Source organism: Lissotriton vulgaris, chromosome 7, assembly GCF_964263255.1.
Source record: "Lissotriton vulgaris chromosome 7, aLisVul1.2, whole genome shotgun sequence".
Lineage (NCBI taxonomy): Eukaryota > Metazoa > Chordata > Amphibia > Caudata > Salamandridae > Lissotriton > Lissotriton vulgaris.
The window spans coordinates 1,667,267,199-1,667,411,377 of NC_141695.1; the positions used below are offsets into that span (position 1 = coordinate 1,667,267,199).

General features: G+C 45.9%; 1 protein-coding gene across 1 annotated transcript; it reads right to left on the minus strand.

Annotated features, from left to right (window-relative positions):
* Positions 1 to 22,695: 22,695 nt before the first annotated feature.
* On the minus strand, positions 22,696 to 109,260 carry XKR7 (XK related 7). The gene is made up of 3 exons (XM_086932680.1): positions 108,793 to 109,260; positions 35,066 to 35,265; positions 22,696 to 25,853 (listed from the first exon to the last, which is right to left on the minus strand). Exons 1-3 carry the CDS (start codon positions 109,254 to 109,256, stop codon positions 24,895 to 24,897), a joined length of 1,623 nt encoding a protein of 540 aa, XP_086788806.1. The 5' UTR covers positions 109,257 to 109,260; the 3' UTR covers positions 22,696 to 24,894.
* Positions 109,261 to 144,179: the final 34,919 nt, after the last annotated feature.

A 144,179-nucleotide genomic window follows, 5' to 3' on the forward strand; every position in this document is an offset into this window, starting at 1 on the left:
AAGCATGGAGGTGGAGACTGGACAGGTTCGGGTGGAGGACCGTCCCCTGCTGCTGCGACAGAAGGTCCTCCTGAAGAGGCAGACAAACCGGGGGATCGACTGACATACTGAGTAGCTCGGGATACCAGTACCTTCGTGCCCAGTCCGGAGCCACAAGGATGACTTGTGCCCGGTCGCGCTTGATCTTCTTCAGCACTCTGGGCAGAAGTGGTATAGGCGGAAAGGCGTACAACAGACCGCAAATCCACTCAACGAAAAGCGTCTCCGAGCAAGTGCCACCTTGGAAATTCCAACGCGCAGAACTGATGACATTGCGCGTTCTCTTCAGTGGTGAATAGATCTAACCAAGGCTCTCCCCACTGCTGAAAGAGGCCTTGCGCCACGTCTGAGTTCAGACGCCATTCGTGATCCATCATGCACCGGCGGCTGAGTTCGTCCGCCCTGGCGTTCAGAGAACCTGCCAGGTGTTGAACCACCAGGGTCACACCCTGATGTTCCAGCCACTGCCAAAGGCACAGAGCCTCCTGGCAGAGGGTCCACGACCCCACCCCGCCCTGTTTGTTGCAGTACCACATGGCGGTGGTGTTGTCCGTGAACACCTGCACTACACTCCCTCGGACAGAGGGGAGGAATGCCTTCAGTGCTAGACGAATCGCCTGCAGCTCCAAAAGGTTGATATGGAGCCGGGACTCCGCCGGAGACCAGAGGCCTCTGATCTCCACCTCTCCCATGTGGCCTCCCCAGCCCTGGAGGGGCGCGTCCGTCACAACTACGTGCTCCAGTTGGGGAAGGGAGAGGGATCTGCCGCTGACCCAATCGCGGTCCGTGAGCCACCAATGTAGCTGTCTCGCAGTGCCCTCCGAGATCAGGACATGGTCGGACAGGTTGCCCTGATGCTGGGCCCACTGAAACTTCAGGTCCCACTGCAGAGCCCGCATCCGCCAACGGGCGTGATGCACCAGAAGGATGCAGGAAGCCATCAGCCCCAGAAGCCGCAGCGTCAACCTGACCGAAACTCGGGATAAAGGCTGAAAGATTGGAATCAGAGCCTGTATATCCCGAACCCGCTGTTCGGGTGGGTAAACCCAAAACTGCGCCAAGTCGAGAACCGCTCCGATGAAAAGGAGCTTCTGAGGGGGGCACAGGTGTGACTTCGGCACATTGATGGAGAACCCCAGCTGGTGCAAGAGGTCTGCGGTCGTCTGGAGGTGGCTGACGACTGTCTGGGGCGAGACCGCCTTCAACAACCAGTCGTCAAGGTAGGGGAAGACTGAAACCCCTAACCTGCGCAGATGAGCTGCGACCACCGCCATCACCTTCGTGAACACCTGTGGGGCGCTTGTAAGGCCGAAGGGGAGCACGGTAAACTGAAAGTGCTCGTGGCCTACCGTGAACCGCAGGTAACGCCGGTGGGCGGGCAGGACGGGGATATGGAAATAAGCGTCCTGCAAGTCCAACGCTACCATCCAGTCTCCTGGGTCCAGGGCAGCTAAGACCTGAGCCAGAGTCAGCATCTTGAACTTCTCCTTCCGGAGGAAACCGTTGACGTTCCGTAGGTCCAAGATAGGGCGTAGGCCCCCTTTGCCCTTCTTGGGTACCAGAAAGTAGTGGGAGTAGCAACCACGTCCTACTTGTGGCCCAGGAACGCGCTCGATGGCCCCCTTGGCCAAGAGGGACGAAACTTCCTCCTGCAGAAGACGCAAATGATCTCCCGACACGCGGTGGTGTTGCGGTGGCATGGCTTGAGGGGTCGTCTCGAAGGGGCGGGAGTAGCCCCTTCGGACGATCTGCAGCACCCACCTGTCCGAAGTGACAGTGCGCCAGTGAGAGTGGTGATGGCGAACCCTGCCCCCCACTGGCTTCACGTGGGCAGAAAAGCACGGACTAGGAGGGTTTAGAGGCGGATGCTGCGGGGGACGGTGTGGACTAGCCTCGCCGTTGTCCCCGACCGCCTCCACGGCGATTTCCACGGCCACGACATGTTAGTCTGTGGCGTGTGGTTGGCAGCACGTGTGGGGGCGCCCCTTCCTTGGCCACGAAAGGAGCGAAAGACACCCGTTTGCTGGAGCAGGGCCGAGAGGCCCAAGGACTTGGCCGTAGCCCTGGAGTCCTTAAAGCGCTCAAGCGCGTGGTCTGCTTTGTCGCCAAAAAGGCGACGGCCATCAAACGGCATGTCCATCAGTGTGTTTTGGACATCGGCCAAAAAGTTGGCGGACCTCAACCAGGCGTGGCGTCTAATCGCCACCATCGTTCCCATCGCTCTACCTAGTGAGTCGGTGGTATCCAGCCCACACCGGATAGAATATTTGGCTGCATCCCAGCCCTCCACAAGGGCTTGGCCGAGTTTGGCCCGTACCTCCAACGGACACTCTGGCAGCACTTCCGCAACCGTATTCCACAGAGAGTGGGTGTATCGGCCCAAGAGGCATGCAGTGTTGGAAGACCGCAGTCCCAGACTAAGGGAGAAGATCTTTTTACCTTACTGCTCGTACCACTTGGATTCTCTGTCCGGCGGAGCCGACGGGAATGCGGTCTGGGAATTGGATGCCTGGATGACCAGGCTCTCGGGGGTGGGGTGGGTGGACAGGAAACATGGGTCACCCGGGGCTGGGCGGTGGCGTCTGGCCACGTTCCTATCTACGGGCGAACCTGTAGCGGGCCTGGACCAAGTGCCCAAAAGAACGTCGGACAAGGCCTCATTAAACGGCAGCAGAGGCTTTGCCGAGCATGACTGCGGTTTAAGGACCTCAGTGAGGAGGTTAGTCCTCACGGCCGCGACAGGGAGCTCAAGGCCCAAGGCCTTGGCTGCCCTCATCAACACCACACTGTAGGTTGCCCCCTCCTCCGAAGCCACGGTAGGAGGTGAGACAAAACCAGTGTCTGGTGAGGTGTCCAGACCACTGGCATTCCCAAGTCCACCTGTTTAGTCCTCTTGAGACTGACACTCTCGGGTCAGAGGGTCCTCAGACCCCTCCCAATACTCCTCGTCACCCATCCCCTGATAGTCAGGGTTGTCAAACGATGAGGCCAGTTCATAGAAGCTAAACTCCCCAAGCGGCGTCGAAAGCGGCGCCCAGCGGCGCCGTTCCGACGCCGGAAACAAAGCGAGGGAGGCATCGGGGACTGCGCCGGAGGTGACACCTGATGAACCGACGCCGGGGGGGGTCGTAAGGTTCACCGGCGACGACCCGGATCCCGAAACGGATCCAGTGGGGTCCTGCGGCACCAGGCCCGAAGGCGCCGGCGGCGTCGGGACCGTGGGGCCCTGCGGCGCCGGGCCCGAAGGCGCCGGCCTCGTCGGGGCGAAGCACTCGACGGCGTCGGGGCCGAAGCCCCCGACCCGCTAGGGGCCCCAGACGGGTCCGCTGGGCCCGAAGGCGCCGCGGAGCCCGTCGGAGGAGAGAGGGACCTCATGGCCACGAGGAAGCGCTCGATCTCCTCCGGTGTTGCGTCTCGCCCAGGGACCGGAGGGTGTGGAGCTGGATGTGGCGCCCGTGACTCCGACGGAGCCGCGTGGGCGGTGCGCGAGCGTCGGGGGGAGTCAGAAGAGCGATGACGCCTCTTCGACTTCTTGTGTTTCTTACCTGATGACGACTTCGACCCGGAGGAGTGGTGCCGACTCTCGGAGCTGTGGTGGCTCCGACCCCGCGACCTGTCCCTCGACCTCCCGTGAGACCGGGACTTCTTGCGGCGCGGGGCCGACTGCCGGAGTTCGAGTCGCCTGCGGGACCGCTCCCGCCTGGCTTTCGAAGACAGGGCCCGGCAATCGGGGCAGGTCTTGTCGTCGTGGTCGACGCCGAGACAGAGTAGACACCGACGGTGAGGATCCGTGACCGACATCGTGCGGTCGCAATCCTGGCAGTGCTTAAATCCAGGCATCCCTATGGCACCGATTGGAGTCGTTCGACTTCGAAAAGATGATCAAAATGATCCAAAAAGTTAGTCAAAAAGTGACTAGAAGTACTGCTTTTTCCAGATCTGCGCTTGCTGGCGCAGAAAAAAGAAGAACTGACGACAGCACACGGAGGCGGCGTCTAAGTACTCAGACGACGTCCTCACGGCGCCCACGACACCGACGACGGACGCGGAGCCGCAGACGACGCCTACCGACGCGCAAGGGTACTGTTACGCAAAAATTTCCGGATCCAGTCTGACGCCTGAGGCTATTCTAAGGTAAGTGATCTATCACTAACGTGTCTCTTTCAGATGCCGTGATCACGAGGCTGACGGCTCAGGTGCACAGGCAAAGAGCAGAGGTAGTGGTGATCACTCCAATTTGGAGATCGCAAGCCTGGTTTCCAGCAATGATGGAGCTTTCCTGGGATTTTCTAATCCCTCTACCCCTGTTTCCCGATCTCCTCAGGGATCCCCAGAACAATCCTCACCCGCTGGGCCTAGCAGGATCTCTCCTCCTCATGGCCTGGAGGGTTACGAGTGACGTTGGAAAGACAATACGAATAAACAATATGGATGTGCCTGATCAAGATGGTTGGGTTAGTGTCTCCAACTCCAGATTGATCCCCTGGGCGTGGAGATTGTTCAGGTTGTGAACTTTCTGGCGAGCCTGGCTTCTTAAGGTTTTGCGTACCGATCTGTTATACCTAGTGATCTGTGATATCTGCGGGACACCTTCCGGTGGATGGGCACCAGGTTGGTGATCTCCCGCTAGTCAGGAAGCTTATGTGGGGTATCAGACTCTCAGTTCCTCCTGTACCCGATACATGTCTCTATGGGATGTTAACAAGGTTCTCCTTTTGTTTCAGTCTTGGCCTTCTAACAAATACTTTTCCAGGAAACAATTGTCGGCGAAGTTAGCAATGCTACTTTGCTTGTTATTGTGTCGCCGGGTCTCGGATGTTCGGGCCCTGAACCTAACAGGTAGAGTATTCACCCCTGAAGGGGTAACTTTTTAGATTTAGTCCAGAACGAAAGGTAGCTCTAGATGGTATTTTATCCGTCCCTACAACAATTCCCTAAATTGTGTGTAATGCGCACCCTTAAAGCATATGAAGCTATGACCGTCCACATGGGGAGAGACAATTGTTAATTGTCCTCACAAAGCGGTTTCGGCCCTTACTATTGCCAGATAGGTCAGGTGGGTCATACAGGAAGCTGGAATTGATACCTCCAGATTTGGAGCCCACTCAGTGAGAGGTGCTAGGCTTCTAAAGCCTTCTGTCTGAGAGCTCACATCCAGGATATCCTCACTGCAGCAGGCTGGTCAAATGATTCCACCTTGACAACCTTTAATTTTAAACCCATTCCCTCTCTGGCAAGCGTGGTGGTGGATAAGCTTTGAACTAGCCTAATCCTCGCCTCTGGTCCTGCCATTGAATGAAAAATTTCCTACCTAACGTAAAGGAAAGTTTCAATTCTATTGAGGACACGGGATGAGGATTAGGCCCCCCCATAAAAAATGTTGTCTAAATTCCCTCTTACCAGAACAGAAGGTGTGCTATTTAATGATGTTAATAGTTATCAAATTATGAGCATTCAAATCAAGTCTGTTATATTAGACATTGCTATGTGAATTTGGGTTGTTTATGCTGTAAATATGGATGTTATAATAATGTCATCCTGTATTGTGTAATGTGATGTATAGGTCTGGTTCAGTGGCAAATAATATCCAAATTTCTTGTCCCTAGGAGCGGATTCTAATAAACAAGAGTAACCAGAGCTGAAGATTACAGCCTTCCCAGGTAGAAAGAGGAGGCTAGAAGGGCTTCCTGGGACGTTATATGGCGGACTGGGTCCTGAATGGCTGGACTTGCTTGTGTTGATTTTTCCCTACTGTTCATGGGAAATGTAGTTTTTGTCAGTGTACACATTCACTCGCTTTCCTTTCGCCAACACGCACGCTCTCGTAAGTGCAATCAACTCTGCAGCTTGCGCTGAATTATGCGGGATACGTGCAGTTTCAACAATCGTATGCAAAGTCGTAACAGCATATGCCGCAGTCGTATCACCATTCGGCAACTTGAAACACGAACCCTCAACCCACAAAGTACCATCACACTCCGGAAGAGGAGTATCCCTCAAGTCTATTCTCCCTTTCGTTTCTTCTTCGGTTCTAAGAAAACAATCATGCTTTTCTTCGGCATTCTCTACCTCAGCTGACATCGGCAATAGCGTAGCTGGATTTAACGTATTGCATCTCTTTATGTGCACATGACTCGCTAACAGTGTCAGCTCATAACCTGACAAACGAGCACTAGTTAAGTGCTGTGTCTTGGTTCTGTTTAACAAAGTGTCTACTGCATGCGGAACCATCACGATTAGCGTATTATTCATCACCAAACCAGCAGACTGTCGAATAGAAACAGCTGCTGCCGCAGTGGCTCTCAAGCAACTCGGCAACGCCTTAGCTACCGGATCTAAAGTCGATGAAAAATACGCGCATGGACGTTGCTTGTCCCCAAAAGACTGTGTCAGAACTGTCAATGCACAGCCTTCTTTCTCATGGACATACAATGTAAAGGGTTTACTGTAGTCGGGGGTACCCAACACAGGAGCCAAACATAATGCATCACGCAATTCGGAAAAACTTTTCTGACACTCTTCAGACCTGATTCAAGATAGTTACTCTTGCAGTCAAATATTTACATATCCACTTGTTTGCCCCATTCCAGTACAAACCATTCCATATTATTCAATAATAAAAACAGTTTGACACTGAACTGGCATGGTTTCACAAAGGTGACACTGTGTGGTTCAAAAATTGATTGGTTGTTTATGTTGGTGCAAAACTACGCACTTCAGCTAGCACGGTGTTAAGGAAAACATGGTTGGACTTGTTGGATTGCATGGCTTCCCTCTTTTCTTCCAAATAGCACAATTTATGTGATTCTTTCAATGGTTCTATACCATAGGACCATTGATAAATATACAATAAACTTACACGGTGAATGTTTAAGATGGTCATTACGTCAAATATGTTACATGATTAAGATATAAAGATGGTGTATTAAGTGCTTAGGTGCTTAAGTTAATACATAGATCTTAGTATATGTACCTTTCTTTTCTTGTTACATGTATGATTGACAGCCTTGAAAAAGCCCAAAGGGGGCGAAACGCGCATCGGCTGTGGACCATAAAGTTTGAAAAATAAAGGCTTGAATTCTCTACAACGTCTGGTGTTATGAAATTGACGTTTGACCAAGGATATGGATTACAGATGAAACGCTAAATAAGCTAAGGGATCAAGGAGACTGTTTCGGAGGTGCACTGGTGTTTTCTCTCATATTGCAAGGACCTCCATTCCGAATGAACTTTGGGAAGGGGGTCGTGGTTTGATGCCCGAGGTGGATGTGCATCCAACGCCAAGTAGCACTCCATATTGTTCAGTGTGTACAGTGTGTTTTGCATTGATATACGACTATTGAGAACTAAGGTTGATGTGCAAATCAAAATAGCAAATCCACCATTCTTTTTGTCCTAACAGGAGAGGAATATCTCAAGCAGCGATGTGGTTAAGATATTAAGGATACTAAGAAGTATTTCTCAACCTTGGAAGCTTTTGGAGAATGATACCCCTCTCCCCATAAAAAGGTATTAAATTAGGCTTCTCTAATCATGTCTCTGCAAAAGGTGTGTACTTATTTATCCCAAAAACTTAAATTACTTTAATGCTGCAGTCTCTGGGTAATTCCGAAGTAGCACTCCATATTGTTCAGTGTGTACAGTGTGTTTTGCATTGATATACGACTATTGAGAACTAAGGTTGATGTGCAAATCAAAATAGCAAATCCACCATTCTTTTTGTCCTAACAGGAGAGGAATATCTCAAGCAGCGATGTGGTTAAGATATTAAGGATACTAAGAAGTATTTCTCAACCTTGGAAGCTTTTGGAGAATGATACCCCTCTCCCCATAAAAAGGTATTAAATTAGGCTTCTCTAATCATGTCTCTGCAAAAGGAGTGTACTTATTTATCCCAAAAACTTAAATTACTTTAATGCTGCAGTCTCTGGGTAATTCTGATATGTTTCCGGATTTTCTTTTTACCAGATCCAACTCTTCAATCTGAAATTTGAACATTTAGATCAGGATGTAATCCCGTTTTGAGGGTACTGAGTATATTGACGATATTTAAAGAAATACAGGAAACTTGTATGTGTGAGCAGACAATGAAATATACAAGTACCTGTATTAATGGCTTGTCCTGTATTTTTAATATTACATCATACATTTTAAAGCCTTTGTTTTTAAAATATGCTATTTATAGGAGACATGATGCTCATGACCTGCTAGCCAAAATGTGCTTTTGTTGACGTTGCTGTGGGGCCGGGACATTTTTTTTAAATCAGTGAAAAATTTGAATAATCTTGATTCATCTGGATGTGAAAGCTGTTCAATTTTCATTTCATGTATTTGTTTTCATGAACAAGTGTCCTAATAAACATATTATTCATTGATTCAGGGAGGAAATGCAGAATTCTGCCTTCTACTGACCAGATATGAATATGAGAGGGCAAACTAAAGTGGCTTGGCAGCCTCTGTGGCAAGGGAGGAGAAATTTGAGAATTGTTGCCCTTGCTGATTCAAATGGTGTCCATTGGTGCTTACGATGTGGCCACAAAAGTAATGGGTTTGCTGTTGCAGTACAGGCAGGGAGAGCTGGCATTGTCTGTAGGCCAGTATCCAGGTACAGCTTCTTCATTTTCCGTATTTGTGGCAAAATTGTTTAGTTGTTATTAATAGACGCAGAGAGTGTGCTGTGTCCTTGAATCTTTCTAGAGTTGAATAAGAACTTTCTCCAAAGAGCCTATAGCCATTGAAGGGAATTGTCGTTTACAACGCGGTCGTTACATCGCGATGCCATTACATCGCGTTTTTTACAACGCAAGTCGTTACAACGACTTGCGCTGGATGGCGCTCTAGGACAAGGAATAGTATAATTTACTATCCAACACCTTCCCTACTGTATGTAGACTGGAGTTGGAATAGTAAATTATACTACTCCTAAGTCCAGCGCCGTCCAACGCAAGTCGTTGTAACGACTTGCGTTGTAAAAACCGCAATGTAATGGCATGCTATGTAATGGCATGCGATGTATTAGCATGCGATGTAATGTCATACAACCGCCATTGAAGGGTGTGTCCATCACTGACACATGCACATCACCAGGGAACCTGGTTAATCTCTTCCACGTTTGCCTTCTGCACATGAAACTGGTGCCAATAGCACTGCTGATGCAGCCTGTACGTGTCCCATCCAGCCTGGAGCAGATACTTGGCTGCGACCCGACCATCATGTATCGGTTGGGCCAAAGAAGCCCTGAAGTCCTCCAGGACAGCTGGCAAGATGTAGCTAGCCAGGGCCTATGATGCATGAGTGTACCTAACCAAGAGACAAAGATAATTAATAGACAAAGGGGTAGGCTAGACTAGCCAAAGAAAACATTCTCTTTCAGAAAACATCAAGTATTCTCTATTTCCTATCTAGAGAATTTGTTGCAAAAAAATTTGGATTTACCTTTTTGTGTTGAAGCTTGAACAATCAGGCTCTCCAGCACGGAGTACGTGGTCAAGAACCCAGATCACTGGGAGCTGGTCTATGTTGTAACAGCGACAGATCGACTGACTGGTAGGCATGAGCATGGCTTGGCCCATATAGCCATAACTATTTAGCCAGAAGGGCATCAGTAAGAACTTAATCAAACAGCAATGCTTGCTTAAATGAAGATGGCCCTCGTTGAAAGTTCCCAGTTAACTCATTCGGCTTAGTATAAATAGTGAGCAACTGCAATTTCCCGTGTTACAGCTGTTGTCTGAACCACCATAGCAAATGAAGCACTTCCCTTCGTTGGTAGCCCAAGTGCAGAGTCAAGTTTTGTTTCAGGAGATTTTCAAGCCAATTGGGATTTTGCAAGTCTAGATACAATGCATTATTGGTGTAATGAGGAGGCATAAACTTCCTCTTCCTCATCATCATTAGTGTCTTGAGGGACATTGACTTCCTGCATGGAGTACAGAAAAGGGCAGGAATTCTCTGCCAATACCGATGTTGAGGCGGAGATTTGGGTTTGGAATCTGGTTGCGTAACCACTGGTTGCACTTTCATGATTTCATTACGTGATAAGGCCTTGAGTGGGACGATGTCTATTCTGAGCCGAGAGTCAGCCTTGGTCCAGAAGGAACTGGTATGGACCTTGGTGATCGAGTATGAGTCAGTACCAAGAGGGCAGAGGGCTTTGGCGGAGGGGCTCACTGGCAGGATTCGGGCTGGAGACTCCTGCAGCTCTGTGGGTGCCAAAGGTGATGATGCTAGAATCACACCAAAAATTGGCAGCATGTCCTCTTTGAAGGCCGCTATTTACTCCGGGGTTGTTGACCCGGAAAATCCCATTGTAGGATCAAGCCATATTCCAGATAGTGTGATCTTTATTATTGCTCCATCGCATCTTCTTGCTAGACTTCGAGTGATGGGACTGAGTCTTTCTTGGCTTTCTTCTGCTTAGACTCTGAATATAACTCCCCGAAAAACAATTTTTCTCTGGAGCAGACTCATTACCAAGCTTGTGATTTTCAACAGGAATGGGATTTATACTTTGACTGTGGCCAGTTACAGCAAGCTCTCAACAAACATATAGGGTCTGTGTTTTTAAAGTTGACAGCGTTTTGATCTCAATCACAATGGTGGGATCATCATGATCCCGCCATTCTGATTGGTATCAAAACGCTGTTGATTTTAAAAACATGGACCCGATATGATTGTTGCAAACTTGATGTACCAGGCCACAGTCGACATGATGATCCGCCATTCTGACTGGGATCGAAACACCGTCGATTTGAAGAACTCAGACCCTATATGATTATTGAGGACTTGCCGTAATAGGTGTTCACTGGTGCCGCAATTCAACACCTCATTCATATTTGTGGCGGAATTCTGAATTCACCAGCAGTCGCATCCTGTGCATGTAATGCCCAATACAATTTTTCCTAATGCCAGTTCAATGGAGTTGGTGCTGCTCTTCGTTAAATGGTAGGATGCATGGATTACACATTAGCTCTTTTGTCACAAAATTTAAGAATGATTAGTATGATTAAAGAACCAATGAGAGAGATTGATCAAATGTAGATGAGCTCAGGACCATGTTCAAATGTATCTTTTTGGAAGAAATCAAGATTTATATTTTGCACGGACCATAAACCTTGACTATCTTCCTACTAAAAAGTCCTGGAAAAGACAAGTTCACAGCTTTTGCTAGCACAATTCTAAGAGTTACATTTTGATACAATGGCCACGTGACAGATTATTTGTCACACTTACCGGTCATAAGATGGGTGGTCCAAAGTTGAGTACGTAACTGGTCTAATTGTCATTGTGCGTGAGAGTAAGAATGCAATTATACTGAAAAAGTGGAAAGAGAGATGATCTTTGGAGAATATTTTGAGACAAGTTAAATGATTTAGAACCAAATATTGACCTTGACATACAAAGTAATCCAATGTGGGTGGCCCAGTTTAGCCGAAGGTCTATGCATATTTGTGAGTTGTAGCTCTTTATAGCGTTCAGGCCAACAGAATGGTTGAAAGAGTTAATAGAATGCTCAGAGAAAGTAGCTATTGGACGTTGGAGCGGGGTCGATGTGTGTGTAACACTTTAATCAAGTAGTCTTAATTGTGGGTTGGATTTTGAGGCTTTTGCATCTTCTTAAGCCTCCAATAATACCAGGGTGTTGGGCAATCACCAGTTTTGGGGGAGTGTTCTTTTGAGATTTCGCAAAAGTGTATGGGAGCAAAAGTTGAGGTGCAGGAGGCTTTGAACAGTCAAATCACGTGGCTGAAGGTGGGAAGTGTGGTGACGGTTGCATGGAAGGAATCATGGATAACCATACCCTCCTAGAAAAAGAAACTAGAGACCCATCTTCCTTTTCATACAGCTGCAAAAATATGGTTCTTCAATTTAAGTCCCTGAGTGATAAAAAATCAAACTCTTAAGAAACATACATGAGCCACGAGACCAACCAATCAAAATACAAATCTTGAGAATACAACCCCAGACAAAAATTCAGAAGTACTAGGGACATCCAAAGTGCAATTTCTCAATCATGAGCAGGCATACAAGTAGTGCCACGTTTGTTGCAACATGACCAGACCACCTCACCCAATATTTCCCACTTAGGTCATACTACAACCACATCAAGCAATCAAACATGCAGGTCCGCCAACAATCCTACACTGAAACACTAGTCGCCCTCACATTCCACGAAGCTCAATTTATCTCTCGCATACACTTTAAACAACGGCATTTGGGCCAACAGTGCCACTTTGCTGCAACATGAGCAGACCACGAGTCAGGATCTCATGCACTACAACAAAGCACTTCTGCAACCACACATGCAGGTGTCAGTGGTGGCTGGCATGTAAGGAGGGTGGTGGCGCAAAATAAAGTAAAAAGCGAAAGAAAGAATGAAAAAATAATCTCACTTACCTTCTATGCGCGACATCGACTTCCTTGCTTTGGTAGATCTTCTCCAGGCAGGCATGATCCAGGAAACTGTAGTAACCAATTCAGGCACTGCTTTCATGCAGCATGAAAGAAGCGCCAGGATTGGAGGGAGCAGCCTCCTTCAACGCTCCCAGGGGCACTGGAGCCCTACGCGGTCTCTAACCTGGCTGCCTTAGACAGCTGGGTTAGAGAGGTTTAAACTGAGCATGCCTAGCTGGCTATCGCAAGATGCCCGACCAAAAAGACGTGCACTTTAAACCTAAGTACCCTGCTTATCACTGCTTTCTTCTGCAGCCAGACTGACAGCAGAAGAAAGCCCTGCCACCCATCCTGACGCTCTGCCTGGGACAGGGTTTTGAAAAATAAAATGGTAATTTATCACCATTTTATTTTTCTATCCCTGGGGGCATTTTTTAGTGGGGCAACGCTCCTCTGACTTAACAGAGAAGCTACCCCTGACAGGTGTGTGATCATATTACAACCACACAAGCTGGCGCGCCTGTATTCGTCCTGGAAAGTTAAAGTGTCGCAATTCCACACTAGTGGCAGTTCAGCACTATGCAACTACCAAATAACGTAAATTAATGTAACATAACATAGCATAACCATAACATACCTCAAGTGACTTGTCTAAACGGGCTACTCCTGCTTCCAAATATATGGACGACTATGTAATATTGTATGGAGCTAGGTTTTTAATCAATTTGTATTATTGTCTTTAACTTTTATTTACTGGGTTATTGTATATTATTCCAGTGATGAATTGTATTGTGCTGTTTTATGATTTTTACAGACAAATCAAATAAAGATATTGATTTAATTAATTAATGACTATATAATATATCAAATAGTTTTGTCAATTTTGTTTTACAAAGTAATCTGTTGGAATGATTGAGGACCATATTCAGAGTTGAGCGAAAGCAGGACATCTGCCAAAAAGTGGTATTAGGAGGGCATTGATTTCAATAGCATTCTGTATACAGCTGACAGCATAGCAGGCACTTTTTGATGGATGTCCCGCGCCACAAAACTCTAAAGAAGGCCCTCAGTTGTTAGGTTTTTATTTTTGGTTGTTTTGTTCATTGCCATTTTAACACACTGTATCCACTGTCTCCATAAGTTTAGATCTGTATCTGGTTTTAAAGGGGGAAATGTATTCTCTCTGTATTAATATGATTTAACATTATTTTGTATTGATAAGTTTTAGTGCTGCTTCCAGCACTGACATCCCCAACCAACCTTAACACACAATAACACAATCATCCCATTAGATTCCTGCCTCTGTTCTCTAGCTCTAGAATAATAGAAACTGTAAAAAGACATAACATAGGACCTGCAGAGTAAATAATAACCACCAATTATAACTATATTTTTTTCCCTCCTCCTCCCATCACACTTTGATGCACTGCACCGGTCAATCACACACACATACAACACCAAAAGTCTTCCCACACAGGATGACTACAAACACCCCTCTCTACCAAACATGCACTCCTTCATGGTCTAGGGTACAGGGGCGGCTCCTCCGTAATGGCAGAGGAGCGTCACCCCACTGGTCAGAGCCAGCAGATCATAAATAAAATGATAAAAACACAATGCTAAGATCATTTCATTTATTGCTGTCTGAGCCACACAATAGGTATAGGGCGGGGCCGGGCATAACAGGGAGGCGGAGTAATGTGCACTTATAAGAGCGCATGTCTGTTTGGCTGGCCGTCCTAGGCCGACCAAACAGACATGCACATTTGTTTCTCCAATCCAGTTGTGTTGCACAGCTGGGTTGTAGAAAAGCCACCGGCTTCAAGACACTGTCTGAGTGGCAAACGGGGCTGCTAAGACCAATCCTGGCGCTGCTCTCATGCTATTAGAGCTGTGTCTGGATTGGGTGTGGAGCCTGTGCCCTGGCCATCCACATCCAGGCCGTACGAGAGAAGCAACAAGGCGGCCTGGGGCATCAGCGGGAGCGGAGTGGCAGGTAAGGCTTCTTTTATTTTATATTATTACCCAACCCTCCTCCCCCCGCCCGCCCTACCACCCTAGGTAGGCGGCGGCCTCCACTGATAGGATGATACCGGTCTGAAAAAGCACTTTGCCACTCCACAACAGGGTACAAAGCACTATATAAATGCTATAGTTCAGTACAATTTCCAAGCAGTCAGTAAGTGAACCGTCTTTGAAGGAGCTGCCTGCTCTACGTATGGGTTCGATTAAATAAGGAAGTATCTTTTATTTCACGACTTCTGCAGGTTTAACAGCGCTTCGCATGGTCTAACAGAAGTGGGTTGTACTCCTGAATATCAACAATAACAATATTGTGAAACAAAGCTATCGAAAACAAGATATTGAGGGACTAAATATCAAAAAGTAGGTGCATTTAGAGAAGTATATCTTTACTGTTTCTAACTCCGCATCTACGTACCTTGAAGGTATATGTACCGTGGAGGTACATATAGATGGCGATGGGTATAGAAAATCTAGACTTAGTCACCAGTCGATATTTTATCTTCAATAGTCTGTCCTTGATGTTGTGTCCCATCCATATTGTGGTTTCGATATTCAAGATGGCGCACGCAGAAGTGCATACCAGAGTGAAGTTATAGCGCAGCCCTGGCTTGAACACAACACACAACTCGAATAAATGCTCATGTGCAGGTGCAAGATGCTTGTGGCTAAGCAGAGTAAGTGACTTTTTTTTATATTTTGAGCGCTCTTCATTCCGGGGGTGGCAGCAGGTTCTCTCAAAATGGCGGAACAGCAGTTGTGTGGGATTTCGGGTGGGCGATGAAAGAAAAAATGCAGTGAGGAGACAGACGAGAAAAACGAGGCCTGACAGATAAACACACACACTGGAAGCAGCCTGCAGCCGGGCTCTACTGAAATGAATTTTAATATTTTCATGTAGCAACAAAATTAAAAATATACAAAAAGTTTGTGGTATACAAAAAATGTCTTTTACAGAATGCCATTGGCTTGCCCTCCCCGATGCAGCCCTTTCCCTTGGATCAGCTCAGTTCAAAGGTCACATCCCCGGAAGCGGGTCCAGCGGCAACCGCATACAAAGATGGCGCTGGAAGCAGAGTCAGAGACGGGAGGCCTAGAAAGATGAGACAGAGAGTAACGGGTGACGTTCTGAGTGACAGCCAGGAAGCACTGGTAGCTGCGAGGGAAGAGACCTTCGCTATGGAGCAAGGTAGAAAGCGACTCAGAAAGAATGGACAGCCTGGAGCCATCTGCAAGGACAGGGAGAGGCCGTCAGTAGGCAGAGAAGTTGAGACAGGGTGAGAGATAATGATCCTCTAGGACACGGGTGTCCAACACAGGTGCATGAGGGCCACAACCACCCAACTTGTTCACGCCCCTGAGATGCATGCCCCCATTGTGAGGTCAGTGTATTTGATGACTCGACAACAAACAGGGTTTCCAGCCAAATCGGAAGGGAATACATCAATGGTGCCTCAGCCTTCACTCCCAAGGGTGCCTCAGCCTTCGCTCCCCCGCCCCTACCCCTATCCCCCACCACCACATTTCACTAATCTCAGCAGCTATAAAATGGTGAATAATGTGGATGAAAATGGGTCAAAAATGGAGAGATACCTGGATTTGGACACGGCATTACAGATTCCAGTGGTAATTCCCCATTTCCCAGGGGACCCTCAAGGAGCAAACCTTGCAGTCAGTAGTGTAATGTGTGACTGCTTGCACTACGGTCTTTCAGGGGCACCATCCTGTATAGCATGTCCACATCCAGCCACAGACCAGTATGTCACTTTGCCCTGTGCACCCCTCTCACTCCTTCCTTCACCCCCACCTGACACTGTTCTTCCAGGCTCGCTCGGCTTGTGCTTCGGCTCTAAGAGCCAAACTGGAACCTTGGCTCGGCTCTGGCTCGACTCTTCCCATAAATTATTTGGCTTGTCCACTTCTAAGTGAGACAGCCAGACACAGAGTAGCAGCAGTCAGAAGGGAGCGATTTAATTGACGAAAAGTGCGAGGCAGTCTGGGGATTACCTCAGTCAGCGAAGGCAGAAAAGCTGTCAGGTGAGAAGTGCAAATAGACAGTCAATCGTATGAGAATGAAGCGTTCAGACCAGAGAACGGAACAGTGAAGTGACTGAGTCAGGCAAAGGAATAAAGGCAGAGAGATAGTCAGGAGACAGGGGCCACCAGAGAAGGCAGGAAAGCAGTCAGAGTAGGAGAAGAAATAGACAGTTACGCCACGGAGGTGAAATAGTAAGAGAAGGAAGAGTTCAGACAAGAGAAAGTGAAGGGAATGAGTCACACAAGGGAGCGCAGCAGTCGGGCAGGCAGACAGTCAGTCAGTGAAGTGAGACAGTCAGACACAGGACCGATGAAGCAGTCAGAGAAAGAGACAGCAAAGCCAATGATGCAGAGGACCGCAGCTGTCAGGGAAGGAAGAAAGACTGTCGGGGAGCTGAGTGCGGCATTGAGACGTAGGACTGACGAATCAGAGCAGAGAAAGACAGCAAAGAGAGTGAGACAGACAGCAAAGAGAGTGAGACAGACAGCAAAGAGAGTGAGACAGGCAAAAGTATCAGAGAAGGGAGAGGGACACTTGGTGGAGTGAAGTAGCTAAAAAAGGAACGGAGACAGTGAGAGATGGCAGAAAAGCAGTGAGAGGAGGAAAAATAAACATACGTCACAGAAGTGAAACAGGCAGGAAAAGAAGTGTGGAAGTTAGGAAGTAATAAAGCTCATATGCATTGATAGATGAATACTGAGCTGGTTGTTGCCACTTAGTAAATAAGTGAGGCTGCCCACAGCAAAAAGGGCGTTCAGTTTAACTTTCGAGCCTTGCCACTCTGAGATTACACCCCAGTGCATCGAGTGAGGACCCACATAAATATGCCACACAATTGCCACGATCTTTGAGGCTGATGAACTGGCTGGCGTGGGACACTATACCGGTGACATCGCCCATGTGGTAATAGCTCTATAAATACATAAATAAACAGAATCTATCAAATAAATATACCCTCCCTAGAGAGGTGCAACCACTCCTTCACCCAGAAGAGGTGTGTGCCACAAGGCTCCGCTTCCTACAGAAAGTAAGAAAAGGGGAAGATATTCTGTCTGCACCTCCTCCCCTCTCATTTCGCACCCCTCCATTAGTGAGTAGACCTCACTTTTTTTCCATTTCAAACCTCTCATCAGTGAACAGCACTGCTTTTCACAAGGTATGTTGTAACTTTCGGAAGTGCCTCTATTTGCTTTCGTCTTCGCGGTGCTGTCCCAGCAGTGACTACCGCTTCTCTGTTGCACCTCACCCAGCCTCACAGGACTGTCCTACCAAGTCATCATTAACATCAGTACCCAATCTCTTCTGGCTCCGGCCACTGTCTTCTCAGAAGACCAGCGCCATCCTACCTTCCCCTACAGTGGTACTTGGTTGACATTCCTGAAGTGATGTCCTACATCCTTCTAGTCTCTTCTCATCAGTAGAGGCAGGTCGTCCACTCTCATCAGGACCATCCACCCTTCTTGGCAGTGCTGTGATAGCCTACATATTCAGGAGTGCCTCCACCCAATCTAACTCTCAGATGTGGTCTATGCCTCTATAGTATGAGCAGTGCCTTTACACAATCGGTTCACAGCAGTGACGCCCTACCATCTCAGCAATGCCTCAGCCTAATCTGGTCCCAGCAGCACTTCAGTATAATCATAGCAGCGCCTCCATTCACCATATTCTAGCAGCGTTGGGCTTGTTTATCAATTCAGCAGTGCCTACAACCCTTCTTTTCTCAGAAGGTCTGGGCTTCCCTAACATCCCACCACGGCCTCCAATTATTCTCCATTCAGCATCAGTATCAATCCCTCTCTGCACTTCTGTGGTGCTGTAAAATTTAAGTGTTCCTTCTAAACTTCATCAATTCACTAGTGTCCCATCATAATATAACATGTTTTTATAAAATGTACATTAACCCCAAGAAGTATCTTGCTTCCAATAATAGATATTTATCGTCACACAGCCTAAAGGACTTGAAGTTATTGACCAGTAAAGAACCACCAGGCATCAAACCTATGACCATAGCATCAAACACATATCCCCGCAGTGGACGTGCTGGTCTTTTGAGCCACCAGACAGATGCTCTTCCAAAAAGTGCTGTTCTGCTTTTCTGTACCCCTCAATCCCTAGCACCATAGACCTCCATCATAAAGTCAGACCCAGAAACTGTTTTCCTCTTGTGGCACTGACAGTTTTCAAAATATATCTGATGTTCTCCCTTTGCTCAAGGACTGGGACACTAGTGTATGGTTCCACATCTTGAAATGAATGAATGGCTGCAAGAGTTTAGCACCGGATGCCAACATTTGGTGGCATTTGAGCACCCCCAGTTTATGGATGTGAAACTAAGGCACTGGAGCATTGTTTGATTTACCTAATTCATCTTGTAGAGGCAGAAACCCAAGACTCACACTCGGTTCTTCAATCCACCCTTAGTTCCCGTCACTCTTCACTTCAATTCCTGCAATGAAAAGTTCTGAAAGTTGTATAGGTGGAATTGTTTGGCCTAGCTAATTCTTAGGGGACACAAGAAGGTCTCAGTGATGGCCTAGAACCACCAGTTAGATTTACTGATGTGATGGAAGCTCTGGCTGCCCTTCGTAATCTCTGAATGTACACATTAAACATGCTCATACCTGAAGTGGTCAGTTGACCTTTCTGCTTGCCTGAAGGCACCCATTAAGCCTGCTGGGGGTACCTATGGACCCCATAGGATCCCTGGAGACTCAGTCAGCCTTACACATCCTATGGAGGTCCTAGAGTATCTTGTGTCCTTCTGGGGGCACTGGTTAACCCACCCACTTCATGAAGGCACCAGTGGACCTTATTAACTCACTGGAACTAGCAGCTGCCTCGCTCACTCCTGAATGGCCCAGTTAACCCCTTGACTAGTCCAGAAGCACACATCAGCTTTGCTTATACTGGGAGGAGCTGGCAGAATATATTGATCTTTTCTTTCTAGCTCCCTGTATGCCCAGTTTGACCAAACTGACTTCTTGAGGACTACATCTTCCTTTTTTTACTCATTGAAGGTACTAGTTGACAATGCCTACACTTCAGAAATCCATGTTATTCTTGTAAGCACATTGAGGAACCATCACATAGCTCACCCCACAGAATCACTACTTTACTTTATTGACACCCTAGAGCCAAGTCAATCTTGCTCACCTTCAGGTGGCCCTATCGTATGTACTTCTGGAAACACTTGGTAACCTCATCAACTTAGTGAACACATCAGTGGCCCTTACTTACTCACTGGAACTACCATCTGGCATTGCTTATTCCCTAGAGGGCCCAGATGATGCCATTTACTCCTAGAACAAAACACACAAGATGATGGACGGAATGTTGCACAATGGCAAAACATTCACCCCCAGTCACAGATCTGGTTTTAATCCATCGTTATTTTGCTCACCAAGCCACCCCAGTTCAGACATGGCCATATGCAAATCAGTCTTGACCCTGTGCCTCATGGGAACAGTCCAACCCGAACTGCCAAGCCATGTCTTTCCTGGACCGGAATCAAGCATCCTCGGACCGGTTTCTGGCTATCAGCCGTCTTCAGCCAGGATAGCTTGACTCCAGTGGCTTAGAGAGCAAGGGACCCACGTCTGGGCATCCCCTTCCCACATAGGGTTAACAGCAAAACACACACGAGTACTCCTAGAGGCAAAATGTAACCTTCCTTCCTTACTAACATGACAGGCGCCCTTTGAACTTGTTGATTTTATGGAGTTAGTGGTTCTTCTTACAAGCTCTATGTATGGCACTGGTTGACTGCAATCGCTCACTAGAGACACTATATGGCCACATCGACTTCCTGGAGACTCGAGTGACCTTGTGTATTCACTAGAGCCACCCCTTTACTTTGACGACTCTCTACAGACACTGCTTAACTTTGACGGGTCCATGGAAGCAGTCGTTGACTATATCCAATGCTCTGGAAGCACAATTTGGTCATTGCTCTCTCCCCAGATGCACCGTCTAACCTTGATGATCCTCTAGAGGCACTAGCTGACTATTCTTACTTCCTGGAGGCACCAGTCCACCCTCCTCACTCTGTAGACGTACTAGGTTACCTCCCTTATTCTTCGAATGTGAAAGTTTACTGGCTTCTCAGAGGCTCGGCTTGACCTTGGTGATTGATTGGTTGTAGCAATAGACTCCACTGTCCCCCTGGAGGCATAAGTTGGCACTGCTGATTTCTTACAGAGACCAATTGGTCTAGTAACTTCATGGAGGCACCCATTCATCTTGCTTATTCTGTGGAGCTACTGTTTAGTCTTTCAGATTCTCTGCAGGCACCTCACTGACCAGCCAAGCTGGAAGCAACTGTTGACTTCAACTTTTGGCATGGAAACCACAGCTGACTTGGTTGACTCTTTGCAGGTGCCAACTTTTATCAATGATTTACCTGAAGAGCCAACTGGTCTTAAAGGTATATAGATGATGCCATCCAGTTTCAGAGACTACAAAGAAACACCACACATTATCCACCTTGAGATTCTTAACCAAAGTAGGGCTATGTCAAGCACAAGAATGGCTTAAATGAGAAAGAGCTGAAAAACTTCAACTAAATACATAAACAAAGAATATCCCACTACCTTCAGAACATGAAGGACACAACTCTAGCACCCCAATAAACAACGAATGGCATAAGCCCAGCCCTTCATCAAGAGCTGGTGCTTTTAAGACTTGCACCTGCCAGTGTCCTAACGGGAGACAGGTATATATTACCAATGCACGAGCCAGGCCAGCACGATCACTCACCAAACTCGGAAAGTAGATTTGTGTTAGTGGCTTTGACTGGAAATAGCGATATATGACACAATTGCATTTAGTCTACATTTTAAAAAGTGTAGTTTGTAATAAAACTTGGCACCACACAGGTCTCACGTTCTTTTTAATTGAGTACGGTAATACGGGGTAGACTTGTTTCTTTACCTGGCTCTTGCCTGGGACACCAGAAGTTAGACTGTCGGACCTCAGTTTCAGTTCCTTAGTTAAAAAAGGATACTAACTACTGAATCTGTGTCTACTACTGTTGAGCAATGAGATTTCTGGTGCACTGGTGGCACTAAGACTGGGATCTTTCATTGCCCCATTAGGTGAAAGATCCCGGCATATGGTCTCCTGGTACCTGGCACAGTTGTATACTTGTTGGATAGGTCTTTCAGCTTTGTGTCGACATTGGTTGTAGTCCTAGCCTTTAGCTAGAAACAGGTGAATTCCAGCTTTCCGATTTGAGCCATATTGGACTTGTCAGCATTAGAATGTAGGACATTGGCATGCAAGCCATCACAGTATCATGAAAGGAGTTTCCAAAGTAATATTTGGAAACATTACATGATCTGGAATATAAGCGAAACATATGCTCTACAACTCCTCAGACAGAAATCAAGTGAATTGAGAGCAACTTTAAAAGACACAGCAAGAAACATTCGAGAATCCCTATATCAGAGATCCAGTGACATCTCCAGAGTTCCAACCCCAACGACGGGGAAATTCTGACATAACTCAATTGGAAATCCAGACACACCATGGCACACCCAATCTCAGATATGACATTCGTGAACATCTAAATCAACAAAGTGGCAATATATTCTCTTTGATCATGGTTTCAGGAAGACCAGGGTTTCTTGTTTAGGTGCGCCAGTTACATTACAGGGTTCAGGCCATGTTTTAGATGATAAATCATTTGTATCAAAGAGTTTTAGTGGTAAAGTTATAGAGTCAATGACAAGACCGGAGGCTATCGGATTATGCATTGGTAAAGTTATAGAGTCATTGCCGTTAAATTGCACTGTCCAAGCGAGGAACTGTAAAGCTTTGTCTTCAACTCTACCAATGGCAATAGCACATATTGCTGCAGCATGGAGTTTGTTTTCTGGTGTGTCAGCCACCTCTGCCATAGGTTTGCTGCCCCTGCCGAGCTGCTCAGATTCCATGCATGCTGAATAGTCCGTCTCTGTGCTGGAGGGCCAGTCACCTGTGACAAGGCACACAAGATTGCTCTTAGTAAGGATTTCGGAGAGGTGAAGCGCAATGGCCAGAGCAACTGACTCTGGAGCACAGGGCTCATGGTCCGATCCCTGGCAGCGGAGACAGCTCAGCATCATGTAACTCTGGGCAATAGCTCACTTCACCTCCCCAACTGCACCCAGCACCTGAAACCCTTATGGGGGTGATATGTTTGTGCTTTACAAATAGGAATTATTATTAGTCAGGGACTCATATTGACCCATTCTGATTCTGCTCTCATTTCCCTATCTGGGTGATACACAAAGAGAGGCAATTAGTCCCCTCAAAAGTGGCCTGCACCAAGAACCACACATGGGTATGAGTATGGAAGTCTTCTACATCGGCGTGACGGTAGTATTGCTGCGTGTAGGAGATCCTTCAGAACATCTTACTGGAAGCCGCAGTGTGGAATAGCGACCAGAAATGCCCATCTGGACAGTTCTAGTTATGGCCACTGGTATCATTTCTGTGTGAGAGTCTGGTATCATTTCTGTGTTTATGCCCCTGAATAGTGCTCTTGGAACCCAGACATTTTTCAGCAACGTCCAAGTCTCAGTTTATTTAGGTGTCTATGGTAGCCCACCATGACCTCAACCGGGCAGACTTTTCACCTCAAATCATCAAGAATAACGCTGAAAATGCTCCCTTCTCTTCCTCTCGGATTGGAAACCATTTCCTAACCATTTGCATCATTATAGCTATTTAGGATAAACCAGCTATCAAGGCAATGGGCACATGACTGGCAAGGCTGTCATCCACTCATGAGCTGAGGTGCCCTTTAAGCTAAATGGAAAAGACATATCCATTTGTTGGTGTGTAAAATCCTCCTGAGACCATAACTCTGGTTGTCTGAGGTGCAGCATCGACTGTCCCACCTTCTTGATGAAAGCCTTAACCACTTGGTGTTATGGTCACAACTTTCTCCTGAAACCCAGGGTGCTAGGCATAATACATGTCCCTTTGTCGGCTCAAAGTAGACTGTTCTCCTGTTTGAATCATGTGGGCATAGCTAAACTGGACAGATAATTGCTTTTTGCATTGCCACAAAACTAGTGTTGTTGCTCAAAAAATATGTTATTTTCCCTTTGGCATTCCAAGCCTATCCGTAGTGTGTATGGAAACGATGTTGGGATTGACTAGCGAGGTAGAGTTCCGGAACAGGTTTGGTGCCACTGTTGCACCCCCTGCTCGCTGCGATTGGCACTGCTCTGCCCTAGCAATGGGAGAAAGATAGCTTTCCTCTGGAGGGTGGTCATGTCAACATGTTAGGTTAAAGGCAAAATGTAGCATTCTTTCCTTGACGGGACTGGCAACTATGTATACTGCGTGTTGGTGGTGGAAGTTCTGCATGGTAAAGGAGGGAGTAACACCCTTACTTTTTGAGGAGGCAAAGATTGTCACCTCTGCGACAGAGAACATTATAGATTTCCCTTGAAAGGCAGAGCATGGTACCCTTGAAGGGGGAGACTGAGTGGTGCTTCTCTAAGGTAGAGGCTCAGAGTGCCATCTCTTGCTGATGGATGCTGATCAGTACCATTTTCTGGTTCAGTTTCAGATTCATACCTCTTTCTGGACACTGGGAGTTGCACATTTTTCAGGTAGGTCATGAGTATCTCAGCCTTATGCAGATGGTTGTCAAGGTACATCTACATGCTTGATGTTAGAAGTAGCACCATTACAATGGGTAGATTACCTGGCCAGGCTGAAGGCCCGCATCCTATCACTGTGGACCTAATGCCGCTCTGGGCGGATGCTGGGAAAGCACCATAGTGTGTTGGCAGATTATTCTTTCTGAAGCCTGTGATTCTGGTGCCAGGCATTTAGGCAACACTGCTTGCATATCTTAACAATACATCATCATGCCCTTGTTGGTGGAACCTTGTAAAAAAATAACTGGCCTCTCCTACATGGGTGCTGTATGTCCTGCGAGCTCTGCTTATGCTAACCATCCCCACACAGGGTCAATGCTGTCCTGATATTAGCATAGAAGAGATCTCTGTTCTCCTTCTGGGCCCTGTTGACACAGAGTTGGTTCAAAGCATGAAAGCCTACAATGCAAGCCCTCTGAATGAGCACACCATGAGCACCACATGCTCTCCAGGTCTCCCTTTTCTCCAATTAAATTACTTGTACCTAAATTCAGAACTCTTCACATATCTCCTCACCTCTAACCCCATCTTCCCTGGTTCACTTATTACAAACAAAGGACAAAACGTGGTGAAATGCAAAGGAGATAACGTGACAGTCCCTCTGAGCAAGGGCGCAGTGGTCAAGAGGAGGTTGCCCCACAACCCTGGCAAGCAACGACCACCTGCACTTGGACAAGGAGTCAGGATTAGTGGCCCCTCAGGCTTCTCTGAAGCAGAGAATTGTGTCAGCAGTAGCACTCTTGTGGCCTACACGGTGGTCTCGTACTCCATCACCTCCTGAGCCTCACCCACACTGCGATATTGCAGACGTGGCGTGGCTGGAGAGGAGTATTCCAGTGCTAAAATGGTTTTACGGAGGCGTCGGTCTATAAAATGTGCGTCCCATGCAGGGTACTTCTTCCGTGGCAAGTCTATCCGGATGACAGGCCCTTCTGTCCGTAGAGTGCGGGCCACAGGTGTGGGTGGGAGGCTAGGCCGCACTTGGAAGACAGGTATGCAGCTGTCCCTGTCTCCTGCTATGCCTTCCCGCTCAGCGCCTGTAGTCCGAGGCAGAGACCTTGGTGGGCTGGTAACCACCTCCCCAGGAGTCCCTGGACAGACCTCTTGCACCTCCTGGAAGACTGAGCTTTGAGTCTGGTTTCCAAACATAGGCCCATTGGGGTGCAGTAGGCAGTAGTAGATGCACATGAAGAAGACTCCCAGGGCAAAGCTGCAGGTCACTACACAGACTATAAGGAGTGCACTGTAGTCTGAGATACTGTTGTGGTGAATCTCACGGTATTGGAACCAGAGTAGGGTGAGTGCCGCGTTCTCAGAAAGCACAATGAGGTAATAGGTGGTCATGCGGCAGCGCGTGGGACCCTCCTTGACGTTGAACCAGCAGAAGATGTAAATGATGCCCACCACCATGTTGTAGATGATCTCCTCCCACTTGGACATGCAGAAGTCTGTCTCGTCACGGATGATCCAGAAGGTCATGAAGAACCAGTGGGCGACAATGAAGATGCCAAAGTAGAGCTGGAACACAGAGGCGAAGAGGGAGAAGGCGATGGCACGTGCAGCGATGGTGAAGAGGTGCCAGAGAATCTGCACAAGCACCCCTGTGTAGGACATCGGCATCTTGTCATCTCGTGAGTCGCGTAGCACTTTCTGGTAGGAGCCAATCATCCAGGCCAGCGAGACCAGTGAAGCTGAGGCTGAAAGACCTGCAATGAGAGAAAATGATAGAAAGTCTCAACTGAGATCCACAAGGACAAAGAATAAAGGGTATTGTGAGGTAGGAATCAGGATAATAAAGCAAAAATCATACTTCCGGCAATACTAGTACCCCAGTAACCTGGCCCATAAAAAAATAATCAGTCATTATAGAATTTTGTATTCTCTCCCACGAGCTCCATATAAACACCCAGTAGCGGCTTGTGGTGGGAGTGCTGCCGGGTGCTGACGTGGGGCGGGGGAGGGGCAGGGTGGGGGTGGTAAACTCCGGAATATGACCGCACAGAGGTAAGTACACAAACAAATACATTAAATGAATTTCGTTGTTCGCGCTGCATCTCCAAATGCGATGCAGCGCGAGTAACGAAATTCTTTTTATTGATTTGTTTGTGTGCTTACCGCTGTGCGGCTGTATTCCAGAGTTTAATACCCCCGCCCTGCCCCTGCATGGATGGGTCAGAGAGACCACTATTTCTACGAAACACAAAGGGCCTCATTTACAACAAAATGATGCAGCGCGGTGCCGCAAGCCATTTTGCTGCGCCGTGGCTGCATCATTTTAAAAGGACAGGGATGTGTCGTATTTACCACAATACGAATCATCCCTGTGCTTTCCCCTGTGCTGGCGCACAATTGGCTGCCATGCGCCTATGCAGGCCCCCTTTCACCACGGTGAAAGGGTGCTTACGTTGCGGGGATGATTGTTGTTGTGCAGGAAGGGACACCTTCCGGCACAAAAACAATCATTGATAGCGTTTTCCTCTTTCTATGGGCATAGAAAGAGGAAAAATGAAGCGAAATAAAAGTATTTCCCCTCTTTGCGCCTCCTTATGCCTCCCCTGGGAGGCCTAGGATTCTGATGCATTCCCAGGTTTACAGAACAATGTAAATCTAGGAATGCAGCAGAATCCATGGGTTTTGCGTTGGAACACCCAAAGCAACACGCCCTTTCATGCAAAGTGATGTGTGAAAAGGGGCTGTATTTACAAGGCCATGAAAAGCCGTGCATGGTAGCTTTGTGGGGCCTTGTAAATATGGTGCAGCACTCTGCATAAACAAATATTATATTGAAATTCAGAGTAATTAAATTGTATTTGTTAGTTATCATGACTTAACTACACATACCCAAGTTTTATATATAACTTCCCAAAATATATGCATTTTCTCCCATGCTTGTGGGACTGGAGTTAATCTAATTTCCTCTTCCCCCAAACAGACGTACTTTCCCAATGTTTGTGGAAGTGGAGTTAAAGTAGTAAATAGGTCCCCACTGCCCCAGATATATATATAATTTCTCCAATGTTTGTGAAACTGCAGATAAAATAGTAAATCACCCTGCACCCCCAATTATATGCACCCTCCCCAGTGTTAATAGGGCTTGAGTCTTTTTAATATGGCCTCTGTAACCCAAATATAAGCACTTTCCCCAATTTTTGAGAGATGGAGTTGAATAGTAAATCTTTTCTCTTCAAAATATATGCAGTTTCTCCAATGTTTCTTGGAGTTGATATAGAATATTTAATCTTACTTCCTACATATATTAACAGTCCCAATGTTTGTTTGAGTGGATTTACAATATTAACTAAGACCCTTACTCCCCCAAACGTATGCACTTTCCCAACTATTTGTGGGAATAGAGTTAGAACAGCAAAGCTATTTCCAATTCAGACAACCCTCAGCAATATGCACTCCCCCAATGTTTGATAAGATTAGAGTAATAATATTTAATCACCCCAAAAATATATGTACTTTCCTCAATGTGTGTGGGACTGGAGTTAAAACAGTAACCATGAAATCCCAATGATGTGCTCTTTCGCCGGTGTCTTTGGGACTGCAGTTAGAATATTTATTTATACCACGTCAAATATAAGCGCTTTCATCAATGTTTATGGGACCGGAGTTAGATTAATAAGTACAGCCCCTAAATATTTGCACTTTCCCAAATGCTCATGGCCCTGGAGTTAGAATAATAAATATGACCTCCTCAAACATATGCACTTTCCTCAGTGTTAATTTATTTGGAGTTAGAATGCCAAATGCCATCTCACTTCAAATTATATATGTTATTTGCGTTGGTAGGATTGTAATTACCATATCAGATTTTTTATGTTTTAACTTTTTTTGTACTTTTAATTTTCTATTATATAGTGTTAATGTTATTTTTTTTAAATGTAAAAAAGTTTTGACATACAGCATATTATTATTTTAATTTAATAATTTACAATAGTGGAATAAATATTCCAGTATAGGTTTTGAGATTTGTGTTCACATTTAAATTATCTCTATTGACAACTAAGTATTTCCATATTTTTGAGAATAAATAAAATGATTAAATATTTTTTGTACATTTTAAAATAGTGTACATTATTTTATAAAAAGATTTCTTATTATTTATGCTGTTATACCAAACATACTTGTTACAAAATTAATCAGATTTCTTTATAAAGTATATTTTTTCAACTATAATTTGAAATATAAAACGTTTATTGCACTTTTAATTATTTATACAAATTACACAAATGTAGTTATTTTTCGGTAGAATATTTTAGATATATTTTAAAATAATTACAATATTTTAATCAGTTTAAATACTATTACTTAAAAATAAATATATGTTTCATAATTATAGCGATACTTTGGAACACTATTTTTTAGTAGATTTTTGTTATGTATAACGTTCATTTTAAATTAGCATATAGTTATAAATGATATATTGGTGGTAAATATTTTCAAATGTACTACATTTTTTACTGTCAAAATTTTTACAGCAGACTTTTTTGTCAACTAAATTATAGGTATGGAATGTCAATAACTTGGATGCAGTTATTTTAGTCTTGCTACATTTGTTTGGTTACGTAATTTTGTGGTCGATATTTGGGACTATACCATGTTTAGTAGGTGGAGACCAGAAGCTAACTCTAGATTTGCTGAGATTAATTGGCAGTAAAAGTGGAAGTCTGTTTAAGGTACGTTTATCCTTGGCACACTTCAGACTTGGAAAGCGCATCAATAAAATCAAGTATTGACCCAGATAGTGTTGTGATGGATCCCTGTAAGCTTGCCAGAAGTTCTACAACCTACAGACTCTAAATGGCTAATGACAGAGGAGTCTGTTTGCCCCTACCAGAGATCCTATTGTACTGGTTCCTATCAACCAGAGTTCTAACAGTCAATTAACTGATTTGTCTCTGAAACACTAGTGCTGTCTTGCCTGCTGCTTTCCCTGATTACCCGCCTCCCTAATGTAAGATATTTGAGTACCTGGAGTGAAGTGCTAGCAATACTCATACAAAGATGCAACCTTGTCATCCTGCTCCACCTTCAACTCACTGCAGGAGCTTTTCCAACTCTTGCAAAAGTCTAAACACTTTGAGCTCCAGCCAGATACATTAGACATCATAGAGCACTGCTTGGACTGAATCATTTGTCTCAACCCACTCAACAGAGAGAAAACAAGGTCTAGAAAGGCAACAACTAAAACACCGACTGAGAGAAATCTTTGTGTGCATCCATACATCTTGTTTTGAGTCAGCTGTCGTGGGACATGTTCAACTACTTGGCTCTTTTTTTTTTTTAAACCTTTATTGACATTTAAACCAAATACAAGTATGGGCCTACAATCCCGGGGGCCGGCCGCTAAGCAGTTAGATTAAGAGAGAGCAATTTTAATCACATGCAGCACCTCGGGGAGCAGAATCTCCATGCTAGCGTACTCTTGGCCACTGAACAGCACAATTAGAAAAACAGGATATAAAAGGTTTTCATTTTATAATATAAGATGGAAGGATCAGGTGCCGAACAATTTCCCAGCAGCGAAAATGGCAGGCAGAATAATAAACGTATCGACAATAAACAGTAATCAATCAAATCAATGGCGCTGAAACAAGAGGTCAGGATGTGAAGAAATATTACGGTCAATTCGCGCCTGCAGTTACCTGCCCTAAGACCCAAAAAACACCACGAGAATTGAGGCACAGATGAAAAAGCAGGGATTGATACCAAAGGAAACCCACTGCACTGACCCAGAAAAGAAAAAGAAAGAAAGATAAGAGGACAGAAAAAAGGCCATAGAAACAAAAATAAAAATGAAAGATCCCCTCCCCCAACCCCCCACCCTGCACCCCTGCAGATGACTACGGCCCCCCCCCCCCCAGCAGTGTGCCTGTCGCCCGAGAACCAAACCCGAAATATAGAAGAAGAGAAAAAAGAGAAAAAAGAGAAAGAAAGGAAACCCCACCTAACGGGGAAGCGGAGGAGGGCTATAGTCTATGCGCTCCCGGTCTCTCCCCCCCGCCCTATCAAAGGGGCCCCCCTAAGCCAACACAAGTAAAGTTGTCCACCATACAAAAATACCCCGGGGGGAACCACAAACCCCCCGCCCCGGAATCCGTCTGTTGATGAAGCAGTCCCGTTACCAATAAATCCATCGTAAACGATTCAACCCACAATCTTAGCCTTGGCCCCGTCTAACAAAGTTGCTGTGTCCCTCGGATAAGAAAAGCCACATCCCCGGAAAGTCAAAGTTCACAGCAGCCGGAGCTTGAGGCAGCAATTAGGAGAGGAATAGCAGGTCCCAACGCACACAGCTTGCACCAACGATGTCCCTCCCCGTCCCCGAAGACAAGCATCGTTCCATCCGCCATATTGGGAGACCGATTGGGGAGGGGGTGCGACTCGTTCCGACACAGATCAAAGTGTGGGCCAACAGTATCCAGGATAGGGGAAGCAGTGAGATGCTCCGATAACTGTAGGACCGATGTTTCCGAGAACTTAAGAGAGTCACCAATCTCAGCACACACGGTGAATTCCGTTTCTTCGGGGGCAGGCACAGCTTCCAGCACCGGGTCCAGACACACCAGTAGGGCTTCCAACAGGGGGCAGGTCGGCTGCTGGGTCTCAAAGAGCAAGTCAGGGCTCGTTCCCAGTCCTATGATTCCATCTGTTGCCGACAGCCAATGGTTGACCTGGGCCCTCACCATCGCGTGAGGCGCCGCAACTTCCACCATTACCATCCGCAAGGAAGGGCCACATTGAGTCCGTTCCGCCGGGTTCCATTTGGCAACAGGCATAATGATCCCCACGGAGAGGCTCCCTCTCCGGGGCAGGATACGCCGGAGCAGAAACAGGCCGTGAGGGACGGGCCAGCAACATGCAGCAACGCGCGGCGGGACCCCAGCGGTGCTAGTGCCGGGCCTCCGGGCCGGGGCCCCCCGCGACGCAGCACCGCGCACCACCCGTCGCCTCACCTCAGGTACAGCGCCAGGCAGCAGAAGGTTGCAAAGTAGTTCAGAGAAATTTTCGAAAGTTCCAGGGACCGGACCCAACCACCCTCGGCAGTCCGTTGTTGTTCACTTTGGACCCGGGTAGACCAGAAATCGAGACCCCGGCTTCCAGTCTGGGTTAGGCCTCAAAACATTTTCGATGTTTCTTCACACCAGAACATCAGAAAAATTCCGCGATCACACCATCGGGATGCAGACTAGTTCACCCACACGAATACGGGGCAGGAGATCAGGATATTCGACAGGATAAGCGAGCTGAGGACGGGGGTCAGCGGAGCCGGGAGACTATGCGGCCATCTTGGTTGGTGTCGTAGCTCCTCCCCACCCCTACTTGGCTCTTTTGACTTTTTTTTTTCCTTTACTACAAAAACCTCAGATGCAGGCCTGATCTTGTGAAACATCCATCGGAAGAAGGCGGCTCTGTATATTGTAATCTGTTTGATATTATTGGGATATTTTACATCTGCATTGTAAGATTTATCATGTTTTGTGAAGTTTTGTTTTGTTTGTGATCCTGTGCTCAGTTGCCAAGCATGATTTTAATGTGGCGGCCACAGCAATCTAGCACAGAATGAAGAAATGTAGTAAACTAAGCCTTGGGACCTCTCCCGCTGGTGGAGATTTTGCTTCTTATAACTAAATACAAACTAGTTTTTCCCTGTTTGACTGGGTTTCAGGGTATAAGTCTGTATGTGTACATGCATGCATGCGGTCCTAAATGGAGGGCTTTGAGGACAGAGATTTTTAGACTTTTTTAGTAGCTGTCACCATTGGTAACTGCTGCAGCCCATTTCCCCAACCCCCGGCAACCAATGCACATGTCCGTGCATCTCAAATTTGGTTGCTCTGGGTTAGCCACAAATGCTACAGTGAAGAAGGCAGGAGAAGTTATCCTAGAGTGGCTCCACCTGAGTTTGTTAACCTGGTCCCCACCAAAATGGATGAACCTAGCCGCCTAGGCCACAGCACGCCCAAGCCAATCAGAAGATGATCATGTCTCAACTGAGAAACGCTTGGAAAACCGCTCTGTACTACACATAAGAGGCACACCGCCATGCCAGACTAAATAGAAAGAACACAAGGTGGTACACCTCGCTCCAGAATTAATGCATTCATATCTGTCAAAATAATCAGATTCCCAAGCTTATGGGAACAATGTAAATAATGAGCTACTGCAACTTACTAGGCTTGGTAATCTTATTTAAACAAAAGAGTTGCTTGTTCTTCAAAAGAAATAGCAGCGACTGGACATTCAGGTTATGGTGCATTGTTCCAGTATCAACTGTATCTGAGTTTATAAATCTCACCCTTCAAGAGTAGACTTTGACAGACTGACCTCGCCAGGCTGTGAGAGTCAGTGCCCCAAAGGAAGGCTCTCTTCAGTTCTTTGAGATAAGCAGCAGTACCAGTCCCTGGGGTCCAGGGATGACTGGCAACCCTTATCACAAGGATAGGTCAGAACCTCTTACCTCCCCAAACCTGGACAAATGGCCTGATTACATTCCTTCTGTTTCCTAAAGAGAAATTGCCAGACTTCTGGCAGAGGATAAATCCCCAAAAAGTACTTAACCCCATTGAAACAAATCCTTTACAGTTCCTGATGTAAATGAGTCATGCATAAAAAAGACTGCTTATATGATCCAGGCACTCCCTACAATACTGGTAAACATCAGTCTCAGAGAAATGTGAGGGACAGGAACTGAACTCCTGCTGCACAGGCAGGAGGTGAAGGGCTGAGGAAAGCTGCCAGAGAAAAATATGAATCTGGAAGAACTCACGAGACACATGAATATTGTTTAAAAGGGGTTGTGGCATCTCAGCCAGGTGCGTAAGGGTCAATAGTGTACCTATGATAGTGCAGCAAGGGCAGTGGCACCGGGGACCAGGGGGGGGGCATTTGCATCTCAATAGGGGTGCTTCTCAACTACTCACAAGGACAAACAGGTTTGGGGTTGGAATGCATTTGCACCTGGGCTTCACATCCTCATTAGAAGATGCGAATTATATTCACAGACCAACCAACTAGTGAAAGTGAAAGTAGTGAAACAGAGGAGCAAGACAAAATAAAATCAAAAGTGGAAGCGAGAAGACGCGGTGAGAGAGCCCGTTAAACTTTTTTTTAAAATAGGGAGAATTTGTCAAATTATGTAAGAGAGAAAGAACAAAACATACACAAAGTAAAAAAGATACTAGGATGTGCTTCAGTTTATGTGTGGTTTCTTTTGCAGATTTATATAGCCTGAACTTGACCCGAAGGTATTGGAGCGCTTTACATGAGCACCGGTTACGTTACACAAGGACACATTCATTTAAGATCAGGGCCTCCCATTTATGCAATATCAGCACTTCGTGACATATACCATGAATGTACACAGCGTGAATGATGGAGGGCACTCCTGTGAGGATAATGATATATGTAGGCTGGCCATGCTTCCGGATTTGTTGGGACAGTCTTGGGGTTTTTCATCATCTGGCCTGCAGAATTCACTAAATATAGCACATATCCAGGGGTAGCTCCTCTGTTGGAGCGGAGGAACCTCGCCCCACTTAAAACCCTCCATAACCCCATGAAAAATAAAATAGTAATTTGTTACCATTTTATTTTTCATCCCCATCCCATGCCAATCGTCAGGACGGGGCGGGGCACTGCTGAGCGACAGCAGCAGGGAGGAGGGTGGGCTGTCTGTGAACTTTTGTTTAAACTGTGCATGCCTTTTTGGTCGGCCGTCTTGAGACGGCCAGCCACACATGCGCACTTTAAACTTCTCCGACCCAGCTGTCTTAAGACAGCTGGGTTAGAGTCAGTGCAGGCCTCCAGGGCACTGTAGAGCGCTGAGTAAGGCCGCTCCCTCCAATCAGGGTGCTGCTTTCACAGCATGAGAGCAGTGCCCTGATTGGTCAAGGGAGTTCCAGGCTCCAGCTTCCAGTTCCTGTTGAGGTCGAGAGCGGTGGGCGTTGTGTATGCCTGGTAATATTTTTTTATTTTATGTGCCCCCACTCCTCCCACTTCCCGGTAGATGCCAGCGGCTTCTGCACATATCCTAGATTTAATTGAGGGTTGATTGAACACATAGGGAAGCAACATTTTACGTGTTCCAAAACAAAATTAGTCAGCAACCCCTAGCAGAAAGTGGTTTACTAACACAATTAATACTTTGTGTAAAGATTCCATCTAAGTACCCTTAATGTCTCAATGCCTGTGCTTCCTATGCTGGCAAGTGCTGTCAATTAAGTTGTTCTGCGCCCTTCAACCTGTAGTCCTACATCTATGTTTGTGGAATGTCCTAGTTTTTTTTTTATCTGGTCGCCATAGAAATGAGTGGGGGGATGAATGCTAAACTGAATAGAAGGACTCGAGTGAAGAAGTGATAAGAGGTGGCTAGGTTAGGATACAACTGGTAGCCCAATGGGAATTTTACTAATGTCTACCTTATACACCACACCAGATGTCAACGTGAGAAGATAAATATGTGATTTATTATGAGATGAAGGGTCAGTGAAAGTCGTTTGTGGTTGCAAAGCCTGAAATTCGCCAGATCCAAACCTCTGTAACCACAACATAGAGCCGCAAAATGGTTTTATCAATCTATTCTGAATCACAATTAGAACCAGCATAAAAGGGGTATTATCGCAATTGTGGTGGCACGGATGTGAATGACGTGATGAGGTCTGCTGGCCTTTGTAGTCCTACATCCCTGCATTTGCACCCATTTGTATAGGCTCCCGTAATTCCTCCTGTGTCATTAATATTAAATGTTGTAATAATCTCATCACAAAATCTATATCCGAAGGGGGGTTTTGTGACAATGGATTTACTTACATATCTTTTATCACAGTTTTGGACCAGAGAGCCCACCATCCATATACCAAGCAGCCAAAATGACCAGAGCACCATTGGAGTTGAGGAGGGAATACGTTACCCTGTAACGGATCAATGCGGCTCTGCTGGACCATGATGCTCAGCTGCAGGACCAGCTGAGGGGCGCTCTTCAGGAATGTTTCCAGGAGGCGCAGCATGCTGATGTCGGCACTCTCAAACATCATCCTCCAGTAGAAGTGTCTTTGCCGGTGCTCAGACTGCCAGCGGCTCTGTAGGCCGAGGTAGAGGGCCCGCAGGTACCTGCAGAGTGGAGAAGAGACAAACAATCGGACAAGGAGTGAGTGTGGTTGTCTTGCGGTCAAAGAAGTGTTCTAGTGTAGAAGGCACACAGGTACCTTCTGATGAAGTAGACTCAAGAGGCAAGACATAGGGTGAATATGTAGGACTGCAAGCTGGGTGACGGGCCAGTATAAGAGCTACGCTGCTATCCATTGGTGCAAGAAGTTGGGCAGAGAGCGAGTGGGTCAAGAAGAAAGGCAAGAGATTCCCGCAGCCAAGAGAAAGCAAGAGATTAGACAAATGTGGATCAAAGCATGAATATCTGAACTCATAGACAGTCATGAAAGGGATAGAGATCAGAGAAGGGATGAGAATTAATATCTGCAGGCCAAGGTAGACATTGAGGTTAGAAGGCCAGGGCAGAAGGGGAGCGCGGGCCAGCAACTCAGCAGACTCAAGCAGTGTACAAAGTAGGCATCTTCCAAGGACAACGAGGGCAGAGGACTGGGCAAAGGGTGAGGATGGAGATGTACAGGTGATGGGGGAGGGCCAGGGTGGTTGTCTCGTGGGCATTTGTGAAAGCGAGAGAAAAGAAGAGACCACGTGAAGAATGGGGTTTGGGATTTGGTGGTCAAAGAACTGATGGTGGAGAACAGGACATTCTAAAGTATTGAAAGGCACTGATCTCTGTCTAATACTTATGTGGAATATTTATATTCAAACGCAGAAAATGTCTAACTAGTACATTTTAAATGCAACAGTTTTGCTTTGTGGTAAACCCTTGCCTGCAGTAACCCAAGGGCATTGCCGATGGCCATGCCCTGTAGGTGCTGCACAAATGGCAAGGCCGTTTGATTTTCTATGAGCACTGTACCCATGCCTTCAGTACAACTGCAACATTGCCACAATTTATGTCCTTGAACAGTATTCATACCAGCTGTCTCTACAAGGAAACCCATGGTCTTCAATCATGTGATCTTCGGACACTCTACTGATCTGTTAACTTTCACTCAAAGATTTCCGCTGCTGAAAGCAGGAGAAATTTCAGTGTGAAAGTCTGGGCAAAATAAGTAATTACTGGCAGAATCAGGACCCACAATTACAGATTTCCATGGCATTTACTCAGTTCCTTGAAAGCCCAACTAGCAATGAGCCTCATTTCCACACTAACAGAGTTACCAACCCCCTGAGTATGGCTAACTCCATTTTCCAGATCACTTGCAATGAGGGCTTATATGTTTCTTCAGATTTTTGTTAAGGAACAAGTTAAAGTCAGTTACTTTGGTAGCATTTTAGGACACCGAATTAGTAAGAGAAGTCTCAAATTTGCATATTTCCTCCAAAAAGTTAAAGAGGCGGCTTTCACAAATAATGTTCCGCTCGAGGTTACCAATGAAGTATGCAGTTCAGATTCAAAGTTTGAGGTTCAAAGATTGCATTTTCTAATTTGTAAACCACATTACCAAAATATTCATTATTTTTATTCTCAAAATGTTGGGGACTTAAAAAACATAAATGCTGGACAGATTTACACTAATCCAAAAAAGCAGACCAAATGCAGTGGCCTCACTTTGGTGATGATCTTTACAGCATATGTTGTGATATTCTTGACAGCAAGGCAATGTTTATCTCCAGCTCTCTAAAGCATTTTGTTCAAACTGCATTTTAAGTGATATCTTTAATTATATCAGATTTAGTAGTCACTTAGGTCACAGCACAAAATTAGGAAGTGAAATTCAGTACCAGGATTAGTGTTATTGCCAAACTCAGGACTTTGAGATGTGCCAAAAAAAATTGAGGCGTTAATTATGGTACACCGTTATTATGTTCCCTTGCACACTTTCCACGGCACAATAACAACCAACTTTTTGCGGGTGAAATCTTGACAGTTTGCAAAAGCGGCTAATGTTTAATATATCTGAATCACCTGTAGAGGGTTTATTGATGAGAGGAAGTGGTTTATTTGTTGGGGTGGGTAGAGGTCCACCACAAACAATAAAGTTACTGTCTTGTTAGGTCCAGTTAAAGGTTTCATTCATTTAAACCTGAGCTTCACCCTTGGTAGCTATTGCTGAGAGCAGACAGGCTTAACTTAGAGAAAATGTGTAAAGCATTTATATCAAAGTAGTTTAAAAGTCAGAATTTGAACACACTAATAATCCAACTCCAATTTAAAAAAAATATGAGTATAATTTCAAAATGACACCAAAATGTTAAAAATCAATTTAAGGAAGCCAGAGATATGAATGTTTAGGTAAAAATAGCACCCAAAAGATCAAAGTGCCAATGATAGTCTATGGTCACAGTAGACCGGGACCTAGGTGCAATTTCAGGAAGACTGCAGTGGAGCACAGGACAGATACACCAACCAGGTTCAACTCGATCAGAGGGTTTACCTTGGAACTTAGGGCCCGATTAGGATAGTGGTCGGTAAGGCCTATCTGACTTGGAAGACAAAAGTTGGGGCCGTTTTACAGGTTCACCAACATTTCCTTGTGACAGGGAGGCCTCCTTGAAATAAATTGAGTTCCTGGGCAAACCCAAACTGATCTTACTGTCAGGGGATCAAAAACACTTCCAGCATCCAAGCCTTTCTCGCAACTAATCAGGGGCTATCCACTGGCTAGCTAAAGGTTGGAGAGCCAAGGCAATTTATCCCCCGGGTGCCCCAGGCTGGGAAAAGGTACCTTTCTAAAAGTTAGTTTACTGTAATAATTATTATAAATCCAATTTCATCATTGAGTTGGGCTTTTAATAAATATTACAAATAGTTGTTGAATAATAATTTTAGCTTGTCCCTAACCGGGAATGACAGAATTCATATTTAATATAGCCCCTCAGTGTTTCTCTATGGCCTAGCTTGCCATGCTACACTGAAAATATGTTTGGGGTGGTAATCATTGTAAGGATATGTGCAGTTTAAATGTCTGCATGTCCTTTTAAATAGCATGCACCCTGTCTTGTGGGCTACAAGCCTATAAAGTTGTGACTAACTAATATATAAAAGGAAGGTTTTCTCATTTCAAAAAGGGTTATTTTGACAGCTCAGCCTGCAGGTTTTAAACTGCAGCAGCCAGGATGCCTGGTGTCATGTTTGCCTGGCCACACTGGTTGGTGGGACAGTAGTGCTGTATTCCATAGTTGCCATTTAACTTTCCATGCCATAGGTGTATTTTGATAATTAGATACAATTTCCTTTTAGGAAAGTTAAATATGCCAATCAGGAGTTAGCCAATTTCAACATGTTTTAGAAGGGAGATTACATGCACTTGGGCCTAGTTAGCAGGGTCCCAGTTCACACAGCCAAAAAAAAAACAGCTGCATCAGTCCACAAAATATGTGGGCGACTATGCAAAAAGCAGCACTTTCTCACAACTGATAACACTGTATTTTGCAATAATGGTGATGTATATGGTGAAGCATCTAACACATACATTTATTATCTGCACTCTACTCAGAATGAGCATTTTGTAAAAGTAATTCTTATTAAAAGATAATAATGACAGTGTACAAGTCGTGTTAGGTTATATAGTCCACAGAGACTCTCTAGTCAGTATATGTGCTATTCCCACATTTGTTTAGTGGTACTCATGTGCAAAATTATCTTTTCCCGGAATTATAATGGCTTCATTTCCGGTCTGTTTGCTTTGTGCATATTTACATACATTAATTGGTAAGAACGTATATTTTTTGCCCTGAATGTGCATCCAGTGGAGCAAAGATGCCTTTGGTTGCCCGAATGTGCATTCATTTGTCTGAATACATTTCAATCAGAGCAAATGTACATTTATTTGGGCTTAGCTCCATAAGCCTGAACCGCTAATGAAAGGCCTGAATCACAAAGTCATTTACAGCTGTGAGCCTACGTTTAAGGACATATAAATATCGATTTCCACATGTCAGCCATTTACATAAGGATATCTTTCAATCTTTGTAACAATGTACAATTCTTTCCCAGGGGTGCATTCAATTATGCATTAGTAGGTGGGGAGTGACAGGAACAAAGTGTGGTTTTCCTTTTAAAGCCACCCATTTCCACCTTCAACATGGTCTGAATTTTACAACACAAAAGGGCTGAAGTAACTCCATTTTGAGGGTGGAAAGGCCAAAACCTGCCTAGAGAAAATTGCAGTTGCTGCAGCGATATGGAAATAGAGTACACCGCGTAATCTCACACAAGCGAGGGACATGAGTACGCTCTTTTGATCAGGGGATGGGAAAGTTCAGGAAGGATAGATCATTTGCGACCATTTTGGTAATCTTGGAAATATTCTGCAGGAGAGGAGACATGCCCTATGACCTCTAATGCTACCAAGCAATAGTTACTTCTGGGAGGAGTAAACTGGTCAAGGTTGTAAAGGATGTCTGGCAAAAAAGCTCTAAACATTGGTAAAGAAGTAACAACTGTCTAAATTAAGAGGCTGTGAAATAGAAACCTAGATGCCATCTTAGAAAAGGAGAGTAACAGAATTGGCACAGAGCTCAAAGTGAGAACAAATAGGGTGAAAGAACGAGAAACTGAACTATCTGGCGACGTCACAGCAGTTCCCCCATAGAAAAAGAAAAAAGACTAATACAGAAGATTGGAATTGTTCTGGTAAAGACCATACAGGGAACAGACAGGGACACAGAATCCACATTCATGCAGGCGCGTATAAAAACAGGATATCGATTTAAAGGCTCTCAGAGACATAGGATGGACGCCCAGTCATCAATATTCCATAAATGTTATGAAATGACACAATGCAGGCTCTTCTTCCCAACGACACCACAGGGTTGACCCCAGGGCTAGCTAGGGTACCAAGGGGCAAGTCTAGAATAACAGGTGACATCCCGGACTACTTCTATTTGAAGTCAATGAGGGAGAGGAAACAAACAGGTGATCACAAAGGCAGCATTCAACCCACACAGATGAACTGAAAGACAAGATGCAGACAGACATAACTTATTAATGCAGTTTTCTAAAGCGCGAAATAACGTAAATACACCAGGACAATAAACACATTCCATATAATCAATTATTGATGAGGGGTCTTGTTACTGACGAGGGGGAGGTCCGCGTAACAGGGGAATGATGGGATAGAGTTATCTTGGAATACAAAATATAACAATGTCTAATGGAATACAATATAAATTAGCATTACTGGATATATAATGCCAAAATAATTTTCAATCAAAACCTGAACATAAGCTGTGGGTTAACAAAAAGTCCATAAACAGAATTAATTTCTGAACATTGTAAGCAATGCTTCAGGTTACACCTGCATGCCTAAATTTGAAATCACCATTTACTCCAATACCCTTTTGTTCTGTGCTTTGCATGGACTTTTTGAACTCTTTAGGCCAGTGAATCAAACATGAGAAAATTCATTAATGAAAAAAATGTTTGCAGTGTGTTTATCAGATAAACTTACAACACTTTGCAAGTACATTATATTGAACATTAGACTCTGTCTGGACACGGCTCTTACGAAACTGAATCTTTCAGATAAATTCCGCATAAGAACCTTTTATAAGTATATCATCAATGTCATTAATATTCTAGAGCACACCTGAACTATAGGACGTTGTCCCCAACAGGTTCCCATAGATAATAATGGTGTGATTTTTGCAGCCATAACAGTAAACTCCTTAGGCTATAATTCAGCAGACACTGATAAAGCAAACCCCTCTGTAGGAGGTTAGAAGCACTAGTGTCCTCAGTTCAGAGCAATATGCACCTAAAACATTTGAAAGTCCCTTGGCCATCTGGTAGTATACCCATGGCAGGTTTTCGGCCCCTGCCAACTGCTTTATGTCAAGAATCTGAGGGGTGAAGTCACCAACTGGCGGCCGTTACTCAATGCTTGTGTCTCACCAGAGCCGTCTTCAGTCCGGAAGTGAGTCAGTGTCACCGTTGACACTCCTGTGCTTAACTGGAATCAACCTACTTAGAAATAAGGTGCGTACGCCTTTACTTCTCACCCAGCTTCGTATGCGATAAAGGAATGGCTTCTCCAATAAGGGGCCTTTTAATGCAAAGTTAAGGGCCTCTCCCACCTTAATCCACAAAGAGGGGACCAGGAATATCAGAAGGAAAGGCTTGCATATATGACACCATTGTGGGAACACTTTTCCTTTGTGTTCACGCTGGGATTGTGAGCCGCTGAATTTTTCCCTGCTCTTGCCGCTACTGCTCGCGGAACCCGCTTCGCGGGTCCCGCTTCGTGTGGGGCCTTGATCTACAGCAACACCAGCGAAGCTCGTTTGAGGAGTCTGTCACCCTACGCCTGAGGCGGTGTTTGTGGGTGTTTGTTTTGTGCAGGGCTGCGAGCGAGTTGCGGGCGCAGGACTTCAAGTCCCAGGAGTGCCCGCCAGTCCCAATAGCCAGCACCTGGGCCGCTCTCCCTGCATGCTCCTCCCCACCATCGCTTCTTTAAAAACCTTAGCCCCTGGATACCTGTTGGAACACTTTTCCTTTGTGCTCACGCTGGGATTGTGAGCCGCTGAATTTTTCCCTGCCCTTGCCGCTACTGCTCGCGGAACCCGCTTCGCGGGTCCCGCTTCGTGTGGGGCCTTGATCTACAGCAACACCAGCGAAGCTCGTTTGAGGAGTCTGTCACCCTACGCCTGAGGTGGTGTTTGTTTTGTGCAGGGCTGCGAGCGAGTTGCGGGAGCAGGACTTCAAGTCCCAGGAGCGCCCCCCAGTCCCAATAGCCAGCACCTGGGCCGCTCTCCAGGGGACCAGGAATATCAGAAGGAAAGGCTTGCATATATGACACCATTGTGGGAACACTTTTCCTTTGTGCTCACGCTGGGATTGTGAGCCGCTGAATTTTTCCCTGCCCTTGCCGCTACTGCTCGCGGAACCCGCTTCGCGGGTCCCGCATCGTGTGGGGCCTTGATCTACAGCAACACCAGCGAAGCTCGTTTGAGGAGTCTGTCACCCTACGCCTGAGGCGGTGTTTGTGGGTGTTTGTTTTGTGCAGGGCTGCGAGCGAGTTGCGGGCGCAGGACTTCAAGTCCCAGGAGCGCCCGCCAGTCCCAATAGCCAGCACCTGGGCCGCTCTCCCTGCATTCTCCTCCCCTCTCACACTGACCATACAAATATAACAGCCTAGTCCCGCTGCGCGGGAGCGACCGGGAGAAGCCCGGGACAAGGGCGGGACCGTCTGTGGCCGTCAGAGGCCGAAGGAGGCTGGGCTGGGCCTGGTCCTGACATCTACTCCCTGTTTTATTTATTCTGTTGTATTGTCTCATTGGTGTAGTAAGTTTTTGAGGTACATTAATAATTCTGTCCAGCTATTGATATGCCTAGCTCACTACCACCCTGTGTCGGAGTTTCATTCCTTGGGCCTCTCGATAAATATTTCGAGAAGGCAAATAAGGAGATAGATAAAGAACTCCTACTAGCTGAGAAACGCGCGGAGCGTCGTCGCTCTATAGAACATCTTTAAAAAAAAACGTTGTCTACCCAACCAGATTTAAATAACACACAAGAAATGGCCAGTAGTGGGAGGACGGCCGGAGAGGCTGATATATTTAGTACAGACCAAATTCCCAGTATTTTTCAGGCCCCCAATACCTCCCCCACTCACTCTGTAATCAATAGTGAGGGTAATATAAATAGCCCTCCCATCGTCTCTATTAGTGTTATTGACCTTAACACTCCTGTTGTCCAGATTATAGCTCCCAACTTGCATTTAACCCTTACTAATCGCTCTTTAGACAGTGTTGGTCCATGCGAGAATATCTTGCCACATACTAACAGTGAGACTGGATCTAAGCCTATGAACTCTAAAAGGGCTGTGTGTTCCCAACCAAGGAAAAAGGGTGGTGCTAAAAGAAAAGGTACCAGTCATCAGGTTCCCTCTCCTTCTATAGCAAATCTTATTAACGATCTCACGGTTCTCCCCGTGACTGAGGCTCCCTCAGGTATTCCTCACTTACCATCCCTTCCCCAAGATAGCCTTACTGGGTTTAATAAGGAGTGTATCGATATATTTGAGAACCTCCTAAAATCATATATGCTCCCTCTTTTGGAGCGTGTTAGGATCCTGGGAGATAAAATGGATCCCTTCTTGGCTTCAGCCGCTACACCCCACTCAACGAGTTCCAATACTCAGCCTATTCCATTATCAAAGCCTAGTGCTAACACTGCTGTTCCTAGTAATCCCCACAAAAACAATAGTAACACCAATTGCAATACTAAATCTAATGCTTCCCAATTGCCATCTAAACCTCCCTGCTCCACTAACCTTGCTAAAGAGAAGCCCATGTTGGCTTCAAATAAGCCAACTCCATTGGAAAAAAAGCCATCTGCAAATCAAGGGGCTGTAAAACCTAATAACTCCTCTCATAGACACACATTAAATCGTAGGAACATAGTAGACCTCCCCCCAGACTCGGCTAATTTTGTTATTATTTTGACGGGTGTGCCCCCAATTTCAAATGGGAATTTGGAAAATAATGCAAACCTGAAAAATAAAGTTATCTTTTGGCTGAAAACCAAAAGACCCCTTCCTGCCCACTTAAATGGGGACATTATTTCAGTTAGAAGATGTAAGTGGGTGGGTCTTCGTCCAAAGGATATAGAGGGCGACATTGTGATCATTAACTTTAAGGATCACAGAGTTGTTTCCCACATTAGTGATTGGTACTTGGGAAACAATGAGGGATGTATTTCCACACGGAATCTCAGTTACTTTTACCCTGAGACTTTGCTTAAATCACATGCCCAACACCGTTCTAAAAAAGAACCTTACTCTTTGAAATGGACTAACCTCACTCCCTGTTTCCAAGGTCCACCTATAAACCCGGAGGCCCTGTTTAGACCTCATGCCCAATCCAGCTATAATAGCATCACACACACTCCGAACTGGGTTAACCTTAATCCTCGTTTTCTTGGCCATCCCATTACATCAACCTATCCATTTTGTTGCCAGCCCCATAGTCTACATCTCAACTCAAACAATCCAGGTAATTACATCCAGCCCAACGAGTACTGGAACATCCCGTTGAGTAATCTTTATGAACCTCTCTCGGGGTTGGAGTATAACGATTGACCAGCTATCCTACCTTTGGTTCTAGAGGCTAATATAGATTGTACAGGTACTGTTGTTACCCCAGTTAATGCACTATGTCATGTCGAAGATCCAAAGGGTCAGTCATCTCAAAGTGTTAAGGGGAGTTCTGTTTTCTTGAGTGGGACTGGGGATATGAAACCGGAACTAGAACCGGTGCCACAAGCTGATTTCACTGTAGAGAATGTTGTAATGGTGACTGGCACTCAGGGAGGGCTCCCTTGTACCACTGATATAAGGAGTGAAGATGTTTCTACACATGACGCCCCTCCTTTACATGATGTAGTTTATTCCTCCCCCAAAGATAATTCTAGAGTTCTGGCGGTCCCATGTGGTATCAAGCTTGGAAGTTGGAACATAGCTGGCCTTGAGTCCCCCATGTGTATCCCGGATTGGGCGAATTTTATACAGCAAGGCGATGTATGGTCCTTCCAAGAAACCTGGGCACCCTTACCAATATTCCTTACTGGCTACTTGAACTTTAGTAAACCAGCTATTAAAGGTCATAGAGGACGAGCCATGGGTGGCCTGACTGTTTGGGTTCGGCAGTACGAGGGTGTGATAGCCGAGGAAATTTTCATTGATAGCCCCGACATATTAATGGTTAGCATTAAATCTACCAGTGGATTGAATATTCTTTTGATTAACATATACGCTAGGGGCATTCAGGGCGGTAGGGTCTCACCAACCCTCCTCCTTTTGGACGATTTCCTAAGTGGTGCATCGGTAGTAGGACACAAGGTTGTCATGGGTGATCTAAACACCTGTTTGAACCATTGAGTCAGGATGACGGCTTACTTACTGAGGCCGAAGATTTGGTTTGGGGGATTCCCCAGCTTGAGCTAGCCCCGATAAAAAAATGGTCACAAGCGGCTATTTTTATCAAAGGACTGTGCCTGGATCAGGGCTTGCGTGCTCTAAATGGTAGAGTGCGCTCTGACAGGTCGGGCAGACACACCTTTAGTAATGGTAGATTCAGCAGCCGTATTGATTATATATTATTGGACGTTAAGCTGTGGGCTGCTGTAGTGGATATGGAGGTTAAGTCTCACCCGGAAAGTGATCATGATCCATTGGTGGTGGAACTAAGGGATTTCAGCTTTTCTGGGCCAGTAAAATGCATGACCAACTTAGTTCAGGACGAAGTTGTTCTCACTAATGACATGAGATGGGTACGTTGGCCAAAAATCTCTGTAGATGCTGTAGGAAGGCATTTAACGTTGCAAAACGTACAGCCAAGGCCAATTGGGACGAAGAACGGTGGTTAATACTAACAGAAGCATGTAGCTCTAGGAACATGTAACGGTTTTGGCATTTACTAAAATGGGGTTCTTCCCAGGAAGATCGTCCAAGCCCAGCTTCGGTGGGTCAACAACAGTGGGTACGATACTTCGAGGAACAATTCAGGTGCCTCAGTAGTGCACAGGATAATATTTTCTGTTTAGTGTCGGCTGATCTCCTGGAGTTTACGAGTAGAGAAGTCAAATCTGTCCTGCAATCTATTCCAAGGGGCAAGGCACCCGGTCCTGATTGCATTCCAGCTGACCTATTCCAACAAGACCAACAAGACCAGGATCTATGGGTTCCCTATCTAGTTCAATTGGTTAATGCCCTGGCCACTGGCGCAAGGGTTCCCGAGTCCTGGGCAGGGGCTGAAATCCTGCCAATATACAAGAAAGGTGACCGGTCGGTCCCTTCCAACTACCGGCCGATCAGCCTTATAGACGCGGTGCAAAAAATCTCAGCCCGCCTTGTTCTTGGCAGGATTCAGGATTGGATTGATGAGTTCAATATCCTAACCCCACTTCAAGCTGGTTTTAGGTCTCATGTGAGTACCTTAGATCAGGCCTTCCGTTTTATTCTTCTTTATTGGAAGACGGTTCTTTTAGGTAAAGGTAACCTCTATGCAGCCTTCGTGGATTTAAGGTCTGCATTTGATCTCGTTCCGAGGGCAGGGTTGTGGAAATGTCTAGTAGAATTGGGTATGCCAGCTCCCCTTGTACGCCTCCTGGTGAATCTACACGCACACATCTATGCCTAAGTACGCTGGGGCAAACCAAGGGAGGTAACGGATAGATTTCCAGTTGCTAAAGGTGTAAGGCAAGGGTGTGTACTAGCCCCTACCCTTTTCTCTTTATATATTAACAGGGTCACCAAATACTTTTACAACCACCCCACCGACGCCCCGTCCCTAGCTGGAATGAAAATCCCCTTGCTCATGTTCGCTGATGATACTCTTCTAATCTCAAAGACCAGACAGGGTCTCCAACAGGCCCTGATTAGGTTTGAATTATTTTGCAGCGAACATGAGCTTGAGGTGAATGTGTCTAAGACAAAATGTATGGTATTAAGAGGACACAACCCGATCACAGCAAGGGTCACTATGGGGGGTACTTCCCTGGAACAAACTAAGTTGTTTACTTACCTGGTAGTAACATTCAGTGAGACCCTAAGTTGGTCCCACCAGGTTGATCTAATGGCTTTAAAGCACATGCAGATAGGAGGAGCCCTGATTAAAGAGCATAAAGGTTCCTTTACCCGGCCAATCTCGCCACTAGTTAAGATTTATGGATCAAAGGTTCTTCCCTCTGTTTTATATGGGGCGGAACTATGGGGCTTTAGTAATCTGGATCCCCTGAGAGCAGCCCAAAATAAATTCCTTAGGGTGGCAACGGGTCTCCCACAGTCAACACCACGGATCCCGCTTCTGTATGATCTTGGGTGTCAGCCTGTGGAGGACCAGGCCAGGTTTCGTCCACTAGCATTCTGGCGTCGTCTTTGGACAACGCCCGAACTCCATTTATATGCAAGAGCCTGCTTGGAGGTCAGAGATCTTCCAGGCTCTTTTAATATAGGCTGGTTTAAGGACTTAAGAACCACCCTGTGTGCCATGGGGTATGGTGAACTGTGGTCAGATCCCGCATCCGTAACTTTCCCCTCCAAAAAGGATTTGAAATCACACTATTGGGACTGGGTGGTTCAAAACAGACATTCGAGACAGAGCTCTAGTAATCTCACTAGTTTATTTGTTGCCATTAAAGACGCTCCCAACCTTGAAAAATATTGGGATGCCATAACAAAGCCCCTGGACCGTAAATTATTCCATCAATTCAGATGCGGTTCGCTGCCTCTAAGGGAGTTTACCAAAAAGTGGGGCTCTGGTGGGACTGGGCACAGTCCTAAGTGCCCCGGCCAGGGCGGAAGTCTAAACCATTTTATGTTTGTCTGCCCCTTGTATGTCGCCCCTAGAGCCAAATGGTTAAGTCCGGTTTGTAGAAGCTTGGGAACGCGCTCTGCTGTTAATGCCAATAGAATATTAAAAACAAATTTGTCCCCATTAATTGTAACGGGTGTAGCAAAATATTTAGGATGGGCCTGGATTCTAAGAACCAGGTTCATTAAACTAACTTAGGTGTCTAACTTTAATCCTATGCCCTCCAGTTCTTGTGCAGCCCATATTGATTTACGATATTGTGGTAATCTAATGTGATTTATTGCAATTTTCTATATTCGTTCAAAAGAAGCCTGTATAAGTGATTTAATATGGTCTTAGATGTTTTTATTCTGTTTTATACTAATTTTATATTTCTTGTGTATGCTGTAATGTATGTATTTTATGATGTATTAATCGAATAAAGACTTCTTTGAATTGACACCATTGTGACCACCTGGGGAGGGGGGTGGAGAAAACTTTGGTGGGGGATTCAACTTCCTAATTTTCTTGCATTGGAAGTGGGGGCGGGGGGAGTTGTAGGTTGTAGAAACTTAAAATGACAACATTCTTAGCTTGAAAATTGGGAGTCTCTCGCCTAGATAGACAGCGTTGTTTTGTATAAAATCTATGGGGGTGCTGCAGCACCCCCAAAATAACCATGCTGGATGTCAGAAGGTGAATGAGCAATAAAGAAGCCTTTAAGACACATTTCAGGGGCGGCCTTAGGCATATGCAAGCTGTGCACCTGCACAGGGCCACCAAACCCCAGGGGCTACCACGCCAATATATATCCTTAATATAATATTCCCCTGAGGATGGATACATATTTGCGTGGCGGCCCCTGGCAGGGATTTGGTGGCCTCTGGCGCTGTTCCACTTCCAAACACCCTGACCCCCCCCCCCCTCTCTTCACTGGCCTCCACGCTCCGCCCTGCCCGGACCCCCTCTTCCGAGCCCCCTACCTACGCTCCCTGCCCAGGGCCGCCATGAGCCTAGAGCCACCCCTGCGCATTTGCAATACGTTCAAAGACAGGGGTACAATGTTAGGATGTCTACTGATAAAATAATGCTTATCCTTTAAAAAGGAATATTGGTCTTTAGTATTTTGCTGACTCTAGAGTGAGAGGAGTTTGATTAGCGAGCTACGGACTATCTTGCTGGGGTACAGGGAGCGTGAAAGTAAAGCCTTTTTTAACACACAGCAGAATTTAAATGCCTGTAAATGAAGTGTACACATATTTCAAACTGTATCGGCATCAACTTCAAGGAAAGCATACAGTAGGCCCATTTTTAGTTCTGAAGTGTGATGGAACCAAAGATTTCAATAGAATCAAAGCAAATCAAGAGATTTACTTGGTGAAGCACAAATTATATTTATTTGCTGAAACCTGTGTTCCACACATTGTTTGTGTGCTACATCATCTTATCAATAAAACCGTATGTCTGTGCAAATTTAGTGGAAATTGTGCTATCTTAAATGACAATGGGCTACCACACAATGCTTTAGTAATATATCTGGGACCGTGTGTTCCAAAATACACCACCGGACACGTGCTACTATTACCACTCTCTTGCTGAATGGGCACAGCTCATTTACTACACTTGCGTTTTTGTGTGACGGTTGGATTTTTCACAGTCCTATGTCTTTTGTGAGGTAGCATTGGTGGCAGGACCTTCATTCCAAATTGTTCCAGCACCACTGTCCTCTGGATCCTGTCAGAACCTCTCCTGTTCCTACTGACAACTGACACTTAAATTCAAAAGCTCCAAGCATGATCAACCTTCCGAATGCCTCTGGCTAGCTGTCCAATCAGAAGACCGCTATTCACAACAATGGAACAACAGCACATTCCATTAATGCAGAAAACAGAAACTCCCAGTTTGAAAATACAGATTGATAGTCACTCTCAAAACCAGTTAAGGTCAATCGAGTAAATGCATGAGAATTCATGTAGAGAAACCGGCTACACAACATGTCTCTCTGCAGGTACCTCCATCACTTGTTCCTGAAACACACCTATTGCGATGTGATGAAGGACCGATGCACGGATAAGAGCTAAGGTAAGGTGGAGCAAACACTACGGAGGTCGGCGTCACAAAAACTGCCTTTACGACCGCCTCCAACTTTTACCAATCCAATGTTCTGATTAACCTAAAAGAAAGGTGCAGGGAAGGAGAGGAGGAAAAGAAAATGGGAGCTGCAACAATAACAATGGATTGAATAGGACCCATTTCAATTCTTTAACATCAAAAGGTGACCAAGGCAGTCATTTTTTAAGGATTTTCTCCTAGGTAAATACTTCAGGCGATCAGCAACAGATCCATAATCTACCTGCGAGGAACAAAGGAGACAAAAAAACCTGGGGTTTGAACGTGAAAATGGCTTTCCTCAGCAAAATGACTTATTTTGGACAAAATATGTCCATGGAACTGGATGTATCGAAGGAATGGACTTTTTGCAACTCATGTCTGAATGAATGCAGGTTGCACATAATCTGACCTAATAATCTGACCTAAAGTTAAGCTTCAAAATCCATTCCTGGCCACCAGAAATTAATTCACAATAATATATTTAAGGAGGACTTCACACATTCCGGAGCAACACACTTCTTGCTACAAAAGACACATTTCTTATTACACATGAAAAAGAATGCAGAAAACCTTCTATGGTCTTGCTCAAGAGCCAGTCTTCATGAATATTTTTTTATTGGATTGAGGTCCCTACCTCCTTCACCTTTAAAAAGCCATTCTTCCTCATTCACTCTCCTCGCATTGCATGCAGATCATCAATGTAGGCAACAACATTTTATTCTTCATCAACAAATGTTTCCTCCTTGGGTTTAGCACACCGCAATCTAGTTAAGCAGTTAGTTGACATCTGTGAACAGGTACATATGCAATGTAAAAAGTGCACTCTTGAAGCTTCATACTAAGGCTGAGAATACACATTGTTGAGGCCAATTCTCCTCCTGGTGACAAAATCTGCACCAAAGGCTAGTGATATCTATGTAGAGGAAATCTATTCTCCCACACAAAGTGGCTAAATTGGTTTTTGGCCCAAACATATGCAATTGGCTCATTTTCCATAACAGAATGTTATCTTTCATGTTCATTCAAATTTTTGGAGGAAACACCACTACTCATTCTTTCTTGCCAGAACTTTGTTAAAGAACTGCCCCCAAACCATATGTGCTCACATCAACACAAACACTACAGAGTTTTCTAATAGGAAAGGATTGTATAATTGGCACTTTGACAATATATTTGTTAAAGAAGTCTAATGCACCATTTATCCTGTTCCGCTTCTACTGCTATCTTTAGAAACATATATGAAGTTTTCAATAATGTGGCTAAATTCATTACAACGTTAATATAGTAGTATACTAAAAAATTCAATTTGTCCCTGTTGCCAGGGGCTGTGGCATTTCTAATAGCATCAACCAAGAATTCTTTAGAAGCCACACACTTGGCAGAAACAGTGTGGCCATGATAGTCCACCTGAGATTTGAACAACTTGTATTTTTCAGTAGATATGATGATTCAAAACTGTTGTAGACTATCAAAACATGTTCCTTCTTGTCTTTCATGAAGTCTAAACAACATCTTGAAAGCATCTTACAAGCCCCTCCATGTCCTTAAAAATATTATATTATTCAAGTTGGAAGACAATGATGCTGATGCTAGACAGAAGGCATTTTTTTTGTTTTGAAACACACCAAATGGAGTGATGAATGCTGTAGGAGGTCTAGAGTCTTTTGAAAGTTCAATCTGGTGGCAAGCCTTGTGGAGATCCAATGTAGATTAGACAGTTGCCCCATCCAGTAGAAACAAGAGTTTGTTAGTCTTTGGTAGAGGATGATTGTCCACAGTGATGCATGTGTTTATAGAGATCAAAGATCTGCATATAGTCTTAGGTTGCCATTAATCTTATTTGCCAGATTCTCGGGTGACATCCAGGTAAAGGATTCCGTCTTTTCATTGATATCATCATTTTGTAATTTGTCAAGAACATTCTGTAGGTCTTTAAATTCACAAAAAGTCTATTTCTAAACTTGTATTTCACAGTTACTGCAGTATTCCTAAGTTTTAAGTTATGCATAAATCCCTTTAACATCCTATGGTGTTGTTTTTTAAAACTACGAGACAAGAGTTGCTGATGTGTCCTCATGTCAGGATTTGTTATCACCAAGGCACAGGAATTGAGAATTATTTGTAATCATTGCTGATTCCTCCTAGGTAGGATATCTGCCAATGTAAATATTTTTGCTATAATTAATCCTTTTCTCCTTTTGAAACTTACACTAGTAGTAAAGAAACTTAGATAGTTTATTTTATGACCATAAAATGTTGCTGTGCTTACATTTAGTCCAAAACATTTCTGTACTCTAGTAGAAAACAAGAATTTGGAACTGTTCTTAGATATGATTGTCACAGGAGAACCACAGTCTGCAATGAAAGCTACATTTATATTAAACACCTTTAAAGTACACATTGGTGGTTAGGCCACTTTTTCCTTCTCCGTATTATTATATACTTGAAAAACAAGAATCATATTCTTAGTTGCTTCTTTTTCATAGTCTTGCTATACTTTAGGCATGGGTTCCTCAGAAATTTCTGCAATTTTAGATTTTCCTGCCTTGTTCTCCATCTCTGCAGAGTTTTGCAAAATGCAAGTTAAGTTGACATAGTACATTTCTAGTGGATGGCAGAAAGCCGTCTGTAGGCACGCATATGAGTGGAGCTGTCACATCTATAAGATAACAACTTGGTTTCATTACTATGGTAGTGTGTAATTTCTGTTATGTTGGCTTTGGTACTCAAGTAGCAAAGTTTACTTTCTTTTTTTGTGTTTGTCTTCATTTACTCCTTGACCCAGGACATAGATTATTTAATTGCTGTGGCTGCTTTGATCACTTCTTCTAGAGTAGGACCTTATTACCTACAAATGTACCTGAATATGTTTATTTTTAATATTAGCCATTAGTGGAGCCCTTATAATTTCATCTGTATTGGCACCAAATCAGCACGTTCTAAACAAGCATTTTGATACAATGAGAAAGTCATCAATACTCTTACAATCTTTCTGATGTCTGGAATAACAAGCATTTGCAATGCGATTGGTCTCGCATTTGCGAGAGTTTAAGCTGTTGGCATTGTAAATGACAATGCCTTTTATTTAGCTGTTTTGATAATTAACACATAAATAAAATGTATTGTCATTTACAATGCCAATAGCTGAAACTCTTGTAAATGTGAGACCTATTTGATTTGAAAGAAGCGGCTGCCATTGTCCTTGGCTGCTTGGAAAGTGAAAGCACACATGGCAGGCTGAATGTTGCAGGAAAGCACGTCCTGCCCGCAGCAGGAGAAACTCAATAAAGAAAATAGTGCTTACAGACTAAAATAGGACTTACGATATAACAACAAAAGTAAAAGGGCCAGTGCTCATGGGAAGTTACAAATGAGGACAAGACTGTACTAAGGGAGGACTAATAAGCCTATTAACGAATCAGAAGCCAGCATTTACATAGGACAATAACACAAGCCAATGAAAAATATAGGCGGAGAGTGGACAGAGTTTCAACTCCATACTCTAATACAGCATGCATCGCAGAACACATCCGCTGCTCAGGCTCGAACTAAAAATGAACTCTTGCTAATGTTTTGCTTTTAGTGGGTTTAAAACGTCGGTCCAGTGTCAACATTGCTTCTTCGTATTTATCATATGTAAGCTGCCCTTTAGGGGCTTAGACTGTGAGAAAAGATCTTACAATTTCTTGTTCTTCTGAAAATAGGAACTGTAAAAGAATGCATTTTTTCCTTTCTATCAGCATCAATCGCCACTAGGTATGCGACAAATTATTCTTTCCATCTTTTCCATTGTAAGGGTGTAGAAAAAAACAACTTTAATTGCATGTGAGATGGTGCTATATTTATTTTGATTGGCACTGGAATAAGGTCGCTGGGATTCATTTCTGTTTGGGCAGGAATGCCCCCTTCATGGAGAAAAGGGGTGTGTACTGAATGCCTGACTATCTGGTATTCTAACATGTTATTTTGCCCCTGGCAAACTAAACCTACACCTGTCTCTGACAATGCATAGTCCAAGACTCATCTTGAGACCTGGTGGGGGCGAGAGTACAATCGTACCACGGTCCTTATCCTGGGTTTTGAGCATAAGGTGGTGGTGGCAGCACATCAGGATTTATGGTCTCCTATAGTTGACCATACCTTTTTATCGGTGCCAGTGGGGGTGTGAACGACTAGCCACTCTGCTGTAAAGTTCTGCTGTAATGTAAAAACTCAGCACCTTGTGCTGACATCCTGTGTGTTTCCGAAAAGCCTGTGCCTATATAATTTGAGTGTAGTGCATGTGTAGTAGTGGTGACCAGAGGGATCCTTGGGTGACCCTGGTTTTGCAAGGCACAAGATGGAGGACAGCTTCCTCAGAAAGTGGAAGTGCATTGTCCCATTGATGTAGCTGGTGCATAGGGAGCTAGACACTGATGCAGATGGAGGCGGGCTACCTTTAAAAATTCCATGATGACTTGGATAGCAAAGGGGTGATGATTAGTTCTTCCTGAACAGTGCCCATTGATAGACCATTAGGGTGACAGGTGGCACTGCACCCCATGAATCACACCATCAGGTGGGGTGGCAATAGGTTTGTAGGGAGCTGGAGGTACCACAGCTTATTATCTACATTTTGTTAAAGGTGTGAGTGGGGACATGTATGTGTATATATATATATATATATATATATTTACTTGTACACACACACACACCAACACAATAATAATAAAACTGCTCCCAGGTTTAGCTTTTTAGTTAGGCTAGGGAAGGGCAGGAGGACCTTGTAATATTTGAAGAGACACGTGTGTGTGTGTGTGTGTGTATATATATATATATATATATATATATATATATATATATATATATATATATATATATATATATATATATATATATACATACCAGCAATCGTAAAAACCGCACTCCCAAACAGCAGGAATTCTTTCTGTGAAGCTTGTTTTATTTCATACAAACCGCCACCATCACCCACCAACGTTTCGAACAAGAGATGTTCTTTGTCACGGCATTGTGAGTCCTTTTTTTTGTTTTTTCTTTTATAGTGTTCATTTAAGAACCAGAGCAAAGCATTCTGGTATCAGTAGTTTGTCAAGTTACTCAGTTTTTTGCTTCTCAGTTTTTTCATTAAATCGAGTGGCATTTTGTTTCATTCAACTTTCCAATTAGAAATAGTTCTTTGAAAAGATATATATGAGCCCATACGGGGACTTTGTTTGGAAGCGAATAATCAGGCGTGATTCTAATTTTCTCAATTTCAATAAAGATATGTACGACGCAATCTCCAAGCATCTTCATTTGCAAAATCAAAGAAACTGGGAAAATATTCGCTATTTTGGTATTGCTCTTTACCAGCCAATGTAAGAGGAGGCAACCGTACATTGAAATTGAGAAAATTAGAATCACGCCTGATTATTCGCTTCAAAACAAAGACTCCGTATGGGCTCAACGGGGACGAAGAAATGTATATAATAAATCTGAGAGGCATAAAGAGCAAAAGAAGAAAATATGTTTAACAAACATTGAATAGACAATATATGGTGATGGTACTATACCAATCATGGATTTGATTAACACGTGAACTAAGGACTCAAGGGTACTATACCGAGAGAACAATATGCTCAACAATCAAAAATGTGATACTATTATCATTTAAACCTTGTAATAATACCATATATATCTTGACAAAGAACTATGTCTAATTGGAAAGTTGAATAAAACAAAATGCCACTCGATTTAATGAAAAAACTGAGAAGCAAAAAACTGAGTAACTTGACAAACCACTGATACAAGAATGCTTTGCTCTGGTTCTTAAATGAACACTATAAAAGAAAAAACAAAAAAAGGACTCACAATACCCTGACAAAGAACATCTCTTGTTCGAAACGTTGGTGGGCGATGGTGGCAGTTTCTATGAAATAAAACAAGCTTCACAGAAAGAATTCCTGCTGTTTGGAAGCGCGTTTTTTTAACGATTGCTGGTCAATGATTCACGAGGCTTGGTCTAGTCTTGAAATCGGCACCCGTTAGCAAGAGCGCACCGGTAACAGACTGTTTGTTTGATATATATATATATATATATATATATATATATATATATATATACACACACACACACACACACACACCAACCCCCACAAACAATAATAATATAACCCCTAACATTTCAACCTCCAGACTCTGTTCTCGTGATTGTTGACTATCACTGCGAGACACAGAAATAAGGGTCAGAAGAGGCAGCCCGCGCAAACAAGCATACACAAAGAATCCATGTCAGGCAGATGAGTACATGCCACAGACAGAGGACCCAGACATTACCCAATCAGAAACAGAATAGTTTACGCTTGAGCACAGAGGCCTCCACAGATGAATAAACCGAGGACCCTAATAATTCAGAAGAAGACAGAAAGATCATTTAGAAGAAAAAGCGCACATAGATGAATATAAAGAGAGGAGCCAGGCATTTTAGAACTGCACAGAAAGATAATTTAGGCACTACAGCAGGTGAGCACAGAAACAGCACCTAGCCCACACAGACGAAAACCAAGATGGAGTTTAGGCAACAGACACTCTGAGCGAGTGTGGGGGTGGAGAGGGACACTATTTATACTTTTTTTCCAAGTTTTAAAAGTAAAGTTTATTAAGTAGGAAAAATGGAAATAGCAAACAGCAAGTTCACTGTACTGAAAACATTTGAAAAATAATAAAATAGAACAAGAAAATATTTGCAATTATATGTTGAAAAGAATATTTAGACGTAATTCTGTGCCCCTGGAGTTACTCCTGGGACACTGAAGCTGATAATCTGAGCTTTGGCCCGGGCCTTTCCTGACCTACCTAAGTGTAGGAAGTGAAATCCTTTCTCCAAATAAAAGAATTATCCCAAAAATAGTTGAAAAGAAGTTAGATTTATTCAATAGAGAAGACCCACGACTGAACTCATCAGGAACTGCCACAGGACTGAAAGATGCATCTTAACCATTCTAGAATGTAGAATGCATAAACACAGAGCAACATGCCTACCTTAAAGAAGTGCACTCTCTCCACTAAGACCCTGTGCAATGGAAGCAGACGGCGCTGCCAGCGACTGTCAATGTTGAGTCGCAGTCTCATTAGGCGACAGCACTCCTGCAGGGCTCACGCGCCCTTCCATCCGGACCCACATCCGCTCCTCATGGGTCTCTTTGCATTACAACAAATGGGTTGGTATTATGCACATGGTGATGGGGTGCTAATTTTAGCCGCTCCTCCGGTCTGGAGGACACAGTGTGCAGCTCCAGAGAGTGAGGTAGGACTAAGAGTGGAGGGGTGGACAGAGGGTAACAGACAAGCGCAAAACAGCCTGATGAAAGAGAGCCCTGCCAACACCATTGTTGTGTAAGGCTGTCTTTCTTGGTAACGCATACACGATCAATACAAGAGTATGTGTGTATTAGGCTTAGAAAACAAACTGTTTGAATTTTACGGAAAATAAATGTGTGCATAATCAACATGTTTTCTTTTTGAAACTCCATTTTAACAGTGCTCACAGAAGGAATGTTTTGTCTCTCTGAGCTGCATGCAGTGCTTGCAGCCATAAGGCTATATCGCCCCTTGTGCAGAATTGGCTTGGAAAGAACTATGTTATGTTATGTTAACTATAGTATCGTTTATATAGCGTGTAATCACCTGCAGGTCTCTTAGTGCTTGGATAGAGATATAGTTGTTACATAGCTGCCATCTATGCACTTCTGTAAGACAGCATGGTTTGCATACAGAAGTATCAGCAAATGTGCCCACTCTCCAGGAAATCAGTGGAAGCTAATGCATAAATAGAAGCCCGTACAAGCATTTGCAATACAATAGGTCTCTCATTTATGAGAGTTTGAGCTATTGGCATTGTAAATGACAATGCCTTTAATTTATGTGTTGTTTTTAAAACAGATACATAAAATGCATTGTCATTTACAATGCCAATAGCTTAAACTCTTGCAAATGTGAGACCTATTTAATTGCAAATCCATGCTATGAAAATAAAAAAGCGTTAGGAGAGATCGTGTCCTGCCTACAACAGCAGGCAGGACAAAGTTATGTGAGAAAATAGTGCTGGGAGGCTGTAATCATAGCCTACCAAGCAACAACACAGGTAACATGGGGTGTCGACATGGGAGGTTACAAAATGAGACAAGGCGGTACTAAGGAGGGAATGCTAAGCCTTTTGACCAATGAACAACCACAGTTTACAGAGGACAATGACACAAGCCAATGAAAAATGTGGGCGGGCTTCAAGTCCCTACCTCAATACAGCATGCCTCGCAGAGCAGCGCATGCGCTGCCCAGGGTTGACCTAAAATGGAGGGGCTTAACACATGGACCAGATACTGAAGGAGATGTCGCTTTCCAACTGCAGGTCCAGCAGCAAAGGATGATATGCGTTTGCGGGGAAACAAACATGACTTAGCAAAGTAAGGTACATGGGGAAATGAACATGAATTGGCAAAGTAAGGTGTGTGGGGAAACGAACATGACTTAGCATGTTGTAAATAGTTCAGTGATACAGCCAAATAATTATATAGTTGATGATACTTTTGAATAACAGATCGATATTCTATACTTATTAGAACAGGGATGTGTGATGAGGCAGGTTGGGGGTTTCATCGGGTTGGCTATGGCTTTAGTGCTGAATGCTGAATTTTTAGTAATAATTACCATAAATCTGACACTTCTGTTTTAGAGATGATTTGTGCATAATAAATAACCAATGATTCTAAATTACAAATCACTATGCGTGTCTACTGTTTTGTAGGACTGGGTGGGTTCTGCTTTGTAAATACCTCCTGCAGATGAGAGATACTCTGACAGGATTATAGGAATTTTAATACTCTCTGCCTAAAGGAGTAAAACTAGTTAGAGAGAGGTATGGCGGACACCTACCAGTTCTCCTTTTTTCCGAAAAGTCTACGATACCCATAAGTCCTCTTGGGTGATCTATCTGGGTGTTTAGAAATAGACTGGGGAAGGAATAAGGCCTGGGCATCAAAACAAAAGTGGCCAACATTACCGAATCAGATTGTTAAACAAGCATTTGCAATGCAATCTGTCTCACATTTGTAAAAGTTAGAGCTACTGGCGTTGTAAATGACAATATTTTTTTACTTTTTCTTTTTACTTTGCAGTGGAGTGATCACATTTGCATTGTGCCGTTGCCATTTGTATGCCCATATGGCACTGGAGAACCTGAAGATGGGAAATAGGTTGCGAGAGAGGGCAGGTGGAAAATAAATGATACCAATGAAAAAGGATTTAAAAAATAGGGAGGAGTTGCTGTAAAGGGTCGGGGATAATGCATGACAGGAGAGAGCGTGATGCCGGAGTAGGCTATGTGTGTGAGAGACAGAGACAGCAAAAGAGGGTTTAGAGAGAAGTGTGAGTCAGTGACAGGGAGAACAGGATGGTTAGAAAAGAATTGGGCAGGAAGGGAATATGAGAGAGAGTGGGAAACCGAGGGCAGTTGTGAGTATGTGAGGAAGAGAGCAGAGCAGAATGGATGAAAGAGAGAGATGGGGGAGTTGGTGCATAGATGGAGAGGATAGAGTGAGGAGTAGTTTGGGTGTAGTCAGCCTTCTTGGCCACAGACTTAATGAACATAATTCTGGGACTGACACAGAAGGTCACAGTCACGTTAACAGTGTTTACTTTGAATGCCGAACAACGCACGCCATAACAACACGGTCATTACAAGGACTGCGTTGTTATTTCGCATACTGTTACAACGCAAGTCGAAACCAAGACTTGCGTTAGGGGAGGAGAAGGTGTTGGACTTAAAATCCAACACCTTCCCTAATGTCCGCAAAGACTAAAGTTGGAATAGTAAATTATACTATAACAACATCCAGCACCCCCAAAAACCAAGTTGTGGTTTCGACTTGCGTTGTAATGGTATGCGAAATAACAACGGGGTCGTTGTAACGACTGCGTTGTTATTGCATGTGTTGTCAACACATGTGAAAACATATTCCACAGTCACACATGGCAGGAGCCAGAGAGAGGGAGGGAGACACCGAGACCAAGAGAGAAATTGGAAGAGAAGTGTGGGATGGGGTAATGGAGAGACGGTGCAAGAGCTGAAACCGAATAAACACATGAATCTATAGCGCTGCTGCGAACTTTAAAACAAGATGGCCGGTGCTGCATGAGGGCTGGGTAGCGAGATGAAACTCCACAAGCAAACTTCCTGTACAATACTATATTACCGCTTTTTGGAAGTTTTGTGTGTGTCGGCTGTGTGCCAAATAACAATAAGTATTGGCAAATCTTGAGCGAGGCGTGCCTAGAAGGATTGACTACATGGGGAGGAAGAAAGAGGGAGGAACAAGAGTGGAAGGAGCAGCGGTCGGATGTGGGGTAACAGGAAGACCGGCCGACATTGAAGCTGAGGAACCAGGTTTGAGTTTTTGCTTTGGCTCAAGCATCCTGTGATTGGGCGCAAATCATTTAATCTCCGCGTGCTTCAAACAATTTAATGTGTTCATCTGTAATGCAACTGGTGGTCATGTAAAGCACTTTGATCCCTTTGGGTTGAGTTTGTGCTACATAACATATCAAAAAATAAAAATTTAAAAAGCAGCGTTATGGGAGGGGTGAGAGGGGTGGCTGGGAGGGGTGAGCACGGGGAGATTAACTGTTCGCTTGAAATCGTACTCCTGATTGAAGGATGTGTTCATGAGCTGCAAATGGCAACAATGTGCTCGGGATGCAGTGCCAAAAAAGGCGGCATACACCACCCTAATGCATAAGTGTATGCAGAGACTGCCACCCGCGACTGCCACAGTTTATCCCCTAACCCTTGGGCTTATTAAAAGAACCTGCATTTACTGAAATGTGCTTGTGAAATTGAAAAGCATTCGTTTTTTCAGAGTGTAAAAATATTGTTGTACTTAAATGCTATGAGCCTGTTGCTTTAGGGCTTGTAGCTGCATTGAATACTATATTACTGCTTTTTTGAAATCTTATGCGTGTCAGAAGTGTGCCAATCAGCAACATACATTGGCAAATCTTGAGCGAGGCGTACCTAGAAGAAGTAACCACATGAGGAGGAGGAAAGAGGGAGGAACAGGAGAGGAAGGAGCAGCAGTCGAATGGGGCGTAATGGCCAGAATGGCCGACCTTAAAGCTGGGGAACCAGGTTTGAGTCTAGGCGTCTGCTCAAGCATCCTGTGAATCTGCGCAAATCATTTATTCTCCCCATTCCTGAAAATTGAATGTCTGAAAATGCAACTTGTGGTCAAGAAAAGCGATCTAATCCCCTTGCATCGAGTTCACGCTATATAACCAACTGGGGCATAAAAAGTGCTCAGATCTCTTCGGGTAGATGGTTTGCTATATCACACTGCAAAATAAGAAAATAAAACAAGCATTTGCAATGCAATAGGTCTCGCAGCATTAAAGTTTGAGATATTGGCATTGTGTATGACAATGCGTTGCATAAAGTTTTTAGCAAACTTTGAATTGATGAGCAGTGAGAGTGTGTGCAAGAGTATGCTGTTGCTCACAGCCGTTATTATTCACACAGCTCTGATGATGCACCTCACGCACGGGGCTGACCCACTTATTATTCACACAGCTCTGATGATGCACCTCAGGCACAGGCTCACAGCTGTTATTATTCACACAGCTCTGATGATGCACCTCACGCACGGGGCTGACGCAGTTCTTATTCATACAGCTCTGATGATGCACCTCAGCCTCTGGCTCACAGCTGTTATTATTCACACAGCTCTGATGATGCACCTCAGCACGGGGCTGACGCAGTTATTATTCACACAGCTCTAATGATGCACCTAACGCACGGGCTCACAGCTGTTATTACTCACACAGCTCTGACACTGGGCTGACGCAGTTATTATTCACACAGCTCTGATGATGCACCTCAGGCACGGGCTCACAGCTGTTAATATTCATACAGCTCTGATGATGTACCTCACGCACAGGACTGACGCAGTTATTATTTACACAGCTCTGATGATGCACCTCAGGCATGGGCTCACAGCTGTTATTATTCACACAGCTCTGATGATGCACCTCACGGCGCACTGTCCCTTTGTACAGAGTTGAAATACACCTCTCCTGCTCTACTAACAAAGGGCCCCAAATGACTCGTACGTCACCGCTTTCGGCATCTTATCGAGTTTATCAATCATGGATATATCGGCCCGCCACTCCACATATGCATGTTACGAGCAGTCACTCCACACTGATCTCCGTCGCATTCTGCGAGGGGCAGCAGTGCACACTGTTTCAGTAAGTGCAAACTGGAAGGATGCTGTTTGAAATTGCGTGCACTGAATGTATTGTTTGGTACATGCCTGCGTTCTGTCGAATCAGCCGTAAAGTGTGACGTTGTGCGGGGGAGGGGGTCTGCGCGCAGCTGTGCTACTATTGAGGCTTGCATAAAGAAGATGGGGCCACTGGGAAATACTGGGGGGAGGAGGGGGCTGTGTGAGTTTGTTGCACAGGTTAGGGATGCTGCTGTAAACACGTGTACAATATTGCCCTGTGGTGTTGCTTTTTTGCAGTAATAAAGAAAGACACTTTAGAATAACTTGGCTGTTGAAAACTTGAGACATGGCTGCTGGGTTTATTTTTTCACTCTTGTGCCATGCTCGTTTTTTCGTGTTTCATGAAGTAGGGAGGCATGGTGAGGCTGTCATCCGGCGAGCATACTGATGGGTGGCAGGGTCACAGGTGACAGGGTGGTAGTCTGGGGAGTCTGTCAGTGATAGGGAGGTGTGAAGGTGGGGTTTGTCGGTGTGCAGTGACAAGGTCTAGTGGCTCAGTGTGTGGAGAGTGCGAGGGGGAAGTGTGTTGCCTGGGCTGTTAGTGCTGGTTGGGTGAGGGATACTATGGCAATGGTGTCGAAGTGTGGCCAGGCAGTGCATCAGAGTCTGTCAGTGCTACTCTGTGTGTAGGATGTAGTCAGGGGGCGCCAACGTGCAGGTTGCGGTGCCTGAGTGGAAGGGGGAAAGGTGCTTCCGTGTAGGTCGAGGTTATCGTTGAGAGTTGTGTAGGAGTGTCTGTGTGAAGGGTGGCATGGTTTTAAAGACAGCGTGGGTGTCGGTGTGCGGGTTTGATGGCATCGGATTGTAACTGCAGACCGTGACAGCACTGTGGGTGCTCGTGTGTGCGGGGCTGCGGAGGGGGGGGGGCCTGCCAGTGTTGTCAGGTATGTGGCTCCGCTCCCTCCCTCTTCCACGGTTCAGAGGCCGCATTCCTTCCCTTGGCCCTGGGGGATGAGCGCGCAGAGCAAGGTCTACCCCGGGGGCAGTACACAGGAGCCCCGCCCAGGGGAACGAACGAGTTATGGGGACTGGCGCATCCAGGGCCATCGAGAGGCGCAGCACTGATTTCCACCACCCGGCACAGGACAGCAGCCAGAGCTACTGCAGAGAGGCAGCAGCCCAGAGGCGCTACATGCATTCATGCCAGCGACAAGAAAAGAAGTGTCCAGGAATGGCCTTGTGCCCAGCTGCTCTCCCTGGGATCTCACCTGTCACAGCTCGGCCGCCTCCTCTACTTCCGGTCCGGCGCCGGTTGGTGACGTCACAACAATCCCAAAGCTCTAACGCGCCACGCCTTGCCGGACTCCGCCCCCAACTGATAGCCCCGCCCCGAAGTTATGACGTACGACGTGGACTGTGGCGCTCGAGGAGAGGGGATGCATAAACTGGTGTCCAGCGCAGCTTGTGCACGAGATGAGGGGAAAGACCGGACTGGCGGTAAGTGGGACGGGGGCGGTGCGCTTGTGTGTGCGAGCGTGTGTGTGTGCGACGGAGGAGCGTGTGTGTGCGCAACGGGGGTCTCTGTATGTGTGCGTGCATGTATGTGCGCTCGTGTGTGTGTCTGTGTGTGCGCATGCGTGCAGGGGGAAGTGTGCCTGTGTATGTATGCGCTTCCCAGGAGACAGACACGGCGAGCGCGTTCGCGCGCGCGTGGCCTGCGTCGATCGCTTTTTGCGAGATGCGCGCGGCCAGGTGCTGTCTCCTGGGAAGCAGAGTCAGCAACAAAAGATCTCTGGCGAGACACAGCGCTTACGCGCTGTGTTTTCGCTACGAGACCTAAAAAGCAGTGTTGTGGGAGGGGTGAGGCTGGGTGGGGGCAGCAAAGGGAGAGTAAGTGGCGGCAAAGGTGCCAAAAAGCAGTGTTGTGGAAGGGGTGGCGGGCCAGCACGAGGAGATTACGTTGCAGCAGAAGCTTAATAAACAACGTACAAGCTGCTAATAAAAAAAGAGCGCGCAAACAGAAAAGGAAAAAAACTCGAGAGAAAGGATAGCCGTAATAGGCCAATACTCAAGGAGAGCAGCCCAAAACAAGAAGTTGGGACAGATAAGGCCAATAGACCAAACAAAAGCTTCGCTTTTACGAGAGACACAAAAGTAAATGAATAGTCAGCAAGGGGTAGAATGAAACCCCACATACTGAAGACAGCATTTCTCGAAGAGACAGCACTGTGTAGGCGAGACCTAAAAAATGGCCTATGTTTGGAAATCAGGGCACTTTTAAACTTGTAAAGACAAGCTGTATAGCTGTTTTTCAACATATGGGAGACAGCATGGATGTGTGCTTGCTGCTGGCAAGGCTTATGACAATATATTGAAATTCAACAGTAAAAATTGTCTCACCAGACCCTAAAAAAGGCCCACAAACAGCCAACAAAGGGACCCACACACTGACCTGTCTGTCAAACCAGCCCTTCTGGCACAGACAGGCTGCCCCATGGTCCAGTCTAACCCTTTGGGTGTGCTCTCCAAACAGTGAAGTTCACAACACCATAGTAAGTTGTAGGAGGCTTCGTCACCCACCAGTTTGCCATGTATTATCACCAGTGGTGGTCAGGAAACAACAACGCCCACCCCATGCATAACACTCTCACAAACCTGGCGTTTTGGCCAACTGGAAGTAGCATGTTGGGAGTTGTGGAAAACAATACTACAAGTTTCAAGATTATAAGTGTTGTTTGCAAAAACTTGCTGGAAATGCAACACTCAACATGGGGGAACATGAGTCCCTTCTTGAAAGGGCCATGACGGTCAGTTGTAGCAGAATCACAAGAATTTGTTATTAGAGGGATGTGTCCCCGCTCTCAATATTAATTTACAAGTTTACTAAAGTGCAGCATGCTTTCTCATGGCTGCTTGAATGAGCTCTGTTCATCAATCTGAAACGCAGCAGAATGCAGGACTTGGTAAGCTTCTTGTGCCCAAAGTATTGAGGCGAGATAGTTGACATCTGCTATTTATGTTGGTCAGGTGGTTCTGTATAGTAGTGAAATGTTGTGCAGGTTGGGAAAAAACAGATATGGCAGGGAACAGCACCAGTCCATTGGCGAGAGGGATGGGGAGCTATCTTACTGTACCACTAGCGATAGAATGACTTGGTAAAGTAGCGTTTTTGGTCTTTCTGGACCATCCAGATGGTTCAAACGTTGGCTCTGTTGCACCTACAGTTCTTCCTCCAAGTTTGCTTCTTTCGGACATCTACAGCCCGCCTGACCTTGTTGGCATGTCTGGACGGTCAGTTCCTGGCTGCTACTTTTTTCAGGTACCCCAAATCTCTTTCCACAAAACATTGGTGTACCATGCATTTGGCCTTTTATTGTATTAGTTGTTCCTTTAGGGCCTTGCGGAGAGCTTTCAAAGTTAGGTGTTTGCATTGGTACTTCTTCAGTGTTCCCGCCACACACTTACTTTAGTTTCCCTCGACATACCAGCCGCTTCTGAACTCCACCTCATCGATTTCCTTTACCTCTGTACAATTACCTCACTAATATTACCTCACTAGTACCTTTAACTTAAATTAAATACATTAAGTTATGCAAGGTAACTTTAGTGCCAGGGCCGGCATGACAGTAGCGGGCAACAGGCTCTTACCCGTGAGGCTGGAAGAATGGGGACTGGTCTTGCAGCAGGGGGGGTGTTTTTTTGTTACTGGGCCGTTTTTGCGGCCGTGCTGCAATATTGTCCCCCAGTAACAAAAGCAGCAGTGCTTCACACTTGCATCCACTGCACACTTTACCCCCCTGGGGTACGGGGGGCGGTTGTTCCTACAAAATTACCAAGGCTGCGTTGGGGTCCCAGTCCAACCCTGTTTACCGCTAGGAAAATGCTGCTTCTTTCATCCCCTGCGCTGCACACAAACAGGTAGCCTAGCGCCTCGCACAATCTTTTCACCACGGTGCAGAGGTGTGTTCCTGATGTCTAGAATAGGATGTGTACTGGAAACATACCCTTTCAGTGCAAAATCCTATGTGTAGACTTAATCTACTACATTCCTCAGACTGGATGTGTGCTGTACAGTGCCGCACTTATGCAATGTGCGGAATGTTTGGAGAATTAAAAGCATTTCTCTACGTTAGCACGTGCTTCAATGAAGCATCATTTTTTGATGCAAAGCCTGGTCTATCTTAGTGGACCGGGTTTTAGGTCAAAAGCGTGGGTGTTTGCGGTGATCGGCCCATTCTACAACCATGAAATGTCACCTTTATAGGAAAGTAGTGCAAAGCAGCACAAAGTGCTGTTTGCTCACAAAAAAATGCATATTTCATAGCAAAATTAAAATACCTTGGCTTAGATTATGAAAGCTGGCATGCAACGCAGCGGAGCACCCAAAGAGGCTGCGTTGCGTGACAGGGAGGGAGCAGGAGAGCGCCATGTATTCACTTACAAATGGTTCTCCCCTCCCCTCTCCCTAGCACCGGCAATGATTTCAGCTGCCGCGCACCAAACACACCTCGTAGCGCCATGGTGCTAGGGTGTGTGCGTGAGTCTAACATAGGTTTTGTATAGGAAGGGTTTTCTTCCTGTACAGAATACTATGCTTAGACAAGTGAAAAGCTTTTCCTACCTTGTATGTGTACTGCAAAGTCGAAGAAGCACAGAGAAATGAAAGCATTTCTACTCTTAATGCCTGCTTATCAGCAGCATTAATTGTTGGCGCTAATTCCTTTCTACTGATGTTTGAAAATAGGCTTTAGCGTAAAAAAGAAAGGGCGGTAGTACGGTTACGCCCATGTACCACCCATCTAACGCCCTTTTGACACAAAGTAATGCAAAGCAGCGGTTCGCGCTACTTTGCCTTACTTTCCCAAACGAACCAACGCAAATTTTGTGAATCCCAAAAAAGGATTAGCGACAGTTTTTCGTTAAGAAGTAACGCTAACCCAACGCTAAACCTTTGAGAATCTGGGCCCTTGAGGGCTGGAAACTGAGGGGCTTATGTACAAGACCCTTGCGCCGCGGGTGCGCCACTTTTAATATGGGGAAAAGTGACGCACCGGTGGTGCAAGCGGCTTGTAAATAAGCCCCTAAATCCCCTTGCAAGACTTTGCGCCACCGCAAAATCTTTGGAAATCTGCCCCGCTGCGCCCTAATCCTTAGTTTTGCGCACTGATGGGGTTTGATTTGCTGTGTGCACCTTACAGATGAATACAATCCAATAATCTATACATTTTACTCTGCAGCACTTGGCATTCAAGTCCCAGCAGCCAGGATGGAGAAATGCAAGGGTCCGACCCCCAGGAGCATCCCCCTCCCCCCGCCCGTGACCTGCTGATGAGGTCGCTGATGCGCCTCCTGCGGGTGTCCCCGGGTCTCTCATTAGCTCCGTCTCCTGGGGAGAGGCAGAGAGGGGGATGCCTGCAGCCCGAGGCAGCTCATCTTGCTGGGAGCGCTGCTTCCTGCCCACCCCGAGAGAGAGAGAGGCTGCAGCTGCGAGCACAGCATTGTCATTACAGGGACAAAGGCAGGGGAGGGGGCGCCTGGAATTATACACACCAGCTAATGACTGAGCCAGACGCCTGCAACAGGTGCCCCTCCTCCGCGGGGCACGAGGCCAAGAAGTGCAATGCAGCCTAGCCGCGGGTGCAACCAAACCACCTCACAGAAGGGGCGCGTGAAGGCTACGAGGAGATGTGGCAGGTGGCATCTCCAGGCCTGAGCTTCAGGGAGCACACAGTGGGTCACAGGTGAAACTGAAGGGCGCATGTGTGTGTTACATACACAAAGTTTTTTCAACTTTTTAACCCCTTCCCTGCGCATGACGGAACCACGCCGTCATGAGCCACGGGCGGCGTGTGCCCATGACAGCGTGGTTCCGTCATGCTGCTTCCACTCTGCCCACGTGGCACTGATTTCCAGCCTGTGCAGGAGAATTAGTGAGTGGGTGGGGTCATGACGGAACCACGCCGTCATGAGCATAGCTCGCCTGTGGCTCATGATGGCGTGGTTTCGTCACGAGCATGGCGGCGTCGCGCTCACCCCCCAGCCCCGCGGCGGAATCAGCGCCGCAGTGGAATTAGCGCCGCGGCCAAGGAGCTAAACAGACTATGAATTAAACATTACTATAATCAAAACTACTGGAATTATGCAGCAGGGGAGGGTCCAATTATGCATCAGGGTTGGGTAAATTATGCGACAAGAAAGGGCAAATTATGCTGCATTGTATGGCGCAATTTGTGATAATATTACTTCATTGTATTGTCATTTTCAAGCTTTTCAACGCTGTCTGGGAATTAGTTGTACCTTATTAGTAACAGTTTGACACCCAAATACAGCAATAAATTACAGAAAGGTGACAAGTCAAGCTTTGCAAAGGGCCTTCCACTGCGTAACATGTGTTGCTGCATTTTACTTACTTTGAAACCGTTTCAGCTAGAAACAATGTTTTTTTGTTAAAATCTGCAGATTATGCGACGGATGATGGATTATGTGGCAAATGCGGCAAATCTACAATTATGCCAAAATCTCCGCAACCGCACAATCCCATAATTCCATTGGCCCTGGCTATGGTCTATGAAAGGGGCAAGGGCTTCAAAGTGTCTCAATCACTTCTGTTCTCCTCTTCACACTCTCTTCTGCAATCTGTTTGTTGGACATTTGTGCTCTTTTTCTCATATCTTTCTGAAAACCTCACTCTGCATATCTCGCACCTTAACTCTTTCCTCTCCAGCACCTTCTTTTCACTCTCTCCGTTACATACTGTCTTGCGTCTCTTTCAATTCTCCAATGCCCCCACACACACTATGTACCCACTAACCTTTTCTTTAACTTTAGCCCGGTCACTGATTTGACACCTCCTACACACACTTTTAAATATAATCACAATTACAATTGGCACAACTGACCATTGCTTTGTACACTCTGCAGAGAGGCCAATGTTTGAATGAGCACAGTATTCCAAATCCCTTTATGACTCACTGAAAGGTACCGTGAGAATTTTCACTGCTTTTCGCCTAAACTCCACAATTCTCAGCCGCGCCCATCCCACAACCTGAACTCGCACAGCTATATAAGAAGGATGTATGACGTTACAACGCATACTTTTACCACGCATACCTTTACAACGCGGTTTTTACAACGCATGCCTTTACAACGCATAGCGCTTTGGGGTGCTGGATAGTGAATAGTTTAATTTACTATTCGAACTCCAGTCCCCGTGGACACTAGGGAAGGTGTTGGATAGTAAATTAAACGTATTCCCTATCCTAGAGCACCCCCAGCGCAATGCGTTGTAATGGTTTGCGTTGTAATGACTGTGTTGTAATGGTAGTGCGTGGTAAAAGATTTGTTGTAAAGGTTGTATACATATAGGAATAACTCTTTTCACTCAGCCCATCAATGAGTAATATGTCGCATGAAAAAACTTAAGAACGGAAAGACACCAACCTGGAGAAAGCAAATACGCGCAGGAGAATGCAAGCTAAGTAAACATGAAACGTAAATAGGAACAATCTCGCTTTTCCCAGGTTGAGAACACAGCATCTGTTTTTACTGGCTGCGGCTGTCGTCCATGGTAGGGCACAAGAGGGGCCCGAACATGTACCCAATGGCGGGTGGTGACCCTCAACCCTGGAGGGGAGACGAGGGGACAGAGACACAAAACCAGTGGGAGGCAAAAAAATAATTTAAAAAATAATTACCCGTGTTTCGCTCTCTGTGTTTTTTCTTTCTTCTGGCATCAGTGCAACAGCACCTCATGAAGACTCATGCAACGCCCTTCTGTAAATCACGACTCTGCTCTCATGCTGCAGATGAGAAGCATGAGAGCTGTGTCAGGATTGGCTGGAGCGGGCTGCCTCAACGCTCCAGTAGACACAGGAGGCCTGTACCTGCTTTCCCCCAGGCTGTCTGAGACAGCTAGGTGGTGAGGTTTACACTACGCATGTCAGGCTGGCCATAGCAAGACTGCCGGCCAAAGTGACTTGTGCAGTGTAAAGTGGTGGAGTTCGCATCACTCCCTTGCTGCCAGTCAGCAGCAATGCCCCGCCCCCAAAAACTGCTCGGGCTGGGAGCAGTGAAAAACAAAACAGTAATAAAACGGTAATTCATTATATTACTGTTTTATTTTTCACTTTTGCTGCACTGACAGCACGGGGGTGATGCACCTTCACCCTAATGGGGGGGGGGTTGCATTTACCGATGAGGCCCTGCCCTACTAGCCCCTCCCACATACCCACTCCCCACAATGGCACCAGTTGTGGCCTAATGGCCAGAGCGGTTGACTTTAGTTGTGTGGACCCAGGCTTGAGTGCCCGCTTCAGCCCAGCATCCTGAGAATATTGACAAATCACTTAATCTCCCGTCCCTAAAAAAGACAGGCAATGTAATCTGTGGCTCTTGTAAAGCAGTTTATTGCCCTGGGACTAAGAGTGTGCTATATAAAACTACAAACACATACATAAACCTGTGTAGTGCAATTAATTAAAAAAAACTCCCTCACCTAAGATAATCAAAACACTGCCATGCTCCAAGTTGTCCTTTATCGGGGGGGGGGGGGGGGGGGCTCACCACAATATTAAGGTAACCAGTAGATGCCATTTGAGTGCATAGATGACAGGTGAATATGAAATGTAATTTCAAGCAAAATCTGAGAGTTGTCAAAATGCAAAGGTAGTGTCAAAATGTGTCCGTTGGCCAAGAGTAGAAAATTAAGCATAACTAATTTCTCTTCAACTGATTAGTTTAAAGATAATGTTTTTTGATGGCAGTATGGAACTATAGCATTTATTAACATGGTGTGTTTTAGCAAATACATATATATTTTTGTTTTACACGCACACAGTCACACACACACTTTGTTAAGGGAAGTCATGGTTTTGTATTGAGATACAAAAATAATTACATTAAAAAAAATTGCCTACAAATTTACCTGAAATACTTTAGTTCAAGTGACATTATAGTTAAAGTCTTACACTCTAAAGGAATTCACGAATTAAGGTGAGCAACACAGCCAAAGCTAGCCCAATGCACTATCCTGAACCTTGCCATGACCTCACAGATGACATCACAATTAACATCATCAACCTCAGTGAAGCTGCTTTTGAGGTTGAGGCTCTCAGCGCAGGTTCTGTCTGAAAGCCAGATGGTGCATTCACAATGCATTGGGCATAGACAAAAAACCAGTACAGCAAGCCCTATGAGAAAGAATGAGGAACGTCAGATTTAGTTTACGGCTTGCACACAGAGATCACTGGGCACAGCCTTTATCTGTCCACAGTGGGAGTGGACATTAGGACTTTGCCTGTGGCTACTTACCGAGACCATCCAGAATACCACTGGGACCTGATGCTCACACCCTTTAGCAGTGTATGCTAGGCTCTGGGCAGAGGGAACAACATTTCTTAAATGGGATCCACAGATGCAATACTACAACATATATGATTTATAATATATGCCATGCCAAGATACAAAATGGTAGATTCCACAAATACCTGCTTGGATCCATGAATTTCACAAAGAAAAATCTCTCTCCTATATTTTGTGGACAGATTCTGCTATTTTCAGTGACTCTCCAAGGGCCCAGAATGTGTTCACTAGTCCAATTATATTTTTAGAACACAGGGTCCACAGATCCTTTGCATCACATAATGGTGGAGGCAATATCAGAACCAGCCAATCAGGTTGCTTGGATCCGGAAATCCACATAGGATCTGCCATTCCTGAAAGCTCAGAGTAAAACATGTGCTTTTGTTTTTTCCTCCTCAGACCCCCCTAACATCTGGTGCCAATTCATGGATTGCCTGTCGAAATATACACCCTTCGAAGTCCACCTCTCGTCTTTTTAATTGGGCTCTCTAAAACTATCTAGTGGATGTAAGCTAAAGTACAGAAATTGCCTATTCTGCGTAAAGTTCTGTCTTCATGCCACGGTTGTGTAATTCTGTTCAGCGGTTTTTGTTGTAGCAGAGGGCAAACATTCCTAAGGAAAATTATACTACAAACATTTTGTCCCTGAGACGGATTAACACAAAATTTTATAGAAAGAACCTGAGTTGAGTCACTAATTGGGGGCTAAATTTGTGCAAATGCTAGAAAACAAAATCTATTTCTTCTAAGGTCTCAACTCATTTGTAAATTATAAACAGCTGCAGTCTCATTAATTGGATCATTGAAGATCTTATGTTGATTAATCAGGGTGTCTCAAAATTGAGGGCTTTATATGAAAGCTCATATTAATTTTTAGAAAAGCCTAAAATAAGAGTAACTACATTTAACATGTATATAGTGACACTTTCTTTTGCATGCTTTAATAAACTCTGCTGTAATTCTGTTCATTAGTTTTGTTATATTTTTCAACTATAAAAGTTCTGTATATGTACGTGGGATCTGAAACGTTCCGCAGAGATCTGGGATCATCATGAGGTCCGCAAAGTTGATGTTCTATATTGAAATAAAGACTCTCTTAATTGTCCATGTTTAAAGTTTGAGTACAGTTCTCAAACCTCATCCAGCGTAACACCAATTTGCCATACCTGTAAAGCATTATGTAATAGGTGTCTCACCTATGCCTAGATGTAGTACACTCCTCTTCATATTGTGTTGTGTCCTGGCTCCATCTGTTTATTGTTAGAATTGTAAATTGCATATCTCTAAAGTGTAGTGAAATATGTGTCCCATGTATGTTTAGACTAATTTCACTCCTCTTCACCTACTGATTTTTTACCTCTCTTTATATGTATGATTACATTTGAGTTTTCTATAGCTATAAAGTACTAATAAAAGTATATCTTATCTATATCTAGAAATTCTTAAACCCTCTTCCTGGGGTTTCTCACATATGTCTTATTAATCATGTATGTGCTACATCTGTAAAAAGTAATGTAACACCTGTCTCACCTATACCTAGACAAATTGTATCTCTCTTCCGACGGCTTTATTTCATGTTATTCTTAGACAAACAGTTAGAAGTGTATCTTTTATACCTGTACATTACTATGAAATATAGGTGTCTCATCTATATCTAAATAAATCACGCCCTCCTCCTTATCTGCTATTTCCCACATAGTTCACATCTCTTTTACACTTATAGTTAAAAGTATATCCATGCAGGATTATGTAATATGTGTCTTATCTACGTCTAGACTAATCACACCTCCTCTTCTTACAGTGCTGTTTTGTATATACTGGCAGTCGCCAGTAGGTAGGTGTAGTTAGGACCTTGTTTCTATTCACAAAGCGTTTTTTCTTTTGCCAATATCTTTGGCACCATTTGACAAATCTTCGCGACATTTTAAAAACGAGTGGGCCACTCCGGTCAGCATCTGTCTTAACAGTTTTGGGGTGATTCGTCAAGCGGGGGCCTAGATAAAAGGGGGAGTCTCAAAATGCGTTTTCCCCATGTTAATTTCCATAGGAACCTTTAGACAAAGCTACAGCCCGAACTGCTGGACGGAATTACACCAAATTTGGCAAAAAGGTAGGTCTTGGTTCAGAAAGAGCCCTTTTTAGGTCTCGCCTCAGCCATCTCGCATGCGCTGCTCTGCTCTGCTTCTTGTAAGGTCTTTTAACTGGGACCACACGCTCATGCATGTGCCTTTTTTTTCATCACACGCTTTTGGCCATGCGTGCGTCTTTCTAAGAAAGACAGCACGCAATTGGCCAAAGGCGGGTGCATGTCCGCCTTGTATCTCTCCTGGCCTAGGGAGCTCTGGAGTGAGCAGCAGCGTGGCCGGGTGCCAGCTGCATACCTCACATTCCTTTCGCGACTGCGCTTATTCTTTGTGAAACAGCCTCCCGTAAGTGAATATTGTACTAAAATCATGTCATGTATTTTTTTTGCAAAATGCTATGATAAGAATGTTGTGAATTTCACAAATGTTGTGGTCAAATTTTAAATTTTGTCTGGGCCTACCCTTGACCTTCTATGCAACCGACTCGAAGTACCATGCTTCCAAAACATAAACAGTGATAACTTAGACACAGACGTGCCCTCCTTGGTATCGCTTCATGAAATCACAAGGTCCGTCAGGAACTCAACAGGCATAATTGCTTCTCATATCTATGCCCTCATATTTTTTACATGAAGATGGAAATCACGTCACAGCTTGTGCGGCTCTCACTGCTGCTGGGCACTGCCTTTTCACAGGAGGCCGAGAAACCTGACAGCTGCACGGTAAGAATGCAGCCAAGTGACCGCCAACAAACCAGGTGTCGGTTTTCGAAGGACGATGGCCCCACACCAGGGCCACATATTTATTGTTATTATATAGAGTGACGAGCATTTGTGGGAAGTGCCTCCTAAAACATGACAGTGCCAGGCACTTAACGTTTATGCACCGGCATTCTCTTCCTGATATCGACACTTTGGAAGAAACTAACATTAAACAAATAGGGGCGCTACCTTTCTTAGAAAAACCTACTGCCCACTAGGTCATGTTTTGTCATTCTAATTAGAAAAGAAGCTGGTACTTTAAAAATAGATTATGTGCAATCCTCCTTTTTCATTTTAACAGGACAGTTCTGTCTCCGTAAACTCGAATAAACATTAAGCAATAGTTAAAATCCAAATTATTTTTGAAGTCATTTCTTCTTGCATTTGCTGATTCGAATTTTCACTTCAAAGGAGAAATATTTGATTTTGACAATTTTTCTAGTGTTTTTTACTAGCTGCGGCATGAAAACACAAGCAATGTTGGTCAAATATTGCTCACTTGGCAACACTGTATTTCTTACTCTCTAATGATTTTATCCAGACAGAATGGCAGAGTTTAGATTATTACACTAGCAGCTGTTCAAACGTGTTGCAAGTTAGGCTTGTGTTCATCTGCTGTGTTTGCCCTCCCCCACCAACCCTCCGAGATTGCTGTTTTTTCCCATTACAGCGCGCACATTGCACACCACTAGCGGGACGCTGTTCTTTAATTTAAGTTAGGTGTGTATCTTGTGCCTTGTTTGCCCGCCCCCACCATCCCTCCCAGATCGACGATTTTTTTTCACCCATAAAGTGCGTGCACACCATTCACGGGACACTGTACTTAAATTTACATTCAGCATGTTTCCTGTGATTTTTTAAAATATAGTCCTGCACCGCAGTTGGATGGCGAAACGGATTCCCGACTGGTCCTTTTGGACTTTATCAGAGGAGGCTCCTCACTTCTCACCGTAGTATGTGGGGACGGACAGTCCTGTCAAAGAACACTGAGAGTTAATCAGGCTGAACTTTGACCCCAAATAAAAAGGAGGTGTCTTGCACGACCCAGAATATCTGTGTAATATTTTCGTATCGCAGTGGGGGTCAGGGTGACATATGCCATTCCTCATTCACGTGGCTAACTCCACAGCCTGAATTCTGTTTCGAGACCTGACAAATTGAGCATTTTGCATCATCCCCTGGTTGGCAGGCCATGTTCGAGGGCATGGGGAAGTCTGTAGGAGGGGGGAAACCGTATTAGTTGCTAGTGAACAAGCCTGGAACTTGGCCATGGTGGGAGTGACCGAGAAACGTTTTTTCTTCATCATATTGCTCTAATATCTAAGCCAAGGATGCATCTCAGTGAGTTGGGCAACAAAAGGAAGTGTATGTATGTGTTTGCGTGTGTGCGTATCTGTGCATGTGTGTGCGCATGGGTGTATGTGTGCATGCGTGTGTATGTATGTATGTGTGCATGTTCATGTGTGTGTGTGTGGGCGTGTGTATTTCTCTGTAGATCAAAGGTTCCCATCTCTGCAGGGCCCCCTCTGCCTTTCATCCTTCTTCATTTGGTGCCATCCTCCCTCTGACACGTCATTGCTTTACCCACTGCCTTTGTGTGGCTCACACCCCTGCCACAGACCCTAGAGACTGAAGACACACAGCAGCAGTGAGTGCTGTGAGGCAGAGCAGTCTGTCTGGCAGCACAGTCCCAGCATGCCACCGGGGAGCCAGGACACTCCTTCAGCTACATTGGCTGCCAGTGAAGGTACGAGTCTCCTTTAAAGCACTGACAGTTGCCCTCAGAGCCTTTTAAAGAGACCTCCCCAAGTTCCCTTCTGAACAGGACGACCCCCCCCCCAAACACACACACACACCCATTTCCTATCAATTCCATTCACCAATAGAAAGAAAAGGGCGGTTCTGCTGCTCGGCGATGGCAGCTAAACTCTGGAAGGAGCTTCCTTTCGCCCTCAGATACATTCCGGATCACAAATTATTCCACAAACAATTGAAAAGCCGCCTGTTTAAGGGATTAGATGCCTCCTACCCTCTCTCCTGGCTCTGCCTAGTGCCGGCAAAACAAACAAGATGATGGACGGAATGTTGCACAATGGCAAAACATTCACCCCAAGTCACAGATCTGGGTTTAATCCATCGTTATTATGCTCACCAAGCCACCCCAGTTCAGACATGGCCATATGTAAATCAGGCTTGACCCATGGGAACAGTCCAGCCCAAACTGCCAAGCCATGTCTTCCCTGGACCGGAATCAAGCATCCTAGGACCCGTTTCTGGCTATCAGCCGTCTTCAGCCAGGATAGCTTGACTCCAGTGGCGAGGTGAGCACGGGACCCACGTCTGGGCATACCCTTCCCACATAGAGTGAACAGCAAAACAAACAAGACGATGGACGGAATGTTGCACAATGGCAAAACATTCACCCCCAGTCACAGATCTGGGTTTAATCCATTGTTATTTTGCTCACCAAACCACTCCAGTTCAGACATGGCCATATGCAGTGCCGGGACACATTTGTCGTATCCAGGCACTCTACAAATCTTTTCATTCATGCAATCATTAGGCCGCAATACAAAGAGTTGTTACTGAAGGTTTCTCAGGTAGGGAGACACTCGTTGCTCTCATCTCACGGAGGGTGTGGACTGGCCTTATAAAGGCCACAGCCTGGCTTCAGATGTCTGTCTCTGGCAGAGACGTTTTAAGCCATGGGACCAGTCTCCCGGGGGGGGGGGGGGGATCTGCTAGAGACAGCTCCCTTCTGCAGAGTCTTGCCCTGATGACCTTGAATAATTCATATTGTTTTAAGTATGAATTTCCTTTAATTCATTTTTAATGTGCATGGTGTATGGGCGTCTACTACAGTCATTTTGTAGAGAAATGTTTTTCTTTTCAACACTGTGCAACATCTGCTTATTTTCTTTTCGATCAAGTGCAGTTAGCAGGGCTGTGTTTTCTTGCACTCTCCTTCGTGTGTTTCCCCTGCCGAATACTTGTGGTTTGTGTGAAAGGTTTTGGGGCCAGACTAGTCTGCAGACCTTTGCTGCTCCTCTGTTGCTGCCTCTCGGGCTCTGGCGCGGCCATTGGAGGAGGAGCAGAGGTGGAGCCGGGGTCGCTGTATCTCCTTTGCCATTGGAGGAGGAGCAGAGGTGGAGCCGGGGTCGCTGTATCTCCTTTGCCATTGGAGGAGGGGGCAGAGGTGGAGCCGGGGTCGCTGTATCTCCTTTGCCATTGGAGGAGGGGGCAGAGGTGGAGCCGGGGTCGCTGTATCTCCTTTGCCATTGGAGGAGGGGGCAGAGGTGGAGCCGGGGTCGCTGTATTCCATCATCTGTAATTATTATGTTTCTTATATAGCGCCTGAATCGACCCCCGAAGGGGTATCTCCGCGCTTGCCTTGGGAACCCGTCCTGGCTTTTCCCTGTGAGATAGCCCCTACAGGGCATCCCCAAGGTGAAAGCCAGGCATCCCGCCGCGGGGGGGCCGTTGTGGAGATTAAGCAAGCTTAATGCCCAGAGTTGCAGAGTGTGAACCCATGATTAGGTCAGGCACCGAAGCGAGAATTATCGAGTCCATGGACATTTGAGCTCAAGACCCAGCCGCGTCGGGAATTGAACCCTGGTCCCGGGTCTGACCTCTGCTTCAGGGTCTGCCTGCTCTAACCAGTGAGCCACACTTCTCCACTATCTCCTTTGCAGCTCCCTTCTGCTAAACCCTTCATTAACTTTCCAGAGGCTTCAGAGGCAGACCGGCTGGCTGAGACGCTCTTGGTTACTAAGGGTGTCCGTTTCATTTTTGCAACATTACTTCTGTCAGCCTGTTAATTCATAAATGCATTTAATAATTATGAGGCGGACAAAACAAATGTTGCAAAAATGAAACGGACTCGCTGTGTAACCAAGAGTGCCTCAGCCACCTCTGCCAGAGCCCGGAACTTGAAAACTAATTATCTGCTGAGTGCAGAAAGCACAGAGCACTCTGTTAACAAAAAGAAACATTTAACAAGCAGTTAACAAAAAGAAATATTCGGGACTAAAAGTAACAATATACCATCTCACACGCAGGCTTTCATCAAATCTGTTAGAAATCCCTTCCATTGCACTGCACACTGGCTTTTCTTAACCTCTTTAGAGGTTCCTTTCCACACTGACCAGTCTGCCTCCCCTTTTTGCTACCAATTGCATCCTAACACCATCATACTAGTGGTAAATGTAAACCTGATATCGTCAATTTTAATTTTGATGACTTAGAAGATCCCAAAGGGGTGTGTGTGTGGTGAGGAGCTGTATGGGGTATTTTTGTGTGTGTGTGTTCTTTCTGCCTGTGGGTGTGAAACTTCGCAAGCATGTTGGTCTACCTACGTGTGCTAATGGCCATCTGTTGCTTGCTCTGAATAGTGCATGCATGTGTTCATCTGTGTGTTTATTTGTTGTATAGCTCTTCAATCCCTGGCAAAACATGCACCCAGGATAATATCCTGCGTAGCTAAAATGTGTACGGTCCCAACGGCGAGACCTATTGGCTATGCCAATGCTGGTTTTTAAATGGTGTAAATCCGTTCAGTAGTTCCTGAGAAATTAGAAAACGAAAAATATCGATAACTGAGCAACGAGGAAGAGCCGCTACTCCTCCTGCTACTCCTCCTGGGCACGAGCTTCACTCTGATTGGCTGCCAACACTCTAAACCAGAATGTGTTGGCAGCCATCTTGTGTCTCGGTAATCGAGCCACAAGAAAAGAGTGAAAAAAAGGTAAAGAACAAGAAAAGGGGGCAGTGTAGAAAGACCCTGACCCCTAGGTCTGCTCAGGGAGTCCCACAGGGACCACAGGGCCAAAAAAGCATTACAAAAAAAAATCTGTATAATTTGCGCTGCGTGCGCGAATCCTACCGAAAAAACAAAACAAAGCGCAGGGCTTTTGTGCTGCTTTACCAAAGAAGCCGCCGGGTGGGCCAGGTCTCGGAGGCAATAGAAAATTAGGTTGTGGGGACCCCAGGGACCGCCACCTCCCCGGGGCTTATCAATTTATTAGTTTGAATGCGGCAAGCGTTCCCCCACAACCCCGGGGACTGCCACTTTCCCGGAGCTTCCTTAATAAATGTGTGGGGGGGTCCCAACCCCATGTACGCTGCCCCAGGGACCGCCACCTCCCTGGGGCAATTATGTAAATGGGAGGGGGGGGCTTGCGGGCTCCCCTGAGCCCCGTGGACTACCACCTTCCTGGGGCCAGGCCCGGACTGGCCGTTGCGGCCACCGGGCAATCCCCCCGGTGCGCCACAAGGGTGGGGGCCGGTTTTAGGCCCAGGGGGCAGTTTTTTGATGGGCCGAAAACCGGCCCGACATAGAGCTCGGTCGCACCCCCAGGGGGCCGGTCGAGCACTTTGCCAGGTCCGGTTTTGGTTCTCAGTCCGGCCCTGCCAGGGGCTATAAATAATAATAAGTGTGGGGGCTCAAGCCCCCCCCCCCACATTGCCCCGGGGACCACCACCTCCCCAGGGCACTTAATATTCAAATTCAAGGTTTCGTTATGGACCCCTGGCCCCGGGGACCACCACCTCCTAGGGGCTTTGAAAATGGAGGGAGGGGGGCTGCGCGGCCCCCCTACTGAAGCCCTTGGTGGTCCTTGGGGACAGCCACCTCCCCAGGGCTAGCTCCTGCAATGTCCTGGGGTGCCCACCCCTCTGGACATTGCTGTTTGCTATGACAGGGCGGGAGCTCCCTTAAAGCGACAGCAGGAAAACCTGCTCTCGCTTCAATGAAGCAAAGCAGGATTGCTTTTGAGCAAGGGGAGCTGCATGTCAGCAGCTCCCCTTGCTCAAAAGCAATGCCGGCTCCCGCAGGAGGCGGCGAGCCAGCGGGACAGTGGGGGCATTGGGGCTCCCCCGCGGTCCCCTATGGTAAGGCCGGGCCCCGGGGGGAACGTGGTCTCCAGAGCCAGAAGAGGCTTCGGAGAGGGGCCACGCGGCCCCCCTCCAACAAAATAAAAATAAAAAGGGTGCCAGGCCCCGGGGGTTGGGGTCCCCAGGGCCTCAATTGGCCGGAGGGGGGCCACGCGGCCTCTAAGGTTTTTTAAATGCTAATTTCTAACTATACCCTCCCTGAAACCTGTGTTTTTTTCAGTGAATTTTAAAGGCTTTTGAAATTCTAATTTTTAACTATAACATCCCTGAAACATACGTTTTTTTCAGAGAATATATATATATATATATATATATATATATATATATATATAATGTAATGTAAGCATCTCTACTATGTCTAGACTAATGTGGGACATATTAGTTGTGGGTGGGCTAAGCTCAAAACATTACTCTACACTGTGTAGGGATAGAGGCTCTGTTATGGTGGTCGTTAGTAGCTCTTAGCGCGGGGACACGCCGAGATGGCGTTACTGGGCGCTCTATAAGCTCTTTATTATTATTATTATTATTATAGGTGAGTTTGAGTTAGTGGGCGAGTTCAACTGACATAAGGTAAACCTCTGAGAATTTTTTTTTATAAAAGGGACAATTTAAAAAAATTGGTGAGAAAGCATGAAGGTGTATAAAAGAGATAATTCAGAAGTAGACTTGAAATATTTAAAAAAAATCAAAGAGTTCAGTTACTGTAGCGTGCAAAGTGCAGACTGTTTGTGGTAAAAACTACATATTTTTTTTATTTTTACCTTGCTGGCTGCATCTACATTGAAATGCCTGCAGCAATATATTGTTTCTTCACCTAACTTTATTGGTATACCAAAATTTTGGGGCGAATAATCCAAAACGCATGTCGAGTGTCCTACCTCCCTGACGCTTTAACATTACTGTGGCCTGTAAAAATGCAACCTTTCATAGCATTGTAAAAAAGAGGTAGGCGACCACTAAAGACTAGAGCTAGATGCCTGGCTGTTATGCCCAAAATGAACCAAGCCTTCGTGTGATTCTGCTTGCCACACAGGCTCTAAACGTATGTGCCAAGAAGTAAAGACAGAGCATTAGCCTTTGATTTAAAATGGGAGAAAGAATACCCACCTAGTGACTGATTGGACAGTGTGAAACAAGAAAGCTAGGATGAGTCCTGTCTTACCCTCTTGATAAATTTGTGTGATCTTACGCAAATATTTTATTTCACAAGCCTCTTTATTTCCATTATCACACATGAAGGCACCTTTAAATATGTGAGTTTAGGATGAGCACTATACAAAAAAATCTTTGGTTTGATTTAGCAGACTACAATGTTACTCCATGTTTAATAAGAATCTAGGCTACATGTAGGGTGCACATGGCAAGTGACGTGCCTCAGTTGAAAAAATGTCCTTGTTATGTATAGGGCAGCAACAGTTATTAAGAAATGATGTTGCCAACTTTTGCTGCATCAAAAAGAAACTTCAGGCTTCTCTGACTGGCCTCTCATAACCTGCCAGAGACCTCTGGAGAGCAGGGACCTCTGCTTCCAGAGGGGAGAGCAGGGAAAGCACAGACATTGGTGGGGCTGAATTACTTGAGGCCAGGTATTTTTTTTATTTGGGAGAGGGAGAAGAGGCCATGTTCTGCATGGTTCCCTCATTGCTAAACTGCCTTGTGTAGCAATTGAAAGCAGGGGCTGGTTATTCTGCGGACCATACATATCATAAAAATAGATGGGTAAAAAGTGAATTATGGTGATGTTTTTCACCTAAAGCCGAGTCCGGAGTACAAGGGTGTGCTCTAACGTCATAATATATTTAAGGTGATCAACCTCTCATTTACTGGATCAAGGCCATGTCAGACTATCTATAAATGTAGACAAGTAATGTGTAAAACAGTATAATGAGGCAGTAATATCGACTTGGCTTGATATTAAGACACATCAAAGCACTTGCATGTATGTTTGCTACAGGGACGATACGGTGAATGACGATGGTCTTGGTCTATACTCTTTGGCATATCACTTTGGAGAGGTTTGGATATGTATATTTGTTTATAAATAATGTGTTTAACTAATGAATCTATCTATTCAGTGATCAATCAAAATTACTTTTATACATGTATTTTTTTAATATTACAAGCCACTGACCCAACAAAGAAATACGTTTTTAAGTTACTCTTGTCCTGAGGAAGATGGTACCACAAAAATGTTAAAAGCCGAAACGTTCATCAAACGTTTCTTAGTGTGGTCCACTGGTTAAGACCCAGTAATATAGAATAGATACCTAATATGTACGTTCCTAATTGGGTGTCATTGGGTTTCTTGGATCGTTCTAGATTTTTATAGTATGTTAGGGGTCACTGGTGTGCACGTCTAACATTGTGGGGCATCTGACAATGAATTAGCTGAATAATACAAGAATATGTATATTTAAAATGAATGAACAGTGTAAAGAAATTATATTTTCGTATCAAATTTTTTTAACGTTTGTGGATTTTGGTGTTATATTTTATGGATTATTACTAGATGATTTCTTTTTAGAAGTAATACAGGTGGAGTCGGAGGTTTTGTGATATATTTATTGTGTTTTGCCCGATTCACACTGTATTGCATTGGATTTATTTATCCCTGAGGAGGTGTTGAAACGCTATACGGATTCACAAAATATAAATACACACATGTAACCTTTTTTTCCACAGACAGCGGCTAAATTAAAGAGATCTTAAAAGTTTTTTAAAACCGTGTAAAAGTGGTTTGGGGTTTTCGATGGGCATATTTGTGTTAGCGCTTCACGGTCACTCAGTTTAGGGGCACATTGCTACAACTGGATGTGTTTGTCTTGTCTGTGGCCTTTGTTAAGTAAAATACTTAAAATTATAGATATTTCATTATTAGGATTACAACCCATGAAGCAGAAACACAGGATACTCTCAAAGAGAGCCATAAGGCACAAAAAGGTTTACATACATCAGGTCCAGTGTGCCAACATGGCACCAAAAAGGGTCCTACAGTGGCACCAATAGTCGTATGGCTTATTATTTGCTGCAAATATTAACCAGATAACTTTGATAACAGCAAACTCGATAGCATTGATAGCCGCAGGCCGTGAGAATATTTAGGGACCGTCTATTGCATACATGGTTAGAAGTACGGATTCCACTTTTAAAAAAAATATTTTAAACTGGTTAAAATGACCTTCTCTAACTAGAGGAACATAGAGGTCAAATAATTAAAACCACCCTCCCAACACCTTTGATAAGGATGAATTCACCTCACAGACTAGAAGTGAAACAAGACCCCTTCTTACCTTCATTCACACGAAGGGGGCAGAGAGCGCCTAGTTAGTGGAGGAAATAACCTGCCTGCCCTTTGGCGGCTTTAGATTTAATCAACTGAGGAAAAATTAGGGGTAGGTTGCTATCTCCACTAGCATCCCAGGCACCCCGATGAGTACCTAGTATTGGAGGGAGGCATGCGAAGGGATGCAGTGTACAGGCCAGATGCTCTCCTGGACGTATTCTGCAGTTGTGAAAAGGGTGGCGATTAAGTCCTTTAGGACGGGTGAAGCATGCAGGTGGAAGCAGGGGGAGAGTAATGTGCAAATAGAGAGCTCAACATAGGAAAAGGGTGGAGATGAGATCTGGCTTAAGGGCTACAGCTGCTGCTTTTGGAACTGGTGAGCCGGGTTGGAGTTCCGGCGTCAGTTCAACACCCTGTGGTTCTGGGTAAATCACGTAAGCTTCCCATGCCTAAAGCAAAATCACTGTGACCTTGTATAATGTAAGTGTTGCTCTTGTAAAGCGCTCCAATACCTTCTGGTCGAGTTCAGGCTATATAGAAAACTGCGAAAAAAGAAGTAAACATCACGTGATAACGGAATAGTTTAACATACAGAGGCCACTTGCCTCGAAAATACGCCCCTCTAGTCAAGTGCTCATTGGACCTACTTGTATGTGACTTAGAAGTTGCCTTCGGAAGCCAGCGGAACAAGTTGCTCGAGTTCTAGGATAACAATAAAACACAACTATGATCCAACTTTGGGACTGTACCGACAAACTCCAAATCACGCACTGCACTCCTTCTGACAATGATTATTAAGCGCCCAGCAAGGCACCCGGCACAGAGTGTTAGGTTGCCGCAGATGGTTCCTCCGGCCAGGCTGGAGTAAATGTGGTCTCAGTCTCTTAGTGTGCCCTTTTCGCAGTGCATTGTTGTGGTTACTTTAAGGCAGCTGCCTGTAGTATGCTCACCTGGGCTGGAGCTGCAGGAGTCTAGGATGAGGAAGAGCGCTCCGGAGAAGTTCGAAACCATTCAAACTTTCTGGAGGAAGAACTAGCTTCAGTTCAATGTTCAGACTCTGAAGTTAGGGCTTCACCAGGTGGGGGCGGGCCAGTGTGGGTTCGCTTTCCTGGCTGGTGTTTTCGGAGAAGTATTTTTGGGTGTGGTTTGGATGGGTGTTTTGTTTTTGTTGCCTGCGGATCCAGGTTGTGGAGTAGAGACTGGGTAGGGGTGGGGTTTCGAGCATCTGACCAGCTGCTGCTCTGGAGCAAATGAGGCTGGAGGAGAAGGACCACAGAAGGGGAGGCCGATGCTAGCGGGTGAGAGAGGAAAGCTGCAGCTAGTCTCTTACATCCACTTCCTTCACGTTCAGTGACAACGGGGTCTGGGCAGGGTCTCAGCATCCGCTCTACCCATGTACTTATTGTTAATAAAAAACAAACGTGAATGCTGTGTGTGTTTTTAAAAAAAAGAAAAATAATGCCATCAGCGGAGCACTTTGTTTCAGAGTGAAGGCAAAGTAAACAATGTGTTTCTTGCCGAAAAAGATTAAACGTGAATGCAGTGTAAAAAAATATATAATGGCGTTAGTGGATCGCATTTGTTTTGGAGCGAAGACAATCAGAGTAACAAGTGTGAACAAAGGAAGCCATCAGCTAAGCGTGAGCGGATTCAAGTGACAATATTTACATAAGGGACAGCCTCCATTCGGCCTACCTATTCCAAATCTCTTTTAGATGTAATGATTGCTGAGTCCTCAACCCTTCGGATTCTTAACGTATTACAAACACGCACTAACCTGGTCGTCTACTCAAAAAGCTGACTTGGGAGGGGAGAGGGCGCCAGCGTTCGCATATGTGAAAAGCTAAAGTAAACAAGAAGGAGGGATGGGGATGCAGCTGCAGCTGGAGGAGAGGGGGAAGAAAGATCAAGCACAGCAAATAAAGATGCCGCATTCCTCTCATCAAGCAAGAGCGCAAAGTAAACAAAACACTAACACTTAACACAAGCTGAGGTAGGCTAACAAAACAAAAAGAGTGCTCTCAAATTATCTTAAATAACTTGAAGAGGAAGAGCAAATGTAACAGGGGCAGTCCTCATGAGAGGATACAAAAGTCCAAAAGGAGGGACTACTAAATGTAGTCACCAAACATAGATCGGTATTTACAAAGGGCAGTAAGAGAAACCATATAGTAGATGCAGCATGTCTCGAAGAGGCAGCGCACATGCGGTGCCTAGGCGTGACCTAAAAGAGAGGGAGATATAGAGAGAATTGGAGAAAGAGGGAGTGCAGAGGGAGAGTTGGAAAGATATTGGGAATGAGTAACTCAGACAAAGAAATAAGACAGAGAAAGAGCTGGAGAAAGAGACAAAACAGTGAGAGGGATAAGAAATAGGAAATATATGTTGAGGGATCAGGGACAGAGCGCAAGAGAGTCATATTGAGCTAATATGTGAGAGATCTAAATGCAACAAGTTAAACCTCCACCTCTGCTGTATCGGCGCTTTTCATGAGTGATTCACAAAGATGTCCTAGGAGGCTATCTTTGCAGACATCCCGAGGGAGGGCCTGCATAGTATTTTTTCAGGCACCTCAGGGGTGCACGTAAAAAGCAATCAGTACATGGTTTATGAAAGTGTCTGTCCACTAAGATATGAAGGCCTTTCTGCTGAAATATTCTGCAACGTCATCCCCAACAGATACTGCAGACTGATACGGTTTACAAGTAGGATGATAGAGTTAGAGATGGCCAAGCCTCTAGGTCTGGCTGGGCTCTAAGAGTCCATGCATGAGCCTAGTCCTGAAAATGTGTGCATGTAAACTTTGCAACCAACGTGATATACAAATATGATAAACTCTTCAAAATAAAAACAAAACAGCATTCCTTTAACATACAGAAGAGTTTCAATATATATAACAGTAGATTATATCACTACATTGAAAGGCATTTATCGAAAGTGACAGTTTTTAATAATGGATTAAAAAATATCCATGTTGCCTCACCCCCTCCCCAATGTCATTAGTGAATTTGGAGACAAGTCAGTTGTTTGTGGCCTAGATTCTTACTTATAGCCACATTTTAGTCTATTTAAATCCGGCGCAAGAGACGTGCTTGTATAGCACACACCCTGAAGTTGTGTATTTCAAAGTGTCTCAAAGACAATATGGAAAAAAGAAGCAGTGAAATAAAATATTTGCCTAGGATCACACAGTTTGTTCAAGCAGGGTAGACTGGAAATTTCCTAGGCTTTACGATTTAACATTGAGCCATTCAGCCACTACATGGTTATCTATTTCGGTCTCTTGTTTTGCATCAAAGATTAATGTTTTTTTCTTTAAATCTTGGCACATTAGGTTAGAGCGTGGGAGCCAGGCAGAAACCGTATTAATATTCGGCTCGTTATGGGCTTGAGCGCCAAAGAGGACCTCGTGCTGAGCGAGAGCCAGGAATCTGGCTCGAACCTGGCTTGAGCTTTCAGTGCCTCGCCCCCCTCTAGATGATTATTATTATTATTATTATATTTCTTATATAGCGCCAGAATCGACCCCCGAAGGGGTATCTCCGCGCTTGCCTTGGGAACCCGTCCTGGTTTTTTCCTGTGAGATAGCCCCTACAGGGCCTCCCCAAGGTGAAAGCCAGGCATCCCACCGCGGGGGGGGGGGGGCGTTGTGGAGATTAAGCAAGCTTAATGCCCAGAGTTGCAGAGTGAGAACCCATGATTAGAGCAGGCACCGAAGCGAGAATTATCGAGTCCATGGACATTTGTGCTCAAGACCCTGCCGCGTCGGTAACTGAACCCTGATCCCGGGTCGGACCTCTGCTTCAGGGTCTGCCTGCTCTAACCAGTGAGCCACACTAGATACAAGCAAAGGAAAGAATTTACAAGTGATCTCAGTTACCAGTAATGATTCTGCAGCGAAATGCTACCTACCCGAAAATAGCCTTTATAAAAGAGTTCTTTTGACAGAACCAGTTTCTTGGTGATGACAGCACATACTTACTGTTATACATCCCCAGGTGATCACTTTATCGACTTGTTGAGTTCGAAAGGCAGTGACGGTGTGACATTTGAGGTGGCTCCTCTGCAAATTACATGGAGGGACCCCCCCCCCCGACCCAGTCAGTTGCCTTCAAGTCAGGGGCCCGTGTACTGTGCCGGAAGAACCCCCTAGAGCTTGGGGAACCCACCCGCACTGCACTGCGAGGGGTCTCCGGGCTAATGCTACTTCACGGGCAAACGGCCTATTGAACTCACTGGAATTGAAAGCTATGACAACATGGATCACCATGACCACTTGCATAATCAATCAATCAGTCCAGGGTTTTTAAAGCGCACTACTCACCCTTGAGGGTCTCAAGGCGCTGAGTGGGGTGGGCGCGGCTCCGGATCAGTCGAAAAGCCAGGTCTTGAGGTCCCTCCTGAACCTGCGCAGGGTCGGGGAGCGTCTGATGTTCACCGGGAAACCCGCATAGGGTGGATTGGTCCACTGTCATACCCATCAGATTCACTGCACTCAATCCCATCGCGAAAACATACTTCGCGAAACACAGCTGACAAAGTCAGAGCTATTCCCTAGCTCTGTTTATCAATGTCTAGAAACAGCTTGCAAAAGCCACAAAACACACATTGCAGACAATGGCTGATGATGTGAAAAACTAAGAAAAAAGGACAGTTAACCTGTGTTTTCAATCAATGGACCCATTGACAAGCGCCTGGATACGCTATTGGCTGATTAGCTGCACTTTATAAATCCTGGTTGATTGGCAGTATCTCACTTTCACCTCTTCCAGCTGGCCTCTCTGTGATGATGCTCTGTTCCGCAAGACTGACACAGCATAATGCGATGCACCGAACCTATTCTAAATACACTGCAGTGGGAACTAGACCCAAGACACTTCAACAATCATACAAAAAATGTTTTTTTCTGAATGAAGTGAGAACCACACTGGAGTAAGGTACTGTGTACTGGAATCATTCAACTTTTCTGCTGCCAACAAGGCCAAAAATCAGGCCTGGACTGCACCTCAGCAGGGTCTGGAAACATATGCTCTGGGCTGAAGAGATTAAGACCATGTAGTTACTGGTTTCTTCAACTGTCCTTGTACACAATCCCGTCACTGGAGCTGCATGGGATGGGAACTGCATTGTACAATTCAGAAGGGACAGTGCTTAATTTAAGCAGGTGGTTTCCGGTGCTCAGCACCAGCACTCAATTGTCAGTACCGGCTCCTATAGCAGTCAGCCACACGGTGGCACTGTTTATATTATTTAGAGAGTAGCATAACAGAAGCTGTTTATAAATTCAATATGCATTGAAAATTACTAATACCCGATCCCAAGCCATTCTGATAACTTGGGCGGGCTGGAATAATCTTAATTCTCACACTTGTAGGAGTGTGATGGTTAGTAGGTGTGTTTGGAATGTCATTAGCAGCGCTGGCAAGGGCAATGGGTGTGGCCAGCTGAAGTGGCCTCCTGGCGAGGACCCTGGCACGTATTTTTTTTTACAAGTTAAGCACCCGACAGGTACATCCCCACCACCCAGAACCAATCCTTGCATTGCTCTCATGCTGTTTATAGAGGTAAACTGCACGAGATAAATGCAAGGATTGGTTGGAGCAGATGAACCTGCGCTCCAAATGGACCAAGGGGGCTGTGCTGTTTTCCCCTGGCTGCTTAACATAGCGCAGGTTTGACAGGGCCGAAGGGCACGTGTCGGTCTGATGAACACTATAAGAGACCTGTCCAACCTGACATGCGCACTTGACTTAATCCCCACTGCCTGCCAGGTGGCCAATCAGGAGAATGGTCTTGTGCCTCTGAGATACCCATGAAACATAAAACACAGACCCATGGCTGTGGGGGAGGGGGGTCGGGCTGATTTGTGGGGTGGCAAGCCCCAATGCAACAATGAAGGAGCCGTCTCTGCCTGCTTCCTGCAGTGTTATTTTACATCCCTCTTACACACACACAGTTAGAAGTGGATCTTATATACAGGGCACAAGCCCTAAAAAAAGAAGTGGGGGTCGCAGTCACTGGAAGTGACGTCACAACAGGAAGTGATGTCACGAAAGGTGCCTTGCTCCTCGTCCCAGAGAGGCCAAAGTATTAAGTCCAGCTGTTTTGCAGGGGGGACTGCGTCCCCAGGTAAAATATGTGGGGTGACGCCGTCCACCCACGTGGTACCCCGACGCGAGCCCTGTTTATATATCTGAACAGTATAATGTGATATGCGTCTCATCTATTTCTAGACTGATGACTGAAATCATTTGACAGCATCAGGTCACATCTCTCTTACACTTATAGTCAGATGTGCATCTTTCACACCTGTAGAGTATTACATGATGTGTTTCTCACCTATGCCTAGACCCATCACACTTCTTCTTTCTACAGTGTTATTTCTCTTCCCTCTTACAGCTAGATAGAAGTGTATCTTTTATACCTGATCAGTAATATATGTGTCTTATCTATATCTAGAGTATTTACTACCATCTTCCTGAGGCTTTATTTCACATCTCGAACATCTCTAGCTATAATTGAATCTTTTTATGTAACATAAGTGTCACATCTATGTCTAAAGAACCACACCACTGTCCTACCGTGGTATTACAACTTCTCTCTTACACATACAGTTAGAAGGATATCTCTTTATACCTGAACAGTATTATGTAATAAAAGTGTCTCATCTATGTCTAACCAAAAAAACCAAATAAGTATATCATTAACACATACAGTTAGAAGTGCACCTTCTATACCTCAACATTAGTATGTAATATAAGTGCAGCTCCTATGTCGACAAATCACACTTCGCTTCCTAGTGGGTCATTTCACATCTCTCCTACATATAAAGTTAGAAGTGAATCTTCTATACCTGTACAGTTTTATGTAATATAAGTGCCTCGTCCATGTGTAGACTAAATACTACCTTCTTCCTGCGGCTTTATTTCACATCTCTCTTACTATAGTTAGAAACGTATGTTCTATATCTGAACCGTATTATGTAATATGTGTCCTATCTATGTCTAGATTAATCCCGCCCTCTTTCTGAAAATATTTGACACTTCTCTAATAGTTAGAACTCATTTTTCTATATCTAAACAATATTATGTAATATAGGTAAGTAAGTACATTTTTATTGTTTCTAGTTATTTAAAACCATAACAATTTAGCAAGAAAATGTAAAACAATTGAAAGGAAAGAGAATCAATAAAGTCACAATTGACCACTTCAAACACACACAACTGTCAATTCAATGTGTCATGAAAGTGCTTATTCATTACATCTTTTCCAATCAACAGTAAAATCGTGATGTATAAAATAAACTTTTCACTAAAATAAAGCACTGTTCTGCCAACTCAATCCCTTGACAACATGCAGCGTAAAAGAATATAGAGAAATATACTTTAAAATAACTGCAGAGTTTGATGGAATTGCTGCATCCCAAAATTAGGAAGATTTGACAAGTAGCGTCTTGGAGCCGCTAGTACGCCGCTTTGGACATTGGGCCAGAGATCACCTTTTGTAAATCTTTGATACTAAGGACTTCACTAGACAACAAATCCTGGCTTCAGAATGGGCATTACAGTGAGTAACATAGATGCTGTGTAATCAAGGTCATAAAGTTCATTTTAGAGTGTGCCTGGCCTACAGAGCCTACCAGGCACTAGTCCAAAACCAAGGGTATAAGGCGTGAGGGTGGACACTTATTGCCCACCAACCTGGAAGGGCAAAAATGTAAATCAGTTCATAAAGTACATTGAGCAATATCATCAGGCTTATGTAATATAAGAGTCTCATCTATCTCTACGCTAAATGCACCCCGCTTCACATTGTGCTATATGCTAATTGCACCCCTCTTCGCATTGTGCTATACGTTAATTGCACCCCTCTTTGCATTGCGCTATTTCACATCTGTATTATAAATATTATTCATAATTCTGGACATGTAATGTGTTTTGTTATACTGTGTGTATATCGTAGCACAATTCTAGCGAGCAAGAGGGAAGGGTAATGGCATAAAGGAAACTAACACATTTATTCAGATATAAAAACTCTATTCCATTTAATAAGTATTCATATAAAACAACACATACATTACATACATCAATATTACATAAAAATTAACAAGAACAAAAAAAACAAATTATACAATTTTCCTAAAATATAATCACATAATATTTAAAAGAAACGAGAAGTGGCAATCAATACTTTCGACGCGCGTTTCGGCGTTTCAGGAAACGCCTTCTTCAGGAGCCACAGATTATATCTGAAATATACAGTTAAAAATATACAAATACAATCAATTACATTCAATTACATGAGTTAAAAAGTTGTCGTTCACTAACAACATATCATATAGGAAATGTTGTTAGTGAACGACAACTTTTTAACTTTATATTTTTTTTTTTTTTTTTTTTAAATTTTTGAAAACCTTTATTGGTGCATCCACAAAAGTACAAATACGGGCCCACAACCCTGAGGCTGGCCACGAAGACTGGTTGAGCACAGGTGCAAGCAATACGAAGACGCAATAGCTGACAATCTCGATAAGCAATTAGTCATCAGTTACACTGGAGAGTATTGGCTATCACGCCTAAGGAACAATGGAGGTTAATTTTTAATTTTAAGTCTAGAAAACAATGTAGGATAGGTACAAAGGAGATCCGAGTCCGTACATTAAGTCCACATGAGTAGGCAACAGGAATAATAGCATCAATTACATGGAACACCCCTTCAGAGTGGCAATACAATAGAAGAACAAAGCAGGCAACAGGAACCACGCTCGTGCCACTCACAGCGCCGCCCACTCACAACCATCCCCTATCACAGACCCAGAAAGAAAACAGTGTGAGAAAGCGCAGAAAAATAAGAAAAAGGCCCATAGAAATTCAAAGAAATTAAAATATACCCCCCCACCCTACACCAAGCGGAGGCTACGGCCTACCCCCCCGACAATGTGTCTGTCGCCCCATAAAGAACCCGAAATGCAGTTCAAGAAAGAGAAGAGAAGAAAAGAGAAAAAAGGAAAAAGAATAAAGATCACTTTGAAATATAGAGAGTGGGACTAGACCGTTCTAATCCGCGACTCTCAAAAGCTACAAAGGAAGCGGGAGGAGGAGCCATTTCAAACATTCCCAGCCCCCCCGTCAAATCCACAATCCCCACGCAATATGCAATTATTAAAAAGTAAACAGTAACACGAAAGCAGGCAGGGAAGGACATTATAACGTGTGCGACTGAAACCAATGCGTGCCACCTCTAATCCCGGTCCAATCAGCTAAACAACCGGCAGCACAAGAAGAAACCTAGCCCTGACCCGACCTCGGACAGATCTCAAAATGGAGCCCATGAAGAAGGCCCGCCCCCATCAAAACAAAGAACCAACATGGCCGCATTGCAAAGGAGAGTGAAACAGTCACACATAGCATCAATAGAACGTCACCAATATGTCCATCGTCCGTATCAATGAAGTTCCGCAGTCCATCGGGGAAATGTGGAGTATCCGGAGCGCTGGATAAAGGCAACAATAAGAAATCCGCCGGGGGGGCCAGCTGTTGCGAGTCCCGGGCATGAGGCTGCAACACTGTTGCAAGCGGCAGAGTTAGAAGTCCCGGAGCCAAGGGAAACAAAGTCTCACAGGTCAAAGCACTGGTCGGCCGGTGGCAGGCGTCCGTAAAGGCTAAAGTGGCCGTGTCTCCCCCGCCAGGAAAGCAAGGCACAGCTTCCCCCGTAGGTGCAGATGAGGAGAGACCCAGAAGTGGCTGGCCCTCCGCAGCACGATCCCTCCGTAGGTCAGCCGCCATTGTGTCGAAGCGCTCACCCAGCGCTCGAAAACCCACACACATTTCAGTCCTCAATTCAGTGAGAACGGCCAGGATAGATCCGTAGGAGAGCGGCGGCAGGAGACTCTCGCAGTCATGTTCCCGGAGAGGAACGAGCAAATTGGACCCCAGTGCTCGGCGGGCTACATATCCAGTAGACTGGGACGGGCGTCCGCCCCCAGCTTCTGAGGCAATGGCGCTCATCCTGGCGATCGAGGCACGGGGGAAGTTGATAGTTGAAAACAGTGCAACTGTCCACAGCACAGGGCGGCAAGCCCGGAAAAGCGATGGAAGTTGTGCGGCCAAAACTAAGGGCTGCAGCGCCGCAGGCCGCCTCACCGAGCCGCGGGTGTAGGCATTCAGCACAGTCACAATATGGCCGTGTGTCCGGTCTTCTTGCCACCCGTCTCAAACAAAGACGCGTAGCTTGCAGGGCGCCTCGAGGGGTGATGAAGCACAGGGCGCCGATCACGGCTTACCACAGCAGGCGATACCACCAAGAGCTCAGCTCGAGGGGAAGCAGCCACCCCCTCATCGGCAACGAAACTCGGGTAGGACGGCCGCTCCGCAGTCTACCAGGCTCGGGGACGGTCGGCGGCGTCGTCCCGGGGCCAGGGCTCAAAGTCTCCGGTCAAATATCTTCGGCCGCCGGGTGAGCTGAGAGGCGCGGGAACGACGAAACAAGCCTGCACAACATAGCGCACATTCCGCCGCCAACTAGGACAGGATAGGGATCAGGATTCCGGGACGGAGGATAGGTAGCCGCGGGAGCCGGGAGCCTACACGTCCTCACCCGTCGCCATCTTGGCTCCTCCCCCCCAACTTTATATTTTTTAACTGCATATTTCAGATATAATCTGTGGCTCCTGAAGAAGGCGATTCCTGAAACGCGAAAACGCGCGTTGAAAGTATTGATTGCCACTTCTCGTTTCTTTTAAATATTATGTGATTATATTTTAGGAAAATTGTGTAATTTGTTTTTTTGTTCTTGTTAATTTTTATGTAACATTGATGTATGTAATGTATGTGTTTTTTATATGAATACTTATTAAATGGAATAGAGTTTTTATATCTGAATAAATTTGTTAGTTTCCTTTATGCCATTACCCTTCCCTCTTGCTTGCTAGAATTGTGCTACGATATACACACAGTTTATTTCCCTGTCATAGGAACTGATAATTCCGATCAGGGGGTCCTTGTTGTTTACACTATATGTGTTTTGTTATATAAATGTCTCACTTATGTCTATAACACAACCTGCCGTCCCCAGGGTCTGAGTCCATGCTACAGAAAAAAAAAAAAACATATACAAATAAAACACTTGCATTATATGAGAGGGGGCCAACGCAGTACGAGAACCTATTCATCGAGTCTTATCTGCAGGAGAGTGAGTCCGGCCCTAATCCTGCCCTTAGAGACCAGGCCAGCTTCATTCATCGAAGAAAGTGTACTTAAGGATAAACCACTTAATCCCAAGATTAGACAGAAAGAACTGCAATATGAGACTAATGCCGCATGTCTGGGCGATGTGTTGTCCATCACCGATCTAATTCAGCAACAAGCGAGAAGACAGCCCTGGAAACTTTTAAGTCATTTATTTTTAGGTCTGGTGTTAGCTAATGTCGTTTGATTTACTAAAACTATATATATGCAACCTACTTACAGGGGCTTTCAGCCAGCCCTCTTTTTTTTCATTGGTGTCTTGTTGAGCCATTCAAAATTTTCTTCCGCCCACTACAGCATACAACATGGGGCAATGGGTCAGCCCATTTTAGCCATTGGCTAACTTCACTGTGAGTGACAGCATCCTGCCCGCACATCTGCAAAGTAGTTTCCTGCAGTGCCAGAGACAACTATGACAATGTGTGTTTTTCTAGACTAAAAAATGGTATTACATTCAGCCAAATGCAATTTTTTTTTGACTTTTTTATATAGATTGGTGAAGGTCTGGTAGCTTCTTCAACATGAAATATTTGCATAAACCATAACTTTATAAAACAAGCAATGGGAAAGCCAAAAGGCACGCAGCCAGTGCCAGACCTATATTTTTGTTACCAATGCCTGTTATATATTGCCGCCACCGGCTAGTGGTGCCATCACATTGTAAAGCACAAACAGGTACAATCTAAGTGGAGTGGAGAAGTGTGGCTCAATGGTTAGAGCAGGCAGACCTCGATGCAGAGCTCTGGCCAGGGACCAGGGTTCGATTCCTGCCCCGGCGGGTCTTGGGCACATTAATTCCCTTGACTGGATATTCTCGCCTCAGTGCCTATTCTGATCATGGGTCCCACGCTGCAACTCTGGGCAATAGCTTGCTTAGTCTCCACAACGGCCCCCACAACGCGAGGGATGCCTGGTCTGCACCATGGGGGTGCCCAGGAGTGGACACTTCATAGGTAAAGCCAGGAAGGGTTCCCTTGTGGTATTCGTACAAGCGCCGGGAAACCCACAGCGGGTAGCTGTGCGCTATACAAGTACAAAAACATTTACATTTACTCTAAATATCACAGTCCACTTTTCAAATTGCGAACTTGTGGCTTGATGGCCTCAAACTCCTGTGGACTTTATTGCCAATGACGAGGGAATACATCCCAAATTCTAATCTCAGAACTTCAAACTCCTCGCCCTCTTGGCCATGTTAAGTACTCTAGGTCACTCACTGTCCCTGTCTTCATGTGGCAAGTCTCCTCAGACAAAGAACACAGTGGAGGCATCTATGCAACATGTAAGAAGATGCAACCTCAAGAGGCATGGCCAATGCATACATGCACCTCCAGGCACCGAGCCAAGTAAACATATTAATAACTGGAGGTACTTGCATTCCGGCAGGGGGCTCTCGGCACTAGAACACTTCTCCAACTTGTGTATGCATGCTGGCTGTGGTGAATGCCGCACCACCTCGAGTGTCACTCAACACGGGTGGAGAATGGGATTGGTCTTGTCTAGGCAACACCCTTTCTCAGCTCTCTACTGTCAACCTGCAGTTGGCGCCATCTTTACTTCCCCTAAGATGGCACCTATGAAGGACCCAATGCACAACTCAAATGTTGGATATGCACCCCGGAGACAATCACGTCCTGCTCCTGACGTTTAGTTGTGAAGAGATACACAGAAGGTTTCTGAGGGTATTGAGCTCGGTTACTGAGGATGCCTATCAGGAGCAGGTGCAGCCCTCTGTACGTACTTTTGGAATCAGGTAAAATAATACAAGCACTGGTCGAATATCCTGCAGGAGCATCCTGTGTTGGTCTAAGGGTTTCTCCAGGGGCGGAGCTTCAGGTGTGGTGTTTGGGGTGGACTTTCAGTCGGGTACGGTGAGGAGTCTGTTAGATTTCAGAAGGAATATTGACATACATACATGCAAAAATGCATATATTCTCTCTCCCACTCTGTTTTGAAAGCCTTCAAAAGTGTTGATTATTTTACCAAATATTGTGTTTTGTCCCACCTAGTACTCTCACCCATCAGTATTCTTCTCCCTTTCCACTGCCCCTAAAGCCCCTTCTCGTGCGCCGTGCTTGTCTATGATGTACTTTAACATTCCATGCCAGAGTGATTGTTGAAAAATCTACAGGGCACACTCACCCAGTCTTGGTGACCAAGCAACGCCCCAGGGCTTTTCATCAGAGAAAGTCATGGGGCCAAACCTGGCTCATTTATGGAGAGGACTGTGTACATAACATGGTGGCCACCAAAGAATGTTAAAGACTAAAGCACCAGTCTGGTTCCCGGGAGTGGGCACCAAGTACCTCCCTTCTAAGCAAAGACTCATAAGAATAAACAAGCTCTTCTCACGGAGGACACAGCACAAAGCCATGAGAGATAGCCAGCAGCATCTTCTGTGACATCCTTGATGATGGGCAATTCGAGGTCCTGGTGGTTGCGTTCTCCTGTTTCCCAGAATTCGAATTCGTGTCAGAGGTGCTGCACTGACTAAAAATAAGGGGTATGAAGCTAGGCAATGGGTCACGATGAAAGAAATTCCAGAAGAATCTTAAAAAACTCTTGGAGTTCATCGTCAGTGTGTCATGCCCCGTTGGCCATAACGTAATCAAAGTGGAAATATTCCTGCGAACTTTGAAGAAGATGCTAGAACTAGCAAGGAGCAATGAATGGATATGGACTGGACTCTGCTGGTCCAAGAGGGATTACAGAGGCTGCAGTCTTTCAATGAGTTTGCTGCCTGCTAAGTTACTAGGTTGACCTATCATCTTCGCCAAACCTTTTTATGAAACGTGGATGTTGTATATTTATACTTACTTCAATATGGCTACTTGGTGTCAGTAGTCCTTTCTTAGTGTTTCTTTCTTCTAACCTAAGAGTGTTCTATCTGGTATGTGAGGATTCCAGCCCGGTCAGTTGATGGTCTGGTCAGCAGTGAGGTTTACTGCTCGGCTGTACTAACTTAATAAATCTATCTTAATAACTTGAAGACGTGTTCTGCTGCCTACCTAATCTACTTACAACAGTGGACCTCCGTGATTTCTGAACCATTGAGAGCAGAGACGTTAAGATAAAACATGTAAACACAGAAAAAATCCTTTAGTGGATAGGTTTCTTAAAAAAAGAAATTTGAGCTGATGGCTTGGTATTGGAGCAATAACCCAGTGAACAGATTCTGAATGCCTTTTGAACCAGATCCTCCGACTATGGAATGACAGAAATGTCAGTGGTGGCTGGAATCTTTGGAAGTGATAGGCCATAAATAGACCTACCACCTTCACATCCACTGACCAATCAAGGTAGGCAAGCCCAACCTTCGCTAGATGGTTTGTGGGGAGCATGCTTCAAAACAAGTTTGTAAAACAAGGACCCATGCAAGCATTTTTCAAACACATTTGCTTAAAGCTTCAGGTTTTACAGACTATGTTTTCTGTTGTCTGTAACATATCCTGAGCCTCCAGTCAATATTGGGGTGAAGGGTAGTTGCACCCCTCAACAAAAACATTATAAAGTGCAGGTATAATAGTGCATCTTTCAGCAGAAGTCCATAAAAAACATCATAGGTTTTAAAGCAGGTCAATTAATCTGCGCATGCACTTGGGCACAGCCTCGTATCCACCTTGTTTATTATTGTTTTATTTTTGCTCTCGGAGCCGCGGCTTGAAGGTGGGGCCAGGAGGATGACAGGCACTAGGGGGAGTGTTTTGCACTGTTATCAGTGCGCAAGATGACAAATCGGGCCATCTCAGAATGGCCAAACCGTCATGCTCAGTGAAGCTCTCTCCAAACCGAGATGCGTTGCTGGGTTGAAGAGAGCCGACACAGGCTTCCAGTTTAACTGGGAGCGCAAATCAAGGGTGCTCAGGCCATTCCTGACGCTGTTGAAATCAGCATCAGGATTGTCCGCAGTGGACTGTGGACTGTGGGAGCCTGTGCCTGCTGTGGAGAGGAGAGCAATGTGGCGATGCAGCAGGTAAGTGGATTTTGTTTGCCTTTTTTTGTCGCGTCATCCAGTCGTCCTCCACTTACACCCCACCCCGAAACTCTATCGAGACACCAGCCGCTGCTGCTCATATCATATGCAAGGCACACATAGCATCATTCTACACTTCTGTTGTTGACTTCCTTTAATTTTAACATCCTTCTCCTTTAAAGTAGATTCTCAGTTATATAATTGAACTAAGAATAAAACTTGAAGATGCTGTATGTGAAAATTAAATGTTATCCAGATCCAATCTCAGTGTGAAGACAGCGGAACTATTGCTCAATTTTGGCAGAGTTCACAGGCATAGACAATAGAGCGTATGTTAAAAGAAACCTGCAGGTTTAGGCTGCAGACACATGCCTTATGCGCAGATCAAAGACAGAAGCAGTGATGATAATGCTATGAAACACCATAACAGCTTCATCAACATAGATGACAACCCACTTCCTCAACAGTCATTAAATAACAGCCAGCACAGCAAATGCCCTATGGCACCAAAAAAATCACATCGTCTGAATAAGTACCCAACTCCGCATGAGCTTTAACTATATTATGGAAATACAATGGTCTTTGGCTCAAACAACATCAGCTTGTCATTTTACTAAAAGACACATATTTTGTCCCCCAAATACAATCTTTCCTTTATGCAAATAAATGTATTTTTCCTCAAACACTAAGGGCCTCATTACGATGTCGGTCGGAAAGCATTCTGAGTGACTCCTTGTAGGAATACTTTCTGACCGACTCGGGTTTGGGGAGTCCGACCGACCGATTACGATGTTTCCGAAAACCAGTCGGTCGGATTCCCATTGACTTCAATGGGATGCTGTCTTCCGACCGCCAACACAGGCTCCCATATTGGAAAAAAGGGGTGGTTCCAGAAAATCTTGCACCCTGTGGTGGGCATCCCATGGTGCCTGCCACACTGTGCATGGTTGGAAAGAGGGGTCCCATGGGTACCCCCAAAGGCCCCAACCAGAGGCCTCCAGGTGAAGGGGGAACTGCTACGGGCCCCCAAAGTCAGTTTCCGAGATCCGTTTCGAGTTGGACAAACTGATTCGGAAAGGCTGTCAGAATCCTACATTGTAATACGCCGGTCGGAAACTTAGTTCATAGCCCTGTACGATTCAGCTCCGACCGACTTGGAGTCTCTGAATGCCGGAAAGACCGAACGGCTACCATCTATCATCATCAGCGTTGGAAATGTTTCTGAGTCCATTGGGGCCTTTCCGACCGACATCGTAATGAGGCCCTAGGTGTCAGTATTCTGAAAAAAAACATTCTCCTCTCAAATACCAACATTACATTTTTTGTTCAAGTACTGAGTTCTTCAAAACAACTTGTTATTGACTGAAAATTTGAATCTGTTCCCAAACACATACACACACATACTTAGTAAATGTATAATACAATAACACATATACACACACTCTTTCCCGGGAAGCAGCAGGTATCAGATATGCCAATCAGAAGTCAAGGACGGCCAAAATATGACAATAGTAGGCATCAGTCACAGTGTTCCAAGTGCCACCGTTGTGCCAGAGGAAAGAAGTGTATAATTTTTCATTTTTAAATTCTCCAATTATTCAAGAGATACTCTTGGGAAGATGCGACAGTTGGCGATTCAAGCATAAGCAGTAGAGCAGGCATGCCTAATTGTAGAACTGAACACATGGGAAGTTAAACCTCTTCCCTGCACTGCATTTTGTGTGGTGTTTCCTGCCTAATCCCAACCAGGAAGCAGATTTACTTCGGCTGCTGATAGGTGTAAATCTCCAACCGTTTCCAGAGTGCGAATGGGCAGAGAAAGGAGTTACCCTCACATAATAATAAAAGTGAATTTTCCCTCACAAATCAAGCCTTTTCCTACTGTAAGCAGAATCTACGTTCGCGCAAGAGGCTTTTATGAAGAGGGTCCACGTCACAGCCCTGGCCGCCACTACCACAGAACGCAGTCGCTACATTTATGTGTGTAGTGTAACAAAGGGCTGGGGTACACACTCGACTCTTCCAGGGCTGCCTTTTAGGTCTGGCATAACAGCAGAGCTTTCTGAAAGACAGTGTTATCTATTCCTTCACATATACAAAGAGTGGATTTTGAAAACACCCAGAGAAGTAACTCACTATCACCGCAAATATTGGCTGTTAGGTGTATCGTTCCGCCCCCTATGAAGTGCCAACTGTACAATTCACCGGTGGCTATTTATACCTCTCAAAAGGACATCAAACCATTGCTCATTAAGTTATTTATCTCACGCACGCATTGTAATGTAATCAGAAAGTCATCTTTGTTTCCAGTACCGATGACTTTTCGCACGCTTCAGCCACCACTCGAAAGACAAGTCGCACCGATTGGCTTCGCTGATCTAAAAAAAATAATTCTCAGTGGGTGGGGCTATGACTGCGCGTAAAAAGTGACGAGGGACTGCACGCCGAGACGTACTGGCGCTGGGCGCTGTCCTCCGCCCTGAGGCACGCGCTGTCCTCGAGCCACCCCGGTCAGAAGAACCGGTTGGCATTGGTACATTTGTGCAAATTTAATACGTAACCCAGGTTTAGACACTGACCCGAAAACACGCAGAGAAAATACACACACAGCACACATAGTATAGACACATAAGCACACCGCTAGCAAAAGACACATAGAGGTATAAGGCCGGATATGCACACAGCTCCATATATATTTACAACTCAAATACACCAAAGCAAAACAGCAAGGTACACTGAGAAAGGCTCACAGCTAGGTGCGTACACACATGAGGTACAGCGTCAGACATCTACCCATTCATACTGAGACACAGCTGAAGTATTCACGCAGATGCACACAGCTGGATGTACTCACAGAGACACACAACTAGATATATGAAACCTAGATACACAAACAGTCATAGCGAGATATACACAGAGAAGTGCACAGTTGAATATAAGTGTACAACTAAATACAAACACACCCAGAGCTTGATGCACACAGCTAAATCTACGCCTCAAGCTAGAGATACACACACAGGCACAGCTAGACACACACACAGGCACACAGCTAAGTATATGTGTAAAGGGGCAGGCGGCCAAAGGCTCACAGGGACAAAGAGTCAGGCAGCTGAATTTATAGAGTAAGACACACGAAGACGCTGAAGTATGCACCTAGAGGCACACCGCTGAACTATGCACCAAGAGACACACCGCTGAAGTATGCACCTAGAGACACACCGCTAAAGTATTCACCTAGAGACACACCGCTGAAGTATGCACCTAGAGACACACCGCTAAAGTATTCACCTAGAGACACACCGCTAAAGTATTCACCTAGAGACACACTGCTGAACTATGCACCTAGAGACACACACAGCTGAAGTATGCACCTAGAGACACACCGCTAAAGTATGCACTAGAGCCACACCGCTGAAGTATGGACCTAGAGACACACTGCTTAAGTATGCACCTAGAGACACACAGCTGAAGTATGCACCTGGAGACACACCGCTGAAGAGTGCACCTAGAGACACACCAATGAAGTATGCACCTAGTCCTAGAGCCACACAGCTGAAGTATGCACCTAGAGACACACCGCTGAAGTATGCACCTAGAGACACACCGCTGAAGTATGCACCTAGAGACACACCGCTGAAGTATGCACCTAGAGACACACCGCTGAAGTATGCACCAAGAGACACACAGCTGAAGTATGCACCTAGAGACACACACAGCTGAAGTATGCACCTAGAGACACACCGCTAAAGTATGCACTAGAGCCACACCGCTGAAGTATGGACCTAGAGACACACTGCTGAAGTATGCACCTAGAGACACACCGCTAAAGTATGCACTAGAGCCACACCGCTGAAATATGCACCTAGAGACACAACGCTGAAGTATGCACCTAGAGACACACAGCTGGGTGCACATGCTGAAAGACACTGCTAGATACACACAAAGATACACTGTGAAGGACAGCGCCCATAAAGGCACACAGCTAGAAATACCCAGCGACACACGGCTACAGATACACAGAAAGGTATACAGCCTAATGAACACAAGTCGTGCCTTGCACATATTAAACCCCCCCCCCCCCCCCCTTCCAATAACCTATGTCTAAGCCCAACGGAAAATGAGGAGGTACCCCCATCAAAATGCAATCAGGGGTCCCTGGTTCTCCCATATCTCACAGTTATTCGTTCAATACGAAGGGTTGGGGTTGGAGGGCTCCTAAAGAGTTGGCGGCACCCTGCGCTAACCCACCCCTAATGTCAGCATAACCCAACCCTAACATCAGAGTAAACCAACCCCAACACCAAAATAAACCAACCCTAACACCAAGGTAACACCAGAGTAAATCAACCCTAATACTAGGGTTAACCAAAATGTGCACCAGGGTAACCTGACCATAACGCTAAAGTAAACCAATCCTAACATCAGAGTAAACCAATCCTAACACCAAAGTAAAGTAACCTTAACAACAGAGTACACCAACCTAACACGAGGGTAAACCAACCCTAACACCAGAGTAAACCAACCCTGACACCAGAGTAAAACAGCCCTAACACCGGAATAAACCAATCCTAACACTAAAGTGGACCAATCCTAACACCAGAGTAAACCAACCCTAACACAACAGTAAACCAGCCCTAACACCAGAGTACGCCAACCTTAACACCGAAGTATTCATGACCCTAATGTTGGAGCAATCCAGCTCTAACACAAAAATAACCCAAGTAGCACCAGAACAAATTTGCTCCAACAGAACAGAAATAACCCTAAAACCTTAACTGTAACCTTAAAATTATTGTTTCCTCAAACTTCAAACTCCCAATCAGGAATACTTATACATTGCAGCATTGGGTCCTCAAACTTCAATCACCCATCCATGGATGCTAAAACATTGTGTCCTCAAACTTCAAACACCCAATCAGAATGCTTAAACATTGCAGCATTGGGTCCTCAAACTTCAATCACCCATCCAGGGACGCTTAAACATTGTGCCCTCAAACATCAAACACCCAATCAGGAATGCTTAAACATCGCAGCATTGGGTCCTCAAACTTCAATCACCCATCCAGGGACACTTAAACATTGTGTCCTCAAACTTCAAACACCCAATCAGGAATGCTTAAACATTGCAGCATTGAGTCCTCAAACTTCAATCACCCATCCAGGGATGCTAAAACATTGTGTCCTCAAACTTCAAACACCCAATCAGGAATGCTTAAACATTGCCGCATTGGGTCCTCAAACTTCAATCACCCATCCAGGGACGCTTAAACATGGTGTTCTCAAACTTCAAATCATCTAACCAGACACTCTTAAACATTGCAGCATCGCGGCCTCAAACTTCAATCACTCATCCAGGGACGCTTAAACATTGCAGCATTGTGTCCTCAAACTTCAAATCAACCAAACTGGGACGCTTAAACATTGCTGCATTGTGTCCTCAAACTTCAAAACACCCATCCAGGGACGCTTAAACATTGTGTCCTCAAACTTCAAACATCCAATCAGGAATGCTTAAACATTGCAGCATTGGGTCCTCAAACTTCAATCACCCATCCAGGGATGCTAAAACACTGTGTCCTCAAACTTCAAACACCCAATCAGGAATGCTTAAACATTGCAGCATTGGGTCCTCAAACTTCTATCACCCATCCAGGGACGCTTAAACATTGTGTTCTCAAACATCAAACACCCAATCAGGAATGCTTAAACATTGCAGCATTGGGTCCTCAAACTTCAATCACCCATCCAGGGGCGCTAAAAGATGGTGTTCTCAAACTTCAAATCATCTAACCAGACACGCTTAAACATTGCAGCATTGCGTCCTCAAACTTCAATCACTCATCCAGGGACGCTTAAACATTGCAGCATTGGGTCCTCAAACTTCAATCACTCATCCAGGGACGCTTAAACATTGCAGCATTGCGTCCTCAAACTTCAATCACTCATCCAGGGACGCTTAAACATTGCAGCATTATGTCCTCAAACTTCAAATCACCCAAACAGGGACGCTTAAACATTGCAGCATTGTGTCCTCAAACTTCAAATCACCCATCCAGGGATGCTTAAACGAAGTGTCCTCAAACTTCAAATCTCCCATCCAGGGATGCTTAAACGAAGTGTCCTCAAACTTCAAATCTCCCATCCAGAGACGCTTAAACGAAGTGTCCTCAAACTTCAAATCTCCCATCCAGGGACGCTTAAACAAAGTGTCCTCAAACTTCAAATCTCCCATCCAGGGACGCTTAAACGAAGTGTCCTCAAACTTCAAATCTCCCATCCAGGGACGCCTAAACGAAGTGTCTTCAAACTTCAAATCTCCCATCCTGGGTCGCTTAAACGTTGCGTCCTCAAACTTCAAATCAGCCAATCAGGAATGCTTACATTGTGGCATTGTGGCCTCAAACTTCAAATCACCCATCCAGGGATGCTTAAACGTTGTGTCCCCAAACTTAACATGACCCATCCAGGGACGCTTAAACGAAGTGTCTTCAAACTTCAAATCTCCCACCCAGAGACGCTTAAACATTGTGTCCCCAAACTTAACATGACCCATCCAAGGACGCTTAAACATTGAGGCATTGTGTTCTTAAACTTCGAATCATCCATCCAGGAATGCTTAAACATTGTGGGGCTTATGTACTAACCCCTTACCGTACCGGCTGCGCAAGGGGCTTGTAAATAAGCCCACGTGTCCTCAAACTTCGCTGTAGGTGACTATATTCAAATGAGACCGGTCCTTCAGGTAAAGCTAAGTGGAAGAGAGGCCATGTGTGGGAACACTGGAAACACCCAACGCCACCTGGAATCAGGAGGGCAATAAAGACCTGACTCTTCCCCAGATGATGAAGGCGCCGCCAATCAGAACACAGAATCTGCCCTCCCCCGCCCCCAAGCAGGACATGGATGCTACAGAACTCCGGATCATACCCAGACATGGCTCCTCATGATGGGTAAACACTAAGAACCCCTGCGGCGGTGGGTCTCGCTCTCCATGGCTACACCTGTGCTTAAGTGCAGCTACACGTCCAGAGTGGCACAGTAGGAGCAGCACCTGCCCTACATGCACTACACTAAAACAATTCCCACGTAGGCCACACTACGCCCACACCTCTGTTCCAGCCAGACACAAACGCTTCCTACGCTTCAACGTCCTAACTCTCCCTCCTTTTCACCCCAACGCATGCCAAGCAGGCCAGCTCTGTCCATCGCGCACTACACCGAAACACTCCTGCGTGGGACACACTACAATCAAACACTGTGCCAACAAAACACTGCATACGAAGTAGCAGACTTCCCATCTTTAAAGCACTCCAGCGCCTAGCCAGGGGTATGAAGCGCTATATCAATACAAATCCATTCCAGTGGAACTGTGGTCGCCACATGAATGGGGACAAGAGATCGCCTGAAGAGGCGTCTGGAAGCTTGTGGGGGGAATACCGGCGCTACAGCAAGAGCCAGCCATTCAACACCTGTGTGAGCTTCGCTCTTCAGAACTTTATTCCAGCCCTGGGGTCAGCGCCGGCAGCTAATACCATCCGCCGAGGGTTGTCCACAGACAGCCAAACTTCAGGACCCTGGACAGCAGCAAGCATCCTAGTTCTGAAAAGAGCTGCGTTTAGCTGCTCCGCGTGGACTAAACATTGGACACCATTGTTGCCTGTGACCGTGTCTGTTTGCTTTTAGGTTATAGTGTCACATATTGATATTCTTTTCATTCATCCTTAATATGATGCTTTTAAAGTTATGAAAACTATGCTAGTGAGCAAGTAATCTCACTCAACAACCCTGGGTTTATCTACAGCTGTACCCTATGGCCAAGGGCACATGAATTATGTGATATTTCAGCCACTATGCTTTCCGAATAGATATGATTTTGCTGCATGTGCCAAATAATCCACCATTTTTTCGCATAAGTTTTAAGTTGAAACAGAAATGTTTCGAGTTCAAGCAGATCTAAAGGTACTAAAAAAAGAGCAAATCACGGTGCTGTACACTACTAGACCATTTGCAAAGGATAACTGGTCAACTTTTAGTTGCAACGTTCCTAGTGTGGGTGTTAAACTAGTAAGGTGAATCCTTTCCTATACAGTAATATTGAAATAATGCTGTCATCTAACTGTGCCGCATAATTTGACTTTTTTGTGCTGCATTGTTTAGTCGACCCTGTCGCATATGTCGGTCCTTCACTGCCATTTATTTCCAGTGGGCCGGTCTGACGATGACATATAGAGTAATTGACAGTCACAGGTTTGAATCGAGACAGGGCAGACTCAGCCTTCCATCTTTCCAAGGACGGCAAACGGGGTTCATTAAATGAATAGTTGTAACAACCGATCTATAAGCAGGGGTTAAGACCGGAAGAAGTGTGGCATGACGTAATATAGGAAAACGAATCACTATTAAGGATTGAAGCCAGACTGTCATTGATTAACAAGCAGGGGCTGCTTAGTGACTGTGGAGCGTAGTTACCCCCCATTTTGGCCCTATCTAATTCTCCAGTGAAAGTCTGACAAGTCATTCACCTCCTAGACTACAGCTCTCACTCCCATAAACCGTGGCATTACTGTGCCTTACACCTGCCCGAGTGATGGACAAGCTTCTCCCCTATACACCCTCCAATAAGAGTGGTTTCCGCATTCTCTTTAAATGATGTACACACTGACATAGACTTGTTTTATGGCCTTCTCGTGAAATGGTGTAACCCCCTACACTGGAAATGGTTTATCCCATGCCCTGTGTAAAGTCTGTGCTTCCGCCCTTGTGGAAGCCCCCGTAGGACACTTCACCACATGCGCTGCAGATGGTTCATCCTAATAGAAATGGTTTCAGATATTACACCCTGGGTGGTTTACTGCCTTCTCTGGGGACTGCTCCACTGCCGAAGGGGTGTCCAACCCGTGCTCTAGGAATGGTTCTCCACGTGCGTTTGGAATGCCTCACATCCTTCGCTGTTAACAGATTACATGCGGACCTGGGTATGGTTTATTTCTCTTCTGTTGGCGATTTACCCTTTGACCTGGATATGTTACCCATGGATTGTTCACTCTCTGTCCCGGATATGGCTTTCCCCTTCGAAATGGATGCTTTGCGCTGAGCCATAGGGCTGGTTGCAGTCTGCCATGGGTGTGTTTACCTCACCCTCACCCTCCTGATGGTTCAACATTTTCCCTCGAGATGGTTTACCCCGGCCTGTGGTGATTTACAGTCACAATAGAAATGGTTCACTCCTTCCATAACGGCGACTTACCCTGTGAACTCTGTATTTTAAGATCTTGCATGTGCCTGGCTCACCCCCGTTCTGTGAATGGTTTCACCTCCTGCCTGTTCTGATCTCCACGCCGCCCCCCCCCCCCCCCCCGTGCTGCGATATATCTCCCCAGAACTCACTCGCCTACAGACCACCTCGTAGGCTATACTATACACCCACAGGGCCCGTAGCTGGTTCCTCTCTGGACTGCACCTATTCCAGGGAGCGGGAGCCTCGCCTAGCACCCCCCTTTCCACCTCTCTCAGATCGCTTTCACGGCCCCACCTGCCCTGTGATGCGCCAGTGTCCAGGCCTCGCCACCAGAGCTGCCAGGCGGACCCCTGACACATGGCCAAGTGCACGCGCCCCTATTATCCTCTCTCCTTCCTTTCAGGCCATATGCTCTTCCTGACCTTTGGCCTTTTCCCCCATCATGGAGGATACTGATAGGACCATATGAGGAGGCTGGGGAACTTCACGAGTGGAAGAGCATGGTCTCGCGATAAGAAGGGCTGGGCCCCTGAGAATGCACCGTGATGGTTCACTCTCAGGGACCCAACCCTTCTCACCTCGAGACCCTGTGGCCTCCCACTCGTGAAGATCCCCAACCTGTGGTCCTACCAGTATCCGGTGCCCTCCCGATGCCTCATTCATCAGTGCATGGTGAACCCATTACCCCCAGACCATGTGGCATCCAGGCCCCTCGAGTATCCCCAATACCCGTCCCCCGGTGCATGGTCCCACTTCACTGACACACCTCCCTGCCCCTTGGGTGCCCGCACACTCCCAGCGCACGGTCCACCCATCACCCTGGGCCCTCCCTTCCCATTCGGTGCCCCCCACCCCCCCCCAGGGCCCGGTCCACTCATCACCCTGTGCCCTCTCTGCCCCTTGCACCACACCCCCAGACCCGGTGCCCTCTCTGCCCCGTGGGTGCCCCCACACCTGCCCCCCCCCCCAGGGCCCGGTCCACTCATCACCCTGTGCCCTCTCTGCCCCTTGGGTGCCCCCACACCCCCGTGCCCTCCTGCCTCTCGGCTGCCCGGCGCCCCCCTCGCCCTCCCCCGGCCCCTCTCACCTCCAGACCTGCCCCAGCTGCAGCAGGTGGATGATGCTCTGCAGGATCCAGCCGCAGAGGCGGCAGCAGCTGGCGCCGGCCGAGGCCGGGGGCACCGCCGTGAGGGCGGCAGCGGCGGCGGCGGGCTGGGCGCTGTCCTTGGTGCCGCCCTCCTTCAGGCTGGGGCCCCGCACGGCGGCGCTGGCCGGGCCGGGCCTCGAGTGGTCGTAGACGAACCACCTGAAGCTGAGCATCTGCACCACCAGGGAGGGCAGCAGCACGAAGAGCAGCGTGAGCCCGAACCACCAGCGCTGCCCCCGCAGCAGGTAGTCCGCCGCCAGCCACAGGTCCGTGGCCCCGTCCGAGAAGAAGACCAGCAGCGCCAGCAGCACCCAGGCGCTGTCCCGCAGCCGGTACTCCCGGGGGGCCCGGGGCCCCGCCGCCGAACCGCCACCACCGCCGCCGCCGTCCGACTTAGCGGCCATGATGGAGAGAAGACGGTGAGAGACTTCCGGAGGGTCCGGGAGAGGTGGGGGGAGGGAGAGGATGGGATGAGGGGAGGGGACCGGAGGAGAGCAGGGGAGGAGACAGGAAGACGGGAGCGGCGAGGGGCAGGCCGGGGAGGGGGGGAGAGATGAAAGAGGGGGAGGGGACACGAGGGGCAGGCCGGGGTGGATGATGGGAGAGGACCATGGAGGTAGGGAGGAAGCAGGTGGGATGATGAGGGGTTAAGGGCGTGTTGGCGTGGATGAGAGGAGGGAAGGTGGGCGTGGAAGGGTGAGGCGCTATGTGTGGAGAGAAGCGGAAATGTGAGAGGCGAACCAGTGACCACGAGGGATAAGATACACTGGGGGAGGGGGCGGAATGCGAAGGGAGACCGCGGGAGCAGATCTTGCCTCTACATCTGTCACTGCACATTCCGTTACCGTGTCTTTCCCTGTATACATTTATTCAGTAACTTAAATACCCGGGCATCAATCACCCATTCATTCATCTACTGACCCAAGCATGTCCCTATCCAGAAATAAATTAGTCGGCGAACCACCAGTTCACCCACCTATCCACACCCCATCCATGTGCGTCTTCAACAATTCCTTCATTCTCCTCCACCTGTCAACCCACCCGTGCATCCATCTATTGCCCCTCTGTCCACAAACCATCTATTCGCCCACGCCTGGGCATATTCATTGAGGAAGATACCCGTCCCTCTGCCCCTCCGTCCACCCATGCATTTAGCCTCTCGTGCATCTATCAAACATGTGATTACCTGTGCAATCCTCACAACCCTGCAACTGTCCAGCAACTACCCATGTATTGATATATTCATCCACCTGACGGCTCTGCCCTATATCTACCCATCCTCGGATCATATTGACCAACCATCCTCCTACATTTGCGGGCATTAATAAATCTATCGGTCCAATAATTCATCCACCAATCACCATTCATCCAGTCACACATTCATCAGTGTGTTTCCCTATTTATTTTTCCACCTATCGGTCCGTGCACGTGTCTTCTTTTCCCGGTATGAATATACTGTTGTTATTCGTATTTTGCACATGCTGGCATTTGTGTGGCGTTGCAAAGCGTTTCATAAGTCCGGGGGTGACTTTTCAAAATGGTTCCAACATAAACATTTACATCCTGATGTCCTCCTGTTTATCCAACTGCCCTTTTTTTTAGCCGTCTGTCTGTCCATCGAGCCTTGTATCCAACGTCAGTCTCTGTCCTTCCACCCACATCTGTCTTTCTGTCCTTTGTGCCAGTGGTCCTCATTCTGTTCTTCAGCCGCTTCATCGAAACATTAACCCAAGCCTGTACGCATATCCATTGAGCTACCGACTCACCCACAACCCCTGAATGTATTCATCAAACCATCCAATGAACAGCCAATAATATACCCCTTTATTCATCCATCTGTGGATCTGTCCACCCCCTCCCCCCTCCTTTCATTCGGATAGCGTCAGCAGAAGTGCAGGGCTGCTCACCAGGAACTACCAGCAAACAGCGCTTGGATACAGTTTATCAGCCCTAATTCGAGCGCCTCGATACCGTCACAGGTGACAAATAGCGCTCTACAAATCTACTGATTGATTGAAGACAAGTACCATACAAATTAATAAATGTAAACATCATCCGAGTGCATATGGAGACTACACAATGTATACTTGTGAAGCACATTGTGGTCTCCAGGGGCACGTTGGCGCTCACTAACCAATGTTTTTTGTTACTAGGCCTGGGCAAAATTAAATTTACTTCAGCATAATTTGCATAGTGTATGTAAACTGCGTTATGCTTGTTACATGAAATTCCCTAAATTAATCCATTATGCCAAATCATGTAATTAAACCGCTTTTCATGCACATTTATAGCACAGGAGTGCGAGAATAAAGTGAACAACCAGCAGCTGTTGTTGATGACGTTGTTTTTTTCACACTTTTTGTAGCACAATATACCTCATTGCGAGAAAAAGTGATGTGAGGACGCATTTTGTGTTAAATGGCGGATTTGCATTTCATGAAAACAAGTTACACAACCACTAATTGTTATAGAACTCAGTGCTACTCATTTTATCAATCTGAAAATGATGAAAGGCAGAGCAGTGGAACCAATGGGATTAAAACCTGTGATCATGAGGTCAAACACAGTTCTCCGGAGAGGGTGCATTAGTCCACTGAGCCACTGGACCGGACAGGAGGGTACTGTTAGCAACTTGGTAAACACCATTGGAGGTGTACTTTGCTCAAATTTTTTTTTTTTTTTTACACCATAAGAGGAGTAAAGAACATGAAATATCTGGTGTGAGTAGATGTAAATCTCCCTCTCCCATTTTCCTTACAAGGAGTGGGCAACCGTACTCTTCAAGCAGCCCCTTGTCAGTGGGTAACCACTGGGATGCCACATAGTGCTTAATTTGAGCCGTGGTTTCTGGTGCTCGGCCCTGGCACTTAATTGTCAACACCACCCTTATGACAGTTTGCCACATGGTGGCGCTGCTCATCTAATTTAGAGATGAGCAGAACAACGGTTGTTTATGAATACAATATATATTAAAAATAAATAATACCTGCCTCCCCAGTCATTCCTTTAGCTTCGCGACCTGGAATTATCTGAGAGATGGCTAGTAGTTGTTTTGGCACCGTCATTGGCAGCGATGACAGGGGCAATGGGTGGCGCAAGCTTTATTGGCCTCCTGGTCATGGCCCTGGCACTTATTATTTTACAGATGAAGCACTGATGCCACGCCACCCCCGAAGAGCTCTTACTTCCACCCCTTCACATCCTCCTCCCAGCCAGAGCCGTGTCCAATCCTTTCCTTGCCTGATCCACTTTGCCAGCCTTGCCTCAGCATCCTTACCCTCTCAACTGCAAACTGTCTCCCATTAGATGCCCACGCCTTCCTTTCGGTGCCCACAGTCAGACCTCTGTCGCTGACATCTTTGCATTGCTTTGTAGCTGGGTTTGGGCCATGTACAGGTCACACTCATATTGTGGTGGACAAGGAAGTAGGACTTCTTCCTACATTGTGTGGCTGAGTTCTTAATATTCCTTCCAAGGCCCCTGGTGCAGGAAAGGTAGAAGTGCCCCCAAATCCACTCTTTTCAATTGTGTCACACACTCAAATCCCAACCCAGCCATTACAGAGTGAAAGCCTCAGACACCGGACGCCTCAGTGAAAGGCCTCTGACTCCCGGGTGATGATGTCATGAGATGATATCAGGCTACTTGCCTCTGGCACAGCTGGCCACTGTCAGTAATGGGCAATAAGTGCCAGTAAGATAGCTCAGTGGGCTGCGTTGCAGCTGCAGAGATTGTCATTACCACTCATGGGAGCATGTTAAAAGTTTTTCTGAGGTCCAGGCCACCAAATTTAAGCTGGGCCCCTCATGGAAAGAGCACCTGTTACAAAGTTTTAAAATATATCCAGTGGGGTAAGGAAAACACAGCATATCCGCCATTTGACACAATCTAGTGGTATTAGCCATGTCAGCTGCCTTGTCATTAATGAAGAGCGTGGGTTTGCTTTAGCACCTATAAATAAATATGTTGCCCATTAAAATGGAGTCTCAAAAAGTTTGAGGCCTCATCTGACAGGCCTGCGTTCATGTGATGTATTTAAGCGTGATGCTAGTCGTGAGCCCTCAAAGCACTGTCACCCGGCCTGTGTTGGTATGCAGGCGCGTGGACAAGAAGGGCGTTGGCTGGTGGCTGCATAAGAGGCCTTTAAACTTATTGTAGGGAGACTATAGCAGAATTGTGCAGCCGATGAAAGTGATGGAAATAGTGCTGGTAGCTTTTCTTCGAGTCAATGGAGGCGCTCTGTGAAGGCTAGAACCGTACAAGTGGGGTTCGGGTGCCATGCATTGTGCAAGTGACACGTGTGAGCACCTCGGATATGTTTTTTTCCCTTTTTAAGTTAACAAAGCTTTATTGAAAAAAATATGAATGTACAGAATTATACATTACGTAGAATAAGAAATCAATCCATGAAATATGATTTTACCCAGAAAGGCAAAGTTTATTAACACTGACTACAAAGGGAGGAATACATTATTTTATATAGTTATGACATGAAATCATTCTGTACTTAAAACATCACATACATTTCAGTGGAGCAAGGGAATGCACAGATAAGCTGAGTGTTGATTGGGGAGATATGTTTGTGGGTGGCAGGCCACATGATTAACAAATAGGGGGCCTCTTTCAGGCCTGTCATCCTTCTGAGGTCGGCAAACTGTCATCCTCATAAGGCCACTAAAGTGAATCTTGAACCAGGGTAGCAATATGTCATGGGCCGCTCCAAGACAAGCGAGGTCATCCGAATTAAGGCTTCTGAATCGTTAGGAAAGAACAAAACACACTGGGCACTGGAGTGGCACAGGGCAGGAACCCTCAGGGGGCAAGACGAGCGTACAGAGTGGACATGCCACCTGTGCAGGTATTTTTTTAGCATTTAAAAGCACATTGCGTGGGGTCCTTATAGAAAGTAAATACATGGGTTCTGGGGAGCTACATCGCTGAATTACTTGGGTAATTGACAAGGATGAAACCAGGATTCAGCTTTTCTAAATACTGCAGGATTGAGCGCCTTTATGTTAAGAACAACATTTTGAGTCGAAAAAAAAATCATTATTAACAGGCATGCTTGCCTTCCTTGAAGCAGGGTTTCAACCACCCATGCCACTAATAGGGGCAGCATGACCGGTAAAGTGCAGCATTGGGCACAGTTAAAGGCCAATGCTCTGTGGTGAAACTTAATCCTTGGTCACTTTCAAACCCTTTCCCTGAGAGGGAGAGCCACACCTTTCTCATTCTGTAGGGTAGTGTTTCGATCAACACGTGGCACGAGGCATAACTCAATACCACCATGATGCATCTTCACGCTACTCACGATAAATCCTGACATTGTAAATACCTGATCACAGGTGGTTATTGCTATCTACCTGTAGAGGCCCATATTTCACCCTCTCGAAGAAAGGGCGACCCTTTCCAGACCTCGAAAAATCATAAAAATTATATTAGAACATTGGAATGTTGGGAGCTCCTTTGCAGACAATGGAGTGCTCCCTGCTTCTACGGGCCGGTAAAGGCCCGCAGAGCAACATTCTAATGTTCTTCAAAGGCTTCTCGAAGCTCGAGGGGATTTATATCCCCTCGAGCTTCGAGAACCCTTTGTTTAATTTGTTAGAACATTCTGCCCTCTAGTGGCAGAATGTTCTAATTGCCTTATAGCCCTTCATAGCAGGGCTATACCGGCAATTAAAGTCCCGCTGTCTCGTTAAAGTCCCTCGCCTTCGGCTCAGGCCTTTAACGATTCAGCGGGCCTTTAATAGCCGGTTTAGCCCGCTACGGCGGGCTATAAGGCTATATTAGACCTGCAGATCTAGTAACTTGAATAATCCGCTAGACCTAAATATAATGTACGTGTCCCATAAACTGCTCTCATGATGTGATCCTAGACAAACATATTATTTTGCAGAGCCATCTTTTTCTTCATTATCACATGTGACAGCACCATTCAATAAGTGAGTTCAGCATTCCTTTGGTTTGATTTAATAGACTAAACATTTGTTCCATGCCTAATAAGAATCTGGCCCACATATTTATTTACTTATTTATTTAAAGAGCTTGTATAGCGCAACAGCTACCCAACCCAGCGTTTACCGGCGCTTAGGCAACAAGTGTGGTGATCAGTCCTAAGGATCAAAAAAGCCCTGTTTTCAGTTTTCTGCGGAAGGTAAGCAAAGAGGTGCAGGATCTGAGGTGATCGGGGGGGGGGGGCGTATTCCAGAGCTTGGGGCCCAGATACCCGAAGGAGCGAACTCCCATGCATGACAATTTGATTCTGAGGACAGTACACCGCAAGAGGTTGCTAGGGCGCAAGCAGCCAGCAGGTTGGTAAGCAGGTATCAAACTGGTGATGTGATGAGGAGCTATTCCTGTCCTTGTTTTAAAAACATAACATAAGGCCTTAAACTGAATGCGTTTCTCCACCTTTAACCAATGCAGGTCGGGAAGCGGAGATGTGACTGGTTTGGTATATACAGTTGAGGCGGTGCGGGGTGAGATATGCCCTATGAAGGATCATATATTGGATATATTTAAATTTAGCATTACAGGACACCTTTTTGGGGAACTCGAGCACATACTTCCATTCTTTATCCGTCATTTCTTTGCTGAGGTCTCTCGCCCATTTTCCCTGTAAGGGCACCAAGGAGGCTCCAGCATGCGTTCTAGCACCCCTATATAACACGCGGGTTAGGTGCCGTCCCTCTCCCATCAGATAGATTGCGCGTACCAGGCTGTGTGTCGGGGGGTTTGTTCCCATTCATGGGCCAGTATTTCTTTACATAATGAACAATTGTAGAGTGTATAATGAATAATGTGTGGGGAACTCCCTGAGCATGTGTGAATTTGTCGTGGTTGGCTAGTGTTCTATCTATGAACAAGGCTCCCACCGTTTGTCACCCCCTCTTGTGTCCATTGTGCAATCCTTCGTTTCGTATTTAGTCCGGTTGTTGTTGGTACGTCAAGTAATGGAACGTTCGGCGAGTATGGGATAGTTCGTTTGGTGTATTTCAATGCACGTTTCCAGTATAGAATAGCAGTTTTCAGCAACGAGGGAGTTTCAGGTGGTACTTTAGAGTCAGGCAAAAGCAGTGTGTGCAGAGTTCCCGGTCCTAGTTTTTGGGCTGTATATCCGATTTCGTTTAAGTTGCGACCTGCCAGCTGGTATGATAGCCATTGCAGTTGGCTAGCCATACAATATGCACGAAAGTCGGAGGCTCCCAGTCCCCCCCCTTCTCCGGCCTCAGTTTTAACTTTTCTGGCTCACCCTCCGGCGCCCTTTACCCCATAACAGCTCCATGAGGAGAGTATCCAGTGTACGAAAGACGCTGGCCGGTATCAAAGTCGGTATGTTAGTGAAATAGTATAATAATCTTGGGAGAAATACCATCTTGGAGGTAGCTATCCTCCCCATAACCGAGAGGGGCAGTGATGTCCAGAAGAATATCTGGGCCCGTTATGACCTAATTGCTTTCATAAGATACCGTTCTAGGAGGTCCTGAGGTGTTCTATATATTTGAATACCCAAATATTTGAAGGTTTGTGGCGCAACCGATAAGTCAAGTGTACCGAAGTGTAGGAGTCATGGGTACTCCCTCTCTTGCATGAAGAATGCGTGTGATTTTGTAGCATTCATTGCCAGACCCGAGATGCAGTGACATTGCTGAAATATATTAGGAATAGGCTCAGATCCTTCTTGTGAGTAATTTAAAGTGACTGTAATCTTGACCTGCATCTACCATATTGCATCAGGGATAACTGGTGCTGTTAGTAGTGTGCCCCTGTCTGCTTTGGAGAGTAGTAATGTTGGAGTAGAATCCTCAGATGTAATATAACCCTGTGTCAAAAGAAGAGCAAAAGCTTGGCACTTCAACCTGACAAAAGGCTTGGTCCTTCAACCTACCATTCATGTTCCGAACACATATACATTTTGCAACTCGGATCTGTCTATGTCCTGCCAGGTGTCTTCGGTTGTAGGCATCTGCACGGGCTTACTTAGGAAACTACGGAGGCTTGTCCCTCTCCTCTCTACCTCTGCTTTACAATCAATTGTTTCCGCCACAGTCATTTCTCGGCTGGACTACGGGAATGCCATTTATCTGGGCATCCCACAGAAGCTTCTGAGGAGACTGCAGGTTGTACAAAACGATGCGGCCAGACTCATTTTTAGTCTCCCTAGGAGTACGCGAGCCACGCCCCTACTACACAGATTGCACTGGCTGCCTATTGAACAGCGCGTGCAATTCAAGAGCCTGTGTATAGTCCACAAGGCCTCGTACGGGGATGCACCAAAATACATAAAAGATAGAGTGCACAAGTAAGTTCCCGGCCGGGCGCTACGCTCTTCTGAGGCCTGCAGGCTAGCCGCCTCCTCCAGGTACAAACTCCAGACTAAAGGGGGCAGAGCGTTCTCGGTCCTCCTTCCACGGATCTGGAATGCTCTACCGGAGAACCTGTGCAAGGAATCGGCCCTGCTCCCCTTTAGAAAGCTTCTAAAGACCCACCTGTTTAGAGAGACATTGACATCTGTCTGAACTCCACCCTTGCAGCTACGCTGTGACCTGCTCTTTCTCTGAAGCGCTTAGAGACCAGTGGTGATTTGCGCTTTATAAAACTAAAGTAACATAACATAACAACTGTAATTATGTAATTTTGCAGCTATTGCATTTTTCGCATAGTTATGAATATATCGTATTTGCCACATAATACATCCTCTGCTGCATAATCTACAGATTTTAACTCATAAAGCACTTCTGGATCAAACTGATCAAAAGTGATTAAAAATGCATGACACGTGTTGCTGTGCTAATAATCTTCCTTCAGAAAGGTTGACTTGTCACCTTTCTGTTGCTTATTGCTCTAGTTGGGTGTTATACAGAGAATAATAAGGTGAAACATTTTCCTAGACAGTGTTCACCTGTGCACAAATGTCCAAATAACGAAGTAATGCTAAGAGAAAATATGCCCCATCGTGCTGACTAATTTTCCTTTCCTTGCTGCATAATTTAGTCAGCCCTGCTGCATAATTTCAGTGTCCTTGGGCGTATACTAACAACCCCGGACTAGCTTAGGTAGTAGTTTTGTTGCAGAAGAGCAAGCAAAACAAAGACCAGCATGAGACAGAACAGAGCAAACTGCAGGAGTTGAGACCCAGTGAGCTTCTAGTCTGCACAGGTTTTTTACACTTGTAAATATAAACTGCTGATAGTAAGAGATGGATTGTCCCGCTTACTTACCGGTAATCTTCATTACTCCGAGTCCAGGTCTTCCTCGATACAGTCCTGGTTTTTGGGTGGGATTGATTATGGTATAAAGTATATTTGTAACTGTTAGGTGGGAGCATACAGAATTGGAAAGGTTGTCCACTGATGCATGGGGCTACTACCGTGATGAATAGGGTGAATGGCATTTGTGCCTGGGATGGCAGGGTGCTCAGTTTACCTCGTCCATGCATGTGCTCATCCTGTCCACGTTCTTGTACTCTGTGATTTGTCCTGTTTATCCCATTAGAGAACCAGGACTACAAGTACCAGAATGCAAAGCAAAAACTCGGACTGAATGAGGTACTTAGACACAAACCTGAGAAACTTGGGAGTTCTGAGCTGAAACCCTGCTGCACGGAGCCCATTATCATTTTATGTTTCGTTTTTGAAGGCCAAGATGCCCCCTTAACTCTAGCGAGCACCCATGTGCCACGCTGTAGAGCATTAGGGCACTTCGTATCTGTATACTAGAAGTGTCCCAGCGCCTATGGGCTATTGTTTCAACATACATCCTTGCAACGCTCAGAAGGCAGCTAGAATGTTCAAGTTTCTCTGGCCCATGTGGGAGGAGCTAGGACTATTCAGTTTTTTATGTGCATCCTGGGACTTGTAGTCCTGGCTTTATAATTGTCTAAAGTAGATGTAGTGTAATTTTAAATAGGAAAGGCAGGCAGTGCAAATAGGAGACAACACCAACAAGCATTTGCAATGCAATAGGTCTCGCATTAGGAAAGTTTGAGCCATTGGTATTGTAAATGACACATTTTTTATTTATGTGTTGGTTTTGAAAATAGCGAAATTAATAGCTATGTCATTTACAATGCCAACATTTTAACTTTTGCAAATGTGACACCTATAGCATTTGTAATGCAACATGTTTTGTATTTACGTGACTTAGATGTATTGATATTACAAATAACAATGGCTTTTATTTTATTTAAATAATTAATGCTTAGATAAAAGTTAATGTAATTTATAATGGCAATAGCATAAACTTTTGTAAATAACTTTTGTGAAGATTATGTTCAGTGTATTTTATTGTGACGAAAATCCAAGAAAAGAAGTGAAATATTAACATCTTTTTGTGACATTTATAATAAAGCTTGAAACATTGAGAGAACATATTTGAACCAGTTGTTGTTGAATGGTTGCCCAGATTGATGCTGTGGTGGCGCTGAGAGATGTTGTGGTGACGACGAGTGATGCTTCGGCGTTCATTGATGCTGTGGTAGCGCATAGTGATGTTGTGATGCCCCTGAGTGATGCTGTGGTGCCCCTGAGTGATGCTGTGTAGGTGCAATAGATAGAGTGAGGGCGATAGATAGATAGAGGGAGGGCGATAGATAGATAGAGTGAGGGCGATAGATAGATAGATAAATAGAGTGAGGGCGATAGATAGATAGACAGAGTGAGGGCGATCAATAGATAGATAGAGTGATGGCAATAGATAGAGTGAGTGCGATAGATAGACAGATAGAGTGAGGGCGATAGATAGACATATAGATAGAGTGAAGGCGATAGATAGATAGAGTGAGGGCGAAAGATAGATAGAGTGAGGGCAATAGATAGATAGATAGATAGATAGATAGATAGATAGATAGATAGATAGAGGGCAATAGATAGATAGAGTGACGGGGATAGATAGATAGATAGATAGATAGATAGATAGATAGATAGATAGATAGATAGATAGATAGATAGAGGGGGATAGATAGATAGATAGATAGATAGATAGATAGATAGATAGATAGGTAGATAGAGTGAGGGCGATAGATAGATAGATAGATAGCTCGATAGATAGGTAGATAGATAGAGTGAGGGCGATAGATAGAGTGAGGGCGATAGATAGAGTGAGGGCGATAGATAGATAGAGGGCGATAGATAGAGTGAGGGCGATAGATAGATAGAGTGAGGGTGGTAGATAGATAGATAGATAGATAGATAGATAGATAGATAGATAGATAGAGTGAGTGAGTGAGGTCGATAGATAGATAGATAGATAGATAGAGTGAGGGCGATAGATAGATAGATAGATAGAGTGAGTGCGATAGATAGACAGATAGAGTGAGGGCGATAGATAGACATGTAGATAGAGTGAGGGCGATAGATAGATAGCTAGAGGGCAATAGATAGATAGAGTTAGCGGGATAGATAGATAGAGTGAGGGGGATAGATAGATAGGTAGAGTGAGGGCGATAGATAGATAGATAGCTAGATAGATAGGTAGATAGAGTGAGGGCGATAGATAGATAGAGTGAGGGCGATAAATAGATAGAGTGAGGGCGATAGAGAGATAGAGGGTGATAGATAGAGTGAGGGCGATAGATAGATAGATAGAGTGAGGGTGATAGATAGATAGATAGATAGATAGATAGATAGATAGAGTGAGTGAGGTCGATAGATAGAGTGAGGGCGATAGATAGATTGATAGATATAGAGTGAGGGCGATACATAGATAGATAGAGTGAGGGAAATAGATAGATGGATAGAGTGAGGACGATAGATAGAATGAGGGCGATAGATAGATAGATAGATAGATAGATAGATAGATAGATAGATAGAGTGAGGGCGATAGATAGATGTGTGTGGTTGTGTGTGTGTGGTTGTGTGTGTGTGTTTAGTTGTGTGTGGTGTGTGTGTGTGGTTGTGTGTGTGTGGTTGTGTGTGGTTGTATGGGTATGTGGTTGTGTGTGTGGTGGTGTGTGGTTGTGTGTGGTTGTGTGTGTGGTTTTGTGTGGTTGTGTGTGTGTATGGTTGTGTGTGTGTGTGTGTGTGTGGTTGTGGTTGTGTGTGTGTGTGGTTGTGGTTGTGTGTGTGTGTGATTGTGTGTTTGTGTGTGTGTGGTTGTGTGTGTGTGGTTGTGTGTGTGTGGTTGTGCGTGTGTGGTTGTGTTTGTGGTTTGTGTGTGGTTGTGTGTGTGTGTAGTTGTGTGTGTGGTTGTGGTTGTATGTGTGGTTGTGTGTGGTTGTGTGTGATTGTGTGTGGTTGTGTGTGTGGGTGTGGGGTTGTGTGTGTGGTTGTGTGTGTGTGGTGGTATGTGTGGTTGTGTGTGTTTGTGTGTGTGGTTGTGTGTGTGGTTGTATGTGAGATTGTGTGTGGTGTGGTTCGGTGTGGTTGTGTGTGTGTGGTTGTATGTGTGTGTGTGTGCGTGGTTGTATGTATGTGTGTGTGCGGTTAGAGAAGGATGTATGTGGAAGAGAGCAGCAGATCAGCACAGCAGAAGAGAACAGGGAGTTAAAGAAAGAGGCGGGTGGTAGAGAGCAGCAGATCAGCACAGGAGAAGAGAACAGGGAGTTGGAGAAGGGGGCGCGCTGGAAGAGAGCAGCAGATCAGCACAGGAGAAGAAAGAGAACAAGGAGTTAGAGAATGAGGCGGGATGGAAGAGAAGAGCAGATCAGCACAGGAGAAGAGAAGAGAACAGGGAGTTAGAGAAGGGGGCGGGTGGAAGAGAGCAGCAGATCAGCGTAGGAGAAGAGAACAGGGAGTTAAAGAAGGAGGCAGGTGGAAGAGAACAGCAGATCGGCACAGGAGAAGAGAAGAGAACAGGGAGTTAGAGAAGGGGGCGGGTGGAAGAGAACAGCAGATCGGCACAGCAGAAGAGAAGAGAACAGGAAGTTAGAGAAGGAGGGGGGGTAGAAGGGAGCAGCAGAGCAGCACAGGAGAAAAGAAGAGAACAGGGAGTTAGAGAAGGATGTATGTGGAAGAGAGCAGCAGATCAGCACAGCAGAAGAGAACACGAAGTTAAAGAAGGAGGTGGGGTGGAAGAGAGCAGCAGATCAGCACAGGAGATGAGAATAGAACAGGGAGTTAGAGAAGGAGGTGAGGTAGAAGAGAGCAGTAGATCAGCAGAAGTTAAAAGGGAGTTAAAGAAGGAGGCGGGGTGGAAGAGAGCAACAGATCAGCACAGGAGAAGAGAAGAGAACAGGGAGTTAGAGAATGAGGTGAGGTGGAAGAGAGCAGCAGATCAGCACTGGAGAAGAGAACAGGAGGTTAAAGAAGGAGGTGGGGTGGAAGAGAGCAGCAGATTAGCACAGAAGAAGAGAAGAGAACAGGGAGTTAGAGAAGGAGGTGAGGTGGAAGAGAGCAGCAGATCAGCACAACAGAAGAGAACAGTGAGTTAAAGAAGGAGATTGGTGGAAGAGAACAGCAGATCGGCACAGGAGAAGAGAACCAGGAGTTACAGAAAGAGGCGGTGGAAAAGAACAGTAGATCAGAACAGGAGAAGAGAACAGGGAGTTAGAGAAGGAGGCGGGGTGAAAGAGAACAGTAGATCAGCACCGGAGAAGAGAAAAGGGAGTTAGAGAAGAAGGCGGATGGAAGAGAACAAAAAGATCATCACAGGAGAAGGCAACAAGGAGTTAGAGAATGAGGCGGGTGGAAGAGAAGAGCAGATCAGCACAGGAGAAGAGAACAGGGAGTTAGAGAAGGGGGTGGGTGGAAGAGAGTAGCAGATCAGCACAGGAGAAGATAAGAGAACAGGGAGTTAAAGAAGGGGGTGGGGTGGAAGAGAGCAGCAGATCAGCACAGGTGAAGAGAACATGGAGTTAAAGAAGGAGGTGGGGTAGAAGAGAGAGCAGAGAGAGCAGAGAAGCACAGGAGAAGAGAACAGGGAGTTAAGGAAGGAAGCAGGTGGAAGAGAACAGCATATTATCACAGGGGAAGAGAACAAGGAGTTAAAGAAGGCGGCAGGGTGAAAGAGAACAGCATATTAGCACAGGAGAAGAGAACGGTGAGTGAGAGAACGAGGCGGGTGGAAAGGGAACATCAGATCAGCACAGGAGAAGAGGGCAGGGAGTTAGAACAGCAGGCTGGGAGGGAGAGGGCAGCAGATCAGCAATTGTTGCCAATTTAGCTCTGTCACTTAAAAGATTGGTTTGCACCTCTGCCATGATGTGCAGCCAGTAGTTTGTTTTCCTGCCGGGCTGTGTCTTCCATCCTTCCGAGGTTGATATTTGAATTATGATTAAAAGCTGGTAATAGCAGTAATGGCTGTTTACAGCGCTTACAATCTGCAAAAAAGTGGTACGTTCAGCTTCAAAAGAAGTAAGTGGCGAAACCATACAGACAGCAAATGTGTATTTGAAACATTTTTGCTATGTTGTGATCTATGCCTGTTGGTGTAGGCAGGTATGAATTTGTTGATAGTTCAGTCCATAGTAGGGATGACATTCATTATACACACTAAAAGCAACAAGAGAGATGAACTGCCAGGAGCAACGAGGAGCCAGCACTCAGGAGGTGTGGGAGGGAGCTACGACATGGGGATTCGCAGGGGGGGGGAGCGCCGTGCAGTTCCTCTGAGTGCTAAATGTCAAATTCTGTGCGTGATGATTGCATTCCACCGAGGCAAAATCGCCCCTCACGCACAACGGGCAAAGACAGATGTGGGAGGCAACCGCAGGAGGGTGGAATAGGTGGTAGCAACAAGGAGCTGACATACAGGGGAAAAGGTGGTGGTGGAAGAATACACCCAGATGTGGACACACAAAGAGCCGCCCCCCCGAGCGCTAAAAGCCAAATGCTATGTGTGATGGGAGTGTACGTCATGGAGGTTAAATAGACCCTCGATCATTACAACAGAGGCAAACATTATGTGGCACAACAGGGAAAAGAAGGAGGGGTGGGAGGATTTACCAAATGGAGCGAGGGTCAGATGCAAAGAGGAGCTGCCACCCAGGTGAATAGGAGGGGAGGGGGAAACTGGATGCAAACAAGGGAAAAATGAAAGGGCCATGCGGGTTCCACTGAGTGCAAAAAGGCAAATTCGTTAGAAACACGCAAAAAGGACAAGGACGCAATCTACACATAAAAACGCATAAATAAAATAAATAAATAAAATAAACACATGCCATGTAAAGAAGGGAAAAACAAGTCTGTGTGTGCTGATCAGTCAGGATGCGTTAGGAACAAGCTCTCGGCAATGTAGGGGCGGGGAGCGCATTCCTTTGAAGTCTGATGGGGGGGCGGGGGAGCGGATTCCTTTGAAGTCTGATGCTGAGGCTCAGAATGGTGTGTGATGTGGCTGGCGATGTGCATGCGCCTGGCTCACATGAACTGTACCTAATTCGCAGTTTGGGGAGACTTTTCGAAAACTTTACTACAAATCTCGCCCACCATCCCTACGGGATGGCATAGGCTCCACCTAAAAATCCGAAGGGTTTGGTAGTTTTTAGAGCTGGGAAGCGGCCAGAAACAGTGAATTTTTGGCTAGGTGCTCCATTTCAAATATCATGAGCCCCACATGCAATGTCATGCTGTTGAGCCGGGTTTGTGAGTTCTTACTAATCCCTTGAAAACTTTGGTCCTCAGGTCTTTGAGTACTGTCTCTTGTGAATGGAAACAAGTGGCAGCCGGAATGCTGCAATGTATCAGATTTGCTATGACACCTAAGCATGGTGTCCAAGTTTGTAAGCCACTGTAGCTGCAAGGATGGAAACCACTCTGGGTTTGAGCAGATGCCCATCTACCTAAATGGTCAGAAAGCACAACAATGATTTCAACCCACCCAAACCCACTACCTAAAGGTGACCTCGAATTCCAAGCCTAGTGACTGGTGATAGGGAGCATTGGGCTCTGGTGGCCAGGGAGATGGAGAAGTACTGGACACAGGTCAATGGTAGCTCAAATACTGCAACAGCCGGTGTCAAAGGTCAAAGTGACTACTGGTTCTGGTAGTGAGGCCCACTCATTGCAGCCCCTTTGGAGGGAACAAACTTTAAGGTCATGTATGTTGTGAATAATTGCATTTGCATACACTCTTCAAGTGATGGAGGCAGCCAGGGGACAAGGACTGGTTCCATTCCATCCTGGTAGAGCCTGGAGGACGTTGACTTATGACAGGGGTCCAGGGTATGGGTCATGCAGATGAACCACACTCACTGTCCTAGGGCTCTTGACCTTCTTACGAAGCACAAGTCATGGTTCTGGTAAGCCTTGTTGCAAGGCCCCTGTGGCTTCTGAGTGTCTCACTCCTTTCACACGACCCCTGGGATTGCTTCATGGTCAAAGGTGGCGTCTCTTCTGTTTCTTCTTTCCCCCCCCCTCTTTTTCTTTTTCTTCATTTTCATTTTTCTTTTCTCTCTCTTGTCTCTTTCTTTCTCATGATCTTATTATTCCTTATTGGAAGCTTATTTATTTTAGTGTTTATGAGGTACATTGTGGAGTACTGTATACGTTATTGAAGTTGTTTTCGTGTATTATAAAAATCACAACAAAGAAATATATTTTTTTAATTCAGTCAGCCCCCAAGGGGTCTTCCCCAGCTCCCTGTACTCAGGAGTCCCCTCCCCTCCACGTGCCAGGCAATATCCCCTGTTCTTTCAGGAAGGTCACAGCAGCAAAGATTCCTGCCAGAGTGCTAGACGCCTCCCGGCTTTCAGAGTCCTGTTCCTGGTCAGATGTCGATGTGGTGATCGTTTAAGATTTTTTGGAGGCGTATGCCCCGCATGACGGAAGACTAGAAAACGCTACCGTCTCTGGATGGTTATCGTGGTAGGAATTGAGTAAACCCACCTGATGAGAAAACCTTTTTAACCCACGAAGTTGCATACTCCGTTTTGTGGAAATTCTATCTCTGAGTATGTATATATTTTCAATACGCTGGTTGTGAGGTACCAACTGCCGTGATTTGTTAGAAGCTTGATGTTTTCGGAGGCTTATGCTTAATACCCCGAACACCAAAACCGAGACTTGTAATATCTTAATGGGAATGAATACAATGTTTTCCTGAAGAAGGCTGTTTAAAAATATGCCCACCGAAACGCGTCGATGCTCAAGCAAGGGACAAGTACTTTAAGTCCTTGGAGACAATAATTCTGATGGAGAACTGAAATATTAATCAGAATTGATCTCTGGAGTACTTTTGTATTTTCCCTTTTTTCAATAGGAACTACCTTTCCTTAGGGTTATTCCCATTTTTAGTTTGTTTTGTATTGCTTTGTGCTATTGTGTTTTATTTTGTTTTAAATTGCATTGTATTTATGATAGTCTTTGATCATGTGCTCCTAAAAAGCCGTTAATGTTTTAAATCTATTTTTGCTTGAATAAACTGTATACATTTTTTATCCAAACATTTTTTACATCTCCTCTGTGTTTACTAAACTGTGTGAATTTAGGTTCTTTGATGCTGTGGATTGAGTATATCTGACTTATTGTCCAAAGGGGACTTCATTTTTTTGATAGATGTCCCTTTGAGCTGGAGCAGCAGAGCTTCTCCGGAAGGACAGATGGATGCACCCTGCGGTAACAGACAACAGCCCTCTCAATAAGTTCTGGGAATCATCAATGTTTTGATAAAACTCTTTTTCTCCCCGGACATCATATACTGTCATGATCAAATAATTGTTTCACTTTTATCTCATTTTAAACATAATTCTTTGTATGATTGAACATGTCCATATCAATTTTTATCATTATAATTACATTTTCTATGTTATCATAGTATGTGGATGCTCTAATTTCTTCTTGTGTATGCTTTATTGTATGATATTACGCATTTTGCCAGATATTTATGTTGTTTTTGCCTGGGTATCTACCTTTGCCATAAACTGCACCCTGCGGTAACCTCAGCCAATCAAAATGCAGATGGGAGGCGAGAAGCCTCCACTGAGGAAAGCATGGACTACCAAGGCTGGCAGGCCAGGCTCCTCAGAAGGACTCGCTATCAATTCCAGGATGTACTTTGTATCACAAAGATTATATGCCACAGGCGACCTGAGTGTGGGGACTGAGCCCTGCACAAATCAGACACACCTACCTCTGACCAGTGCTCCCAAGCATCTGCACATTCATTTATTTTTATTTACGTATTCAGACAGGGCTCTGAGCTCAATCCATTTTACAGGCAGAAACATTGCAGGGGTGAAACTACCGTGGAATTTCTGAAAAGCAACTACAGGGGTTGCTCCAAGGACATGGAAGTCAGAATGACCTGCTGTGCACAGGAAATGCCATAATTTGCAACATGAGGTGCACAGTTGCCGAGAACACCATTCATAGTGCATGTCACACCTCCACGCGTTACTTATTGGCTGGAACACAGGAATTATGTGACGTATGAGGACCAAATTATGCGGCAGGGTTGACTAAATTGTGCGGCAAGAAAACACAAACTATTCGGCATAATGCCGAATTTGTAATAGTATTACCTCATTGTTTTGTCATTTTTACATGTTAACACTACCTGGGCAATGGTTTAACCTCATTAACACCAGTTTGGCACCCGCATACAACAGTTGGTAACAGAAAGGTGACCAGTCAATGTTTGCGAATGGCCTTCCGCGGCAGGGCAACATTTGAGCCACGTTTGTAGTAACTGGCCCCTTTGAGCTAGAATTGTTTTCAAGTTAAACTCAGCAGTTTGTGCAACAATTGATGGATTATGTGGTAAGTGTGATACATCCATATATATGCGGAAAACGCCATGGCTGCAAACGTGCATAATTCCACTGACGCTGCTCATAGGGCACGGACCAGATTTTCTACGAATGGGGCAGTAGAGTCCTTTGTTAGGGATATTGCAGGACATCTTAAACCATCTCCCCTTATGGGTCATCTCTAATAAGAAGTGTATCGAGAAGTGGCCCATGTGACAGCGATTTAAAAATAAAATGGCGCTGGCCATGGACTGGCTCCAGTCAAGTCACAGACAACAATACATGGCTCTCACCATGTGCAACTGACCTTAATCTTGACCTTGGTCCACCTTGATTCCACTGAAATGCAATGGACTGGATGAACACTTGGATGGCTGCTCAAGAGATCTGAATGCATTCGCCAGGTCGCAGGTTCCAACAGCAGTAAGACAGCTCAGTGGGTTTAGGCAATAGCTGCAGTTGCCTTTGTGTGCATTGTAGCTCGTTAATTTCTGTCCCAGAAACACCGCAATGTGGGGCGAATTGTCTGCTGTAAATATGTGTGCGAGCATTTTTTGACAAACAAATGCTAGTTAAACTAGTCAAATGAAGTTCCTTTGAGAGCTATGTATGCTATGTTAAATCCTCCACTATCTGTGATGATCTGTTACATTTGATGTAAATATTAAACATACTTGTTTAATGTACTTCACTGCTACATTTCTAAAAAAAGAAAAAAAACTTGGAGTTGGTGGTAATCAGAAAGTCCTCTGTCTAAAAACTCCTGTAAAGTTGTCACCAGTTTTGCTCGCCCGGTGTGCCTAAAAATGCACCATTCCATATGCACCACATTCCACCAAAAATCCTGGATGGAAAACCAAACCAAACTGGGATGTGGCATTCAACTCTTACCAGGTAATGGCCGATGGTAATGTCGTCATGTCCCTCAAAATGCAGTGCTTGCCAAAAAGTCTTGAGAAATAAGCACAAAAACCCTTTGCATGCAATGAGGTGCAAATTAAAATAATTTGTTATTGATGTTGCGCTTCATATAACAGTTTTGTGATTTCTGAGTACTTTCAATAACAGACGTTACTGTTACTTGATGTAAAGGTTTTCCACCTTCTCAACCTTGGAAGGATGAAAGGCATTAAAATGCATAGGTTGCAGGCCAAACACCTATGTCAGTAGTGACTCCTTAACTACCAGAGGGTCGATTATGATGCCGTCCAGAGAGGCTTCAGCAGCATCCGATTTTGTCAAAACTGTTTCGGAAGCCTTGTTTTAGACTGACTCTGACCCATTTCCGGACGACCGATCATGATGTCCCGGAAGCGCCCAACCTGTCCGACTCAGTTCCGAACTGCATTTGGAGTAACAGTGTCATTCGGAGTCGACTAGTACAGGTCGACAAGCAGCGTTTCCTTACAATGAATTATGATGTTGGATTCAGACAGCCTTTCTGAGTCAGTTGTTCCTACACGGATCGGTGGCAGGAATCTGACTTTGGAGGCCCGTAGCAGACTCCCCTTCTCCCTTCACCCGGTGTCCTCTGAATCAGGCCCGTAGGGGTGCCCATGGGTTCCCCCTTTCTCTGCATGCACAGTGTGGCAGGCACCATGGGGTGCCTGCCACAGGGTGCAAGCTTTTCCCCAACCTCCCCTTTTCTCAATGGGAGCTTGTGATCTCGCTCGTAACACAGGCTCCCATTGAAGTCAAGGGGAGTCCAACCGAACGGTGTTCGGACACACTGTAATCGGTCGGTTGAACTCCCCGAACTCGGGTCATTCGGAAAGCATTCCCAAAACAATTTGGTTGGACTGCTTTCCAGACAACATCGTAATCGGGCCCTAAGACATATTTCAAAGTATAAAATCCTTAACTGGTGCAGCCATTCATTTAAGCATTTTCTACAGCTGCATTGACAGTGTTCTGAAAGTAGAGGCGGACACAATACTATTTCTGTCCGGCACTGTAGCAACTTTTTATGCCTGGGCAGGTCTTTTATGCACTCATTGCCCATGTGTATCTAACACACACAAACATGCATGTGCACACAATCTTGCGCAGACACACACACACACACACACACACACCCTCTCTCTTTCTCTCCCTCACTGCTTATCACAGACTACCAGTGCCAATTGCTGACAATGCAAGTGGTGCTCATGTAAAGTGCTCTGATACCTTCAGGTTGATTTCACGCTATAGAAAACTGCAACAAAACAAAAATAAGCCTTTTTTTGACAAGTTATCTAGGTCTTGCCTAGGCAGCGCTTGCGCTGTTTCTGTGAGACATGCTGTATTCAGCATAAGAGTTTAAAAGCTCCGCCCATTTTCAAGGACTGTCTCTGTTACATGTGTTTTTACTCTGAGCTTGTAAGCACTTTTTCTTTCTTTAAGATGGGGCACTCAAGACTAGTGCTCGTGGTTTACAGAGCTCTGTTGTAAACAGGGCTGTAACCCTTGCTTTTATCTTGCCACATTTGCTGTGCATTCAAAGACCGAGCAACAGACTTTAATGAACGCATTTTGATGAGCAATTAAACTGAAATTTTTATTTTCCTTAGACAACAAGTTTCGGTCTTGTATCTTATACATTTTTTTAAAAGTTGTAAAGCAAAACAAAATATTAGGTACAAGACAGGGACGTGTCTAAAGAAAATAAAAATTCTATTTTAATTGCTCATCAAAATGCATTTGTTAAAGTCTGTTGCTGTATGCTGTTGGTGTAGTCCATAGCATTCCTGCCAAAACAAAACAAGGGGAAACAACATACCTCAGTCTTTGAATGCACAGCAAATGTGGCACCCCTTACCTACATTTCCACATCCTTGAGCTCTGCAAACGATCAATATCCTCGGTTTAGGACTTCCAACTACCACTGTTTTCAGACCAAATGCTTCTGAAATAAATATTTACAATGCAATTGGTCTCGCATTACTGAAAGTTTGACCTATGGGTGTTGCAAATATTAATGCAACTCCAATAGGTCAAACTTTCAGTAATGCAAGACTTATTGCATTGCAAATGCTTGTTATTATGCACTTCTCACATATATTAGCTCACATTGCCCTCATTGCCCGCTTCCCACGAAGGCCCCCAGCTTTTCACATGGTCTATCAGTCTTATTTTCTCTCACTTTCCACCAGTGACAGCTTCTCACACTGCCCACCGGTACCTCCTTTCTTCACTGCCCACTAATACCGCTGCCACTCACTCATACTGCCCACCGATGTCAACATCACAGATTGACATTTGGTTCTCACTTACTACCCACCGAAGCCCTCTATGCCACACAGTGCCAGCTTCATGCACTAGGGGATATGATCCCCTATGAATCAACATTTACTTTTTCTCTCACTGGCCACTAGTGCCGAATGCCCGCCCTACGGACAGTCACGCTCTGCTCACCAGTGCCAGCTTATCATTCTTCCCATGAATATCTTCCCTTATAGCCCACCACTGCCCCTCTATCACATCGGCCACCTCTGCTATTTCCTCACTCTGTACAACAATGCCAACTTCACATTGGCAACCAGTTTCTCACATGGCCCAATAGTGTATTTTTCTCTCACTGCTCACTAATGCCAGCTTCCCACACTCCCCACCAGCTAGGCAGTGGAGTAACACAAAATGATGGGTCCCCCTGCAAAATGTATTGAGGGGCCCTTACTTTTCCCAGATTGCACGGATATTCATTAGTCTTGGACTCAATGGGGTCAACCTGAAGGGTTGGGCCCTCTCATATGCTGTAGGGGCATGCTCAGGAAAGCACAGTGGCTTTACCGATTATTTACCTATTTCTTCGCCCTTGTCATTGCATGCTTTCTGAAAGGCAACCTACGCCCCATCTCTCTGCTGCCTTATTTTTCTAAGGTAGCGGAGAAGGTGGTAAACAAACAGCTAATGAAGTATGTGGAGGAAGGCAACATTCTTCACCCTACCCAATTTGGGTTTCGGCCCCGTCATTCTACGGAGTCTGCCCTTCTTAGGGCCACCGAATCCCTCAGGCAGGGTGCAGACGAGGGACAAACCATGGCTCTAATCCTATTAGACCTCAGCGCTGCGTTCGACACTGTAGCACATTCCATCTTGCTACAGTGTCTGAACAAAGGAGGGGTGAGAGGGGCAGCATTGAAATGGATTTATTCATTTCTTACTGGCCGAGGCTTCCAAGTGAGGCAGGGTGACCACTACTCCGAGCGTATTTCTTTGGACCAGGGAGTGCCGCAGGGCTCATCCCTGAGTCCAACACTTTTCAACCTTTATGTCGCTCCTATTGCCACCTTAGTAGAGAGTCACGGCCTCCGTTTGGTGTCGTATGCCGACGACACGCAGTTGGTTATCTCCCTGTCGCGTGCACCCAGTCTCTCGGCGGACATCTTCAGAGCTTGCATGCAAGATCTAGCTGCCTGGATGTCCGCCAACTGCCTCAAGCTCAACGGAGGCAAGACCGAGGTGCTTGTCGTGGGGGGCTGCCAATCAGCGTGGACGTCGGTATGGTGGCCATCTTGTCTAGGTCCAACACCCACCCGTGCCAGAAAGCTAAGAACTTGGGCATCTGGTTTGATACTGACCTTACCTTCAGCCCCCAGATCAATCAGGTGGTCGGATCATGTTTTGGGACCCTCAAAAGTCTCAGGAAGACTTTGAAGTTTTTACCTGTGAGAGCCCGACAAACCTTGGTGCATGCACTAGTCACATCAAAGATGGACTATGGCAATCTTCTCTATTTAGGGACCTTAGAGAAGAATCTCAATCGCCTACAGGTCCTACAGAATGCCACTGCCCGATTAGTGCTTAGACTACCCAGAAGAGGCGCATCTGCAGCGGCCCTTCGGTCTCTGCATTGGCTCCCGGTCAGAAGCAGGGTAGAATTCAAAGCTTTATGCACGTTCCATCGGATCATTAATGGGAGATCTCCTCTCCCTTTGCAAGGACTTCTGACGTCTTACGAGCCTTCCCGCTCGTTGAGATCCTCCGGCTCTGGACTCCTGGTTGTTCCCAAGGTGTCTAGAGCACGGATGGGCGGAAGATCCTTCAGGCACCTTGCAGCCTCAAGATGGACCAAACTACCCATGGCATTGAGATTAGAGCCATCAGAATCAATTTTTAGAGCCAAACTTAAAACTGCTCTATTCGCTCAGTAAGGTATGCCGCTTCTATAGGTTCCAGTAAGAGTCGCTCCTCAGTGCGGGGACACGCCGCTGTGCGTCACCATGCGCTTTACAAAACCCCCTAAATAGAAATAGAAATAGAAATAACAACACAACTATTAACCACCACGCTCCTACAAGTGTGACAATTCAAACTATTCCAGACCCCTAAAGCTACAAGGAAGGTTTTGGTGCCATGTGTTAGTTGCTTTATTGTACATTGAACTAATAAACAACTGTTATTGTGCTCATCTCTAAATTACACAAATAGTGCCACCATGTGGCAGGATGTCATAAGTGCTGGTGTTGACAATTAAGTGCCGGTGCTTAATATTAGAAAACGTGTAGCCCACCATCTTTACGGCGGGGAACAATCTTGATCAACAGTGAGGAGCACAAATTAGAAAGTGTACTTACCATTTTACAGGAAAATGGACGCTATCAACATAAAAGGAAAATGCAGGTTTCTGGTAAAAGACATGGAGTGTTTTAGCATCATAGTTCTACTAGAGGTGTAAAGCTTACTCATTTTCATTTGAAGGCTACTGAATGACCATCTACCACATCTAAAGAAAAAATGGTGTCATTTTTAGGGATATGCGAAAAGTTTATATATTTTTTGCACTCGTTCTTATCAATGACTGACCTGGTAAGAGCCTTCTTGAAGAAGTGTCACGGTTTTGAAAGCTAAATTGCTATTTGTAGGAAGGTGGCTACCTGACTATGGTTACCCCAGATTTTTTGCCCTGTGTTTAGCTGGTTTTTGACTTAGTTGGCCTGGTTCCCTGCTAATCAGGGCCCCAGGCTATCTGCTCTCTCTGTAAAATGGATTCCATGTACCCTAGGTGCATAACTAGATTGGCTTGGGTCACCTTATCAGCCCCTGTACAGAGCACTATAGGTGGCCAGGGCATAGGTGCATCCAAGGCCTACCAGGGGCTGCAGCATATCTTTTGCCACCCCTGGCTGGCTATCTAAAATTGACACAACTGGCTGATCACTCAGCTGGGGCAAGGTGGTGTAATCACCCCTTGCTTAGATATAGTATGCCTATATCTAAACCTATCTGGACACATATAAACCTGTGAGCCACTCCTATGGCAGGCCTTAACAATCCTGAAGGCAGAGTGCGTGGTTTAATGTGAGATGGTGCTCTAGCATGAGCTGAGCCTGTCTGCAGCTGTCGGGACCAATTCCCTTAGCTGTTCCGGGATAATGCCAAACCATATACTATTAAGTGCATTATAATCCTCGCTGTTATATGTCAACTTTGGTTTGGCTTTATCAAAACATGTCGTGTAAGGTGTCATACGATTTGGAATACTACCCCCTCGCCAGTCCTGGCGACGGGGGTAGCATTCCACCCCTCTAGAGGGGACGACATGTTACTTTTGCTAAAATGCGGTTGATTTTTAAAAGAGCCTCAGATCCACAAAATGGATGCTTCTGCCACAGACACATGTCTGACCTCCTGCTGCTGACCGAAACTCAGCAGAGGAGGCCTGGACAAAGGATTTCCTGTCACAGGGAGGTGTGACACCACCCCAGACAGGAGATAGTGGATTGTAGCAGGGAGGTTTGAATGAAACCAGACAGTGCCTGGGGAGCACAAGGCTTCCCCTTGCATAATCCGGTCAAACCGGTTCTGGGGCAGCCCAGCCCCAGCTCCAGTGAGACCTGGACAAAGGAAAGGGGGTGTAACCACCCCCCTTCCTGGTCCCACCCATAGGGGAGGGACCTAGCAGGAGATCCACCCCTCAGATTGGAATAAGAGTGGGAGCAGTGCCAATGCAGATCAGATCATCCTGAAGAAACATAAGAAACGAATTCTGGACCCTTCGACTTTCTACACGACGTTAGAAGACTGAAGAATCTCCCTTGTGGTCAAGGAGTGACCACCCTGTGCAAACAGGTACCATCTAGCCCTCGACCCTTGCTTTGTTGCAGTCCCCGCCGGGACTCGAGCGACAGAGATCGACGAGATCAAGCTTGCCTGCCTTCTCCCTGCCCGATCCACAGTCCCTGCAGAGCTGAGACCAGTGGAGGCGACCGGAAGCGTGGGGCACGCCATCTTGAAAAGGCCACGAGACGCTGACCGTGCAGCCCACGAGTGATCCTCGAAGCTGTGCACTGGGGTTTGAGAAGCCCCCACCCCGAGCTACACTTGCACCAAAGCTACCCCCTCCACACTCGACGAGTGCTGCGTGGGGCCCTTCTGCTTGTGGCGGCTTGACGCGTTGGCCCGGTCACTTGCCAGCTGGCTTGTGGCCCCTGTGCCGACGAAACTTCAAATACGACTTGCTTTTCTGGTTGCTCCAGATCTGCACCAGCTCCTGTGAAAAGGAGCCCCCACTCTGACCCTCCTGGTTCGAGTGATAAGCAATCTCCCGGTTCCGCGTGGATTGCTTTTGCCAAGTGCTGTTTGCTGCAATCTTGAAGCCGACGGTGCTGACGGCGAGAGCCTACGTGGGACAGGTCGTGACCTGCTCCTGGACGTCGCAGATGCCCCAGAGCCCACGTGACAGCGGAGAGAAGCCTATCGACAACCACCTGATTGCGCCCGACATTGCCTGGTTCCATCCTGGTTCCACCCTGGTCACTGCTGAGTGACCCAGACTCTGTCCCCTCTGCTTTCAGGTACTTTTCTACTTCGATCCACCCTTGGATCGCACCGGACACTTGTGCTTCACAGCGCCTGCAGCTGCAACAGCTTCAAGCACCAAGAGCCTGCGTGTCAGAACCCGACGCCACTTCGACCCTGTGCACCCACGGCCTGTGGGTGAGGTAACATTGCAACGCCGGTGTTCTTACACTGGTACACACCTCTAGGGTCTGTGTCTAAAGTTTTGTTCCTCTAGGTTCAGCGGAAGTATCTTTTAATTCACTTTATCCAACTTTTACGCACCATTGACATTGCATTGGTGCGAGCCGCACTTTCCGTGCTGCACCCGTCTCCTGTGGGCTACTCCCGACTTCAGCATTGCTAGTCCTGACTGCTCCCAGCGAATCTCTAGGCCCTAGGCCTAACCACTGTTCGAGAAGTGTTACTTATACCACTTTTTAGGTCTCGCCTGTCGATGCGCATGCGCATCGAGCAAGCGAGACTATTGCGAGTTATCCACTCTTTATCCAACTGCAAGGAATCGTGGCGATTCCTTGCAGTGCACGAGAAATTTAAGCTCAATGCGCATGCGCATTGAGCTTAAATGCGCGTGCACATGCCCCCAGCCGCCTACTCTCTCTCTCAGCCTTCCCACAACTCCGCCCCCTCACTACTTGATTGCACGGCCGCTAGGCCGTGCCTCCCCTACTCTCCTCCCCCCTCCTCCTCTCCTAGCACCCCCAGCCCGAGGCAGCTTCCCCTGCACAGACCGCTCCGCCCCCTCCCCTTCCCGCCGTCTCGCATTTCCCCTGTCGCACTTCTCCTCCCCCCTCCCCTCTCTTCCCTCCAGCTTGTTTTTTGTTTATTTGACCCGCTCCGCCCCCTCCCCTTCCCGCCGTGTCGCATTTCTCCTCCCCCCTCCCCTCTCTTCCCTCCGGCTTTTTTTTTGTTTATTTTACCCGCCGTGTCTCCGATCCTTTCGCTCTCCTCCCCCCTCCCCTCTCTTCCCTCCTGTTTTAACCTTTCACGAGTTTAATTTTTTTTCTTGGCAAACGTCTCGTTAGTACGTAGACCCTAAAAACTTGCCTAGTCTGGAGGCAGTGTTCGTCGAAGGCAGGGTGTAGCGAGTCAGTCTATTTACATCAGTCGGAAACAGTTAACAATAAGGCATTGGCCATCAGGTCGGAGACCAAGGTTCTTGCTAATTAAGGATCCGTTTTGCACATTTAGTCTAACAACTGACGGAAAGCCAACCACTTTTTTGAACCCTGGGAGTCTTCCGTATTCAGCAATATAAATCCAGTTACTCTGGTGTCAATTGGGCCGTGTCGCATTTCTAGTCACGGTACATTACCGCAACCAATCCCTACCTGCTTCCGCTGCCAGCACTGCAGCAGGCCACATAGCCCCTTCCACTCCTGATACCCTCCGTCACTGTTCCCCGCAGAGGGCCTTCGGGCCTCGCGCCGCTGAGACGCCCATGCGCTCATCTTTTCGTCTCGGCGCGTGCGCAGTCTACAGGCACGGGACAAGATCACAGCTGCGCGCGTTAGCAAGTGAATGTCTCGAGTGTGGGCACGTGGCGGTCCTTGTGCAGGCAAGCGCGTGACGTGGCTCTTCCGCCCCTCCCTCAGCGTTCCAAAGAGTCTGAGACATTCTAGAACAAGATTGAGCTCTAACCTGCGAGGCCTAGTAGAAACTACGCACGCCTCATCTTGGACATGCAGACTATGCAAGGAACAAATGTATGGTCTGAACATACATTCAATTAAAATAAAGCCATACCAGCCAAATGCTGCAGTGCCATGCGCGTTTCGGCCATGTAAGTAGTGGCAACTATTGAATTATTTTGTGCTGCAACATTCAGATTTGACAAAAAGCGCATTGCTCATCCTATGTAATGGCGCCCTTTAAAAATAGAGCAGGATACAAGGGCTTGCAAGGTGCTGCAGATGGATTAAAATCTAAAATGTGTTCAATCACTGACCAAATGCTCCAATAAAGGCAAACAGTTCTAGTACTAAACGGACTGTGCCCACATCCGAAGGCAATACCCAGAGTCACTTAGCAACTTAATCAATGTTATGCAAATCCGCAATTACGTTTTGCAGGCTATGTACTGCAGATTTAAACACGGCCTGTAAATTTGTGTTCTGCCACTACAACAAAACTGGTGCGCCTGTTACTAGTACTACAAAATAAAGTTAAGTAGGATTTTCCGACCCATACGATGTTTCCTTCTCACTACATACACGTGTGCTCCATGAACATTCAGAGACTACGTCCCCAGCAATGAATTAAACACGTGAGCATTTCATGCACCAAAACAGCAAGAACATGAATCAACTCTCGTCGTTTAAAATGTTTGTCTGTGGCAGTAGTATGCATTCCACTTGCAAGGCTTCAAATGCAGTGAAGTCAACCCATTCACTAAATCTTGCTCTAACACCACAGCACGATTGACTCAAATTTATCACAAGGTTGCTTCATTACGAACCACTGGTTTCAAATACCAATAATAGCCTCGACTGACTTGGTGACAACAAAACCTTTACAATGGGACAGAAGGTTGGGGTTGTGTTTCACTTGATGTAAATTTCGTTTCCTGCCTTACTTCTCTGCTATTAGAGTGCATTGGTTATCCTGGTGCACATAACAGAATCCTTGTTTGAAGGTGGTTTAGATGCAGTAAAAAGTGTTTGTATTCTTATTGGAATGTTGAGCAGTTGTGATGACGGTTGGATTACAGTCGGTTGTACCAGCCCGATGCCAAGGGTTGTGAGAATGCAATAAAGCTTAGTAGCCACTAAGCTTGTACACTGTTATTTAATGAACAGTTTTGTTGAGTTGTCTGAACCCGCCGGTAATGAGCCCATGCTACCTGCATTCAAGACAGACTTTACTTGGGAGGGAGCCCAATGGAGCACCCACACCCTCACCCTCACCCTCACTCACTCTCACTCACCCTCACTCACCCTCACTCACCCTCACTCACCCTCACTCACCCTCACTCTCACTCACCCTCACTCTCACTCACCCTCACTCTCACTCACCCTCACTCACACTCACCCACCCTCACTCACCCTCACTCACCCTCAACCCCTCACCCTCAATCCCTCACCCTCAATCCCTCACCCTCAATCCCTCACTCACCCCCACTCACCCTCACTCACACACCCTCACTCACCCTCACTCACCCTCACCCTCACTCACCCTCACCCTCACTCACCCTCACTCACCCTCACCCTCACTCACCCTCAACCCCTCACCCTCACTCACCCTCAACCCCTCACCCACCCTCAACCCCTCACCCTCACTCACCCTCAACCCCTCACCCTCAACGCCTCACTCACCCTCACTCACCCTCACCCTCAACCCCTCAGCCTCACCCTCACTCACCCTCAACCCCTCACCCTCACTCACCCTCACTCACCCTCAACCTCATGCTAAAGATTTACAAAAAAACCCATAAACAATTCTAAATGCACTAACTCTAATGCTGCGAGACCTATTGCATTTCTAATGCTTGTTTAGTATATGGTCTGAGTGGCCACCCGCCCTCATCCATAATTGTGCAACTTTATATGTTATACTGTGCTTTTGATTTAACGCTTGTGCCCCTTTCCTCATAAAGAGTACTGGGGAGTAATTTAGAAATAAATACATATATTTTTATAATATATACTTGTGTGGTGTCCTTTCATTTGATTACAGGATTGTATGTGGTAAAACAGCTCGCTTAACACGACCTCTTAAGTTAAGCCTTTAAGGCTGCTTAGTCCATGCTACCTCTAGGATAGCTTGTCTAACAAGGTTGACTTACAACCAGACATCTTTGGGGCTTGTTTGGACTGATACCCAGTGGTTCCAGAATTGGAAACACTACATATCAGGCCAACTTCCCACATTGGTGTGCAGCGGTGCGGATTTGAGCTTGCTGTTTGTTTTACCATTGCAATCTTTACATCAAATTGAAAGATCACATCAAGTACCTCTAGGTACATATAAATCAAAAGCTTAGCATATTAAGTTCTACTGAACTTAGTAGTTGTAGATTAAAGGGATTAGCACACCCTGACTACAACTCACTAGCAAGGTACAGTAGGAAAACACTTAGTGTAGGTAAGTGCATCACTTACACCTCACTAGCAGTCATGTCTGATACAGGTGTAGCCTTAGGGTCTGCCCCTGTAGCAGTTGACCTTACCAAGGCAACTTCCAGATATGACAACCTTAGCCACAAAGACCTGAGTGCCTTGTGCACAGCCAGGGGGCTAAAAAAGGGCAGAGGCCCTACCATTCCTTCCCTAATAGCTATCCTAGAAAAGGATGACTTAGATAAGGTGAGTCAGGCTCCCTTAGAGACAGGTGAAGGGATAACCTCCCCTGAGAATGAGGATCTTCCAGAAGATGAAGAGGAGGAGGAAGAGGAAGGCTCAGATGTAGAAGAGCCTGAAGATCAGGATCAGAGGGTGACCCAGGTACAGGTTGCCAGGCTTAACCAGGCCAACCTAGACCTACATGAGAATGGAGGGGGCCAGCACCTCCCCAGATCTCATAACTTAATTCTCCCAGGCAACAGGAGGGTGAGATCTCCATCAGGGGACTCCCATCTTTCTAGTGCCTCAAGAGAATCTCAGAGAGGGATGACTCCCTCCCAGAGGAAAGAGCATAGGGCCAGAATGAGGGCTGTCCAACTCCAGATAGAGAGGGAGGAGGTAGCCCTGGCTCAAGCTAAGCTTACCTTGGCCCAAGCTAAACTTACCTTGGCAAGAGAGCAGAAATTGAGTGGCTTAGATGCCACTGGTGGCAGCAATATTCCTAAAGAGAAACCCAGGTCCTATGATAGTAGAAACCTGACAAAGATTGTGCCCCCCTACAAGGAAGGGGATGACATCCACAAATGGATGACTGCTCTGGAGAGAGCCTGCATGGTACAGCAGGTTCCTGAGGAACAGTGGGCAGCAATCTTATGGTACTCCTTTTCAGAAAAAGGGAGAGATAGGCTCCTCACTGTCAGACATGAGGATGCCAGCAATTACAAAGTCCTGAAGAGTGTTCTAATAGATGGGTTTGGCTTAACCACTGAACAGTACAGGTTAAAGTTCAGAGATACCCAGAAGACACAGACTCAGGACTGGACTGATTTTGTTGATTGTGCAACTAAGGCTCAGGAGGGTTGGCTAAATGGCAGCAAAGTACATGACTTCACAGGATTGTATAATTTGATTATGAGGGAGCAGATCCTAAGTAATTGTCAGAACCAGCTCTTACACCAGCACCTGGTGGACTCAGATTTGACCTCTCCCCAAGAATTGGGAAAGAGGGCAGATAAGTGGGTCAGAACCCGGATTAGGCCTAAGAATCAGGACAATAACCAGAAGAAGGAGTCTACCAAGCCTCAAGATAAGGGTGGGGATAAAAGTAAAGAAAACACTTCCCCAGGGCCCCAAAACTCCAATAAGGGGGGTGGGTCCCAAGACACTTCATCAACTGAGAAAAAGCCTTATTGTCATGCCTGTAAACAGGTTGGGCATTACAAAACAGACAGCTGTTGTCCCAAGAATGGCAATAAAGAAAACATACCTCCAAAGCCAGCTCCAACACCTCCTGTTACTGTCAGCAGTAATCCCCCAGGAAGTGGGAGCACACCCAGGAATCTGGGTGGGTTTACTTTTGGAGCCCAAGGGGACCCTGGCCTATCCAGGTCCCCATCCCCAAATGATCTTGTTTATGAGACTGGCATGGGGTTTGCCAACTTCTCTGTTTGCCCAAATACCTTGAGCAAATATAGACAAGAACCCATCATCAATGGTTTGAAAGTTGAAGCTTTTAGAGACACAGGGGCTAGCATCACCATGGTGGCTGACTGTATAGTCCCCTCTAAGCAACTTTTACCTGGTGCCACATACCAGGTAACAAACATTGATGGCATCCAAACAAATCATCCCATGGCAGTAGTAAGTCTCAGCTGGGGAGGTGTCATTGGCCCAAAGAGAGTGGCGGTGTCACCAAACTTGCCTGTAGACTGTCTACTGGGTAATGACTTGGAAATCTCAGCCTGGGCTGAGGTTGAACAGGAAATCCATTCTAGAATGGTAAATTCCAATGGAAAGGTTAGTGGGGCTGTACTGGCTATAGCCCCAATCCAAGATGTCCTTCCTGAAAAGGTTGGTAGGGCTGAGCAACTCTCTGCCCCATCTTTAACAAAAGCTCTTCCCAAACAGAATAGCAAAGCTGTTATGATAACAGCAGAAACCCAAACTGAGTCTCCTCCTGAAAAGGTTGGTGGGGCTGTGATGGCCACAGCCCAAACTCAAACAGATATGTGTGTTGTGAAGCCTGAAATGATGGATCACTCCACCCAAACTGAGAGCATGGAGGAGGAAGAGAAATCTCCCCCTCACCAGACATTTGGACAGGATCAGCCTCCTCAGGGAACTGATCTTACCCCTGATGAAGGAACTGCCCCAGAGGTTGTTAGGCCTGGCCTGACAGAGCCTCTGATGGCAGTGGACCCTTCTCAGGTGGGACCCAGTCTGGAGCAGGTAACCTGCCCCTCTCTACCTTGCCTTAGTCAGCCCAGGGCTGCAGAGGACAAGAAGGACAGTGAGACCCAGAGGGCCCCCTGTCAAATAAAGCACCCCCATCAACAGATTAGGGGCACCAAAACTAGTAGCCCTAGTAAGGTGAAAACTTTAAAAACTCCTGAAGGAGCCCCCTTAAAAGTAGTTAGGGACCTCCCACAGATGGATTCTGTTGGGCACAGCCAAACCTGGGACCCAAAGGGCCCAAACCTGAACTGTCCCTCCAGCAAGCCACACAGAGGGACCCAGCCTCCAGCTTTAGGTAGCCAGAGGTTGACCCTGAGAGCTCAGTGCAACTCAGTTGAAGAAAGAAAGGCACACATGGTGGAAGATAATTGGAGGAAGTTGAGCCCAAAATTAGTGGGGCCTCACTTCAATGCTCCATATCCAAACCAGCCTTTAACTTTGCATAAACACACCCAAGGTAGTGATTCCCTATGGTGGAGACCCTCTAATACCCCTAGGGTGAGGGACTGCTTAGTGGACCATGAGACAGGGGGTACCCATGCCAGTGCAGGTACTTCCTTATATGGCCACTCAGGCAATATAGGCTTACCTGGCCAAGGATAGCCTTATCTCCTTTCGTTGGGGGGGGGGGTTATGTAGGAAGGTGGCTACCTGACTATGGTTACCCCAGATTTTTTGCCCTGTGTTTAGCTGGTTTTCGACTTAGTTGGCCTGGTTCCCTGCTAATCAGGGCCCCAGGCTATCTGCTCTCTCTGTAAAATGGATTCCATGTACCCTAGGTGCATAACTAGATTGGCTTGGGTCACCTTATCAGCCCCTGTACAGAGCACTATAGGTGCCCAGGGCATAGGTGCATCCAAGGCCTACCAGGGGCTGCAGCATATCTTTTGCCACCCCTGGCTGGCTATCTAAAATTGACACAACTGGCTGATCACTCAGCTGGGGCAAGGTGGTGTAATCACCCCTTGCTTAGATATAGTATGCCTATATCTAAACCTATCTGGACACATATAAACCTGTGAGCCACTCCTATGGCAGGCCTTAACAATCCTGAAGGCAGAGTGCGTGGTTTAATGTGAGATGGTGCTCTAGCATGAGCTGAGCCTGTCTGCAGCTGTCGGGACCAATTCCCTTAGCTGTTCCGGGATAATGCCAAACCATATACTATTGAGTGCATTATAATCCTCGCGTTTATATGTCAACTTTGGTTTGGCTTTATCAAAACATGTCGTGTAAGGTGTCATACGATTTGGAATACTACCCCCTCGCCAGTCCTGGCGACGGGGGTAGCATTCCACCCCTCTAGAGGGGACGACATGTTACTTTTGCTAAAATGCGGTTGATTTTTAAAAGAGCCTCAGATCCACAAAATGGATGCTTCTGCCACAGACACATGTCTGACCTCCTGCTGCTGACCGAAACTCAGCAGAGGAGGCCTGGACAAAGGATTTCCTGTCACAGGGAGGTGTGACACCACCCCAGACAGGAGATAGTGGATTGTAGCAGGGAGGTTTGAATGAAACCAGACAGTGCCTGGGGAGCACAAGGCTTCCCCTTGCATAATCCGGTCAAACCGGTTCTGGGGCAGCCCAGCCCCAGCTCCAGTGAGACCTGGACAAAGGAAAGGGGGTGTAACCACCCCCCTTCCTGGTCCCACCCATAGGGGAGGGACCTAGCAGGAGATCCACCCCTCAGATTGGAATAAGAGTGGGAGCAGTGCCAATGCAGATCAGATCATCCTGAAGAAACATAAGAAACGAATTCTGGACCCTTCGACTTTCTACACGACGTTAGAAGACTGAAGAATCTCCCTTGTGGTCAAGGAGTGACCACCCTGTGCAAACAGGTACCATCCAGCCCTCGACCCTTGCTTTGTTGCAGCCCCCGCCGGGACTCGAGCGACAGAGATCGACGAGATCAAGCTTGCCTGCCTTCTCCCTGCCCGATCCACAGTCCCTGCAGAGCTGAGACCAGTGGAGGCGACCGGAAGCGTGGGGCACGCCATCTTGAAAAGGCCACGAGACGCTGACCGTGCAGCCCACGAGTGATCCTCGAAGCTGTGCACCGGGGTTTGAGAAGCCCCCACCCCGAGCTACACTTGCACCAAAGCTACCCCCTCCACACTCGACGAGTGCTGCGTGGGGCCCTTCTGCTTGTGGCGGCTCGACACGTTGGCCCGGTCACTTGCCAGCTGGCTTGTGGCCCCTGTGCCGACGAAACTTCAAATACGACTTGCTTTTCTGGTTGCTCAAGATCTGCACCAGCTCCTGTGAAAAGGAGCCCCCACTCTGACCCTCCTGGTTTGAGTGATAAGCAATCTCCCGGTTCCGCGTGGATTGCTTTTGCCAAGTGCTGTTTGCTGCAATCTTGAAGCCGACGGTGCTGACGGCGAGAGCCTACGTGGGACA

Coding starts and splice junctions, on each gene's coding strand:
- XKR7 (XM_086932680.1), bottom strand. CDS start 109,256: ATGGCCGCTAAGTCGGACGGCGGCGGCGGTGGTGGCGGTTCGGCGGCG. Junction 35,266..108,792: donor CAGCTGGGGCAGGTCTGGAG/GTGAGAGGGGCC, acceptor TCCACTCTGCAG/GTACCTGCGGGCCCTCTACC. Junction 25,854..35,065: donor CCGCATTGATCCGTTACAGG/GTAACGTATTCC, acceptor CTCTCATTGCAG/GTCTTTCAGCCTCAGCTTCA.